The sequence below is a fragment of the Schistocerca americana genome, chromosome 3 (genome assembly GCF_021461395.2).
Source record: "Schistocerca americana isolate TAMUIC-IGC-003095 chromosome 3, iqSchAmer2.1, whole genome shotgun sequence".
NCBI lineage: Eukaryota > Metazoa > Arthropoda > Insecta > Orthoptera > Acrididae > Schistocerca > Schistocerca americana.
The window spans coordinates 284,944,166-285,088,344 of NC_060121.1; the positions used below are offsets into that span (position 1 = coordinate 284,944,166).

General features: G+C 43.1%; 1 protein-coding gene and 1 pseudogene across 1 annotated transcript; both read right to left on the reverse strand.

Moving 5' to 3' along the window:
- Window positions 1-27,894: 27,894 nt before the first annotated feature.
- On the reverse strand, window positions 27,895-92,652 carry LOC124606022 (homeobox protein zampogna-like). Its single transcript, XM_047137985.1, has 3 exons — window positions 92,457-92,652; window positions 51,630-51,934; window positions 27,895-28,383 (listed from the first exon to the last, which is right to left on the reverse strand). The coding sequence occupies exons 1-3, from the start codon at window positions 92,650-92,652 to the stop codon at window positions 27,895-27,897; spliced, it is 990 nt and encodes a 329-aa protein (XP_046993941.1).
- LOC124607662 lies at window positions 33,616-33,733 on the reverse strand (annotated as a pseudogene).
- Window positions 92,653-144,179: the final 51,527 nt, after the last annotated feature.

The following is a 144,179-nucleotide window of genomic DNA, read 5'->3' on the forward strand; positions in this document are numbered from 1 at the left end:
TGTTCTTTTTGTTTTGGAATAATTTGTACACCCAATGTTTAAGTGTTATTACAAAAAATGTGCTTAAGTGATAAACGCATGTTTCATTACGTTTTCTTTCGAATTGTTACATAAAAATTTTAGTACTCCACACCTATTTCAAATTCTGAAGCAGAAGTTGAAGAGTTCAACATCTGAACTGAAACCATCATAGAACGGAAACGGTACTTTTCCGGAAAAGGGCTGCTTTTTAAAACATAATGTACTCACTCTTCGCTGCAAGTGCTAGAAGTTTGTAACGGGAATCGCTGCGCGCGGGATTGGAGGCAATCTTAAACACTCCTAAACAAATTCAAACCTCGTTTGAGAGCTATCAGAAACTGCACTTCCATGATATAGTGGCTGCTTGTACCGATCGCTAAGTGTCTTATTGCTATGTCGAAGATCAGTTGGAAACCGAAGGTGACTGTTATACTTGGATTCCGTCTAAGACTTTTGATCCTGAGATAAACGACCGATTGGCCAGTGCGTTACAACTTTTTATGAACAACCTAATCCGGTTTCTCTAGCAGTTTCTGAAAGGAGCACTCTGGGATGATGGGTTGCCAGGGTATGGTTACTGTTTTGCCTACAATTTCACCTTGCCGGTGTATCTCTATGTATGAAGATATGCTTTTATGGCGCAAAGATTTGTTTCTAAAAGAGATTAACACATTAGGAATGATCTGTATTATGTTAATGTGGTGTACATTAATGAGGGGTATGTACACCCTTCTCCTATATGACTTGAAGATTATGTAAGGGTTTTTAACTACCGCTACCAGTCACAAAATTTGTTAACTAATGTATTATTTATTTATTGTGTGACATTTTACTAGGGTATATCTCATGATCAGACTATATGGCATTAAAAAAACCAATTTCACAATAGGATCATGCCGAAGTTAAACAGCCTTTTCATAAATGCTGTGGTTAACCTGTGGAAGGTTCATCTACATCTGTAAACAATAACAAGAAGTGCAGAAGACATTGTAAACATATGACACTACATAGACCAACAGATCGATACTAAAATCGAAACCAGCTGTATTTTGACCGCCATCTTGTCCACTGCACAACAGACTTGTTTTTGGTTCAAATGGCTGTGAGCACTATGGGACTCAACTTCCGAGGTCATTAGTCCCCTAGAACTTAGAACTACTTAAACCTAACTAACCTAAGGACATCACACACATCCATGCCCGAGGCAGGATTCGAACCTGCGGCCGTAGCGGTCCCGCGGTTCCAGACTGCAGTGCCTAGAACCGCACGACCACTTCGACCGGCACTGGTTTTTGTGTTCGTGTTTCCACGCTACTGGTACGTGTGTGAAAATCTGTGAACAGTGATCAAGAAAGCCAAGAGAGCCACAGAAATGGAAACACATCAGCTCATCACAACGAAACTGCCACGCCATAAGAAGAAAGTGAGTGACTGTTACAAAACCTTTTCATGCAAACATCAGTCCAGCTTACAAAGTGATATCGCCTCTTTCTAGGTTTTCTCTTCTTCCTCAGCTTAGCCACAGCATTTATGAAAAGACTGTTTAATTTTTGCATGATCCTAATGTGAAATTGCTTTTGGAATGCCATACAGCCTGATGATGATGTATATCGTCAAAACATGTCGCACAATAAATGAATAATACATTAGTTAACAATTTTGTGACTGGTAACGGTAGTTAAAAACCCTTACATATTATTTGAGACAGTCACGGTCGAAAAACAGTCAAAATGACTTGAAGTTTACTGGAGACACTTTCGATAAGGTGTCTGAACTCGGAATCTCTGTTGAGGAATGGCAGCCCATTCACATTGAAGAGCCGAAACCATAGATGATAAGGATTTCGACGCTATGGTCTGGAGTGAAGTCGATATTCTGACTCATCCAAAGGTGTTACATTGGATTCAGGTCGAAATACTGGGCAGGCTAGTCCGTTTCAGAAATGTTATCAAACCATTGCCTCAGAGATGCTGGTTCATTACTTGCTGCATTGTGATGATGATACAAATAATCATCGTCTCCTAACTGATATTCTATGCAGAAACGTTGCTATAGAATGTGTCCATACCCTTCCTCATGAAGCGTTTTCTCAAGCGCAATAAGGGGACCACGCCGTAACCACGATGAACACCCGAATGCTGTAACACCATATCCTCTGTATTTCACAGTTGGCACTACACACGATGGCGTTTAATATTCTGCAGCTATTCAGCAGATCCAGATCCCTCCATCGGATTACGACAGGTCATAGTGTGATTTACCGGTTTAAACAACTCGTTTCAAGTCATACACCGCCCAGTTTCGTCGCTCTGTGCGCCACCTCAAGCGTCGCTTAGCATCGACTTCAGTAATGTATGGCTTATAAGTAGCAGCACGACCATTGATCTCCATTCCATTTAAAACCGTACACATTGTGGTAACTGGATTTATGGTTCCACTTTGAAACTCACGAGTGATTCCTTCCGCTGATTTCATCCATTTTCTTCCCAACCATGCCCCGTAACGTTCGATGATCCCTATGCGTCAGTGTGCCGGTTTAGCTGTGTTTACTTCTTCATGCTTCCTCTTCGCCATCACGTGACCAACAGTCAACTTGGACTGCGTTAGAAGGATTGAAATATCCCTGATGGATTTGTCATTCAGGCGACATTCGATGACTAGTCCACGCTCGAAGTCACTGAGATGTCCTCACCAACCCACTCTGCTCTTACTGCTTCTCTACTGACCATACAATTCTCCACGCCTCCTTTTATACCGGCGGGTCCGACTCTCATGACATCTGGTGGACAGTTCCAACTATAAACAGATGTCCCGATACTTTTATTGAGATAGTGTATGTCGATACAAATATCAGTAAAAATAATTCCTATCGTTGTAGAAAATCAGTTCAGTACAATTTGTCGGTGGCCCTCAAGCCTTGGAAAAACTCATGTTACAAATTTCACAAAAATTAATTAATAACGACTATTCAGCCATTTGATTTTAGTCTGAACGACCTCTCTTAGTTACTTTCACGTTATTATAGCATATAACCACGATACCGCCATCCTTGCAGAGGCCGGCCGGGGTGGCCGAGCGGTTCTAGCCGCTTCAGTTTGGAACCGCGCGACCGCTATGGTCACAGGTTCGATTCCTGCCTCGGGCATGGATGTGTCTGATGTCCTTAGGTTAGTTAGGTTTAAGTAGTTCTAAGTTCTAGGGGACTGATGACCTCAGATGTTAAGTCCCATAGAGCTCAGAGACATTAGAACCATTTTTTTTCCTTGCAGAGTGTAGAATCACAAACAGCGAAAACAGTAGTGCACAGTATCATGACATTTCATAGTATCTTTAAGAAATTCATCTGTCTGTACAACAGAAAATCTTGCAATATACGCAGTAGAAGCCTTCTTCCTGGCGTATAGGTATCACGCAAAGTAAAAGCATAACAAAACCTTCTGTCGCGTCCTGAATATTAGTCCTCAAGGGAAGGGGACTGATAAACTTAGTATAGTCTGTAGTAAATGTCTGTGCTACTTCTGGGCCGGTTAGTGCAAAGGATTTACCATCGTGTCTCACAAATCTTCCTGAATAGAGCGGAGCACAGGTAAGGTGGGGCGATGTGCAATAGCAACGCACTGTGTTCCACATGACGGTAAAGTCAATAGTGTTGTTTTGCTATTCAGCTGTCTGTTCAGCGTGCATGTAGAAAACTTACCCTAGATTTTCCTTTTAGTACAGAGGTAAATTAATGTTACTTGGTCACTGTAGTTTTAGTTCTGTGCAACATGAGGTAAACAGACAAGTCTTAGAGAAAGCATTTTAACTCTGCAACCTAGTGTCCTCTGGTTTGAAACTTCCCGGAAGATAAGAACAACGTGCCATACCGGGAGTCGACCCTGGGACTTCGCCTTTCATGAGAAAGTACTCTATTGATTGTGCTGTCTAACACCACTCACGATCCGCCTTTACCACATTGCTTCCCGGAGTACTGTCTAACACACAACTTTCATCTCTCAGGATATTTGAAACAAGTACTTTGTTAAGAAGTAAGAGCTATAAATTTCTGTGTAAATACTCTGAGGAGATGGAAGTAGTGGGACAGCTATATACACATATACTAATGGCCGTAGTACTGAGTAGATATAAAAGGATGGTGCATTGGTGGAGCTGTCGTTTTTATTCACTTCATTCATGTGAAAATGTTTCTGACGTGATTATGGCCGCACAATGGGCATTAACAGGCTCTGAATGAGATGTGGTAGTTGGAGTTAGACACATGGAGTATTCCATTTCGGGCATCATTAGGGAATACAATATACCGAGATCCACAGTTTCAAGAGTGATCCGCAAACACCAAATTTCAGGCATTCCCTCTCGCCACGGGCAACGCAGTGGCCGACAGCCTTCTCCTAGCGACATGGAAGAACGGCGGTTATGTACAGTTGTCAGTGCTAACATAGAAACAACACTGCGTCAGACAACAACATAAATCAGTGTGGGATCTATGACGAACGTATCCGTTAGGAGAGTGGAGCGAAATTTGGCGTTAATGAGCTATAGCAGCAGACATCACCTACAGCTCCTGTGCTCGTGACCACATTGGTTGAACCCTAGACGACTGGAAAACAATGGCCTGGTCAGTCGAGTCCCGATTTCAGTTAGTAAGAGCTGATAGTAGGTTTCAAGTATGACCTTACGAAGGCATGGACACAGGTTGTAAACAAGACACTGTGCAAACTGGTGGTACCTCCATAATGGTGTGGATTGTGTTTACATGGAACAGACTGGGTCCTGTAGTCCAGCTGGACCAATCACTAACTGGAAGTGGTTACGTTCGGCTATTTGGAGACTACTTGCAGCCATTCATGGACATTATGTTCCCAAACAACGATGGAAATTTTATGCGTGACGATGCAGAAAGTCACTGGGCCACAATTGTTCACCATCGGTTTGAAGAACATTCTCTCCAATTCGAGCGAATGATTTGGCCACCCAGATGAATACCATGGACCTCTATGGGACATAATAGAGAGGTAAGTTCATGCACAAAATCCTGCTCCGGCAACACTTTCGCAATTATGACGCTGTATAGGCAGCCTGACTTAGTATTTCTGCAGGGGTCTTGCAACGAAATTGAGCGTCCATCCAGGTCGAGTTGCTGCCCTTCGCCAGGCAAAAAGAGGTCCGACATGATATTAGGCCGAATCACATGACTTTTGTAGACTCAATGTAAACATTCTTGCTAAGAGAGTCGAAAACAATTTTCCAAAACGTAACATATTGTATTGTTGCCAGAGCCAAGGAATAGAAAAGGTGGAGTTTGTGATGTGGAACAGCGAAAATACTGGCGATGCTGCGAAGTAATCCCCGTCTTTTTCTGTGCAGAAAAGTATCATGCAGTCGCCTGATAATTTTTACAACACCCTAGAGCCCGATTTAAAGTAGTTGGCATTTGAATATTTACAGCCTGTGTTGCTCCCGCTACCCAAACCCAAAACACCAATGGTATCTCGGCACTGTCGGCTCCCAATTGGGTGGAAACACCCATTACGCGATGCACTGTACCTGTCAGCTATGAAGGGCATACTTTTCGATGTAGGAAAATCAAACCTATTTCAAGAAAAAGATACTCAAACCCTAATTAAAATCATGAGAAGGCTTTAGACATGCCTAGATGTACTTTAGTTCTGTAGCTTACGCGAATTTCAGAATATGTATACGATTTTTGTAGGAAACAAAACCATCAAACTTCATACTTGATACAACTAACATTTTGGAAAAAAAAGAACTTTTTTCCGAAGCCAATGCATAGCAAACGCAGCATGATACCAAACTTATAATCCTTTTCTAAGTCATTTTGTAAGGTTTGTCGCTTATTTTTGATTTTCAAGAAAAGTGATGTATGTTTTATTTGTATTCTGTGCGTCACATTTCATGTGTATACTAGATATTTTTTCAAACAGTAGTTGTCGATGGTCGGTATTAACCCAACAGAAGTTCTGAGTGCAAGCATGTCATATTTGTTTGTCAGTAGAGTTGTTGTTGCAGTGAGGTTTCTAAGCTGAGCTAGTGAGAGAGTCGTGTGTTGGCTATGCTACTGAGCGGATGGAAATAGCTTACAGAGCACAGAGATAAAAAGATAGAGATGAATGAATTGTGAATTATAATTTGATTGTGATCTGTTTGGAAATCGACTGGTTTTTGTGGAATTTCTTTTTATTGGTTTTGGTCAGTTGGCTTCATTTGTTCATACGAGAATAAGTAAATTTTTCTACTCACATTGTTACAGATTTTACCACATGTAGCATTTAATTTTACGGTAGAGAAATAATTCTTATAAAACATAATTTGAGGAATAATGATTGTAATAGCCAGACAATGAGTTTCAGTTTCTATAGTACAGTTCTTTTAAGGTTCATTTATTTTCAGTCATGTAACAAGTTCAAATTCCAACACTCTCTGCTCATGAAATAATTTCATACTTTTGATTACACGTGTCGCAGCAATGCCCTCTTCGGAACCTATGGCTAAAACTAAGACTTTATCTCTGTAGAATATTTGCATGTCCTTGCGTTTCACTTACGCAAGGCTTTTCTTTTGTTTATCTTGCTTGCTGCTGAGCTGCATATTTCAGTTCATCGCTTCGAACATTACTAAATTTCCGTTGCCACAGGTAAGCCATACAAAAATTTATTGCGGCCAGTTTTACATTACAATTAGAACGTAATGAAGTTACTTACGGTTAACCTTACTTTTCAAAATTCATTAGCAGGTCAGTTTAAATAAAATTCACTTCAATTTCATACGCATAATTTTTTTTTGTCTCAGCGCATTGTTACATTCACCTGTAATAATTCAGTGTTCAAAAGTTTGTCAGTCAGATAGCGTACGAAAATTTACAGGGAATTTTTAGAGAAACATTTCTGGTGATTCATGATTTCAAAATTAAATCAGTAATTTTATGTTAACTCTGTGTACTGGAATTACGTCACGCATTGTAGCACTGTACAGTACAGAATTTCACAGAACAGTTTATATAATGTACACTTCCATTTTCTAATCACTTTGGCAAACTTAAGTAAAATAGAGTTATACAATTTCAACTTCGAGAGTCATTTATCAGATAGCTTTTCCGTAACTACATTACTTGCGTTGTTCAGAACAAAACACTGCTACACAAGTTATAAGGAATGACAGTCCAATTCATTTCAGGTTCACTTTACAAGATTAAACAGAAGAAACGACTTAACAAATTTTAGAGATATGACCTGATACGTGTGAAATCGTTTCTCTGTAGGGCAATATTGAGCATTTTCTTAAAATGCCATTTCCGACGGCTATAATAGCAAGCGAAAAGTGCTCCTGCATTTTGGAAAGATCCGTTCTGAGAGAGAATTTTGATAATGAGAGAAATAAGCATGATAGTCACTGCAAATATCTATAAGGGATTTTCCAGCTCTTTTAGCGGATTTTTGTAGGAGAGAGAGACTCTAAAGCGATTCTCTGTTTCAGAGGGAGCGTACTGGTGTTGTGGCTGGCAGCAGACAGCGCTTGAGACGTCACAACTTCCGATCTTAACCCACACAATACCAAATGGGGCGGGGTCCATTGTGCCCATCTCTTGAAAATATCGTAATCTAGGCTGGTACTTTATATTTTAAAATTCTGAAAAAATGATTATTGTTTTTAATGATTTCTTACATCAGACTCTGTAACTGTTTCAAATTTTTCAGTAAAGCTTAACCGAAAAATTTGAGTGTTAGTAGTGAATGTGACTTTTCGCAACATATGTCATCTTCGTATTGTCAGGTTACAGATCTGATTGCAGATCTGTGTATAGCATTCAAAACTCTATTGTGAATGAATACCAAACACAATTCACGAAATTTTTTTGTAGTGTTCATAAAGTATCCCTTGACTCGATGCAAACGCTAGGGAAAATGCGTTGGTGTTCTAAGATTGTGTTAAAAGATATTTTCAGGTCCTGTACCCCACTTATACATCATTATCTACTTAAAAGGTGTGTTGATGTAGCTTCGTAGGCTTTCCCGGCTTAATAGGTCTTGAAAGCGGATTTGCTGCAGGATCCTAAAATCAACTCGATTCGATATTTCGGCGATCCAACTGGTCGCCATCTTCAGGAAAATGTTGCTTCCGCTGATGAGTCCCGCTGAAAACTGATGCCATGCTGCAAATCGACGTCCTATATAGGCCGCAGTACATTACACGGCGCAGGCGTCGCCCATCACGGTTGCTGTCGTTCAAGACTGGGAGGTGGTGCCGTCCTTAGTAGAACACTGGCGGCAACGATATATCGCACTCAGGGACGATTTTCGAACATTCTGACCGGCCGCACGGAAGAACGTACTGTTTTGATGTGGGATTGTACAGGATCCCACATTCTACTAAGAGGAAACCCATTGTCTCTGTTAATTAAATTATCCGCCAGCCTAATTTTAATTGCCTCTTTATAGACACTGTTCCAAAAACCGGAAGTTTTGGCAACTACCACAGTTTCGTCAAATTTTATACCTTGTCCCTCATTTAAGCACTGTTCTGCTATTGCCGATTTTTTCGGCTGTTGTAACCCCGTATGGCGGCGATGTTCCACACACCTGTCATGAAATGGTGCGAATCGAACGGCCGATGGAAGCCTTCCCACATTGGCACGGAATTTTGTATACACCGGGTTTCGTAAGCCTCAAAATACCTTTCACAGAGCCGAGTAGTGCCGTAATCTTACAAGGTGGACGGAACACCCTCTTAAGGTTAAAAATTTCTTAAAATTTTTCCAGTCTTAAACGATATGCCTCCAGCATAAGGAAGAAAGGCCCCCGTTCTATGTTCCTCTTAATGCCCCTGCAGTGATGGTCCAAACTCCATAGCCCAACGAATCTGCCTCTCAGAGTACACATTTTCCTTAAAAACAGCCATCAAATGCGCAAGTTTTTGGGTTAAGCTGTCCGCGTCGGAAATGGCATATGCTCTGCGTACCAAAGTTCTAAGGACGCCACTGCGTTGGTGTGATGGATGACAGCTCTTAGAATGCAGATCTGTGTGTGTCCCAAAGTACATTCTGGCTTTTTAATAACCATTATGTCTAAAATGGAGGCATCACATCACTTTCAGCCTCCATGTTAAATTTGATGTGGGGATGAAGACAGTTGAAGTGGTCCAAAGATCTACTAAGATCATCACGTTAGTGTGGCCAGACGAAAAAGATATCATCCACGTACCTTCAGAAGCACGTTGGTTGCAAGGCGGAAGTCCTCAGTGGTATTTCCTCGAAGTCATCCATCAATAGCGATTATGCCCATTCCGTCGTTCTGTTCAAAAATGTTGGCGTTGAATAAAAAATACGTGGATGTCAGCACATGACGACAAAGCTTCACCAACTCTTCATCCAGTTTTTCACTAATCAAATTAAGGGACTCTTGCAGAGGGACTCGTGTAAACAGAGATACCCAATCAGGACTCACTAACAGATCTGAAGGAGTCAGCCTCAGAGACAATTGGTTTCCTCTTAGCAGGACGTGGAATCCTATACTATCCCTCATCAAAACAGAACGTTCTACGGCGCTGCCAGTGCGAGCGTACGAAAAACGTCTCTGAGTGTCATAAATCGTTGCCGCCAGTGTTCTTCAGATGGTTCAAATGACTCTGAGCACTATGGGATTTAACATCTGAGGTCATCACTAACCTGAGGACATCACCCACATCGATGCCCGAGGTACGATTCGAACCTGCGACCGTAGCGGTCGCGCAGTTCCAGACTGAAGCGCCTAGAACCGCTCTGTCACTAGGCCGGCGCCAGTGTTCTACTAAGGGTGGCGAAACCTCCCAGTCTTGTAAGGCAGCAACCGTGAAGGGCGACGCATGCACCCTGTACGATACGGTGGCCTATATAGGACGTAGATATGCAGCCTGGCATCAGTTTTCAGAGGGACTCATCGGCAGAAGCAACATTCTCTTGAAGATGACGACCAGTTGGATCGCCGAAACATCACATCGAGTTGATTTTAGAATCCGGCAGCGAACCCGAAGAGACCTTCAAGGCATGTTGTTAATTAAAGTTTAACACATTTAACCATTTTTATTTATTTGGTGTTGGGGATAAAGTACCCGCCCTCCTCCCCATTGGTATTACGCGTTATGGGAAATGCGTTGGTATTGCTAGGGTTAAACGTCAGATACTAACTACTTTAAAGTAGATACGAGAGTATCCCGGCATTAGTCCGAGTTATGCCGTGCCTGAGCTCCATACCACCGAGAACGCTGTTTAGGCTGGCACTGTGCAGCGCCCCAGTTAGACAGTGGATGTCATTCAGCCAAGTGAGTCTTACTCGCTTTGTCGAAAAAAAAAGCGGCGAAACCGACCGCTAGATTACCACACGTCTGACAAGTAGTCTTGGGAATTTTTGTCTCTCCGTAATAAGCCGGAGACGTCTGCTCTCGGCCGTATCACGTGACGGATCAGATATACAAACAAGCGACTGTCTGCCTCCAAGATATCACCCATACGTAACACTGCAGAGATGACCGTGAAGCCGTAAAAGTTTTGGTGCCCGAGAAACGCATCTGTCAGCGCTCGGCGTGTGTATGACTGGAGATTTACCTGAAAAACTGACGGCGCCAGATGGATCTCTCTGTCAGGCGGAGATCGCCTCGCGGTCGCTGCCAAAAAACCGTCTCGCGCATCAGTCGGCCGCTCCGGCGGGACGCGGAGGGGGAATCCCCGTTTACAATGGGTGCCTTGGCGGTGGGCGTCTTCCACCCTGCGCCGCCCCCGGCCGGCACAGTAAACAGCAGCGACGAGAGCCGCGTTAAAGTGGCTCGCCACGAGACAGCCGAGCGCCGGCGTTTAGACGTTCTATTAAAACACCGTAAACAGCGCGCCGTAAACTCGCGCTTTTTTCTGGGCCGCCCCGACGTCTTCTTGTTAACCGCCGTGATTAAGTGAAAGACGTAATGGGGTTGAGTATCGTTTGGAGGGCGGCCTCGTGCTGCGCTGTGCCTCTTCTCCGGAGTGACGGCTAAATCGTACCCGAGTCGGTAAATATTTATTGTGTCGCCGGGTAATTAGCGTCATAAAAGAGGCGGACAGAGCAGATGCTGTTTCGTGCAATTCTTAGACGTAGATGGCTGTTACTTACCAGAGGCGCGTATTTCAGGGAAGTCTGTTAAGTGCTCTATTGCTCTTGTTCGTAGGTGGTAAAATGATCACGACCAGTGTTAATGCCTTATGGAAAACGCATCGTATTTATCGTGAGTCGTAATGTACCAAGTAGCTGTGAAAACCTTAGTTACTATAATTAGTGTCCATTGTTAACCGTCACCGCCTTAAGACGTTACTCGAGTACAATGTGTGAGCACATAGAAAATGTTCCATCCCTCTCTATGTCAGTCCATGCTTTCTATCCATGTACCATATGCTAGAGATCCCTCGGACTCAAAGACTCCGCAGCAGCACCGCCCAAATTCATCTCGGAAAAATTAAATATTATTACGTTTCAACTGAATACACTACATAATGCTTAAGATCATAAACGCATTATTGTCCAACAGTGCAAACGATAGACTATCGATATTTTGGAAAGTTTGGAAAATTCGTCTTTATTGGGTTCTGTTAAACCTAGAGTTCCAAAACTACCGTAGGCTACGGTAGACTATCGTAAGTAGGCGCAAAGCACGGTAGTTTTCCTTGTATCTTTGGTCAGTTTAGACGACAACCGCTTTACCTTTACGTTAGATGTGTTGCGTACCTATTGGGCGTTACCTCATTTCGATCGCTTTGTTTGCGTATGCGATCCGTGCCTTACTCGATTCCCTTAGAAACCGGAAGTGATGAGCCGTCTAGAAATTGAGAGAGGATATATAAAGAGCCTCATAACCCATGGAACATTTATGTTCTACATAGTGACCCTGCTGTCTGTTACTTAAAAATAAATAATACTTAAAGCAAAACGAAAACTGTCAATATTTAATTCTGGTTTATTGATTTGTAACATAAAGCAGACGGATGTTTTAAAAATTAAAAAAATAAAAGTAAACAAATAAAGATATATCATACAACGCTAAAAAAACCAATTTCCTTCCAGACTGTATATCAATTAGGTTCCTTTCGGAGTATGCTGATGCATTAGCTCCATACTTTACAATCATATGTAACCGTTCGCTCGACGAAAGATCCGTACCCAAAGACTGAAAAGTTGCACAGGTCACACCAATATTCAAGAAAGGTAGTAGGAGTAATCCACTAAATTACAGGCCCATATCGTTAACGTCGATATGCAGCAGGATTTTAGAGCATATAATGTGTTCGAGCATTATGAATTACCTCGAAGAAAACTGTCTATTAACACACAGTCAACATGGGTTTAGAAAGCATCGTTCTTGTGAAACACAACTAGCTCTTTATTCACATGAAGTGCTGAGTGCTATTGACAAGGGATTTCAAATGGTTCAAATGGCTCTGAGCACTATGGGACTTAACATCGATGGTCATCAGTCCCCTATAACTTAGAACTAAGTAAACCTAACTAACCTAAGGACATCACACAAAACCCAGTCATCACGAGGCAGAGAAAATCCCTGACCCCGCCGGGAATCGAACCCGGGAACCCGAGCGCGGGAAGCGAGAACGCTACCGCACGACCGCGAGGGGCGGACTGACAAGGGATTTCAGATCGATTCCGTATTTCTGTATTTCCGGAATGCTTTTGACACTGTACCACACAAGCGGCTCGTAGTGAAATTGCGTGCTTATGGAACATCGTCTCAGTTATGTGACTGGATCTGTGATTCTCTGTCAGAGAGGTCGCAGTTCGTAGTAATTGACGGAAAGTCATCGAATAAAACTGAAGTGATTTCTGGCGCTCCCCAAGGCAGTGTTATAGGCCCTTTGCTGTTCCTTATGTATATAAACGATTTGGGAGACAATCTGAACAACCATCTTCGGTTGTTTGCAGATGACGCTGTCGTTTATCGACTAATAAAGTCATCAGAAGATCAAAACAAACTGCAAAACGATTTAGAAGAAATATCGGAATGGTGCGAAAAGTGTTAGTTGACCTTAAATAACGAAAAGTGTGAGGTCATCCACTTGAGTGCTAAAAGGAACTCGTTACACTTCGGTTACACGATAAATCAGACTAATCTAAAAGACGTAAATTCAACTAAATACCTAGGTATTACGAACAACTTAAATTGGAAGGAATACATAAAAAATGTTGTGCGGAAGGCTAACCAAAGACTGTGTTATATTGGCTGGGCACTTAGAAAATGTAACAGATCTACTAAGGAGACTGCCTACACTACGCTTGTTCGTCCTCTTTTAGAATACTGCTGCGCGGTGTGGGATTCTTACCAGATACGACTGACGGTGTACATCGAAAAAGTTCAGAGAAAGGCAACACGTTTCGTATTATCGCGAAATATGAGAGACAGTGTCACAGAAATGATACAGGATTTGGGATGGACGTCATTAAAAGAAAGGCATTTTTCTTTCCGACGAAATCTTCTCACGAAATTCTGATCACCAACTTTCTCCTCCGAATGCGAAAATCTTTTGTTGACACCGACTTACGTAGGGAGGAACGATAACCAAGATAAAATAAGGTAAATCAGAGTTCGTACGGAAAGATGTAGGTGTTCATTCTTTCCGTGCGCTATTCGATATTGGAATGATAGAGAATTGTGAAGTTGGTTCGGTTAACACTGTGCCAGGCGCTTAAAAGTGATTTGCAGAGTATCAATTTAGATGTAGATGTAGAAAGAAAGACAAAATAAAAAAAAAAACATATCAGACTCCACTACATCATTCCGTCGAGTTTATATAGCTTAAAACATGTATCTGTTATTGCTAAACAACTTTCGCACTTGTCAGTAGTAGCAGGAAACTCTCGCCTTTGATACTGATGAAAAACGTCCTATTGACTACAAAGTAGAACCAGTAACCGCACTGAAATTTTTGTTTGTGCATGTAGACTGTACTTGCATCAAAAGTAATTACCTTAGTCACATAAAACCGTAGAAGCTACGTGGTTAACTAATTTTTGTTACTTATAAAATGTACTTTATATTTTGCAAGGATATAAAATACACTATGGACCAATTTTGAAAGACGTATGGTTCTAATTAGGTTCAAATGAAACCAAAACATAGAGAAGTCGTCGGCTCCCAGTTCCTCTCTGTCATAATCATTTATGTTTCTTTCGCTAACTTCGGGCCGCGCGGGGTAGCCGCGTGGTCTGGGGCGCCTTGTTCCGGCCCGCGCGGCTTCCCCCGTCGGAGATTCGAGTTCTCCCTCGGGTATGGGTGTGAGTGTGTTGTCCTTAGCGTAAGTAAGTTTAAGTTAGATTAAGTAGAGCGTAAGCTTAGGGACCGATGACCTCAGCAGTTTGGTCCCATAAGACCTTGACACAAACTTCCAATTTTTTTCTTTCCCTACCAAAATTAGCAGTAGTACTGATAATTCTACCATTAACTACGTCATTCATATATTGTATCAAAAGTACCGAAGCGTAGTTTTGGTAGAGCGCAACTCCAGCTAAACAAAATTTGAATAATTACAAACTGGAAAAATAATTTTTTTCTGTGTTTCGTTACACTCGAGTACGCTGTGCACTATTACAAAATTTGTCCCACAATATTTACCCACTTATTTCTTCTGCAGCACACAATTCAAGTCGTAGTGCGGCTTCTTCAATTCCCCTCACAAATTTCGTTAAACGTGCTGCTCCAGGTGTAGGTGCCAAACAGAATGCTTTACCCAACACAGAAAGCGTCGCATCGTCCAATTTTTTCTCCTTGAAGTTGACAATAGAACGTCGTACTGTTACCCCCTGTGGTGACTACTCTGTGGAGCCAACAGAATTTTGACATGTGCCGATAACCTTCTTCTTACGGATCCAGTCAAACTAGGCCAAAGTCACTGAAGCGACGTAATACCGTTCTAGTGGAGACGACTTCCTCTGCGTACTGCAGAAGAAATAAGAAGGGAAATTCGCCGTGCACTTTTGGAAGCTCCTCCTCATCGCAGTAACTAAGGTGGATAAAGTTTCTGCAGCGGTACTTTTACCTCATAGTTCGTATGTTGATAATACTTATGGTCAACTAAGTGATTCTACTTACAGGAATATTGAGTTTGATCCTCTAGTACGTGCTCAATAGAAGACTTATGTAGTCCTGAATTCTTCCTCTTTACAAGAGGTTAAAACTACATGATGGCAGACCACAAGGACTGTATGGCCTTCCTAAAATTGACAAAGAAGCTCTACATTTACAGCCAATAGTTATTTTGAATGAGTGAATCTGTACTTAAATTGTTGAATATCCTAGCGCAACGCAATCTGACTGTTCCAAAAAAAAGCATAACCTAACTTCAAATAATTAATTGAAAAGAATGGCCATGACTAAAAAGAAATTCTAACAATAACCTATACATTTCATTAAGCATTTACCTCAGAAAAATCTACATTACGCGAACTACTGCACTACAGCGATCGTCAATACTGCCAGCTAAATAAAATATTCTAACTACTTAAGTCACTAACTACTAATAGGCATGTGGTTAGCAAAGGAAAGATTTTGTTGCAAACTAAATAATGTATTTTTTACCTAAATAATGTGACATCCAGTTCAGACACGAGTATAAATCGTCATTGACATTTAGTACAAAGATATATAATCATGAATAATATTCAATCTCCAGGTCGGACATGTACAGATCGTTAGCCTACGAAAACACTTCAGACCTCTACCCTCCATCAATGCTATCTTCTCACATCTAACATCCATCAATGATGGCTGTTCACCTCCAACTGCCCAACAGTACTTCCATCACTGCTGGCGACTCACTTCCAACTGCCAACATTACTGGCGATCGACTTCCAACAACGAGTCCAACCAGCCACAGAGTCTCTTACAATGCGCAGTCATAGAGCCAATGCAAAGCACTACACAGGGCTGCCAACACAGAGGCAGCCCACTTACATACTGAGCAACGACGATGCCGCCACGTATGATTCATCGTAACATTTTGCTTCCTTGCTGGGCAAATGCCCTCATCATATTCGAAACTCGGAGGATTTTTATCAACAGACAGTGGGTATTCCACCTAAGTAATTCGGAATGTTTAGTTAGCTTTGATGCAGCATCTCCCGCTCACAGATTCTTTGCCACTAATTGATAGCAAATTTCAAGTGGGAATCATTATTTTATTTTGGCATGTGCCTTGCTCTACCTATTTCATGTTAAACGAAGAGTACTTTGTGGCCAACTTATTTATGGAGGACTTTGTGCAGAGAGCCCTTATATCAACGACCCTTAAAATAACTGTATCTTGGAAATATGTGGACGGTACTTTCATGACGTGGCCTCATGGGGAGAAGAAATTAATGGTGTTCTTACATCACCTCGTCACCATTCATAATAACATCCTGCTCATTATAGAAAAAGAGAAAGATCGTTATTTGCCTTTCCTGGATATTTTGGTTAGACTAAAATATGGTGGCTCTCTGGCGCAGTCTGTTTAGTGTGCAAACAAACAATGAGTGTACTTACATCACTTGTATACAGAGATCACACGGTCTCAGATGCAGATAGTTTGCCTAAAGAGTTCGCATACCTAAAGACAATTGAAACCAAGAAGCAGGAAGTGAATAAAAAGGAGAGAAAGCCGGTAAAATCACTAGCTTTTCTACCCTCTGTTGGCAATATTTCGTTTAAAATTAGCAAAAGCCCTGTGTCGTTTTCAGCTGAAAGCGGTTTTCCAGCCACCATCTAGGGTTGAACTTTGGGATCAGCGAAGCACTGTTTGTTATTGTGAAAGGCTGCAATTATAAAATTCGATGCCAATGTAGTACGACTTCTATAGATCAGACCACACACACAGTGGAGGATCGCTGCGCCGAGCATCAATTCTCACTCCCCTTCTGTAATCGAGCAAGTCTGCTATTACCGAAAACTGTATGTTCACAGGACGTTCAATGGAGTATGATTAAACACTAATTTTGACCTCAGTAACATCTTTTTGGGACTCCGTTATCAACAAATCGGTATAAATACGTGTGATAGAAAATATTATTTACCGTGACAGTGGCTACCACCTGGATAATGTGTGGAATAGTACGATCTCCAAGATTTGCTCTGCTTGAAGACAACAAGTGGGCCGATGACGGCGGCTAGCGGCAACGCAGAGGAAGGTGTGTTCCGCAGTTCCACCAGTCAGGCGCTGTGGCCGTGTTGTGTGGGCAGTCTATCACCGTGATCTTGACGCACGGCCGGCCGCGGTGGTCTCGCGGTTCTAGGCGCGCAGTCCGGAACCGTGCGACTGCTACGGTCGCAGGTTCGAATCCTGCCTCGGGCATGGATGTGTGTGATGTCCTTAGGTTAGTTAGGTTTAAGTAGTTCTAAGTTCTAGGGGACTGATGACCACAGCAGTTGAGTCCCACAGTGCTCAGAGCCATTTGAACCATTTTTTTTTTTTTTTTTTGACGCACGCGTAGAATACGCAGAGAGTGTTAGATATTGCGAAACGCAGGACGTCTTCGTCAATCTTCGATGGGCACCTGAGTATGTCTGGCAGCTGTCCATCGAAATATCGTGGAGTGTAGTTGACGACCACAGGTTGCAAACTATGAATTTCCTCGAATATGCGTTTTTGAGTTTACTTATGAATAGTACAAGAGTTGATGATGCGTAAAAATTCCATTTTCTCTATTCTACTTTACGAGGTGAAGCAAAGCCACATTAGAAATCTACCGTTTATTTTGGGGGCTTATCAATGCGTATATATGATGGTCAGATAACAACAGCAGTCAAGCATGCCAAGAATTCGGTGGTCTTATCTGCTATCAGCCATGGCACGGTCAGAGATTACAGACACTTAACCACGTATGTAGCCATTTGAAGGCCTTAGAGGCTCTTAAACATGACCGCACGCTTGAAGAAGTGAGTCTTCGACAAGCCATTTTGGCTATTTCCCGACCCACAGATACTCGAGGGAAAGGTAAAACTGTCTATTCACCACGTTAAGACAACTATCAGTTTTCTGGAGCAAAAATCTCTGACCTATTAACTGATCGGATTCAGGGACAGTAGTTCAAAGGATCTGCGGGAAAAATTCAGCAAGGTAAATCAAACGAAACATGTTAGGAGGGCTCATCTGGTTAAAGTTGATGACGAGGAGACAGGGTGTCTACAGATGCAGGATGTTGGTTGACTGGTTGATTTGCAAGAGGAGACCAAACAGCGAGGTCAACGGTCCTATCCAATTAGGGAAGGATGGGGAAGGTAGTAGGCCAGGCCCTTTCACAGGAACCATCCGGCATTTACCTGAAGCGATTTAGGAAAATCTCCGACATCGCTGTGGCCGCAAAGAGATCCTCTAAGAACGGGACCAACGGCGACTGAAGAGAATCGTTCAACGAGACACAAGTGCAACCGTTCCACAAATTGCTGCAGATGACAATGCTGGGCCATCGACAACTATCAGCGTGCGAACCATTCAACGAAACATCATCGACATGCGCTTTCGGAGCCGAAGACCCACTCATGTACGCTTGATTACTGCACGACACAAAGCTTTACACCTCGCCTGTGCGTGTCAACACCGACATTCGACTGTAGTCCGCCCCCGGTAGCTGAATGGTCAGCGTGACGGATTGTCAATCCTCTGGGCCCGGGTTCGATTCCCGGCTGGGTTGGGGAATTTTCACCGCCCAGGGACTGGGTGTTGTGCTGTCCTCATCATCATCCTATCATCCACATCAACTGCAGGTCGCCGAAGTGGCGTCAAATTGAAAGACCGGCACCCGAGAACTGTCTGCCCGACGGGGGGCCCTAGCCATACGATCAAATAAATAAAATAAATTCTACTGTTGATGACTGGAAACATCCAGAATGAAATTTTCACTCTGCAGTGGAGTGTGCTTTAGTATGAAACTTCCTGGCAGATTAAAACAAGTGTGCCGGACAGAGTCTCGAACTCGAGATCATTGCCTTTCACGGACAAGTGCTCTTCGAGTTCGAGTCTCGGGCTGGAAACATGTTACCCGGTCGGATGGAAGGAAGTGTTCGTGTACGGAGACAATCTCATGAATCCATAGACCCTGCATGTCAATAGAGGACTGTTAAAAGCTGGTGGACCGAGCGAGGTGGCGCCGTGGTTAGACACTGGATTCGCATTCGGGAGGACGACGGTTCAATCCCGCGTCCGGCCATCCTGATTTAGGTGTTCCGTGATTTCCCTAAATCGCTCCAGGTAAATGCCGGGATGGTTCCTTTGAAAGGGCACGGCCGACTTCCTTTCCGATCCTTCCCTAATCCGATGAGACCGATGACCATGCTGTCTGGTTTCCTTCCCCACACAATCCAATACAATCCAAAGCTGGTGGAGTCTCTGCAATGGTGTGCAGTTGGAGTGATATGGGACCCCTGTTAAGTCTAGATACGACTCTGGCAGGTGATACGCACGTAACCATCTTTTCTGATCAACTGCATCCATTCATGTCCATTATGCGTTGCGATGGACTTGGGCACTTCCAGCAGGACAATGCGACAGTCCACACATCTAGAATTGTTACAGAATGGGTCTAGGAACACTTTTCTTACTTTAAACACTTCCGATTGCTACCAGACTCCCCAGAAATGAACATTATTGAGCATATCTTGGACACCTTGCAACGTGCAGTTCAGAAGAGATCTCCACCCCTCTTACGGATTTATGGGCAGCCACGTAGTGTTGCGGCGCTTCTGGGTGATCGCCTGGGCCCTACACGACGACAGGCGTATGTACAAGTCTTTTTTGTCTCTTCAGTGTGAAAGGAGACCGAGTGACAACCGTAATATCTTTCTGGCAAGAGTTGTTATTGATATTAAGAACGGTAAGCGTAACACAGCCATCTTTAAGTGTTTCTAGACAGGGCGGGCCAACTACCTTTTACATCTAAGTTCGCGGCAGAGAAACTGTAATTTGACCTAAGTCATTTTCTGAGAATGGCATAAGCAGTGCCTTTACAGCCTCAGTGTTATGTAGCTGTAACGTTAAAATGTCTTTGAAGCTTAATGATTCTCACATAAAAACGAAGTGTGCCGTTGTGGACAATGTCGCCAGTGAGTTGACACGTAGGCGCATAGACATTCAGTTAGGTCTGCCTGTTGCTGATCCAGATTTCTATAATCCTGCTAGTATAGATGTGATTTTGGCGGCGGATGTTATCTTTGATATTTTAGGCAAGGGAAGACTGGAGAAACGAAATTACCCACGGTCACTGACGCAGAATTTGGCTGGATATTCTCGGGTCGCATTTCTCCTACTTCACGCAAGGTTGTGTGCAAGCATCATAAATCGTGGTCCGCAGTTCGTGGTCGTGCGGTAGCGTTCTCGCTTTCCACGCCCGGGTTCCCGGGTTCGATTCCCGGTGGGGTCAGGGATTTTCTCTGCCTCGTGATGACTGGGTGTTGTGTGATGTCCTTAGGTTAGTTAGGTTTAAGTGGTTCTAAGTTCTAGGGGACTGATGACCATAGCTGTTAAGTCCCATAGTGCTCAGAGCCATTTGAAACATAAATCGTGTGAGGCACACATTCAAGAACATACAGCTCGTGATAGAAACCGGAGCTTTGTAGGGTGGTTTGGTGAATCACGATTAGCCTCTCGACAACTGTACCATCGTATATTTAAAGGGGTGCTGTCTTTGTGCCTGCACTGAGTCCTCTATTCTCGAGATTCCCGCCAACAGGTTGTATAGTTAGCAACCTGTGCCACACCTGAATTAGCCCCTTTGGAAGAAGTGGTCCACTGAGTACTAGGATCAGATACAGCAACATAGTAAATGGACACTGTAAGGAGCACAGCAGCCCCAGATCGGAGAGTCTCGTCAAGCAGTTCTACATTCCTCCCTTCGTGTGGAGGCAGATGTCGTCAAGGCAGATGTCGTCGAGTAGTTGGTTCCTGTCTCATATGCAGAGATAACTTGACAGCCTAACATCCTGTTCCACTTGGTGTGCTCCATCACTCTTCGTAGTCTACGAGAAATTTCTCATTACTCTAGTTTTGTATCTAACTTTTTCGAAGATTGTTCTTACAAATTTGATTTGGACGGTTATTGTAAACTGAAGATCGTTTTATATGTTTCGGATAATCATTTTGACGTCGCAAAGAGTAGAGTGCTCATGTTTGTATTTCTCAGAATTAATCTAGCATCTTCACTAACTTCGCATTTCCACTGTCTTACAATGATGATACTAATATATCACGGTCGTTAATTTCACGTTTCTAGTGTCTAATAGTGTTGTCAACGTATACAGTGAGTAAAGTAGATGTCAGGCGGCACTATCTTTATCATCTTCTTTCTTTGGCTATAGCTATTGTCATTTGTGTGTGATTTTATGAACCCGTCAAGTTTAATCCTTTCCTGCCCGGCGGGACTTAAAAGTCTCGCTATTATTCAGAGACATAAAACAGCATGTTGTTGAGATTTAGCACTAGCATTCTGTCTAGGCGTGTATGTACATCTTCTGTAGCACAGGAAACTCTTCGGCTGTGACGTTTCAGTATCTCTACCCACTGAGAACAGAAAGTGACGACAGACAGTCGCACAGCTGTAGTGTTCAAGTCGTCATAAGACAGTACAAGCTCCGCTGACGTGAAATGATAATATTGTGGGTGTTTTGATGTTTATATTCTCGTTTCGTATCGTTTTTGTTAATGTGAATTGATAATGCTAATGCAGTAAGTATGGAACTCTATTAGATGCTGTGAACATGTACTAAGGGAGCTGAGAAGTCCCACTCGTGTTTTGTACGTAAATTTTAATAGGTGTATTACAAAGCACTATTGTTTTTAGTTGCTTTGGCAATATTCTTTCCAAATGTTAAAGCCTTTCGTACAGCTTTTAATAGTTTGGTTAGGAGAACGTTAAAGGCGTATCAAATGTTAAATTCACCAGAAAGTTTTTCACATACAATTCTCGTCATCATAATGTTTCCCTACAAGTACTGCTATTCCTCTTCCCAACAATCTATATAATGTGTACCGTTAGAGCTCCAATGACAGAGCTAAAAATCTGCTGGTTACAGTTTGTATTTTATTTGCAAATGAGGTTGGATTCAAACCGAAGAAATATTAAATAAATAAAGCATTAATCAGACATGGGCAGAAAATATGGGTGACTCACTCTTGCGCCGTTCACTTTAACTGAAATCTTCAGAGCAGTGTAACAGAGAATAGGGGACTAACTGCCCGACCTTTTGAAGAACGCTACCATGTATAGTGTTCTTGCCAACGACGGGACTTCCTTCAAAGTGGTGCGTCACTCTAGAGTTGTAGCTTATGCACTACGAGACACCATCACATTTTCTACACCTCGCATTACTGTGCTTAATTAAGACGCACTGATCAAGGAAGTCCAGTACTACTATCTTAGGAATTCTGGCAGTTGTGAAGTTTAAAGATACTAGTCTACACCACACCCATCAATAAAGTACACAAGATACAAGTGTTCGTGACCGACACTTGTGATCAAATCTCATAGAATGTATATTCTGCGTTACACATAAACTAAAGCATTTCTGGGTTATGTCTTTGATTTCTTGTTTCAAAAGCAGTAAATGTATCAGAGAATTAACTCTGACTTTGTAATCGGTAACGGAAGAAAGAGTAAAGAAAAGTCAGTGCCCCTTTTTGGGATTTATGGAACTAAAGAAAGTCTTCAGCAGTTTAATGCGAAATTATGTACTCGAAAGTCTGAGACTAGTAAGGACAAAATGAAGGCACAGACAAATAAATTTCGATGTATGAATAAAAAGAAGTCAAGCTTCGTCAATGACCATGGAGGGTCAAATACGTGTTATAACAGGTATGAAGACGGGGATGAAATTTTATCACCACTGTTGATTATCTTGCATACTGATTAAGCAGTGAAAAAGGCAAAAAAATATCGGAAGGGAAATAAACGATCAAGAGGATTGTATGCTGAGGCTCTCAGGTGACTACCCGTTCTACTTAAAAGTGAGAATGTCTTGCTAGGTTAAATAGACATTACAGCTACCACAGCCGATGTGTTAAGTATTAACGAATTTGAGTAGAAAGTGCAGTAGTGTCACTGAGTGTACTTGCAGCTTAGTTAACACCAGCTTTGAGGATGACACAGAAATAAAAAAAGTGAAAGAATTCCCCTGTGAAGGATCAGGAGTAGCCCGAGAGACTGTGTAAGGAGGTTGTCAGAAAAAGCTGTTGCAGGCCGAAGACGTGTTCTTTGGCATAAGCGCTCTGCTGGTACCAAATTACTGTACTGAGGGAATATCATTGGATACGTAACTCCTCTTACTGTAAGAATACCATGATCGACTCTAGAAATCGTGCCAATATTTTATCCAAAACATAGACGCCGAATTTACAATTTTTTTCTGTGAAACATTTTATCACAGTTTTCTATAGTTTAGTATGTCTGGAATATAATATTTATCTGTCAGGTGTAAATTTCGTGAACAGCAAAATATGAATTACAGTAACTTGCCGTCTGGAGTCATCTGAGCAGGTAAAGTGCTGCGTAGAAAATCACAAGCTTTCATTCGTTTATAAATTAAACGCTGTTTTCTTCCTGAAAAATTATTACTAATCTTCCAGATGTGTTTCGTCCTCTATATTAAAGGCATCGTCAGTGGATTTTCCGGAATAATCAACAGATTTTTATTTCTTTACATACATTACTTATAGAGTTTACATAAATAAAATATTACCTACAGTTCCTCTCTGGCAGTTCAAGCAATTTATATCTTTTTTTCTCATGTGGACAGAGGTTCCACTTCACTTCGAGACACATCCGTACCCAATTTTTCTGTTTTCCAGTTTCTCCTTTTGCGTATTCTGCATTGCATGAAACACTTCAACGGTGATCTGGCAATTACATCATTTTGATAACAAGGGACCTGTGATGACTTTTGATGGAAGCACTGTCAGTAAAATCATTAGATGAACGTTAGCCGAAGAACCCGAGACAGAAGCCAATAAGCAGTTTGTCACTGTTTACTTAGCTTTTCTTTAGTTTTTATTGTTGGACAGAAATAATCGGTAATAAGTAAACTGTGTGTGTGTGTGTGTGTGTGTGTGTGTGTGTGTGTGTGTGTGTGTTTAGAACTGTATGTCGTTCAAAATTAGGAATATGTGGGAGACTGATGCTAACATATGCTGAGACAATGGGAGAGTGGATCATAGGAATTGCAGGAGGTGTTGCAGAATGTGAAATTTATTAGAAACAAATGAATGATTCTCTGAGTAGAGGTTGTTTGCAGGGAATCAGGAAGAGCAAGGGAAAAGGGAAGTTGTGACAGTATCCTGATTGTCCTTCAGATGATTTTTTAGTGAATATTTATATACTCGCTACGGAGAATGGTCACGCCAACAAATCTGCTACACGCTTTTAGAGAATTCTCTACAACGCCACAAGAGTGGACAGGCTGTTTCACATATTCTCTGTCACTATTTAATTTAAAATAATTTTCTCGTTCATACATTAGCGCTCTGTAATAAAAGTAATGTTCCTACCTTTCAAAGACGTCGAGAGACTGTTAACGTTATCCACCAGTAACACTGGACTTCCTTATAAATAGAAAACAGCAAACAATTTCACCTGGTAATTGAAATTCGTACATCCTTTTAGCTGTATAGTAAGACAGAGAATAAACAGTCTTCATTTAACAAAGAAAAAGTACAGTGGTGTTGTTGTTGTATCCAAAACAAGACGAAAAAATCACATCGTATGTTTGTTAATTGATGAAAGACAGAGCAAGTGTTCGATAGTGGATGGATCTGTTTTACAAATGCTGTGACCATTTTACTATACACAGGTGAATATCAATTTCTCATTATATTTATTAGAGAAAAACTCGTTATTGGTAAATCTCATTTGTATATTTAACATCAACAATGCATTTAATCAGTACAGTGCCTGTTTTATTTGAATAAATTAACTTTTAATAGGATAACTATAATCTCAGTACTAGGGTAATAAATACTTAATAATATAGATTTACAATCAGTGCATTGCTTTGGTTTCAGTAAATTGCCGTAATTGGGTTCATAGTGAATTTATCTTCTTTGCTACAACGTGATCAGTGAAATTTGTGAACAATATTTACATGTGATAAATACAACACAACGAGTACGTAACAGTCTCTAATGTATTACAGATGTGTCGAAAGTAAACATTTTGCATTAAGTGGCTGACCAGAAACAACAGCCACCAATTTTAAGAGTTCACATTCAACACAACAAGTACTTAACAGTCTCTATGGTTTTACAGGTGTGTCGAAAGTAAACATTTTGCATTAACTGGGTGACCAAAAACAACTACTACCACTTTCAGAGTTCACATACTTCTTGACCTTCCAGAAAGACGTACGGAAAGGCCACAAACACAGTCTTGGAATTACTTCAGGAGGATAATTACACGCTTACGAGAATTTGATAGTTGGAAATAACGTTTGGAATATTTAAATTCCATTCACTGTGTTTCATGACGCCGGCACATCTACAGAACACAACATGTTACACGTGTCTTACGGAGCAATTTCATTCCGATAAACAGAATAGTTACATACAGTTTCTTGACACTTTTCAAAATTTAGACACTTTCTCTGCTCTACAACGTACTTACCATGTCATTATGGAAAGTAACTAATGCCTGTGATTTCATTAAGAAAAGTGTTGTAAAGAAAGTCGTGTCACAACTATCGATAGTCTTCTTCATTATCGGTAACATCAGTTTGAAATAAGAGCCGTACTAACATAAACTTATTAAAACTTGTTCCAACTTGGCTTTAAATGGTTCTGTAAGTTCCCTACGCAGCGTTTACAGCTATTCAGATTTAAGGAATGACGAGATTAGGTTGGTCTTTACCTTCCTATAATGAAAATAAAAGTAAAAAGAAGAGAAATCATTGGTGCTACAACCACTCGTACATTGGTGCGACAACATAACACTCCCTCAACATACGTTACTTCTAGTGAAAAGCTCAGGTATTATTACTCAACATGAAGTGGAGCGCACTTTCGAATAAATATCTGTGTATCTGTTTAAAAGAAAAGTATTGGGTAAGTGCCACGCAGTACACTGTCAGGTACTCCGACTGAAGAGCAGCTTGGTTTCCTGCGAAAATATAAGCACTTTTTACTACCAATAATTTCTCAGCAGATGCCGGTACAAACTACTGATAGCGTTAACTCATTTGTAAAAGAAGAATAGTAGACGTGCAAAACATATCGATTCTATATTTCTTTGTTGACAATAGAAACACTACATATTTGCGGATCTACCCTTTTCTAACGATATCATAGATGTGCATTGTGAAGCCATGAAAGAAATAACTTTACTGCCTATAGAACTTCTTGAGAAGAGATGTGACTGTGCCGCCTAAATCCCTGTCGTTATTCGACAGAATAACGAATACTCAAGACAAAGTACTTTCTTTTACATCAGAAGTAGAGCGTGCTTATTAACTGATAATTATAACGAGTGTGCTGTGTCCTGTATTTCATCGTAGTCCAGATAACGCCGAACTATCGTACAGAATGTTCCCACAATAACTAATATCCAAGAGGAGAATTATAAATTTACTTTCCACAGTTGACGTTAGAAGGACTGCACATTAGTAACAATAGCCACGATTTCTGTCCTTGACGTAACAGATCGAACAGTCAGAAGCACAGAAAGTTGCAAACCGTTTCCCTCCATATATTTCAGTGACTTGTTCAACGATACCTCGTCATCAGAAAGTCAGATTTTCTTTTTGTGTCCGCAAATTTTACAGTCTCTTTCGTAACTGTTTTGGTACAAGTTGCACAAACAAAGCTTTCAAGAAGCGCTGAGACTTGCAATTTCAGCTTGAAAACAACATTATTTAATGTCGTCCAGTATTTCATCTGAACAATATAATTCTGTTTATATCCTTTAGTGATACAGCGAGTTTTGGGGCCTGTGCTAAATTATCGGGGATAAGCTTTGTTCTTCATTTACTTGCAAAAGCTATTTGAACTTCACGGAAAGGCCTGTAGTTTGTAATCCCCATTGAGACAAACAAATGATACGAGTGCGAAGTAACTTCTTACAAGTGAGACTAGCCTTCAGAATTATTCTTAGTAAACAAAGAAAATCGAAAAACTGGCGATAAAAATCATTATTTAAAGAACAATATATAATATATTAGAGTGACAGTGACTCCATGGAAATTGTAGAATTAAAATTGATTCTGGAGCATGATCTGATTGTTTCCTCTTGATTGTGCATTAACACGTAACATCGGCAGTGGTGTAAAGAGCATATAAGAATTGTTTGTAGAGGTGCACACTATACACCTGCTTCACAAAATCTTTGGTTGTGGCTACAACTGCACGAGTGCCCCTCTTAACCATGTGTCCAGTGGCCGAGAGGGCGTGGGATGTAGGCTGCACTGGGTGTTGATTTGTCTGGAAGGTAAGTCAAAACAAACTCCACTGGGAAGTGAGTCATCTAACAGTTAAACAGATGCAGTTAGGGGACTCCACTGCTAGATAATTTTGTCTACTGGTGAGTCGCCATGAGCTTGTGGTTACACTTAACAACGAACTGTCCATCTGGCAAGTCACTGGTGCTTTGAGGTTCCACTCAGCGGAGATTTATCAGTTGGGTATGTATGCACTGTCTGGTGGCTCAACCGGGCCGTGATTTGTAGAACGAGTCTTTACAGTAGTCTGGGGTTTTGCAGAATTGCGAACTGGCAAATGGATAAGTCAGAGCCAGCAAGGGGCTCCACTGGGCAGCTAATTGTCCAGTGGGTGAATCAGTCTGAGTCTGTGGCTTCACTGGGTGGCCAACAGGTCAGCACGTTCGAAACTCCAATGGACAGCGGAAGTCAACGCGGACTAGAGGCACCACTAGGCGGCGACAAGCTGGGGTGAGCCGGCACGACGCTTGGTGCTGGCTGACACAACAGTGGGTGGTAGTAGTAATAGGGGAAGGGCAGCGGCGGCAGCTGCGGCGGTGGAGGGGGGTACAGCGACAGGGCTTTGCCAGCTGCAGCCGCGGCGGCGGCTGCCGGGCTGACGGGCTGGTCGTCCCTCACCAGCACCTTCACCGCTACTCTCTTGGCAGCCGCGGCTGCGGCGGCTGCAGCTGCGGCTGCGGAGGACACGGAGGTGGCCTGCAGCTGCTGGTGCTGCTGCTGCTGTTGGTGGTGGTGCTGCTCCTGCAGCTGCAACTGTTTGCGCTTCGTCTTGTACCGCCGGTTCTGGAACCAGATCTTCACCTGGGTCTCGGTCAGCTTGAGCGCGTGCGCCAGGTCAGCTCGTTCTGGGCCGGAAAGGTAACGCTGCTGGTTGAATCGGCGCTCCAGCTCGTACACCTGTAACAGTGGAACACCCCACCGTTAGGAACGCTGTCTAGTGAAGTGTTTGAGTGAACCTCAGCTAGGAATGTGCTTTCGAACTTCTAAGTTCACCTTTACATACATGTAATACACGAATACTTAACATTATACAGGGTGAAAAGTATTTAAACCGACAAACTCTGGGAGGTTGTAAGGGACATCAAAAGCAATATTTTCCCTAATGTCATTTTTTCCTATGAGGATTATTTAAACCGGTGGAGGCCGTATTAAGATCTGCAGTTGTAGGCAACTGCTGTCCACCAGTGTAGTAGTGCATTGTCTCTGTTTACTAATGGAGCGATACACATGGGCTGAGTACACTGATACGGTTGGTGCGTATTACGTAGCTCACCACATCGGACGAGCTGCACAGCCGGTTTATCAACAACAATATCCTAATCGCCGTATCCCGCATCATACGACCTTTGCTGCTGTGTACCATCGTCTGCGTGAGACCGGGTCATTTAGCAGGTTACCTGAAAAGGGACGCCCTCGCACGGTAAGGACGCTGCAATTTGAGGAAGATGTCTCGCAGCATTTGGAGCGGGATCCTTCAGTCAGGATATGTGCAATAGCACGTAACATGGGGACGAATCAGACGAATGTAAGAACAGTCCTTCGAGAGCAATAGTTACGTCAATTTCACTTACAGCGTGTCCACAACATTGAACCAGTTGATTATCCATTGGAGTGAGGATAACCCACATGCCACAGTTACTAGCGCTCACCAAGTGCGGTTCTTCGTTAATGCGTGGGTCGGTGTTGGCGCCTGTTTAATTGGACCGTATCTGCTACGTAGGCCATTAAATGCCAGGCACTGTTACAATTTTCTCGCACGAGAATTGCCAAAATTGCTGGAAGACGTCACGCTCCCTACAACGCATGTGGTTCCAACATGAGGGGGCGCCGGCACATTTCAGTCGTCGTGTGCGTCGATTCCTGGACCGACGGTTCCCAGAAAAGTGGATTGGCAGAGGTGGTCCTGTAGCATGGCCTGCTCGATCCCCCGATATGTCCCCTCTGGACTTTTTTGTGTGGGGAGAGATGCGCAACATAGTTTACGTAACTCCTGTTGCATCAGAAGAGGATATGGATGCCCGGATAGTAGCAGCAGCAGGAACTATTCTGGATACTCCTGGGGTTTTAGCCAGTGTCAGACAGAACATGATCCAACGGTGTAACCTTTGTTTACGTATCAGAGGAGGCATTTTTGAAAATCTACTGTAATTGAAATTGGGTTGTGTTAATGTGTTGTGTCTTGGTCATAAAAAATGGAAAAGTGTTTGTTGGTTTAACTGATTTGCCGCCAGAGAAATCTTCCTCTAACGGTTTAAATACTCCTCAGAGGAGAAAATGACATTAGGGAAAAATATTTGTTTTGATGTCCCCTACAACCTCCCAGAGTTTGCCTGTTTAAATACTTTTCACCCTGTATTGCGAAATATATTGGGTAGACAGAAGATTCATTTGCAGTCAGTTACGAGGAACATAAAAATACTCTCAGATTAAGTAATTATGAAAATTTGACTATTGCAAATCATGTAAGTGAAATAGGTCACCCCAGTAAGGGAACAGACTTCGAAATCTTGCACATAGAAAGAGTGTAACGAAACCCGATCTGCTGGTAAAATTCGAGATCGCCATTCACGAAAAGAAACATTGTAGTATACTGAAGGCACAACTGAAAAACAATGGAACGATATTTCTTAACGGACAGGAAACGTAATACAGAAACAAGATATCAATGTCGCAAATGAAAAAAACAACACTCTGCAGAAAAGATTAAAAATACCTAACAGCACCACAGATAAATTCAACAAAGCAGATACGTACCAGCTAACGTGCAAAGACTGTGATTCAATGGACATTGAAGAGACATGTAGGAATTTTAAGATAAGACACTCAAAACATTTAAGAGCACTGAAAAATGGCAGCACACATTCCATACTGGCAGACCACCTCATCAAAAACAACCACCGTAACAGTGACATGGAAACACGCCAAACCCAGTAAGCTATCACACACGGCAAAATAGTTATCAATCGTCAAACAGTATAATGTCACAAAGCGCTATTCAACACTCTTGTCGAAACTCAACAAGCGGAACAGACTCAAATTTCGCGGACGTCAAGCCAAAACAAGAAAGTAAATAAACGGAAGCACATCAGAGACGCATACTTGTGCAGTGAAACGTATGTCCAAGCCACGGCAACATAACAGAACTCAGTATTTACAAAGTAGCAGGAGAAAACGTGAGTAAAATAAGAGTAAAATAAGAAATATAACCCACGAATAACAGACTACACGAAATAGTTCGCCATACCTAAGCTTCACTTAACTTTGACCGATGTCCACAGGTTCAGTTCAACTAGACAAAACACCTCTGATACATAAGAACAAACATGTGACAGCTAAGGACTAGCAAAATACTACAGCGGTAAGGCCAAAAACTGGCATACGCCACCAATTTTTCCAAAACATACATTTAAAAGATCGAGTAATATAGTAGAAAGTCGGTGCAAGAGGTTTTCTGACATTCCTCATGTTTCCAGGTGACATGGTGTACTAATTCAGACCTGTGGCTAATTTTGGTTGGCAGCAATGAGACACACACATTGTAAAAGGTAAAGTGCACATGCAATTTGAATGACAATAAAATCTGATGTATCACGTTCCTTAACCTAAAAATAACATCTATGGACCTCAGGAAAATAATTAAGAAAACCACTGAAAAAACCTGCTGAGGATACCACAACTGTGGTCAAACATGTTTGGGTGATAAAACAAAACAATAATTTGTGTACCTGCAAAACGGCGCATCCATCCCTACTCTTTATAATTTCTTACTGGATTTGTATAATTATTTTAAGGCAAAGACGTAATTGTGAACTTGCAGTACCACTCTGACGAAATAGCTAGACGATCGTAGACTTAGGAAATGCGACTAATAGAGCAGCATTATGGTTGAGCCAATATCTGCTCTTACGCGATAATACCAGGGACATGTTAGTTCACAACAGTACCCGGACCTCTGCAGAAGCATCACGTTGACCCTCTTAGAACCCACACCAGGTCAGCAGGAAGAGACCTGGTGTAGTGGCGCTGTGAAATGGGAAGCCATCTGATAGAAGTCGACGATTTTAAAGTAATACTTTATTCTATTTTATTTTATGAACGCCGTGATTATATTGGCGGATTTTTTTAGTGTTTTAACCTCAGGAGTCAAATTCTTACAACCTGATGAAGAGAGCTTCTCTCTACAAATGTGTTATCAAGCTGTATGTAGCAAAGAAATATTGTTGAACGTCACCAATTGTTACTGTAAAAACACACACTACGCTTCATTTAAGATGTATAATAATGCATAGCCTGCCCGTTCGAACCATGGGCTATGCCACAGTGGATTTTCTGGGCGCCTCAGCAATACAGTCTGCTCTAACGAAGGTTCAACCGAATCAGAGGCCAGAGTAACATGTGATGCGTCTATAGCGAGAAAAGCGAGAGGGTGAAAGCCAGTGCCGGCACGTAGCCTACTTTCCTCGAAGAACACCAAGGCGTTCGCCGAGCTCCACGTTCCCCGTTCGACGAACTGATCAGGAAGTGAATAGTATCACATGGACTCACTTCCTGAGATATTGTGGAGAGCTTTGGAATTTAATCCAGGACAATGGTGCACGACTGGTGATCAGGAAATTTCAACCACCGCCTCTCCTCCCCTTGATCGTCAATACCGGTAGTGAATATTTCATCCTGCACCGGGATTCGAACCTGCTTACCTCTGAGTCGAGTGCCATCGCACAGGTGTGTTTTAGCGACGTCGGACACAGAGGCGTGTGTATATGTTATGCATCACGTAAATAAACTTCAAATGTGAGCAAACTAAGATTGAACACGGCATGTTGTTCTCAATGGAGAGACGTCTGCAGACGTTAAAGTAACCTCTGGCGTGCCACAGAGGAGTGTTATGGGACCATTGCTTTTTACGATATATATAAATGACCTAGTAGATAGTGTCGGAAGTTCCATGGGGCTTTTCGCGGATGATGCTGTAGTATACAGAGAAGTTGCAGCATTAGAAAATTGTAGCGAAATGCAGGAAGATCTGCAGCGGATAGGCACTTGGTGCAGGGAGTGGCAACTGACCCTTAACATAGACAAATGTAATGTATTGCGAATACATAGAAAGAAGGATCCTTTATTGTATGATTATATGATAGAGGAACAAACACTGGTAGCAGTTACTTCTGTAAAATATATGGGAGTATGCGTGCGGAACGATTTGAAGTGGAATGATCATATAAAATTAATTGCTGGTAAGGCGGGTGCCAGGTTGAGATTCATTGGGAGAGTCCTTAGAAAATGTAGTCCATCAACAAAGGAGGTGGCTTACAACCTATACTTGAGTATTGCTCATCAGTGTGGGATCCGTACCAGGTCGGGTTGACGGAGGAGATACAGAAGATCTAAAGAAGAGCGGCGCGTTTCGTCACAGGTTTATCTGGTAAGCGTGATAGCCTTACGGAGATGTTTAGCAAACTCAAGTGGCAGACTCTGCATCGCGGTGTACCTTGCTGTCCAGGTTTCGAGAGGTTGCGTTTCTGGATGAGGTATCGAATATATAGCTACCTCCTACTTATACCTCCCGAGGATATCACGAATGTAAAATTGGAGAGATTCGAGCGCGCACGGAGGCTTTCCGGCAGTCGTTCTTCCCGCGAACCATACGCGACTGGAAGGGAGGTAATGACAGTGGCACGTAAAGTGCCCTCCGCCATACACCGTTGGGTGGCTTGCGGAGTATAAATGTAGATGTAGATGTAGCAACCAAGTATCTTTCAGTCTGCAGGAATCGTTGACTTATCGACCTCGTAAGTGGGAGCAGTGTTTACGTGAGTCAGTATTGCAATTCTGGCCTTATACCAGAAGTTAAAATGGTTCATATGGCTCTGAGCACTATGGGAACATCTGAGGTCATCAGTTCCCTAGAACTCAGAACTACTTAAAAAAGCACTCCTTCTTCAGGCCACGAGTGGCCTACCGGGACCATCCGACCGCCGTGTCATCCTCCGTGGAGGATGCGGATAGGAGGGGCGTGGGGTCAGCACGCCGCTCTCCCGGTTGTTATGATGGTATTCTTGACCGAAGTCGCTACTATTCGGTCGAGTACCTCCTCAGTTGGCATCACAAGGCTGAGTGCACTCCGAAAAATGGCAACAGCGCATGGCGGCCTGGATGGTCACCCATCCAAGTGCCAACCACGCCCCACAGCGCTTAACTGCGGTGATCTCACGGGAGCCGGTGTAACCACTGCGGCAAGGCCGTTGCCCTCAGAACTATTTAAACCTAACTAACCTAAGGACATCACGCACAGCCATGCCCGAGGCACGATTCGAACCTGCGACCTTAGCGGTCGCGCGGTTCCAGACAGAAGCGCCTAGAACCGCTCGGCCACCACGGCCGGCACCAGAAGTTTAAAAAGTAGTCTTAGAGTTTCTCATGTGAGAGACACTTAAGTGTGGTTTCTGGCAGTAAATTAAATAGATATCTGATTATATTCATAATTTTTGGTTTCGAGATTATGTAACAGACAGCTCTGGCAGCCAAGGCTTCACTTTCTCAGAGCACCACTGCGGTGCGTGGCTCTGCGTGTGGGCGCTGCTGGTCGGTTCTTAGGCAGGCTATTCCGGCAAGCGGGCTCCGGTGCTTCAGAGCGGGCGGCCTGACAGGGCTGGCGAACAACACAGCGACGCGGCCATTTGGCAGGCTCTCCCGCGCCTGCGCAGACTCACCGCTCTCGATGGTCCGGCCGCAGTAAACAGCAGCGCACCGCTCCTCTGTGTGGTGTACAGCGAGAGCCAGGTTGGCCGGAGGGGACCTCTCCAAAGGTGCTAGAGAACAGTCCGCTCTCTGGCAGGGTGCACAGTAAGCGAACAGGCTGTTTTAAACACTGCTGCTCTGACCGGCTGTCGTAAATGTCAGTGCCTCATTGTCTGCATCAAAGAGTGCTCACCGAGATTCTAGGAAAAGGACGTGTACTTGGTGTAAGTGAAACCTTTCGGGAAACACTGACATTTTGTTCTAGCAGCCCACTTCATTTTTTTAAAATTTTTATTTAAGAATTCATTTATCTACAATCCCCAAAAATCACAATACTCTCGCGTAGACGAGTTGAAAACTGCCAAAGGAGTTCGGGTACATTATTCATACCCGTCTGAAACACGTATGCATTGTACAAGGATATAACATCATGTAAGAGATGACTAAATACTGTACAAGTTATTTCAGCATAAATGTGCCATTGGAGAAATGCTCCTATCGGAGCAGAAAGCTAGCAATAGACCATATTTCGTATAATATTCGTCGTCTTTTGTTTCAAAAATATATATTCAAAGTTGTATTTTCCACGAACAACAACTTGCAAAAATGTCTTATTCACAATCTAAAAGTCCACAGTTGTTCTGATACACAATTCAGTAGTATATAAAATCACTTGTTATACGTGTCACGTTTGTTATATAGGACAAACTGGACGGTCTTTTAGTGTTAGGTACAAGAAACATATGTTGGGAGAAAGAGGCACTGACGTACATAATTCAACTTTTGTTGATCATCTGCTAATTTCTGGACACAAATCGAAACGCGTTGAAGAAATTTTCAGTTTATATACAGAAAGGAAAGGTCATAGGCTCGATGTATTCCAAGACCTGGAGATTTTCAAGCATATTTCTGAGAACGATGGCCTCAATCCCAGTGAACAGCTATAGCTACGTAACAAAAAATTTTTCAATAATTTGAATCCACTGCTGGCACAATTCTGACTCCTCTATTTTTACTATATTTTTCCTGCTTCTGGTTTCGAAACATTATTTTCTTCTAATCTCGTGTGCTGCTGAAGTTACGTTCATGCAAATATTTTCTGGGTTGTGCCGCTGTTTGTAAATTTTCTTTTGTCATTCGTCCTTTACGGAAGAGTATCCCGTAAAGCCTAACACATGGCTCTATTATACTTAATATGCTTCAGTGCTGTATGTTTCCAAAAAGACGTTAAGCTCTCATTACATGTTATTTTTAAAAGTAACTAATTTTTTGGTATGGCCGAGCGGTTCTAGGCACTTCAGTCTGGAACCGCGCGACCGCTACGGTCGCAGGTTCGAATCCTTCCTCGGGCATGAATATGTGTGATGTCCTTAGGTTAGTTAGGTTTAAGTAACTCTAAGTTCTAGGGGACTGATGACCTCAGATGCTAGGTCCCATAGCGCTCATATTCATTTGAACCATTTTTTGGTCTTTTTTTCAGTTATCCCTGTTATAATGTTTCAAATGGGCACATGTTACTGGCCGGCCGGTGTGGCCGTGGGGTTCTACGCCCTTCAGTCTGGAACCGCGTGACCGCTACGGTCGCAGGTTCGAATCCTGCCTCGGACATGGATGTGTGCGATGTCCTTAGGTTAGTTAGGTTTAAGTAGTTCTAAGTTCTAGGGGACTGATGACCTCAGAAGTTAAGTCCCATAGCGCTCAGCGCCATTTGAACCACATGTTACTGTCCGTGAGTGATAGGCGGCGCAACACGTATTGTTTTCGTGGCAGCAATATAAGCCACTGGACCGATCAGTCTTAATGTTCTCAGCTGGGCACACGTGGCAAAGGCTAGAGGGTAATATTTTGCTTTTGACTTGAGCGTAGCTGCTCCAAAGTATGACAACTGCTTTTTAGCAAATGTAATTTTACATAAGTAAGCATTTAAGTAGCGTAATCGGCCCGTTTGCTGCGAGCGCAATCATACTCGGAAAGTCGTTACTAGTTCATTGTCTTAGGCTGCCTGTAGTTACTACTCGTGGTACAGAATCCTCTGGTCTGAATACTACATTTTCCCATGCTTTGCATTGCTCTTGCAGCCAAGAAGGTGCTTGACGCTGATGGGGCTCCGACAGACGCCGTACCTGGTTTTACAGAAATGTATCTAGCCAGTGGTTCACAACGAGACATGATCGTGTGTTCTTTACACAGTGTTCTAGCACAGCTTAAAGACCTATGGATATTCAACCTCCTTAGGAACTTACAACAGATTTTTCATATTCACTAGTGTTCAGCTACTAGCATTATACATGTTACTTTTACACTGCGTGACCGTTGTGTTTTCTGCTCAGTTAGCTTATAGTTACTTCACTGGTCAGATTGTGCATAGTACTTCTTGGTTTAATCGACGAGCATATATGATATCGACTGAATTTTCTGCTTTTGTGGAATGTATCATAAAAAGCTAGTGGTGGACACCTTCAGAGTAGCAAAAAATGTGTGCCAAGCTCTTGCGAAGCTAGAGCACGTGTGACGATCCATCACGAACCGCCGTGTAGTTAGTTTTGGCTCTGGCTGTGTTTCCGTAATATCTTCACATAAAAGAAAATGTCAGGTAAATATCTGTAATCTGTAACCGATTTTATGGATCTTTACTGGGACTATTAAGAGGCATAAGGTCAGAAGTAGAATCTATCCTATGGATTGATGATGAAGAACACACAACACCCAGCCACCTGTGCCACTGAGCCTCCCGGACACAGTAGTCATTATAGTCGCACGGGCTTACTAGCACGCCTCCCGTCAGATCCAAATCCTCAATGTATCCAACACCTACTGGTGTAGTGCACCTGCTTGTTAGCCTCATTACTCGCGGCATCTGATGGAAGGCATGCTGGGGTAGTCCGCGCGGTTGTGGCGGCCACTGTATCTGAATGTCGCGGGGGTCGGAGCATCAGTATAGTAAGCAATAGACTCGGGTTCGAATCCCGGTCCGGCACAAATTTTCAACTTGCTGCATTGATATACATCAGTTCCAAGTGGAAGTTAATGACTTTGATTATCTCCTGTCTATTTTCATGTTATGTTCGTTACTGATCTCATTTCTGCTACTTCTCGCTGTTTTTATTCTAAGTACACCGATCATTACATTTAAAAGGTCCTGTAACTCTTCCAGACTTTCACTGAAGGTGGCTATATCATCAGCGAATCTTATCACTGATCTACTTTCAAAGTGAATTTTAGTCCCACTCCGACGCCTTGTATTTCTGCCGCATCCTCTTCTATGTGCAGGTTGAAAAGAAAGGGAGAAAAATTACATCCTTGTCTTACACCAGTTTTAATCTGAGAATGTTTTTCTTGGTCTTCAATTCAAATTTTTCCCTCTTCGTTCTATACAGTATTCGCTACGGCTTTAACCTGTTTTTCAGAGTGTGTCAAACATGGTGCACCGTGTTAGTTGTCGAATCTTTTTTCTAGGCGACATATCCTATGAACGCGTGTTGATATTTCGTAACTCATACCTCCACAACGTGAGAACTGTCTTTCTGGTGCCTTCATCTTTCCTACAGCCCAGTTGCGGCCAATCAGATATGCTACTTCATGAAATCTACCTTAGCACTGTAGTTGGTGCAGGCGAGATAGAGTGATCGAGGGAAAAACGATTTTCATTCCTTCAGTTTTTACATCAAAAGCTACTAAGATAATGATGATAAATCTGTGTTTTAATTACAGGCACTTTAAAAGTGAAGCACGAAAATGATCAGGTTTTTCCTATATTTGTATTTTAAATTACTAAGCAAAATAGACGGATATCCGTATTTGCTTACTCTCAAGGAAATTTCTTTTATAATAAAAAGTAATATAGAACATGCACCTCTTCACTCCCTCCCTGCCAGCTGGAACTAAATATTGACTTTGCCGTCTTTCTCGCGTATCCAGTTGGTCCTACAGGCGCTTCGAAGTATATTTCTTTTTGGTCATTACCATGTGCTGTGGATCGCGTGCTTCTACAAGCACATATGATATCTATGCTTGTATTGGCAAGATTACATTATCTTATGACCACTCCATCGCCCGTACAACTAATTTAACATCGAAAGTACCACAATACGCGCTTTGAGAGGACGTGAACTTACTTTAACGGTTCGCTCAAAGACCGACAACCAGCGGAGCACAATCGAGTGTCTGCGAAGCAAAGCGAAAATGATAACTGTTGTCTGGTCGCCCTCGTCTTCCGTTTACACCACTGAGGACGCTCGCTCGATTGCCTTCACTCTAGTATAAAGTAGGCTTGATAAGAGTTTTACTGAAGGGTCTCTACGTGAGCCTTTTCGTGAGGTTTTATTTCAAGTAACCTCATCTCAGTATCTGTAGCACCTCAATTTACGATGCAGTAAGTAAATTTCCTCCAGCATAAAAAGAGTGAGCAGCTGAGTGCGTTAATATTAGTCATAGTTTACATAACTTTCATGTTTTGTCCTAAACTTGTCTGCTAATTGTCTAATTCGGATGCACTGTACAAAGTCCATTAAGTTTTGCTACTTCTCTGATTCCCACACTCATGTTTACCACGACTCAGTGCCTGTCTTCTCTTTTCCCTCCAAGAATAACAAAACGAATGAATGTTTGAGTACAGTTAAGAATTCCGTGTGATAGCAATGTGATTTTGCCAGTGATTTTTCAATCCGTTTTATTTTGTACCTTCTACTGTTCGATAAAGGCTTTGTTCATTAGCACCACATACACTCCTGGAAATTGAAATAAGAACACCGTGAATTCATTGTCCCAGGAAGGGGAAACTTTATTGACACATTCCTGGGGTCAGATACATCACATGATCACACTGACAGAACCACAGGCACATAGACACAGGCAACAGAGCATGCACAATGTCGGCACTAGTACAGTGTATATCCACCTTTCGCAGCAATGCAGGCTGCTATTCTTTCATGGAGACGATCGTAGAGATGCTGGATGTAGTCCTGTGGAACGGCTTGCCATGCCATTTCCACCTGGCGCCTCAGTTGGACCAGCGTTCGTGCTGGACGTGCAGACCGCGTGAGACGACGCTTCATCCAGTCCCAAACATGCTCAATGGGGGACAGATCCGGAGATCTTGCTGGCCAGGGTAGTTGACTTACACCTTCTAGAGCACGTTGGGTGGCACGGGATACATGCGGACGTGCATTGTCCTGTTGGAACAGCAAGTTCCCTTGCCGGTCTAGGAATGGTAGAACGATGGGTTCGATGACGGTTTGGATGTACCGTGCACTATTCAGTGTCCCCTCGACGATCACCAGTGGTGTACGGCCAGTGTAGGAGATCGCTCCCCACACCATGATGCCGGGTGTTGGCCCTGTGTGCCTCGGTCGTATGCAGTCCTGATTGTGGCGCTCACCTGCACGGCGCCAAACAAGCATACGACCATCATTGGCACCAAGGCAGAAGCGACTCTCATCGCTGAAGACGACACGTCTCCATTCGTCCCTCCATTCACGCCTGTCGCGACACCACTGGAGGCGGGCTGCACGATGTTGGGGCGTGAGCGGAAGACGGCCTAACGGTGTGCGGGACCGTAGCCCAGCTTCATGGAGACGGTTGCGAATGGTCCTCGCCGATACCCCAGGAGCAACAGTGTCCCTAATTTGCTGGGAAGTGGCGGTGCGGTCCCCTACGGCACTGCGTAGGATCCTACGGTCTTGGCGTGCATCCGTGCGTCGCTGCGGTCCGGTCCCAGGTCGACGGGCACGTGCACCTTCCGCCGACCACTGGCGACAACATCGATGTACTGTGGAGACCTCACGCCCCACGTGTTGAGCAATTCGGCGGTACGTCCACCCGGCCTCCCGCATGCCCACTATACGCCCTCGCTCAAAGTCCGTCAACTGCACATACGGTTCACGTCCACGCTGTCGCGGCATGCTACCAGTGTTAAAGACTGCGATGGAGCTCCGTATGCCACGGCAAACTGGCTGACACTGACGGCGGCGGTGCACAAATGCTGCGCAGCTAGCGCCATTCGACGGCCAACACCGCGGTTCCTGGTGTGTCCGCTGTGCCGTGCGTGTGATCATTGCTTGTACAGCCCTCTCGCAGTGTCCGGAGCAAGTATGGTGGGTCTGACACACCGGTGTCAATGTGTTCTTTTTTCCATTTCCAGGAGTGTATTAGTGTCCATGTTTAAGAGTATTCAGCTTTCTCATATTGTTACCTCTACGATAAACTCAGTGCAATTCTAATCCGCTTATCCTGAAATTCCTATTTACTTTCGTTTCGTTACCGCCACGTTGTCTGTTTTTACCTCAAAATGGCTCTGAGCACTATGGGACTTAACATCTGAGGTCATCAGTCCCCTAGAACTAAGAACTACTTAAACCTAACTAACCTAAGGACATCACACACACCCATGCCCGAGGCAGGATTCGAACCTGCAACCGTAGGTCACGCGATTCCAGACTGTAGCGCCTAGAACCTCTCGGCCACCCAAGCCGGCGCTTTTTTACTTCCTCGTTCTTAGTCTTACTGTGTGTTTAAATTAAATGTGTTCCTTAGCTCATGTTTTGATCCTTGTTCGCGTATTTTAACGCTACCTTAACATATTCATTCCGCGTGTTAAAATCGAGGCAGCACCATCTCTTTGCTAGTTAGTCACGTGTGATAGTAGGATAGTAGTGGATGGCCTTTGTTCTTTTCTTTTCTCCTATGTGTAAACTTCATCTAGGCGCGCAGTCCGGAACCGCGTGACTGCTACGGTCGCAGGTTCGAATCCTGCCTCGGGCATGGATGTGTGTGATGTCCTTAGGTTGGTTAGGTTTAATTAGTTCTAAGTTCTAGGGGACTGATGACCACAGATGTTAAGTCCCATAGTGCTCAGAGCCACTTGAACCATTTGTAAACTTCATCAACTGCATGTGGTGCTAAGTGCCTGTAGGCGTAACCAAGCCTTTGATTGCGATATTGCAGTGTCTGTATTATTTCCAATTACGATGCAGTGTTCCGCAAGGTAGTGTCATAGGCCCTCTTCTGTTCCTGATTTACATAAGTGATTTAGGTGATAATCTGAGCAGTCCCCTTAGATTGTTTGCGGATGACGCTGTAATTTGCCGTCTAGTAAAATCATCAAACGATCAATTCCAATTACAAAATTATCTATAGAGAATTTCTGTATGGTGCGAAAAGTGGCAATTGGCAATAAACAAAGAAAAGTGCGAGGTCATCCACATGAATACCAAAACATATCCGATAAATTTTGGGTATACGATAAATCGCACAAATCTAAGAGCTGTCAATTCGACTAAGTACCTAGGAATTACAATTACGAGCAACTTAAATTGGATTGTGAGGAAGGCGAAACAAAGACTGCGCTTTGTTGGCAGAACACTTAGAAGATGCGACAAACCCACTAAAGAAACAGCCTACATTACACTTGTCCATCCTCTGCTGGAATACTGCGGCGCGGTGTGGCATCCTTACCAGGTGGGATTGACGGAGGACATCGAAAAAGTGCAAAGAAGGGCAGCTCGTTTCGTGTTATCGCGCAATAGGGGTGAGAGTGTCACTGATATGATAGGCTAGTTGGGGTGGCAGTCACTGAAACAAAGGCGGTTTTCTTTGCGGCGGGATCTATTTTCGAAATTTCAATCACCAACTTTCTATCCGAATGCGAAAATATTTTTGTGACACCCACCTATGTAGAGAGAAATGATTATCAAAATAAAATAAGAGAAGTCAGAGCTCGAACAGAAATATTTAGGTGTTCCTTTTTCCCACGCACCATTCGAGAGTGGAATGGTAGAGAAGTAGTATGAAAATGGTTCTATGAACCCTCTGCCAGACACTTAAGTGTGAATTGCAGAGTAACCATGTAGATGTAGACATGCGTGGATGTCCAAAAGAACAGGCACCGCGGCGATTACAGCCGTTATCAAATACATAAAATGTATTCGTGATGCGAAAATGGACAACCATCAGCTACATAATGGAACGACGAAAGTGAAAATTTCTTCACTGTCGTCGTTCCTTTATAAAGCTGATGGTTGTCCATTTTCGCAATTACGAATACGTTTCGTGTACATCCTTTGGTTATTCCCGTTCCATAAACCACGAACTTAATAGCGGACTCAGATTTATCAAGTATGGAAATTAATGTGTATCTGGGAACACCAATGGTCACATTTTGTTATTTCACAAACCTTTTAGTTATGCTATCGAAGTCAATAAATGTTCATTTTTATCCGTAAGTATACGCAGCCTCTGCATAAATAAAATTCGTCTCCTCATCCACCTCTGATTCAGAGCGCACCCTACGGCACTTCCTTGCAGAATAATTACATACAGGCCAAAGTATTTCTTGACTTATGAATTATCCGAAATAGCCCAAGGTTAAATAGGTTGAATCTTACATTCCACAGTGAACGGACTTATCTACCAAACCAGAGCCAAGTGATCAAATTCCTTCGAAGTTCGAGAGCTAGAGGTAGTAGCAGGAATGACTCTAATCATACAATGAAGGCTTTCACGACCGGATGTTTCAGCTGCCGAGAATTCTTCCGGGTTGTATGGCCGTGGTCCATGGAATTCTTTTATCCCTGACGTTTCGTCCAGAGCTACGTTGGGCATCTTTGGAGGTGCTCCTGGTTGTGCTGAGTCTTGCCTACTGACGAATCTGACGGCCTAAATACCGTGGAAAAATAGCTTTATAGGAATTCTTTTGTTATTTAAATCGTATAAATCCTAAAATCCAGTTTACCATGGAAATGGAGAAAGACAACGCAATATTCTTGTAGGATGTCTTCGTTGTGAGACAGACTGATGACAGCTTGAAACATAAAGTCATTCGGAAGATTATGCATACCGACAGATACTTGCAAAAGGATTCCAATCATTATGCATAACAGAAAAAAAGGCGTAATTAAAAGTCTAGTGGACAGAGCTAAAAGGATTTGTGCGCCGGAATACCTGAACGCCGAGTTAAAACATCTAAAGCAGACTTTTGAGAAGAATTGGTACCCTAGTAAGGAAATAAATAGAGTTTTGCGACCGAATAAAAGGAGGCCTATGGACGAAGATAGGACACAGCGATGGAAGAACACTGTTTCTCTACCTTTCTTCAAAAAAGTAACGGATCAAATCGGCAAGATTTTAAGGAAAAGTAACATTCGACTGATTTTCAGACCAACTAAGAAAATAGGCCAAGCGCTTCGTTCCGTTAAGGATAAATGACCCCCTCTCTCTACAAGTAGTGTATACAAGATTCCGTGTACATGTGGTAGGGTATACATCGGAACCACAAAGAGAAGTGTGAATACACGGTTGAAGGAACGCAAAAGTCTTTGTCGACGAGGGAAAACAGACAGGTCAGCCGTGCCGGAACATGCTCTTCAGCCGGGCGATCACGTAGTGAAATTTTCGGAAACTGAAGTTTTATGTAGTATGACAAACTATTATCCACGGCTATATAGAGAAGCCATCGAAATATACAAACATGGTGATAATTTTAACAGAAAAGAAGAAGCTGTGAAACTCAGCGATATATGGACAGTGGTGCTACAGATCGTACTACGATCGATAGTTATATTTTATCCTTCACAAGGTTCATCTCTGTTATCACGTGAAATCCAGACCACGCCCACTTTCCACGGTATTTAGGCTGTTCTTCGACGTCCGACTCGTCAGTCGGCAGGACTCACCAGAACCAGGAGCGCCTCCAAAGATGTCCAACGTAGCGTTGGACGAAACGTTAGGGATAGAAGAGAACCATGGACCAGGGCCATACAACCAGGAAGAATTCTCGGCAGCGATGACTCTGTTTCTCTGCTTAATATTAAGCCCTTCGCAACACAACGTAGCAACCTTTTACTAACTTTTTTTTTTCTTTTCTTCCACCCTTTCATTCTTCTCCAGCAGGAGGAGCAGCTGTTGTATCGAGCCTAAGCTCTTTGTCGCCTTAGCTTTCTTAGGTAGTGCTGCTTTACTCTTTTCATTTTATTGGCTCTTTTATTACTATTATCTTAGTGTCTCGAGAGCCTACGTAACTAAATGGTCTGTGTGTCTGGTTGGTATGCGGAGACATGTCTTAAATTACCAGTACTGGCAGAATCTTTTCCTTCGTAGGGAGCTGGGACGTTGTGCACTGCCTTGTGAAGGCAGCTGAGGAGCTACTAGAATGAGAGCAGCAGCTCCATGGGCTGAGAAACTTACGACGGCCCAGAGAGCGGCGTGCTGACCCGAATCTCTCCATTCCGCACCCAAATGACGCCGCCATATGGCAGAGGATAACACGGGGGCCGGTCGTTACTGAGCTGCACGACAGGGGTACTACGAGGAGCTCTTTTTTTATTCACTCTCTCATTTGCTTTGTATTTGACAACTAAAGCACATACTTTATACAGATTGTGAGGTGACAAAAGTGATGCGATAGTTGTGTGCACATATACAGATGACGGTAGCACCACTTACACAAGGTAGTATAAAAGGACAGTGCACTGGTGCTGCTGTCATTTGTACTCAGGTTATTCACGTGAAAAAATATCCGACGTAATTATGGTCGCACAACGGGAGTTAACAGACTTTCCAAGCGAAGTGGTGGTTGAAGCTAGACCCTCTGGACATTCTGTCTCCTAAATCGTTAGCGAATTCAGAATTTTAGATACACAGTGTCAAGAGTGTGTCGAGAATACCAAATTTCAGGCATTACCTCTCACCACGAATAACTACACTCATGCTCATAAATTAAGGATAATTGCAGAATGTGGTGCCACACAACGTCCAATCCTTAAAACTGACGCTAATAGCATACGCACATACGGAACACACAAGACACACATCTGTAAGCCCACGGTATTCGTGATAAGTTGAAAAAACCGTCCCTAAACACGTGTTACAAAACGCCACTGTTTCCTGCGCATACACCCCGACAACAGTATGAGATGTAATCATCATGCACACGTACACAGGCGCGCAACGGGTTGGCATACTGTGGATCAGGCGGTCGAGCAGCTGCTGGGGTATAGCCTTCCATTCCTGCACCAGTGCCTGTCGGAGCTCCTGAAGTGCCGTAGGGGTTTGAAACGTGCAGCGATACGTCGACCGAGAGCATCCCAGACGTGCTCGATGGGGTTTAGATCTGGAGAACAAGCGGGCCACTCCATTCTCCCGATATCGTCTGTTTCAAGGTACTCTTCCACGATGGCAGCTCGGTGGGGCCGTGCGTTATCATCCATCAGGAGGAAGGTGGGATCCACTGCACCCCTGAAAAGACGGACATACTGGTGCAAAATGACGTCCCGATACACCTGACCTCTTACAGCTCCTCTGTCAAAGACACGCAGGGGTGTACGTGCACCAATCATAGTCCCACTACACCCCATCAAACCACGACCTCCATACAGGTCCCTTTCAAGGACATTAAGGGGTTGGTATCTGGTTCCTGGTCCACGCTAGATGAAAACCCGGCGAGAAGCACTATTCAGACTATAACTGGACTCGTCCGTGAACATAGCCTGGGACGACTGTTCCAATGACTGTGTACTGTGTTCTTGATACCAGGCTTTAAGGGCTCTGCGGTGACCAGGGGTCAGTGGAATGCACCTTGCAGGTCTCCAGGCGAATAAACTATGTCTGTTCAGTCGTCAGTAGACAGTGTGTCTGGAGACAACTGTTCCAGTGGCTGCGGTAAGGACCCGAGCAAGGCTACCTGTAGTACTCCTTGGCCGTCTGCGGGCACAGATAGTGAGATATCGGTCTTCTTGTGGTGTTGTACACTATGGACGTCCCGTACTGTAGCACCTGGACACATTTCCTGTCTGCTGGAATCATAGCCATAATCTTGAGATGACACTTTGTGGCGCACGGAGGGCCCGTACTACGACCTGCTGTGTTCGACCAGCCTCCAGTCGCCCTAGTATTCTACACCTCATAACGTCATCAATATGTGTTCTTTGAGCCATTTTCAACATACAGTCACCATTAGCACGTATGAAAACGTCTGCACACTTATTCCCTGTACCGTACTCTGACAGGCACCAACACACCTCTGCGTAATTCGACTGCTGCCAGCGCCACCGTGCGACGAACGCAGGTCAAATGCACCGCATGGTCACACTCCGAGGTGATTTAAACCCGCAAACCGCCCACCAGAGCGTTGTTTCACCATGTATCAGCATTATCCTTAATTTATGAGCATGAGCGTAGTAACCGACGGCCTTCACTTAACGCACGAGAGGAGTGGAGTTTGCGTAGAGTTGCTAGTAGACAAACAATACTGCGTGAAATAACTGCACGAATCAATGTGGGACGTATGACGGACGCATCTTTTAGGACAGAGTACCGAAATTTAGCATTAATGTGCTGTGGCAGCAGACAACCGACGCGAGTGTCATTGCTAACAGCACGACATCGCCTGCAGCGCATCTGCTGGACTCGTGACCATATCGGTTGGACCCTAGACGATGTTAGGAGGTGAAGATGATGTCGTGTGACTAGGGCCTCCCGTCGGGTAGACCGTTCGTGGGGTGCAAGTCTTTCAATTTGACGGCACTTCGGCGATTTGCGCGTCGATGGGGAGGAAATGATGATGATTAGGGCAACACAACACACAGTCCTTGAGCGGAGAAAAATTTCCGACCCATACAGGGAAACGAACCCGGCCCCTTAAGACTGACGTTCTGTCGCGCTGACCACCCAGCTACACCTACATCTACATCTACATCTACATCTACATCTACATGATTACTCTGCAATTCACATTTAAGTGCTTGGCAGAGGGTTCATCGACCCACAATCATACTATCTCTCTACCATTCCACTCCCGAACAGCGCGCGGGAAAAACGAACACCTAAACCTTTCTGTTCGAGCTCTGATTTCTCTTATTTTATTTTGATGATCATTCCTACCTATGTAGGTTGGGCTCAACAAAATATTTTTGCATTCGGAAGAGAAAGTTGGTGACTGAAATTTCGTAAATAGAACTCGCCGCGACGAAAAACGTCTTTGCTTTAATGACTTCCATCCCAACTCGCGTATCATATCTGCCACACTCTCTCCCCTATTACGTGATAATACAAAACGAGCTGCCCTTTCTTGCACCCTTTCGATGTCCTCCGTCAATCCCACTTGGTAAGGATCCCAAACCGCGCAGCAATATTCTAACAGAGGACGAACGAGTGTAGTGTAAGCTGTCTCTTTAGTGGACTTGTTGCATCTTCTAAGTGTCCTGCCAATGAAACGCAACCTTTGGCTCACCTTCCCCACAATATTTTCTATGTGGTCTTTCCAACTGAAGTTGTTCGTAATTTTAACACCCAGGTACTTAGTTGAATTGACAGCCTTGAGAATTGTACTATTTATCGAATAATCGAATTCCAACGGATTTCTTTTGGAACTTATGTGGATCACCTCACACTTTTCGTTATTTAGCGTCAACTGCCACCTGCCACACCATACAGCAATCTTTTCTGAATCGCTTTGCAACTGATACTGGTCTTCGGATAACCTTACTAGACGGTAAATTACAGCATCATCTGCGAACAACCTAAGAGAACTGCTCATATTGTCACCCAGGTCATGGTTGGTTGGTTGGTTTTTGGGGAAGGAGACCAGACAGCGAGGTCATCGGTCTCATCGGATTAGGGAAGGACGGGGAAGGAAGTCGGCCGTGCCCTTTGAAAGGAACCATCCCGGCATTTGCCTGGAGCGATTTAGGGAAATCACGGAAATCCTAAATCAGGATGGCCGGACGCGGGATTGAACCGTCGTCCTCCCGAATGCGAGTCCAGTGTCTAACCACTGCGCCACCTCGCTCGGTCACCCAGGTCATGTATATAGATCAGGAACAGCGGAGGTCCCAGGACGCTTCCCTGGGGAACACCTGATATCACTTCAGTTTTACTCGATGATTTGCCGTCTATTACTACGAACTGCGACCTTCCTGACAGGAAATCACGAATCCAGTCGCACAACTGAGACGATACCCCGTAGACCCGCAGCTTGATTAGAAGTCGCTTGTGAGGAACGGCGTCAAAAGCTTTCCGGAAATCTAGAAATACGGAATCAACATGAGATCCCCTGTCGATAGCGGACATTACTTCGTACGAATAAAGAGCTAGCTGCGTTGCACAAGGACGATGTTTTCTGAAACCATGCTGATTACGTATCAATAGATCGTTCCCTTCGAGGTGATTCATAATGTTTGAATACAGTATATGCTCCAAAATCCTACTGCAAAGCGACATCAATGATATAGATCTGAAGTTCGATGGATTACTCCTACTACCCTTCTTAAACACTGGGGCGGACGATGATAGGAGGTAACCTATTAGTTTCGTCACTTCAGTGTAATCCTGGGGGAACACGTGCAAAACCGCAGAAAACATCTCAGTTAAATGTTATGTCCTGTTTTCTTTTTTCTTTTCATCGTTCAGCAATAGGTGTTACATTTTTGCAAATGGGCTTTTGAATTTTACAATTACATTGACCTCTCAAAAATATAACAAACGATCTCGTTTATTCACACACTATAGTACCATGTATTAAAGTCCAAACCATCATTCCATTCTCTAATGTGGATGGCTCGTCTGTCATGTCGTACTTCCAAAACACTGACTAAATGCAGATGTCTCTCACAAGCACAATAATGCATACAATGGATAAAAATAAAAAATATTATATTGTACAGACATTATTAGAAGTTACTGGTGTGATATGTAATCATTATCACCTTGTGTTCAATTCATCTGTGTTCAGAGATGCAATTTTATGTATGATTGGTATCGGCTTTCGTGTGCTCTTACTCTGAATCATTCTATAGAGTGCTTGAATTATTGAGCTGGAATCACGTTACTTCGCTTTTATTTGCCCTGTTGAATTGGTACCTCTAGCTAGGCGAATTACAAAGTTAAGGTGAAAATTTTGTACCTAACGGGATTTTTTTTTTTTTAGTAAAAGAATTTATTTTTCGTCAGAATTCTCTTTTATCTCAATTTACGTTGTCCAACGCTTTCCATAAATGCTTGATACTGGAAAGCGTACAAAATATCCATTTAGATCATTCATAAATTCTTCATTGGACACAAAAAGTTTTGTAGCCCCATATTAATTTAGAGATGGAGGGGAGAAGTGCTTGACGTACTGAATAGGGTGCAAGGTGCTACAAGTCGTGTTTGTATAGTTTTCCAGCTGTCAATACCTCCTAATTACGGGCGCACTTTTCGAATGCCTTGTGACTTATTTTACACTCCAGTCCTCGTATGTATTATTCCATCCGCTCGTTTCACAAAGTGTTTGGGAGTTGCCGCATTATCCTTACCACTGCAAACATTAAGATGAATCTCTTTTGTAAAGTAAATATCTGCACTGACGACAAACAGAGTATGAATGGTGGTTATGTTGGCGGTGAATAATTGTTTTTCTGATATTACATTTCCTCCACAATGCCAATGAGAAATTAACGAAAAGCGTCATACTATCAGATGTGCCAGGTTCTAGAAAAAAGCTAAGGCGGCTAGACCTGAATTCAGAGAAAAAGGCACTATCCTCATACATTTCACCTTGCGTAAAAAATTAAGACAGCTACGGTTATGGCTTCCTACACAATATTGCTTGCATCGTTAGAAACAATATGGCTGTCACACGAAACAATCCTATCAAGATAGAATGGTTTTGCGTCGCGGCTGTGACTAGCTTTGTATCGAGTGAAACACGTGTGCCAGTTATCAACACAAACAGAGCAATAAAGCAGGGTTCATAGGGTTAACAGGCTATGCTCGTTCTCTCGTGTTCTCCTCTATTTCCTCCAGTATAAACGCTTTTGCGGAAGTCGAGGCGAGTGGTGTAAGACGTGTATATTTCTATTGTCTATTGTCAAACCACAGTTTATGAAAGATGTTTATAATTTATTAATAGAATTAAGTAGGAATAATTAATATTTGTCATGTTGGAAATAATTGTGGTAGCAGGGAATGTCTGCACCAAAGTATTGTTGGCAGGAGAGACCTCACATTGAAATAATTTTAAAAAGGGCGGGAGAGACCGCGTATGAATACATTTTAAGGAAAGAGCGGGAAAGACGTTGGTACATTTTGTAATGGTAGCAGGGTTTGTCTGCACCAGAAAGCATTGTTGGCAGGAGAGACCGCACTTTAGCGTTCGTAGGAAGTCAGTAATAAGCGAGATGTGAAGCGAGTCGGTAGCAGGTCTGAAGCGAGAGATTGAGAGGAGCGGTGTACCTGCCAGCCACTAGCTATGATTTACAAGAGGTTATAAACGGATGTATAGAGACATCAGATAACTATTATCAGAAGAGGAACTAATGTTATTGAATTAATTTTTTGAGAAACTCAAGACTACTGAAGGTATGTTTGCGCATTGCTAGTTGTAAGATTATTGTAAAAAGCAAGTCCCATTTGAAAGTATGTAAAATCATTTCATTCAGAATATAATTAATTTTTGCCAGCAATATTGCATTACTGATTATAATCCATCTCAAAAACCATCAACGTAAAACTTCGCAAAATTTTATTTTTGTCAAGAAAAAGTTTAACTTTGAATTACGTAACTTAAGTCAAATTAATTAAAGAATAACGCCAGCTTTGCTATTAAAGAATAACGTCAGCTTTGGTAATAAATACAGCCACTTATTATGACAGCCCACCAGCAGCTAATAGAGTATAGTAAAACAGAGTAAGTATATTCATGTCGCAGTTCGATGTAGCAGTCAGATGGCGATCCAGTAACAGTAAAAAATGGTAAGGAACAGTTTTGGGTTATTGCAGGTAGCGACTGAGGGCCACGACGACGACACATTCTGTGTTTCGTCGAAATAATCAGAAAATAACTTTTAATAAGCAGCATTTAAATTTGTATGCGAAGATTGAGAAAGAGAATTAACTTCAAAGGGAAGATTTCATTTGTTATTATTAAGCAAGAGGTAGAAATCCTAAGGGAAGGTTTCATAGGTTATTGAAAAAGGGAAGGTTGCGTAACAAAAGAGATATATAGAGGAGACGGGAAGGTTTCAGTGGTAGTGAACACAGGAAAATCGTGAATGCTCATTCTCTTTGGTAGCCATGGTGGTATAGCAAATAGAGCGCAAGACTCCGATTCTGGAGATCCCAGATTCAGTTTTCGATAGGGGTGGGGATAATTTCTCGTTCTAGTCCCTCCAAGATGGCCCTTGGTCCACTCAGCCTGATATCAGATGAATACCGGGGATCATTTCTGGGCGAAAAAGACTACTTGCGATATAGCCCCACCAGCCTCCTCCTTCTCTTCCTCCTCCTAGTGTGGTGGAGAAGAAGGACTGCAAGCATTCTACCTACAGTCAGGCCAGTAGCCCAGGTTTGTGCCACAGACAGTACCACTGCCGTTCCCTTCCATTCGCTTCGCAGTAATCGAGTCTTTACATGGCTTTCGACTGTTCTGGACTGACCTGCGCATGCGAGAAGGCCGCCCTGGACCTCTTCTTGCGCTGCTGCTGCTGGTGCTGCTGCTGCGGCTGGTGCTGGTGGCCGTGGTGGTGCGTGGGGTGCGCCGCCAGGAAGGGCGACCTCACCAGTCCGGAGGAGGGCGACAGGGCCGCTGCCGCCGCAGCTGCAGCCGCCGCAGCTGCGGAAGACTGGTGCGGGGGTAGCAGGCCCGCAGGCGTCGCCGGCGGCGACCCGAACAGCAGCGGCGGCGACGGAGACGGCGAGCCCGAGTCCTCCCTGCAGCCGCTCGTGTCCGAGTCGCAGCCATCTACAATGAGGCGCTAGTTAGCCACGCTTCATACAATAACACGTCATTGTCAGTGGGAATACAACGTATTTTCTCTGTCGCATTTTATTGTGTGAACTGCTATAACCTCATGCAAAAGCTTAAGTACATTTCGTGTTTCAGCCATATGAGGAGCGCCCTAACAGTCGTCAGGCGCATTTCCTCTTATATTTCGGCAGATATCTGCAATCTGTTTCACCATGGAGGTAGAGAAAGATTGTGAGCTCCCGTTTCTAGATGTTTTGGTTCTTAGAGACGGCTCCTTGGGTCACAGTGTGTTCCGGAAGCCTATGCACACAGACTTGTATTTACAAGCTACCAGCCGTCATCGTCCCTCACAGCGCAGCGGTGCATTACGGACGCTAGCGCATAGGGCTAGAGCCATCTCAGATCAGGACAGCTTATTGGCAAAGCTTGGCCATCTCCGCTCTGTGTTTGCCCAGAACTGGTACTCCGACAAGTAGATCCGGATTGCATTTCGACCAGCACGCTCCAAACCTCAAGGACGGCCTGAAGAAGCAGAGAGCACTACTGGGTTGGTGTTTCTACCGTATGTCGGTGGCGTGTCTTTTAAGATGGGCAGAATTTTCTAGAAATACCGGATTAAATGTTATTTGCCGGCCGGAGTGGCCGTGCGATTCTGGGCGCTACAGTCTGGAACCGAGCGACCGCTACGGTCGCAGGTTCGAAACCTGCCTCGAGCTTAGTTAGGTTTAAGTAGTTATAAGTTCTAGGCGACTGTTGACCTCAGAAAAGTCGCATAGTGCTCAGAGCCATTTTTGAAATGTTGTTTTCCGGCCCCAGCACGAGTGCAATCAATGATGGGCTCTGTTAAAGACAACCTCGGCCTGAGGAGACCAGGAATATATAAAATCCCGTGCCACTGTGGGAAGTCTTATATTGGCCAGACGTGTCGTACGGTTAAAGACAGATGCGACTAACATAAACGTCACACGAGGTTGGGTCAGCCAGAGAATTCTCCGGTTGCTGAACACTGCCTTGACGCGGGACACGGCATGAACCATGAAGAAACCAAGATCACATACTGGGACTCCATCATCAAAGAGGCGGTAGAAATACGTATAAGCAGTGACCTAATAAACAGAGACACGGGGTTTCACCTGAGCAAAGCCTGGGAGCCAGCCTTGGCGGCACTAAGGAATCGTCAGCCGCAGAGTAGCAACTGCACCGGGTCAACGCAGATGGGAAACCTTAAGCGCAGATGCTTAAATCGCGCGCCAACACCTCGCGCGCGCGATCGGGGTTCGTTGCCCCCGGCCGCATTTTCCCGCGCTTAGGCACGCTTCTGCAGACCGCGACGCGGTTCTCCAGCAGAGGGCTCTGGTATTCGACGTCGTCTAGAGAGCCTATATACAGAGCGAGTGGCCATAAGTGAAGTTTCCCGTGCTTGGTTGATCCGCTTTGGCGCCATTTTTCTGCCAAACGTCTCTCGCGCTTCCTATGTTCGCCGTGCTTTTGAGTTGAAGTTCAGAGGACTTTTGGAAACGATTAAAAGGTATTTGAATTATTGACAGTCTTGTTATGTGTTGTGCAAGCATGTTCGATTTAGTTGTATATCGTTTTTAGCACGTAATTAGCGTTTGCGATCTTAAATACGAGTTGAAATAATGAAGCGTTTTGTGATGAAGTCGGTAGACCTACATGTTTGAAGTAAACACATTAATAATTGTACAGTATTGTTTTTGACATTGTAATTCGTTCTGCAGACGTTCGTAAACGATCCCAGGTTGTGCAGCATTTGGTTGTTCCAATAGAGGCGAAGGTGGATTTCGCATGTTAGGCGTTATTTTGGTTTCAGTATTATTGCCTGACTGTTGACGCAGGCAAGTTGTAAGCACGTGGTCGTGGTTGCTGAAACATTATTCGTAGTAAATAATTGTATGTACTCTTGAAGACAGTTTTTAATAGGCCTACTTACTGTGGGATAGAAGGGATACGGTAGTTTTCTTGTTATATTTGGTCGTTATTACAGTAGCCTAAATTTAACATTAACTGATTTTTGTAAGACGTGACAAGAAGTACTAATACGTCTCACACTTTTTGCAAGTAAACAACTGCTTAAGACTTTCATTCATCTGACGTAATACAGTTACGTTAACTCTTTAGCGTTATTCACTTCCGATACAAAACAAATGCTATATACTATATTTTTTGTTTTTACGTTACTTTCATTGCAGTATGTCTAGTAAACGAACTTTAAAGGAGATAAATGCAAGTAACGATTAATTTTTACAGCCACTGTATCAAATTTTCCTGTGCTGTTCGTAGTAGGCTACTATGAGTATATTATAGCTGTAAAGAAAGGCATTTAACGAATGATTTCGCCATGTTGCCTTGTGCTTTTGATTCGGTGAGTGTGTACTCCAGTACTCCACTACTGGCCATTCAAAAGTCCAGCCCGCAGTTTGGCAGAAAAATGGCCGCCGAATAGTCCGGTTGGCCACTCTCTCCCTGTACAGGCTCTCTAACGCCGTCCACGATTGGTCTTCGATGACGTTATGCCCCCGCTGGCGGCTGCGCTGTTCTAGAAAGCCAACATATAAATTGGCGAGCTTCTCAGCGGCGCGACAGTAGCACCTGAAGATGGCGGGCAGCTGTCTCGCTGAAATATTGTGCGGATTCTACAGTATTATCCGGCGTAGTTCCCAGAAACCTATCAAGCATTCCTGGGAACCTATCAAGCATCTGCAATATCGTTTGTGCAGTGTTCACCTAGAGTCAGCCCAAACAAATACTTCTCCGCATCTCTTTCATGTGATGCACGGTGGCGATCGACAACGTCGATTTCTTTACCGTTACAAACAAAATGGTTTTTAAAGGAGAGTTCTCCATGCAGAATCGGTAGAGCAAGCTAACTGATTCGCTGCAGTGGTAACACCGGTTCCCGCCAGATTACCGAAGTTAAGCACTGTCGGGCTTGGTTAGCACTTGAAAAATTGTTCAAATGTGTGTGAATTCCTAAGGGACCAAACTGCTGATGCCATCATTCCTTAGCCTACACACTACTTAAACTAACTCAAGCTAACTTATGCTAAGAAAAACACACACATCCATCCCCGAGGGAGGACTCGAACCTCCGGCGGGAGGGGCCGCGGAACCCGTGACATGGTGCCTCAAACCGCGCGGCCACTTTGTGCAGCAAGCACTTGAATGGGTTCAGGTTCTGCCGAGCGCTGTTGGCAACCGGGCTGAATTCAACGCGTATGAATACCGTTGAACTACTCGACTGAGAAGTAGCGGCTGCGGTCACGAAAACTGACAACGGTCGGGAGAGCGGTGTATTGCTCATATGCTCCCCCGTATCATCCAGTGACGCCTATCGGCTGACGATGACACGGCTGTTTGTCGGTGCCGTTGGGCCTTTCGAGGCCTTTCCGAACGCACTCAGCCACTAATTGAGTACCGCAGTCTTAAGTAGTGCAATATTTGTTTCGTCAATAAGTAAGAGAGCTATTTTTGTTTCAAGGCCTTATCGGTTGCGAATTAAGACCACAGTGAAAATCTTGTGAAGTTTTGAGTAGATGTGTTGCGCAGAGCCTCTAACACGCCCATCCATCGTGTTATATCGCGTTTCTCAGTTCAGAGTCCACAGTAAGCACATAAGGTGCCTTGAACAATAGTGTCTCCCGCCAAGTGTGAAGTGCGTGCTGTCATTCGATTACTTTTTGCTAAGGGGTTTCGCTTAATTTCCATGCACCTCACAGAACGTAACTGTCATGAGTGACAGCAAAGTGAGGCCATAGTACAGGAATTTAAAAGAAGAATGTACAGACAATAGCCATGCAGGTTGTCAGGAGAGGAAGCGAGTGTCAACCGAATACCTTCTTCTGAGAGTGGATTCGGGAAAACTGTCTACAAAGGGCAATTCAGAGCAAGTGAAGAGGAATGTCGTCCCCAGGCACTGTCATTCCTGACAATGTTCGCCCACACACTGCACCTACAACAAAGACGCTCTTGCAGCGTTTTCGATGTGAACAGTTTGACTACTCACAGCGCAGACTGTATGTGTCTCCCTTTCTTTGCTCACGTGAAACTCTGGCTGTGGGGACAGCATTTTGGCACAAATAACGAGCTGCTGACCAATATATAGAGAAGTGGCGGAAAAGTACAGGCCTCTGCCTTCTATGAAAATGGTATTGGAGAGTTCATACCACGCTACGTAAAATGTCTGAGTCGAAGCAGCGACTATCTAGAGAAGTAGCTGGAAGGTGTGGCTAAATGATGTAAATAAAACATTTATTATTTTCACTGTGTTTTCCATTGCGCAACCGGGAGGACATGGAAATAAATTACCCTAATACATATCGATAAAATGAATATTGCCTCAGACTAATTTGGGACCGCTCTACCGAATGTGCAATTAGAATTCCGCTTTAAAAATCATTTTGTTTGTAATGGATACAAAAGTTACACTTACAGTCGACACTGGACGTCGCTTTAAAGACGTGATGAACAGTATTTGCTTGAGCTCACCCCAGACACACATTCCAAAGAGGAAAGTACCAATATTTTCCGAAACACCAGCAAAAATGCGCCTGATGACTGTTAAGAAGGACAAAAGCAATGAAAATTACTACCATTTCCGTCACATTGAAAGAACTTTCTGATTTCAAAGAAGGCAGAGACAGTTTATCACAAGGCTCCATCGTTGGTCCTCCACCGTTTCCGATATGAATTATTTTTCAGTTACTGGTACCTCATCTGTTGTGGATATTTGTCGAAAATCATACTGAACCACTGTCGGCTGCTACGAAAATTTCTGTTACTGCTACCAGATTCTATTGTTACCAGTGATCATCGTAAACAAGAATTTTTTTCAGTTACAAGTATCTGTGTGGATACATGCATGACGTTCTAGTCCACCACCCTACAAGACTAGTCATAAAGTTCTAATGATAATCCTGCCCCCCCCCCCATAAAAAAATTCCATAATTAATCTTTGGTTTGTGTCTAGGTACTATCATCTCTCAAATGTGTCTGAGCGACATGAATCACTTTACGCATGATTTGTATGCAGCCCACATAACGTACTTTTCTTGCAGATATTACAATCTCTTTGTGGTACACTCTTTTGAATATTCAAAATGTTTACCGCAAGAGACCGTGAGAGAACGTTGTTATTTATGGCAATAAATCCAGATGTAAATTAATACCACGATATTGCAAACTTAGGAAACATATTATTAGAAATAAGACAGTCCCCAATGGCTGTAAACTCAGATTCATTACAGTGAATGTCATTTGAAAAGTATTGTCACACTAATTTCCGAGATAACTAAGAACTGTAACTCCCATCATATAAATCATTCAGTAATCAGTAGTCATCAAGAAAATCTTTTATGAATAACAGATTTTGAAAGAACTGATTCCAAAAATTCTACGACAATTCTAAGAAATCTTACTCTCTAACATCTACTAACTAACAGCTGAACGCGTGGCGAGTGGTTTGTTCAGACTGATGGATGAACTAATCATTAAAAAAAATTGCTTCAATAACATCGAAAAGCTCATTAGTAATTTCACTGTACTCTTGATGGTAAGTGCAGTTCGGAGGTCACCTACCACCCTTGTTACCTAGCACAAAGTGTCACTGAATATCTAATGTGCCTTTAGTGGAATTCAAGAGATGTTTGCAATCCTAGGGAAACCTGCGAAGGTACTCAACTCTATCGTCCCTTGAGGGCCAAACCCTGTGAAAGGGAATATAGAATTCGAATCCAAATCTAGTAGCAAAACTTCCGACTTCGCGAGTCGAAATAAAACAAGAGGTAAGTGTCCTATGACATTATATGACGATTGTTTCAGGAAATAAAGTTTCTAGTCTAAGAAAGTTTACTAGTAACAGGTACTCTGTTTCTGGTAACTGCCGCCTCTGTCATGGCCCGCTCTAAACCGATTTATTCGTAGTCGTCAGCGGGAAACATCTTGTTTACTGTGGATGCTGAACCATTGTGCAATCCGAAATTCTTCAGCTGCCATTACTAACGCTGAAAGAAGTCTATCAGTATCTGTTTTAGAGACGGATGCCTTAAGTGGGAATCGAACTATGCCTGGTACATAAGAAGGTACCAGGCGCTTATAATTACAGAGCAGTTTCCCGGATAGGTCCAGTGTGGGCTGTAACCATAGTATGGCAGTGGAATTTGGTTGATATACTAATGCGTTAATGCTCAACCAATGATGTCCCATATGTGCTCTATTGGAGACAGATATGGTGATTGAGCGGGCCGCGGGACATGTAGAAATTTCGTAGAGCATGTTAGGCTACAACATTGGTACGTGTGCGAGTCTTATCCTGTTGGAAAACACGCCCTGGAATGCTGTTCATGAATGGAAGCACAAGAGGTAGAATCACCAGACTGACGTACAGACTGGCATCAGGTTTTGTGGGGTAACCATTAAAGTGCTTCTATTATCATTCGAATTCGCACCCCATATCATAAATCCAGGCATCACATATAACGTATTTGTCATCAGTGACAGCAAAGTGAGGCCATAGTACAGGAATTTTAAAGAAGAATGTACAGATAATCGCCATGCAGGTTGTCAGGGGAGGAAGCGAGTGTCAACCGAATACCTTCTTCTGCGAGGGGACTCGAGAAAATTGTCTACGAAGGGCAATTCAGAGCAAGTGAAGAGGAATATTGTCCTCAGGCACTGCCATTCCTGACAATGTTCGCCCACACACTGCACCTGCAGCAAAGACGCTCTTGCAGCGTTTTCGATGCGAAGTGTTTGACTACCCACAATGCCGACTGTATGTGTCTCCCTCTCCTTGCTCACATGAAACGCTGGTTGTGAGAACACCTTTTTTGCACAAATAATGAGCTGTTGACCAGTATAGAGAAGTGGCAGTACGTCCAGCAAGCAAACAGCTGGGCTGCAGGCCATCAACTGGCTTTCTAATCAACACACGGCCATCACTGGCACCAGGGCAGAACCAGTTTGCACCAGATAACACTACAGGCCTCCAGCCTGCTCTCCACGGATTTCTCGCTTGATACCACTGAGCCGGCCGCTGTGGACGAGCGGTTCTAGGCGCTTCAGTCTGGAACCGCGTGACCGCCAAGGTCGCAGGTTCGAATCTTGCCTCGGGCATGGATGTGTGTGATGTCATTAGGTTAGTTAGGCTTAAGTAGTTCTAAGTTCTAGGGGACTGATGACCTGAGATGTTAAGTCCCGCAGTGCTCGGAGCCACCTGAACCATCTGATATCACTGAAGTCGCAAATAGCGGTAGTTTGAGAAAGACGAATGAACGCTATAGGACCTGTTTTTTAAGTAACTCATTTGTAACAGTTTGTTGTATCACTGTGGTGCCAACTGCTGCTCAGACTGCTACTGCAAGGAAACTACGGTTCGCCGGAGTCATACGCCGAACAGTATGGTCTTCCCCCTCGGTAGTGCCTCGTGGCCGTCCTGAGCTCATTCCCGTGACCACCGCTGCCAGGAATCATGTACAGTGCCTAATTCCTGCCCCGTCTTTTTGCAGTATCGCAGGAGGAATGTCCAGCTTCTCGTAGTCGTATTACACGACATCGTTCAAACTCAGTGAGGTGTTGATAATGGCATCCTTGACACCTTAAAAGCGTTCTCGACTGACATCAACTCACCTCGTCGAATCTCAAAGGTAGCTCACGCTCACGGCAGTTACGTGAATTTAAATGAAACCTGATTTGCATCCTCAGGGTGACACTACTAACGCCACTCATGCGACTGAAGTAAAATCTGAACAGACATTATCTTTGAGATGTAAAAACACGCCTACCAACTATCGTTTATGCCGCGCAACTCCTTCTTGGTTTTGCAATTTTTTTCCTGTCATTGTATACACATCATTGTCGTTCTACCTCAACCATTTGAGTTATGCACTCGATTATAAGTTATCTGACGGCCTTTGCTCATGAAGACTAGAACCAATATTTAATTAATTTTTTGTCTTCACAATAAAGATATCTAGGAGTGATCGTCTAGTTGTTTTACGTCAAAAGGAAGGTAACATATTCACTTCTGTTCTCTTCATTTACGTGCGGACACAAAGTCAATACCGACGAAAGCACATACGAGACGTCGTTTGCTTTTAATACCAACCAGAAGGCACAGTATATAAAGGCAAAAAAGAGGCGAACGGTCTGTGGTGTACACACAAAGTCGTCCGTTTGAGGCCACTCATGCCGCAGTTACTGCTGTATAATTACGGATACTTCAAGCATTACTGTTTATCTTGTCAGTTTATGTTGTACTTCTAAACTAGTAACCAATTACAGGTATAACAGAATAACCATTACAGCATGTTAGCACTACTGTACTGTTGCACAGGAGCTCTGTTCCTGGGTGCATTAATAAATTTTCGAGGTTACTACTCGACACAGACGGTAAAATAACCTATTCCGACTTAGACCGTGTGTCACTGTCGTAATTTAGAAAACCCTGAGAGTGGCAGGACTGCAAAAGCAGAGAAACAGTCAGAATTCACTGCTACACAGTACAACGGCACACAAAACATCGTTCTGCGAATTCTACAGTACGCAATAATAGCATGCAGAATCCGAGCTCCGCCGCCCCAGGGCATCCTAGTACTGAAGATAAATGCAAAGGCATGGAAAAACGTACTTACCACAGTTCAGAAAGATCACTGACACCTGTGGTTAAACACGGACAAATGGTCGCCTAGCCTGCTACAATGGCCCCTGTTTTGAACTTCTCGTCCTGAGTGGCTGGGACCCAGATGGAATGACAGCCTTGCTAGTTACAGCTTAATTCTGCTGGTGAATCGTGATGTGCTGCTCACTGCCTGTTTGATGACGTCAGCTGCGAGAAAGCACCTAGCCGACTGTGGTTCAAAATGGTTCGAATGGCTCTGAGCACAATGGGCCTTAACTTCGGAGGTCATCAGTCCCCTAGAACTTAGAACTACTTAAACCTAACTAACCTAAGGACATCACACACATCCATGCCCGATGCAGGATTCGAACCTGCGATCGTAGCGGTCGCGCGGTTCCGGACTGTAGCGCCTAGAGCCGCTCGGCCACCCCGGCCGGCAGCCGACTGTGGGTGGAATTCATTTCTCCGTGCTGCCGCTACCGATGGTTCACAGCCATGACTGATAGGATGCGGACTTAGATTAGATTAGATTAGATTAATTATTCATTCCATAGACCCACAAAAGAGGGGATCCTCCTGGGTGTGGAACATGTCAGATAAACGCATTACAAAAATGTAATTAGAAAAACTTGAGTTTCATTAATTTTAATGATCCTTAGTCAATAAACAGTAAAATTATGCACACGAATTAAAATTAAACTTCTAATATTTACAGGTTCAATACTTACAGCCGGCCGAAGTGGCCGTGCGGTTAAAGGCGCTGCAGTCTGGAACCGCAGACCGCTACGGTCGCAGGTTCGAATCCTGCCTCGGGCATGGATGTTTGTGATGTCCTTAGGTTAGTTAGGTTTAACTAGTTCTAAGTTCTAGGGGACTAATGACCTCAGCAGTTGAGTCCCATAGTGCTCAGAGCCAGCCATCAATACTTACATCTGCTTTCATTAAATCCATCACTCACACAGTAGCTAGTTACTTGGCTATTACAACGAAGTATTGTCAAAAATTAAAGTAAATTATTCATTTCAATGATCCCCAGTTAAGAACAGTCAAATTATGTACCAGATTCCACTATTTACAGACTTAAGACTTACATCTGCTTTCCATACATCTATCATTCCAACAGTAGGTAGTTACTTGGCTGTTACAACCAAATACTGTCAAAAATTAAAGTGTAATAAATTTGGATTTAAATGGTCTTCTGCACTTGTTGAGAAATTCATGGATGGAATAGAAGGAGTGGGCCACCAAAAATTCGTTTAAATAATGTTTAAATTGTGCCTTGTCTGAAACTAAACTCTTAATGGTTGCTGGTAACATATTGAAAATATGTGTTTGCTGAATACTGGAGTCATTTATGGGCAAGAGTAAATGATTTTAAATCTTTATGTATATTTTTCTTATTCCTAATATTAATACTATGTACTAAACAGTTAGTTGGAAAAAGATACGTAATATTTACTACAAACTTTATTAAGGAGTAAATATACTGAGAAGCTGTGGTTAGTAAGCCCAATTCTTTGAATAGGTTTAGACATGATAATCTAGGATTTACACTACACATTACTCTTATTATACGCTGTTGTACTCTAAAAGTTTTTTCTCGATTTGTGAGTTACCCCAAAATATGATACCATATGACATAATGGAGTGAAAATAAGCAGAATACGCCAGTTTTTTATATTTATATTTCCTATGTCTGACATCATTCGCATTTTAGACACAGACTTGTTTAGGCGCTTTAGCAGTTCGTTAGTATGTCGCTCCCAACTGAACTTATTATCTAGTTGTAATCCCAAGAATTTTGCACTCTCAACTTCTCCTATTTCCTTGTCATCATATTTTATACTCACACTAAAAGGAAATCTCTTGGAAATTCTGAACTGCATATAGTGGGTCTGTTCAAAGTTTAATAATAGTGAATTGGGTATGAATCACTTATTAATGTCAATAAAAATTTGAGTAGCTGCCCTTTCTAAATTTATATTTGATTTACTATTTATTGCAATGTTTGTATCATCTGCAAATAAGACAAACTTAGCATCTTGTAATGTAACAGATCACAGGTCATTAATATGCACAAGAAAAAGTAGTGGACCTAGTATGAAACCTTGGGGAACACCACATGTATTTTCCTCCCAGTCAGATGATGTCTGATTGCCTAATGTTGAAGTGTTACGTAATGACATCCTTTGTTTTCTATTAGTAACATATGACTGAAACCACTTTGCAGCACTACTAGTGATGCCATAATATTTTAATTTACCTAAAAGGATGCTGTGATTCACACAGTCAAAAGCCTTTGAAAGGTCACAGAACATGCCAGTTGCCTCTAATTTGTTGTCTAATGAATTAAAGACATTATAACTATAAGTGTAAATAGCCTTCTCAATATCAGAACCCTTAAGAAACCCAAACTGTGACTTTGACAGTATGTTATTTTCACTAAGGTGCTTAAGTATACACTTGAACATAACCCTTTCAAAGATTTTTGAAAAATATGGCGAAAGTGATATCGATCGGTAATTTGACGGCATTCATTTGTCCACTTTGTTGTGAGAGGTATAACGTCAGCATATTTAAGCCAGTCTGGGAATGTTCCTGTGATAAGTGATTGATTACACGAATAACTTGGATATGACCAAGCTCACATGAACATTCTTTTATTAATTTTGTTGGTATGTTATCATAACCACTAGAATGCTTTGATTTCAAGGACTTTATGGTGGATTCTATTTCATTGGGTGAAGTAAGTGTCAATTCCATTTTACTGAGATTGCTTGTCTGCACTGGTCCCAGATATTCGATTGCATTATTTACTGAACCTGACCACCGCATTGTCCGCAGCTCGTGGTCGTGCGGTAGCGTTCTCGCTTCCCACGTCCGGGTTCCCAGGTTCGATTCCCGGCGGGGTCAGGGCTTTTCTCTGCCTCCTTATGACTGGGTGTTGTGTGGTGTCCTTAGGTTAGTTAGGTTTAAGTAGTTCTAAGTTCTAGAGGACTGATGACCATAGATGTTAAGTCCCATAGTGCTCAGACCACCGCATGCTATCAGTAACAGAGACAAAATACTTGTTTAAATGGTTTCTAACACAACATGCGTTTGTTACTAACTGGACCTTTCCTGGTGAAAGGCCAAATAGATCGAATGCAAAATGCCATCTTCCACTTGTTTGGTGGGTGGCCGAGTGCCTCTAGTACACAGTGCACCTCCCTCCTGGCGTTACACTGTGTGTACTAGAGTTGCGCTCTACCAAAACAACAGATTGATAGTTTCCCTACCATTGGTAGGGAATGTGTGTAAGAAAGTATCAGCGAGACGACGACTTCTCTTTGTTTCGTTCGTCTGTTTGATTGGTCGTTTTGCACATAATTAGAACCACACATAATTCAGTCTTAGTCCATTGCGTACTTTATACGCTTACAGAATATAAACTGCATTTTATATGTGATAAAAATTAGTTGATCGCGTAACTTCTGTGCTTTTATGTTACAAGTACATTTTACGTGCACTTACCTTGTACTCAACAGAACGTTCTTCATCATTGTCAAAGTCAAGAGATTCCTGTCGTTGTTAGTAAACGCGAATGTTGTTTATGAATGACAAATACGTTTTATATAAGTTCGACCAAGTATTGACGCAATGTTCGATACCTTTTTCTTTCGCGGATTTTTTTATTTTACGTTTTTGTTGATAAAAATCACTTTTTCTAGCCCTGTATGATACATCTATATTGTTTTCTTTATTTTTACTAGACATACCAACGTTTCACATAACAAATCAACAAATATCGAATAAAACCGGAATTGAACGTTGAGAGTTAAAATTTTGCTATAAATAATTTTTTTATTTCCGTTTTTTTTTTTTTAGTTGGAAACAGGAGGATAACTATATGGGCAAAACTGTTCTGTAGGTTAAGCGCCCATTTATATATCCTAATTCAGTTTCTGGACCATTCACCGTTTCGGGTTTTTAGAGGAGTCTTGTTACACACTTGCCACATTCGTAAGGAAAGAGGTCGTTATCAGGTAACGCCTGATAGGTATGCAACACACCTAATTTACAGGTAGCACGGGTACGTCTTTAACTGACCAAAGCCACTAGGAAAACTACCCTAATATTTGCTTACTTATGATAGCCTACGGTAACCTACGGTACTTTTACAAATCTAATGTGTACTAAAGGGGCCCTGGGCTTCTGCCTTCACGACAGCCGCCATCCGGAAGGTGCTGCGGGTATAGGTCTAAGCGCACGACCCTCCGCGAGAGCTCTGAGGGCCATCGTGTTTACAGAGTCGCATCCTCGGCCCATCTCGCTGGTCATCGCTACCGTACGCTCCCCGTCTCGCTGTCTCACCTGCCACAAGCTCCGCAAGCCGGAAGGCTGAGCGAGCAACTCGATCTGTTTTCTGAGCTCTGGAGAAGACGATATTCATTGTAGCAATGACGTAACTAAAATGTTTTTACAGATACCGCTGTTTCACTGACAGCTTCGGGCGTAAGACTGGAACTCTCGCTAACTCTCGGACCTCCGCCTTTGACACTTACAACGTCATCGTCTCACCTGTCCATGCTCGATGGCTACCGACCCTTGACCCAAAGTGCCGACCGTCAAAGTGCCCTGAAGTGTCCGAATGGTGTGAAATTGTCACACCATTGCATAAATACATACGATAGTTGTGGAAACATGGCCTAAATCACTATGTGAATCTAAATCCCAATCCTATAATATGCCACTTCGAAAGCACTAAAAAGAGTACATTCTTTGATAGAAACGCTAGACTTTTGCGCAATCTTTACAGCTGCTAATACTGAATCTGTTCTTTAGGCGGCAGTGGGTAAAGACGACCACCCACGGAGCACTGTGTCTGGCAAAACATACAAACTGGTCACACTGCAGGGTGCGAAAATTGGTAGAGGAAATGTTGTTATCTGGTGGACCCATCCAGTGTCCCCTGAGTGTCGCTGCGACTGCTTGCGATTTACAGCCTATGCTGTAGTTTTCTTTTTGGATAGTATAATACTATTCATAGTTCTTACGTGAGTTTTCATGGTAAACGACTCCGATATCCGAGTGAAATCGGCGACGTGCGTCTTCGATGGAAACGCAGACTGGCCGACTGACTTTGAATTCCATCAGTGGGGTCGCGAAGAACACTAACTGATTAAAACTGACGTAATTCCATTTCTACTAGATATTATCGGAACAGATGTGGTTGGGGATGCTGTAGTTTGTCGTGGGTACATACTTAACAGCTGTTAACGCAAGAATCATAAAATGTCGACACAAAGACGGCGTAGTTTTCATATGACAGTAGTTCCGGCAGCATATGGTGTTAGGATCCTTGAAGCATACATTCTTCCACTGCGGCTAAACTGTACCATAAACGCAATTGAATTAAACACTTATCGTAAGTGTCTTACGACAAATATTATTGTAACTGAATAAAGATGAGAAACATGTTGTTGAAGTTACGAAAAAGCTTGCAGTTCCAATATTCATTAGGTTTTTACCTCCGCATTTACCACAGAGAAATGCTACTCAGTGTGTTCATTGCTTCCATAGCTTTTGTCCGAGATGATGATTTCCTAAACGACGACAAAAACACGAGTTACTATCATTATTGATCTCTTTAAATCTGTTCAGAGCCTTCCTTGCGAAGTGATACTACGAGGTTGTGAAATCGCTTATTATGCAAAGCTTCTCTTAAGATTTTGTAAGTTAATTCCGAACTTGCCGTCTGCAGATCGAATGAAGAAAACGAGAAAAAAAAGAAAAATCTCAACGTTTCTAGTTAGACCCGAACCAACATCTACTGCAACAGACTCGTCAGAAGTCCAGCACATTACCGCTGCACCGATGGTACAAAAATTAACCAGTGGGCTGATTTACGCCATTCTGGATTATTTGCTCGTAACTACCTTGTTGCGTAAGGTAGACATCTCGTAACGTCAAAGAAGAGTGCAGTCGTAGCTTAGACACGGAACACTCATGAAGAGCTCAAACAATGGTTTTTACTTACTCAGTGTCACATCCTAAATAAGTATCATTCAGAGTATTTTATCGTGATGAGAACAAGGTATCAACTTAATGTAGGCGGATACTTCAGCGCACACATGGATCTAAGTGGAATATTGTAGCGTTCTGACATTTCCTGCGATGTAGTCAATTCCTATCTGCACTATTTTCCACATCAAAACTGTTCGTGTGGCTCCGAGAGCTCCGTGTACTGGAAACTAAGCGCAGGCCAGTCCCAACTTAAATTGATGGATGGTCATGAAATGGGAGGGTATGAAGTAGCTGCATGAGTTTTCCACAGCGTTTTATTCCCACCTAAGTAACTAAGAGACTAAACCATGGTCAGGATCATTGTTCTCAAATACTATGGCACACACACCACAAATTAAAAGAAGGGGAGATCTTCAGACAGGCCTCCTACGCACCGATAGTTATAACAGTCTTGTTTTGCCTTAAGCGCACTATGAATCCTCAGTTGCTAAGCTTAAAAGTCGCCGTTAGTGTGAAAGAATCAGAATAATCATATGGTACTAGACAAATCAAGTTGTAATTAATAGACTGGTATTTAACGAAGTGCTTAGTGGGATATGCTAATATTAATTTGTGTATCTGTCGACGACATATTGAATGAATTTCGAACTATTCTGACGGATGCCGTCAACGACGAATCTCTTAGGAATAAAATAAGTAGGAAGTGCATGACAGCATAGAGGAAACGGCTGCATCAAAGATGTGAAGGGATCAAAAAAGGAATGAGGACAGACCCAGGATGCTTAAAAGTCAAAACAAGATTCCGTGAAATTAAACCCATGAGGGGTAACATTAAGAGTGCAGCGGAAATTCCATTACTAAGCACAGAGGAGAGAGCAGGTAGCAGGAAAGAGTATGCTGAAGGAGGATTTATCTGATGACGCGATAGAAATTGGAGTCAGTATGGAAGACTTAGGGGATCTAGTATTGGAGTCAGAATTTAAAAGAGGTCTGGAAGACTTGAGAGCAGATAGGCAGCCTTTCTTAAATCATTTGGGAAAGTTGTAAAGAAGCGACCATTTAGTTTGGTATGTGGAAACCATGAGACTGCCAACGAACCTTCAAACTTTCAGAAAAATATCATCGACATAACGGATGCTTCCATTGTCAAGCACAACGTCGCAACTGCTTCTATGGTGCCTTTACATTTCCTAAACCTAACTAAAGATCTAACAGATCCCCAATTTTCTTTTTCATTCTTATGTCAGCAGCTTGGACGCATGAGCTGTTAAGCTGCTTATGTGACAGTTATCACACTTACCTGGGCCTTGTTACCTTAACGGAAATAAAAGAAGGTTCAAGAGTGGGATTAATATTCAGGGTGAAATGACATCAGTGATAACATTCACTGATGACACTGCTATCCTTAGTGAAAATGAAGAATAATCACAAGATCTCTTGAAAATAATGAACAATCTAATGAGTTCGGAATATGGATTGAGATTAAACTGGAAAAAGACAGAATTAACGAGAAGTATCTGGAATGAGCACAGTATGAAACTTATCATCAAAATTAGTGACCACGAAGTAGACAACGTTAAGGAATTCTGTTACAGTGCAAGCAAAATAGCCGCTGACGGACGAAGCAAGGAGGACGTAAAAATCAGATCAGCACAGGCAAAGTGGGCATTCCGGGCCAAGAGATGTTTACTGGCGTCAAACGTAGAGCTTAATAAATTTGAGGAAGAAAATTCTGAGAATGTACGTCTGGTGGACAACATTGTATGGTAGTGAATTACGAACAATAAGAAAACCTGAACAGAAGAGAACTGAAGCGTTTGAGATATGGTGATACAGCAGGATGCAGAAAATTAGGTAGACTGATTAAATAAGGAATTGAAGCTCTCCATAGAATCGGCGAAGGATGGATCACATGGGAAACAGTGGCAAAAATGACATGACGAAATTTCATGTGTTAAGACTTGAAAGAATAAGTTCCGCTGTACTAGAGCGAGCTGTAGAGGGTAGGAACTGTAGAGGAGATAGAGGTTGGAAAACATTGAACACATAATTAAGAACGTAGGATACAAATGCCGCTCTGTGATGAAGAGGTCAGCAAAGGAGAGGAATTCATAGAGGGCTGCATCAAACCAGTCAAAAAACAGATGACTCAAGAAAAAAGGGGGGTGGGGAAATTCGTGTTCGACTGAACTGTGCGGCGCCAGCCTATCATGACAATAACTTATCTGGATGTAATCGGAATTCTTCTACCAGCATCGCCTCACAATACGGCCATTGCACTGGAAGGTGTGGTCCCAGACTGGCCAACGGTAGAAGAGAATGGCTTGGACAAATTGCCTTAAAATTCCACCGTCCACTAGTGTGGGCTAGAACAAGGACTGTCTTTCTCACTCCACCCTACTCTGAGCGTGACCAAGCCAGTGTCTACAAAAGCGAACAGATCACGCTTTCGGACCCAGCTTGTCGCAACACTGTACACTGAAAGCAACTTTCAGACTGATAATAGGCGTTTTCTCTAGCACACATGAAGCATGGGCGGGTCTTAAAAGAATGGCGCACGCCGTGATGGCAACTACTTTGGCAGTCTTGCCACAGGGGCTCACTGTTTCCCGAGCCTTTCAACTGTTACCCTCCGTGAAGGCGTAACTCGCCTTTCGTGAGCAAACAACTAAAGAGACAGAGGACCGCGTGAGACGCGCAGCCCTTGGATACGGTGGCACCGTGCCCACACGCTGCGACCGACTTCCCTATTCTGGGGAACGACGACTAGCAGGAAATTCCGTTACTGAAGCGACGTCTCATTTACTTCATTTGCGACAACAGCGAAAGGTATTTACACTACACAGAAAATGGGAGGTCAAATTTATTTATTGATCTTCTGCAATATTGTTGTTGCTGTCAGATCCATGTTCATTCTGATCCAACCAGAGAGACGGAAACTGGCACTACACGAAACAAGTCACGCATCTGGTGGACTCGGTTCTACAGAAACGAAGAAAGTTTACCATTACCAATAAAAATGTATATTGATAATACTAAAATTGATCAAGTAAGCAGACCGACTATCTCGGCATCATAATTATGTAAAGTAACATATATAACAAAAGTGAGGAGCGGAATGGCTTCAGCGTATAAATGGGTATGAATGTGGACTATAGAGAATCAATTCAGATGCCGCGGAAAACTCTCCAGCTATAGCAGGCCGCGAAGAAATTGAAATCTCGAAGTGGTCGTGAGTCAAATAAAACGAATAGAATGAAGGAAAATGAAATTTGTAGGACGTTTTCTCATAAATACACAAAATTTTAGTGTGTTTAGAGAATGTAAAAACCACTTCTTTATGTGTCAAAAAGTCTCAGGTGCACGGCTTCCCCTCTAGGGGGCTGTGAAACTTTTGAAGTTAGTAATGTTCAGAGACGGTGCTCAAACTGCTGCATGGTGAACATTTTTTCAGAGATGTTGCTGAAAATGTTCTTTATTTACATTAATACACAGGCATCTTCGTGCTAATGCTTGACTAATGCGTCAAAAGAACCAGCTGTTTCACGAATAATGACTGCAGCTTCAGCCAAACGGGCAGCCAGCTCCTCTGGAGTGTGTATCGGTGTCCCGTACACCAAACACTTCATTTTTCCAAGTAAAAGAAATCCACAGGAGTGAGGTCGGGACAAAGTGGTGACCACTTTACTGGCCCACCTCTCCCAATGTAGCAAATGGAGAAAACATTGTATACAAGTATTCTGACATCTGCGTCACAATGTGGTTGTTAGTTCGTCAGAGTGCAATCAGCCAGCAAGAAATTACAAGCATCAACAGACGCTTTCATCTACACGCAGCATAACATAAACGATAACGATGTTATCCAGGGACATGGAGATTTTTAGCAGTAATCAAAGTTTTCCTTTCCTAATAGTAAGATGTAACTGTTTTGCAAGCGTCAGTGTGGTGCGTACGAAGCAGTCAAAACAACTGTGAACGTTGATCAAAGGGAGGTTTAGCGTCAAATCCCTCAAAGACTCCTAGCAAGGAAACAATGCAACTGTAACACTTGGGTAGCGCACAAACCTATTTATTTTTGTCTTCTCTAAAGCCTCTAACACTTTTTACACGTAGTTCTTGTTTTTTACATCCTGTATGATTGAAGACCAGGTATCAGACAGGAAACAAACTTGACGCCGGAGAAAACTCTGTGGTCCGCAGCTCGTGGTCGTGCGGTAGCGTTCTCGCTTCCCGCTCCCGGGTTCGATTCCCGGCGGGGTCAGGGATTTTCTCTGCCTCGTGATGACTGGGTGTTGTGTGCTGTCCTTAGTTTAGTTAGGTTTAAGTAGTTCTAAGTTCTAGGGGACTGATGACCTTAGATGTTAAGTCACATAGTGCTCAGAGCCAAAACTCTGTGGTGAGAAAATTAAGACAAAACTATTCCACCTTGTATGCAAGCTATATCAACAGGCGACCTTGAGGAAGACTGCAATAATTCCCACTACTAAAAAGGCGGGTGCTGATAGGTGTGAATATTACAGCAGCATCAGCTTAATAAGCTGTGGTTAAAAAACAAACAAAAACAAAAAAAAAAAAAAGAAACTAAAGAGGAATGGAAAAATTTGTAAATGGCTAACTCTGGAAGATCAGTTTGTGTTCCGGAGAGATGTCTTAACACGCGAGACTATACAAACCCTACAACTTATCATACAAGATCGACTTAAAAAAGGTAAACTTACGTTTACAGCATTTGTAGACTTGGAGAAAGCTGCAATACACTCTTATAATTCTGAGGGTAGCATGAGTAAATTATAGTAAGCGGTAAGTTATCTACGACTTGTACAGAAACCAGACAGTGATTACAAAAACCGAAGGGCATGAAACAGAAGCAGGAGTTGAGAAGTGAGTAACACGGGGTTGTAGTGTTCCCTATGTTGTACACTCAGGAAGCAGTAAAGGAAAACAAAGAGAAAATATAAAGGGGATTGAAGATCACAGACATGAAAAGAACACTTTGAGGTTTGCGATGACATTGTAAATCTCTCAGAGCCAGTGCAGGGCTTGGAAGAGTAGATGAATGAAATGGATAATGCCTTCAAAAGAGGACAGAATGAGTGTCAGGAAAGGTAAGAGAGTGGTAATGGAAGGTAGACGAAAAACGGTTCAGATGGCTCTGAGCAATATGGGACTTAACATCTGAGGTCATCAATCCCCTAGACTTAGAACTACTTAAACCTAACTAACCTAAGGACATCACACACATGCATGCCCGTAGCAGCATTCGAACCTGCGACAGTAGCAGCAGCGCGGTTCCGGACTGAAGCGCCTAGAACCGCTCGGACACAGCGGCCGGCTGAATGTAGTCGAAACAAATAAAGTGGCACTGGAGGAATTACAGTAGGAAATGAGGTGGTAAATTTAGCTGATGAGTTTTGCTATTTGTTCAGCAAAGTAGCTGATGATGGCTGAAGTAGAGATGATATAAAATGCAAACCAGCAATAGCAAAGAAGGCGTTTCTGAAAAAGAGCGATTTTTTCACATGGAATATAAAGTGAAATGTTCTGAAGTATTTTCTGAACGTATCTGCCTGGAGTGTAGCCTTGTACAGCAGTGAAACGTAAACGGTAAGCAATTCAGACAAGACGAGAACAAAAGCTTTTGAAATGCAGTGCTTAAAAGATGTCCAAAATTAATGCGTAGATAGAACAACTAATGAGGACAAAAAGAAAAATGTTGTTCAATCGAACTAAAAGAATTGAATCGTCAGTTTGGTAATGGAAGGAGGTGTGGAATGTAAAATTCGTAGACCACTTATGCTCGAATACAGTTAAGCAGACGCGACGGAGGCGCGCGAGTGTGGACACGCACGTGTGTGTGCGTGTGTGTGTGTGTGTGTGTGTGTGTGTGTGTGTGAGTGCGTTCACTTTTTTATTTCAATTGTTGTTGAAGTTGTATTATTCGGACACTTTTATCCACATTTGTCTCAAAATCTTTTAGTACGCGCATTGAAGACCTCATTCCTGTGCGCCCTACCAATCGCTACAAAATAGAGGGGAGAATGGTGCGGGTATTGTATTTACTATTTTGACGACAGAACACTGCCCTCATTGTAAGGGATACTTCACTTTTTTCCCGCTGTAGCCTAACAATAAATTACTTACCGCTGTTTACTTTTCTAACGCTTCTGTTCTGCTGGGCGCCATTGGCTTAACCGGCAACGCGCATGCGCGGGTCGCACAGTGGAGCGGTACAGCCATCTCTGGTGTGGCTTTGCCACGGCTGTGGGTTTGGGGGGGGGGGGGGGTTGGAAGGGGGGAGGGGCAGAATGACAGTGGCAAGGTACAGGGTGGCACCGTGCCACACGCCACGTGACTTCACTGGCCGCTCTCAATTACCAGCCGCTATTTTTTGTGCGCCTCGGGAAACTTGTGAATTAAATTGTGCTGCGTGCCTTTTAGAGGGCCTCTGCTTCGGGGAAATGCATCGCTGAGCGCTGTAGATGCTCGCCGTTTTTCTCCTGTTGTCACCTCTGGTCGCATCGATAGTAATGGTACCCTTTTTGTGGTTCTGCAGTTTCTTTTGTCATTATCTTCCAGAAAGTGAGAAAACTTTTATAGTGTAGATTATTATCTGCCTCCGCAAAAAAAAGTATGGACAAGAAGTTGCTTTTTTCCTTAAATTTGAGCATCACACGCAAATATTGCATTAAGACTCGTGCTTCTTGATGGCTTCTACTGGTAACGATGAAGCGGCTTAGTAAGCATACAGCGCAAAAGCGACAAAAAAATAAAACTTTTAATATCTGTAATTTCGTAATGCAGCGGTGCTGGTGAGGCTTTGGTACAGTGAAACAGAACTGACACTATGTACGGCTGGGTAGGTTCGACACGTTAACCGGTCGATGATATACGTTACAAAAATGCTTGCAGTGTTTCAGTGAGTAATTGTTCGAAGTGGTCAGTATATGAATACACTTAGTGCAGAAGAAATGTCCAACATACTTGGGCTGTAAATTGCATACCTAAAGAGTTGTTCACTTTCGCTGCTTCTACTCAGTAAGTGCTCATAGCTCTTACGTATGCATTCTAGAGCCCATGTTTGTAGAAAATATTCTTCTGGTTTTGGTCCATATGTCACCTCTCAAAATACGGAATAGTTTATTTCAATACACTGTACTCATGTGGTTTGGCCGGCCTAGGTGGCCGAGCGGTTATAAACGCTACAGTCTGAAAACGCGCCACCGCTACGGTCGCAGGTTCGAATCCTGCCTCCGGCATGGATGTGTGTGATATCCTTAGGTTAGTTGGGTTTAAGTAGTTCTAAGTTCTAGGGGACTGATGACCTCAGCGGTTAAGTCCCATAGTCCTCAGGACCATTTGAATCATTTTTTTCATGTGGTTTCCGCGTTGCTATGTACATTGTGCCTTACACTTCTGTTAATTGCTTGTATACTTGTCAAGTCTAAAATAACGGTTCCCAGTTTGTTAAGCCCCAAATGTTCCTGTAGTGAATTTACTTAACTTCTTGACTGAAGTTAATAGCTCCTATGGAATCATCAACAGATTCTTAGTTGCAGTAGAAGCCAGCATAAAGAAAATGAGAAGCATGCAGGCACCAATATTTACAGCATAAATATATGTTGCATATTGTAAGTTACTTAACCCTGATCATTCACAAATCAGAACTGAATATGCTAATAATAACACAATTGTACCACAGGATTCCGATAATACAACGAAAAAGTCCAAAATACCCTGTCAGTACAAGAAGTTTAGGCATTGGATCAGTAAAAAATATAGAAGGTGGTGGTATTAATGCTTCAAGTGTTCTACATTGTCTTCCCCCCACTTGAGCACAACACACAGCACGGCCTTATTATCAAGTGAGACTGCCACAAAATTTTTTCTTTGGGATGTCATTCTAGCTGCACGTCGTATTGGCTGGAATGTCGGTTATGTCAACAAAGTGTTGACAAATCGTGTGAACTTTTATTTTTCAGAATAAAAACAAAATGTGCTCGGTTCCAAAAAAAAAAAAAAAAAAGGGCTCTGAGCACTATGGGACTTAACATCTGAGGTCATCAGTCCCCTAGACGTAGAACTACCTAAACCTAACTAACCTAAGGACATCACACACATCCATGCCCGAGGCAGAATTCGAACCTGCGACCGCAGCTGTCACGCGGTTCCAAACTGAAGCGCCTAGAACCGCACTGCCACACTGGCCGGCTCGGTTCCAGATCGGGTGAGTATGAAGTGTGGTTGAGAAATGGAACTTGTTTCTTCGGTAGAAATCTCAGTAGATGTACAGCCATGTGAGCGGGTGCGGTGTCGTGCAACAACAAGAACTCCCTTCCCTTACACTGTTGACAATGAATCCTGTGATTACTCTTGCACAACCGATCTAAGTCACCCAAATAACACATAGAGGTAGTAAAAACAACCAGTTAAAACCGATACCGGTATTTTAGTTCTTAATAACCAGTACTTTTCGCTATTTGTTTGATCTCGGTTAAAAAAGATGTAACCTTCTTAATTTTCTTACTAATAAAAAAACGGAAATATCAATTAGCCATAGCAGCAATGCTAAAATTATTCGTTTTTAAATAGACCTTTTTTTTTTTAAAAAAAAGGGAGCAGTTTTATCCGTATAAACTGCATTTGTCTGAAATATTGCGTTACTATAGAAAGTGGAATAAGCGATCAGTGACATTTTAGTAACAATGCAGTCAGAAATGAGCAACAAACAAATGGCATAAGAATTGGTGTAGGGTTGCAGAGACAGTAACGTCCCTGTTGCCGTGTGTCGTCGCTTAAGGGGAGGTTTACTATCTTTTGGTTCAAAAAACGGATTTTTTTAAAATTGCATTTTTGGATCCATAAAAGTGTTTAGAATCCACCACCGAAACGATTTTTTCGAATATGGAACGGAAATGTGTGTTATTCGCGGTAGAACAAAAAAATGAACCTGCCTGAAATCGGCCTTTTTCACGCACCAGCTTTTTTCTTTCGGAGGACGAGTTATTGTACCGGTGCTTGGCAGGAAACACACAAGATTCAAGTGAAAGCTTGAACGCGTGTGTTTCGAAGGTAGCCCCGGAGCATTAGCATTCTGGTGCAAAGACTGTGGAAATTGCGACTTTCCTTGCAGTGAGCAGCTTCAACGAAGGGTATTCAGCAATTCTTAACACCATGACAACGATGGGCGTCACCTTGGGACTCCATTCGACGCAGTTCGCCAAGCATTCGGACGACCACCGGATTGAAGCGTCCGAAAACCCCTTGTCACCGGCCGTACGAGCGGCTCTGGAGCAGCGCAGGATGGCCCAGATCGAGCAGAATGCCCTCTATGAGGAAGAGGAAGGACTGGTTTATGGACTAGGAATAGCAGATTGAACGTACGTTGCATAATATTGGATTTATATGTAGTCCAAACTTCAAACGCGTTTTTCTCGAAATGACTTTTTTTTGTCGCGCGGTATGGCAACTTCAAATCTGCTGAACCGATTTGCATGATTCTTTGTTTCTAACGGAGCTAACTAAATTGTCTAGGAGTTGTACCACTTTTATTCCGATCCATCGACTATAAATATTTTTACTTGGCCGACGAAGTGGAGAAATCGATGAAAAAACCCTTTTTTTTTTCAAATGGCCGCCAATTTGTTCCTATGGTCCAAATAACTTAAGCGAGGTACAACTCCTAAAGAATCTTGTATACTTCACTAACTTCAACTCAATTTTGATTTCAGACGACCCGGCTGACCTGTGACATACCACGCGTGGAGGTCTACAGCGAAATTTGGTTTCATGCCGACGGCACTTCCGCCTTTGCTCTTCGATATTTCCGGTCGAAAAAATTCCAGTTTGTAGAGGAAATACCAATAAACATTTTGACAAAATTTGATTTTGATATCTATAACACATCCCGAGAAAACAATTATCAAAGAAAATGCTTTTTTTGGGCCAAAGATAGTAAACCTCCCCTTAAAGCACGCATGTACGTGCAGCGTGCGAGGCCTGTCCACGCCTGATGTATACGGTAGTTTCTCGCTGTCGCCGCCGGACAGCCGTTGTATTGCAGAGTATCACCAACCCTAGCCTGTAAATATTTTTGTGGAGTGACGTAGCAATGAAGGACAATGCTTCATTTACTTAAAAAGATTAAAGCTTTGTCTGCCGTTTCTACGAAATAATAAAAGAGGAAGAAAATAATGGTAACAGTGATAAATCAAAAACTTAACGGGAATTTATTGATAGTGTACAATAAAAACAGAAAGTAGTTGATCTGCGGCCTATGCCCACATAACAGGCTTTTATCCACTTGTACCCCTTGAAACCGGACAAATTAACAAGACGAATAGAGATCCTCAGGCTCACTTTTCAACATTTAGCACTGACTATTCGTAATGTCCAAATAATGGTATGATAGCCTATTACAGCATGATTTTAGGGCACAGTTTCAAAAAATTAGAATGAATAGGAGGATATTCGTGAGTGTTTGCAGTTTCAACCACTTACGACATTTCGTGGAAAGCAACGAACAGTGGACTAAGTTCCCTTTTATTTGCCTGTTTAATTCAATATTTCGATTCTTTGTCTCTCGAAATTGAGTGAGTTAAAATTTTTCAACTTTTCTTCCATTTCTACAGGGAATAATAGGAATACAGAATCGAAATGGGTTATTTCAGAATTCTGATATTCTGAGCCGTTTGGCATGAGAAAAAAAAAGAAAAACGATTTAACCGGTAACAGGATGTTTAATCGACAACCGCCATCCCTAATAATACTGGGAATCTACAGTGATATTACTGGGAACAAACTGCCTGTGGATAACGCCGTGAGTGTTAATAAAGGCGATGATCATTGTCTTCAGTTTCGGTTTTGTGAGCCATGCCTTCTTTGTATTGGCGAACCTTGAGAGACACTTTCCACACTTTGTCGTTTTGTGGTAGGTTGTAACTGATAACATCAAGTCTTGTCACTTGATACTGTTTTCAGAAAGGAATAATTGTCCGCGTTTTTCCAGTTCAGTTAGGTAATGGCAGTCGTCCACGGGTCGATGGTTTGTTCTGGAGTCGGGGCGTACCCGATAAAATTTGCACACACTTTTCTCTTCTTCAAAATGTTCTGGAGAATATCTTGAGCACTTGATTTAGGATGTGTCGTTCTTCATTGATAGCACTGCAAGAGATGAGAACTAATTTTCTAATGGTTTCCATCGTATGAACCTCAGTTGGGACAGCCCGACCTCACTTTGTTTCTCGCGCGATAACTTTACCGTAAAACGATTAAGCCACCTAAACACTTATGAACGGTGTGTTCTTCATGTACATAGCTGTACACGAATCGAAGCACTATTCGTTGTTCTGTTGCGATCTGCATCTCAACACCGTTGACACACTACGGCCGCACGTCCACTACTTAATACTGCCCGCTCGTAGCTGACTAATCTAATGCAGACCTGCTGCTTACAGTTGTTAGGTTAAGTTGACACTGAAGTTCCTCTGCTGAAGTCGAGGCCAGCAACAAGATCCCTCTTGGAACTTTTCGGACAGGCTATGTATTAGCACAATATTCTTGAAGTCCGTTCACGGTCAGGAGCTGGCGGAGAGGTGAGAAACTGGGTTTATATTCTGAAAACAGTTGACATCTTGGGTTGTCGGGTGTTCTGCCGGATATCAGCGTCGTACTTGCATGATATTTCGGTCACGTAGCTCGAAATCTTCATCAGGTCGCACCTGATGAAGGTTACGAGCTACGTGACCGAAATATCGTGCAAGTACGACGCTGATATCCGACAGAACACCCGACAACCCAAGATGTCATTTGATCGCCGTGAAAGCCTGAAGAGTTACCTGAAAACAGTTGCTCAGATCCCCATCCGGCTATCTAGATTTAGTAATCTGTCATTTCCGTTTGTCACTTAGGACTCAGGCAGGGACGGTTGTTTTGAAACAGCACGCCCGAGTTTTATCCCTCTTCCCCAATCCATACTAGTGTCCCTCTACTGATTTCGTCCACGACAGGATATTGAGCCTAAATCTTTCTACTGCGACCGCCATCCCTCAGGTCATGAGTTCAGTGGACTTCGAGGTACGGCAGGTACTAACAAATGTCAGAGGCCAAGCTCCGAGATCTGGTCTTTCGACTACGGCGATATCTGTAGCGACATTTTATTAACTTGACGTACAGGAATTGGGGCGGGCTGTTAGCTCGAGAGTTGGTGAGAAATGCTTGACCCCCGCACTCTGGCAGCTCATGTAGCTTGCGACAGGGCAGGTACACTGTGTGACAGAGGTGGTGCGGGGTGCCGTAGCGGGGACCGCTATCCACCAAGTGATGTGGGCCGGAGGACACAATAGGCGCCAAAGTCATATTTCTCCCCCTCTGTTCCACTCGCGGCTCGGGCGAGGGAAAAACCAGTGTCTGAACGCCTCAGTACGAGCTCTAATTTCCCTTATTTTTGAATGGTGATCATTGCGCGATTTGAAAGTTGGTGGTAATAATATATGCTCTACACCCTCAGCAAAGATCGGATTACGGAATTTAGTGAGCAGCTCCTTACGTTTAGCGCGTTGTCTATCTGCAAGTGTGTCCCACTTCAAACTTTCTATGAGATTTGTTACGCTCTCGCGATGGCTAAATATACCAGTAACGAATCTTGCCGCTCTTCTTTGGACCTTCTCAATCTCTTGAATCAGACCTAACTGGTAAGGGTGCCATAAAGACGAACAGTACTCTAAGACTGGACGAACGAATGTATTTTAAGCAATTTCCTTTGTCAAAGGACTGCATCGCTTCAGGATTCTACCAATAAACCGCAATCTAGAGTGCGCCTTGCCCGTTACTTGTGTAATCTGATCATTCCATTTGTGATCATTTCGAATAGTCACACCAAGATACTTGACGGATGTTACCGCTTCCAAAGACTGGGCGTTTATTTTGGACTCGTACATCAATGGGGATTTTCGCCTTGTTATTCGCACTAGGTTACACTTAATAATATTGAGAGATAACTGCCAGTCATTACACCACACATCTATTTTCTGCAAATCCTCATTGATTTGTTCACAACTTTCGTGTGATACCACTTTCCTGTAGACCACAGCATCATCGGCAAACAGTCTAATGCCGCTGTCAATACCATCAACCAGATCGTTTATGTAAATCGTAAAAAGCAGCGGACCTATTACATTGCCCTGGGGTACACCTGAAGTTGCGCTTGTTTCTGTTAAAGTCACCCCATTCAGGACGACATACTGCTCTCTGTCTGTTAGAAAACTTTCTATCCAACCGCATATGTCATCGGATAGTCTGTAAGTGCGCATGTTTTGGAGCAAGCGACAGAGCGGAACTGAGTCGAACGCTTTTCGAAAGTCGACAAATATGGCCTCAACTTGGGAGCCGGTATCTAGAGCCTGTTGTATATTATGCACAAAGGGGGCCAGCTGTGTCTCGCATGACCGTTGTTTCCTAAAACCGTGCTGGTTTCTGCAGATGAGCTTCTCAGTTCTAGAAAGGTCATTACGTCTGAACACAAAATATGTTCCATGATTGTACAACAAATCGACGTCAGTGAAATTGGATGATAATTATGTGCATCCGATTTTCTACCCTTTTAATAGATTGCTATGACCTGAGCCTTCTTCCAGTCCCGTGGAACTTTCCGCTGATCCAGTGATCTCTGATAGATGATGGATAAGAATTGTGCTATATTTGAAGCATAGTCAACATATAGTCTTACAGGGATACCGCCTGGGCCAGACGCCTTCCTGGCGTCTTAGGATCTTAACTGTTCTACAATACCGAATACACTAAGCACTTAGTCAGCCATCATTGTGTTTATTTGCCTCTGTGGATACCATGGGCCTCAGAACTCTCGCGAAGGGTCGTGGGCTCAGACCTGTAGCCTCAGATGTCTTCTGAATGGTAGGCTCCCTCATCATATGCAGCGCATACCCAAGAAGGCAATATACACTCCTGGAAATTGAAATAAGAACACCGTGAATTCATTGTCCCAGGAAGGGGAAACTTTATTGACACATTCCTGGGGTCAGATACGTCACATGATCACACTGACAGAACCACAGGCACATAGACACAGGCAACAGAGCATGCACAATGTCGGCACTAGTACAGTGTATATCCACCTTTCGCAGCAATGCAGGCTGCTGTTCTCCCATGGAGACGATCGTAGAGATGCTGGATGTAGTCCTGTGGAACGGCTTGCCATGCCATTTCCACCTGGCGCCTCAGTTGGACCAGCGTTCGTGCTGGATGTGCAGACCGCGTGAGACGACGCTTCATCCAGTCCCAAACATGCTCAATGGGGGACAGATCCGGAGATCTTGCTGGCCAGGGTAGTTGACTTACACCTTCTAGAGCACGTTGGGTGGCACGGGATACATGCGAACGTGCATTGTCCTGTTGGAACAGCAAGTTCCCTTGCCGGTCTAGGAATGGTAGAACGATGGGTTCGATGACGGTTTGGATGTACCGTGCACTATTCAGTGTCCCCTCGACGATCACCAGTGGTGTACGGCCAGTGTAGGAGATCGCTCCCCACACCATGATGCCGGGTGTTGGCCCTGTGTGCCTCGGTCGTATGCAGTCCTGATTGTGGCGCTCACCTGCACGGCGCCAAACACGCATACGACCATCATTGGCACCAAGGCAGAAGCGACTCTCATCGCTGAAGACGACACGTCTCCATTCGTCCCTCCATTCACGCCTGTCGCGACACCACTGGAGGCGGGCTGCACGATGTTGGGGCGTGAGCGGAAGACGGCCTAACGGTGTGCGGGACCGTAGCCCAGCTTCATGGAGACGGTTGCGAATGGTCCTCGCCGATACCCCAGGAGCAACAGTGTCCCTAATTTGCTGGGAAGTGGCGGTGCGGTACCCTACGGCACCGCGTAGGATCCTACGGTTTTGGCGTGCATCCGTGCGTCGCTGCGGTCCGGTCCCAGGTCGACGGGCACGTGCACCTTCCGCCGACCACTGGCGACAACATCGATGTACTGTGGAGACCTCACGCCCCACGTGTTGAGCAATTCGGCGGTACGTCCACCCGGCGTCCCGCATGCCCACTATACGCCCTCGCTCAAAGTCCGTCAGCTGCACATACGGTTCACGTCCACGCTGTCGCGGCATGCTACCAGTGTTAAAGACTGCGATGGAGTTCCGTATGCCACGGCAAACTGGCTGACACTGACGGCGGCGGTGCACAAATGCTGCGCAGCTAGCGCCAGTCGACGGCCAACACCGCGGTTCCTGGTGTGTCCGCTGTGCCGTGCGTGTGATCATTGCTTGTACAGCCCTCTCGCAGTGTCCGGAGCAAGTATGGTGGGTCTGACACACCGGTGTCAATATGTTCTTTTTTCCATTTCCAGGAGTGTAGACACTCGGGTGCCCACCCAGCAATCAGAAGATGGCAGCTTGCAGTCAGACGGTTTGGTCCTTCATCAGAGTACCCCAGTAGGTCCACATCCCCTACCGGTCGTGGCTGTGACCCATCGATACGGGCAGCATGGAGCGATGAAGTCCAACCACAGTCTGGTCGGCCGGTGTAGCCGTGCGGATCTAGGCGCGTCAGTCTGGAACCTCTACGGTCGCAGGTTCGAATCCTGCCTCGGGCATGGATGTGTGTGATGTCCTTAGGTTAGTTAGGTTTAATTAGTTCTAAGTTCTAGGCGACTGATGACCTCAGAAGTTAAGTCGCATAGTGCTCAGAGCAGCTGAAGTGCTCAGGCAGGCACCAAGCAGCAGATTACATTTCTACAGTAGAGCTAACCTGTATTTAGCGAGACTCTCATTCCTTTGGGACCAGTGGTGTGGCTGCAATGAGCAGACACTGAGGCCGAGGTGTCTGAGACAAGGGTATTCAATATTCAAAAATCATACATCACACATATGGTTCAAATGGCTCTAAGTACTATGGGAATTAACATCTGAGGTCATCAGTCCCCAAGACTTAGAACTCGTTAGATGAACATTTGCTCTTGTGTGTCAGGAGTCATGTCGGCACCGTGGTGTCTCAGTTAACTATGCTTTTCCCGAGTCTCTGCATTTCTCATCAGTACTACAACGCCTATGAGTGCCGGTTGGTTGGTTGGTTGATTTGGGGGTAGAGGACCAAACAGCGAGGTCTTCGGTCCCATCGAATTAGGGAGGAATGGTGAAGGACGTCGGCAGTGCTCTTTTAAAGGAACCATCCCTGCACTTGCCTCAAGCTTTTTAGGAGTGCCGGAGCTCGGGTGTTTGGATGTCATTACTCTGTATTGTGAGGTTTGCAGACCGACGATCTGGGTGCTGTCTTACTATACCGTTGGCACTTTTTGCTAAGGTTCTCCTCGCTGTGTGGCAGTTAGCAGTGCCCTGCTTCGTATATTCCAGGTAACGATTGGGACACACGGTCTGTGTCGGACTCGGTGGAGCAGTAGCTTCGGAAATTTATCCATGTGAGCCGGCAGGAGGGGCTGAGCGGTTCTAGGCGCTACAGTCTGGAACTGCGCGACCGCTATGGTCGCAGGTTCGAATGCTGTCTCGGGCATGGATGTGTGTGATGTCCTTGGGATAGTTAGGTTTAATTAGCTCTAAATTCTAGGGCACTGATGATCTTAGCTGTTAAGTGCCACAGTGCTCAGAGCCATTTGAACCATTTATTCATGTGCCAGGGAACGTGGTTACTGTGCAACAGTTTCTTGCTTGCTATCGCATTTCAATGTACTCTAGAAGTGTTCCCAACGATTTAGAGAACCTTGTTCTTGAATATCGTCTGCCTCCTTTGCTGAGTCCTCAGCGCAGCTAAATGCCATGCGGTTTCGGTCCCCTTCGGAGAATGAGATTTCTTCGCCCGGGGACTGGATGTTGTGTTGCCGTGATCATATTTCCATCGACACCCAAATAGCCCAATGTGTCGTCAATTAAAAACGCTTGCAACTTGATGGCGGAACTTCCTCAGCTCGGAACTCCCGGCCATCAGTGCCATTCGATCATCTCATTCCATTTTCTTGAATGTTGAACAGCCTAAAAATTGTCTCGCATCAAATGTATCAGTCCCTGAAAGTTATCTTGTAGCTATTAGGTTACTCGGTACTTCGAGAAAAAAAAGTTGCTAAAGGGAGAGCACAAGTTTCTGTAACTACTCTCACATCGGTAGGTGACTGAATGGACACAAAATGATACGGTAGAGAAGGCGCCTTACCGGGTGTTTCAGCAGTTTCCGTTTTAAAACAGCAACTTTCAGTAGCGAGTGAGAGTGGCTACCTACACTGCGTAGAGCGCCGAGGCGCAATCTGCGCGTCATTACGTAATTAGCCGTTTGACTGCTGGTGGCACCATTACGCCGCCCCCTGCCCTGGCGCGTGTCGCTCGCGTTGAGTGAACCCCTCTGAATGAGAGACCATTTGTCAGGCCGGCCCCGCTGAGGCCTCTCGGACGAAATAAGCAATAAACGAGAGTGCTGCGGCGCAGCGCCGCCTTTTGAAGAGGCCAACAGCAGGTGAGCTGGCCGCAATCGCTTTCCAAGGACGACACGTTTCGGTGCCGTTGTTCCGTACGGACCAATTTATGAAAATGGGTTTCCGAGGAAAACTTTGATGGAAGACTTTCCGCTTCGTGTTATTTCACCATTATCTGAAAGCTACGCAGTTGATGTGTTGAAAAGAAAGACTGCTAACGTCACTCGAGCTACTTTCTTACTTGTGGTACAACTGCTTTACTCGGTCACTGTAGACAGCTTTGTTACCAAAATAAAAGATACTTATTATCGGTTTGAAAGAGAGGACCTATTTCCTTGCGTCAATCAGTGAAAAAGCATCTGTTTTACCTTTCAGCTAAATATAGGAAAAAAAGCGAAGTGGTTAAGACACTGCAGACGTATTCGGGGTTGGGGTTTAATGTTCCTGTCTTACAGTTCATATTATGGTTTTCCACCTTTCATCTATATTACCTCCGATAAGTAGCACTCAGCCGATTTCTTTCCTTACTCCTTGTTCTAGCTGAAGTACTTATCTCGCATCACACCAATTTTGCAACATTTCCCTGCTCAGCACGAGAGCTTCGTAACGTTTCTCTGCTCAACGGCTGAAGTCCGCAACTACCTGTATAACCTGCTCGGAAAACGAAAATGGCTCTGAGCACTATGGGACTAAATATCTGAGGTCATCAGTCCCCTAGACTTAGAACTACTTAAACCTAACTAACCTAAGGGCATCACACACATCCATGCCCGAGGCAGGATTCGAACCTGCGACCGTAGCGGTCTCGGAAAAGGACGCTGCAGTTTGATTAATGCTGTCCTCACTGCCGCGCAACTAGCAGCAAGCTTCAAATTTTCTGTTCGTGACTTCTTTAACGTGTCACTAAGCCATGCAGGAACGTAGCATTGTTGACCTAAAGATAACTATAACATTTTTATTCAAAGTCTGGAAACACTAAATTATTATGTCATATACCCTAGTTGACTGAAAGATAACGAAATAATGCTTAAGGGAAATACATTAGATAATAATAACTTTGCAGTTCAGGTACTTCAGAAAATATTTGTAAGCAACCAATAATATTTCAGCTTTCTAAGGAATACACTTCAGTAAATCCAACCTTTTTGTTCAAACATTTTGTGGTAGCACAATTTGGTTATGGGTGGCTACTAGTTTTCCTGTGCAGTTCCTTGTATCGTGACAGCGATACATGTCAGAGGAGGACTGATTTTTTCCCATTGTAAAATGAAAAACGCCAGAACCTGAAGTGCTGATATCGCGTGGACATACATTGTTCCAATCTGCCTAGCCTGTATTAGAAATCGTGGTTCTTATGTGTGTTAAATTTAGAGATGTTACAGGACCAGTGGGACCTTTCGAAAAGGCGGAGCTGTGTGCAAGAGGGAGCAGATCTGTGAGGCTAGCGACATTAAACTGATGCCTACGTGTCGTTTTTCAGTATCAGATATTCCTTGGTATCGTGGGCATATTCTTTCTAATTTCAGGAATTTATTAAAAAGGGTGAGTCACTCAAAATAACGTGCTCTTCGTGTCCACTTTCCGTTCAATCCTTTTCCGAGAAGAAAAATATCGTTATGTTTGGACATCAAATTTCAAGTAAACAGATTCTGCAAAGAAACGGATATCACTTAGGTGTCGAGCTACAAGTGAAAAGTAACCTCTATGACGCTCTGCGAGTAACCACGCAGCATTTCTACAGTTAATTCATCGAAGTGTTCGCGAATTCTTCGCCAAGATGTGAAAGTGAACACCTTCAAAGGTGTAGCTACACACTATTTGATCAAAATTTCCGGGACCTCTACGTAATGTAGAACTGACTACTAGATGTCAGGAGAGGCATATCCACCAGTATAAAAGGCGGCGAGGGGTTCTGAGTAGTCAGTAGCAGCAGAATGGGTCGAGCAGGATAGCTCTGTGACTTCGAACGCGAACTAGTCATTGATGTCACTTGAGTAACGGATTCACCACGAACGTTTCAGACTTTCTAAAGCTGCCCAAGTCGACTGTTGGTCATGTGATTTCAATGTGGAAACGCAAGGTAACAACCACAGCTAAAACAAGGTCATGCAGCTCTCGTGTGCTGTCGAAAAAGGACCGTAGGAATCACTTGATTTTCAAAGCTCTGTCAGCAGTCATGCTAGTACAATTACTGTGATTAGGGAGTCCAAAAGACTGGGAGTACAGTGGTCGAGCAAATCCTCATAAGCAACACATTTCCGTAGACAATACTAAGCGACGCTTCAAGCGGTGCAAAGAGCGATGTCACTGGACATTAGGCGACTGGAAACGAGTAATTTGGAGTGACGGTTCCTGGACGACAGTATCTGCCATCATCCGTAGGGCCGTCAGTAAGGTATGGAGGAGGTAGTGTTACTGTGTAATGGTGTTTTCCGTGGTTAGACTTTGAGCATCTTATTTATCTGAAAAAAATGGTAAATGCGGAAGGATATGAACACATTTTACAACAATGTGAACAGCATGCAGTTGAGTAAGAGTACGGAGACCTTGATGGTTTATATGAGCGTGGTGCAGAACTCTGTCATAATGTAGCATCTGTGCGGCTGTGGCTTGTGGACAATAATATTCCTGAAATGGACTGCCCTGTCAAGAGTCCATTCCTGACCCGTTCAGACAGCAGGGGCTCCTATTTGAGAACCAATTAAATGGGCTGTAAGATCACTGTCTTCTACTAGAAACCACTACCAGCTCGTTTGTGTTCTTGATTAAACAGTGATTTCATACCGCAGCATTTTTTTGAGTTGCTAAATTGTGGTGAGTGCTGAGCAACATTAGTAAGAAAGTGACTGACTGCTCCTCCTGAAAGCCCAGCGTTGAGTGCGAGGCAGATATGACTTCTCTCAGTACAACGTGAGAAATTGGGAGATGAAGTCGTGTTTCTAACGGTGACGTCGCAGCCTCCACTAGGGCACTAGCACTACACAGGTAATATCTTCAGCGACGCATTGTCCAGAGAGCCATGTGGATGATGGTATAACCTCATGGTACAGAATATTAGTGACCCTTTAAAGGAAGCACATGGGTGGCTTTGGAGCGTTTTAGACTGTATACAACTGGCCCACGCTGTCGTGTGAGCCCTCTCCGCTGACGTAAAACAGTGGCAGTGAAGTGATAGGTGTTGTAAGTAGGCTGTTTAGGTTTTTGTATCTGTAACGCCACGTAACGCTCTGTATGAAAATCCCTGGCTGTGCTGCGTGCTGTCTGTGGCTAGTTTGCATTGTTGTCTGCCATTGTAGTGTTGGGCAGCTGGACGTGAACAGCGCGTAGCGTTGCGCAGTTGGACGTGAGCCGCCAGCAATGGTGGATGTGGGGAGAGAGATGGCGAAGTTTTGAAATTTGTAAGACTGGATGTCATGAACTGCTATATATATTATGATTATTAAGGTAAATACATTGTTTGTTCTCTATTAAAATCTTTCATTTGCTAACTATGCCAATCAGTAGTTAGTGCCTTCCGTAGTTTGAATCTTTTATTTAGCTGGCAGTAGTGGCGCTCGCTGTTTTGCAGTAGTTCGAGTAACGAAGATTTTTGTGAGGTAAGTGATTGTGAAACGTAAAGGTTAATGTTAGTCAGGGCCATTCTTTTGTAGGGATTATTGAAAGTCAGATTGCGTTGCGCTAAAAATATTGTGTGTCAGTTTAAGGTGAGTCATGTATTATTGTTCAAAGGGGACGTTTCATATGGATCCTGGCAGGGTCGCTGTTCACATCCAGCTGCCCAACACTACAATGGCAGACAACAATGCAAACTAGCCACAGACTGCACGCAGCACAGCCAGTGATTTTCATACAGAGCGCTACGTGGCGTTACCGATATAAAAACCTAAACAGCCTACTTACAGTGTGTGCCACTCGAATGAATGAAATCTCTGCAGTGAGCTGGAGCGACGAGGAGTCGTGACAGTAATATAGTTGCCTGGCCGGATTTTTGCATATTAACAGAGCCTGTCCAACATATCTACAGGGAATGGTGTACCACTACATACTACATCTCTCTCCCTCTCTCTCTCTATCTATCTATCTATCTATAGCAGCAGTGAGCGGGCCCGCCATCCGTACCCAATTCCCTCAAGGCTGCGCCCTCCTCTTGATGTACATCGGAATCACAAGAGCCCTCCGTTATCTCTCTGTGGAGAAAGAAGGCTAATTCTACGTTCAGTTTAACACGTCGGAGCTATCGCAGTAGACTTTGTAGACCACGGACATGTAGATGTGTACATTTATACTTAATCAGTGGGCGAAATTCTTCATGACCCGCTGAGGTGTCGGAACATTGATAGTGTCGATGATCTCCTGAATGGCTGTTTTCAGCTTAGCACTGGTTTTGGCGTTATTGCTGTACACGTTGTCTTTAATGTAGCCCCACAAAAACGAGTCGCATATGTTCATATCCAGAGAATATGGCGGCCAATCGAGCTCAATGCCAGTGGCCTCTGGGGACCCCAGAGCCAGAATGCGATCCCCAGAATGCTCCTCCAGGACATCTAACACTTTCCTGCTTCGATGGGGCCGAGCTCCGTCTTGCATGAACTGCGTCTTGTCGAAATCAGAGGAGGAGGAGGAGGACATTAAGTGTTTAACGTACCGTCGACAACGAGGTCATTAGAGACGGAGCGCAAGCTCGGGTGAAGGAAGGATGGGGAAGGAAATCGGCCGCGCCTTTCAAAGGAACCATCCCGACATTTGCCTGAAGCGATTTAGGGAAATCACGGAAAACCTAAATCAGGATGGCCGGAGACGGGATTGAACCGTCGTCCTCCCGAATGCGAGTCCAGTGTGCTAACCACTCCAAATCAGAGTCACTTTGGATAATGGGTATGAAATCACCTTCCAAATCCTTCTCGTACCGTTCGGTAGTCACCGTCCCATCAAGGAATATCGCTCCGATATATATACATATTGCCAGTGCAGAGGAAGAAAGCCCCGCACGGTACCGTGGTTGGCGGAGTATACTCTCTCTCTACAGATATATACAGGGTGAGTCACCTAACATTACCGCTGCATATATTTCGTAAACCACATCAAATACTGACGAATCGATCCCACAGACCGAACGTGAGGAGAGGGGCTAGTGTAATTGGTTAATACAAACCATAAAAAATTCACGGAAGTATGTTTTTTAACACAAGCCTACGTTTTTTTAAATGGAATACCGTTAGTTTTGTTAGCACATCTGAACATATAAACAAATACGTAATCAGTGCCGTTTGTTGCATTGTAAAATGCTAATTACATCCGGAGATATTGTAACCTAAAGTTGACGCTTGAGTACCACTCCTCCGCTGTTCGATCGTGTGTATCGGAGAGCACCGAATTACGTAGGGATCCAAAGGGAACGGTGATGGACCTTAGGTACAGAAGAGACTGGAACAGCACATTACGTCCACATGCTAACACCTTTTTATTGGTCTTTTTCGCTGACGCACATGTACATTACCGTGAGGGGTGAGGGGTGAGGCACACGTACACACGTGGTTTCCGTTTTCAATTACGGAGTGGAATAGAGTGTGTCCCGACATGTCAGGCCAATAGATGTTCAATGTGGTGGCCATCATTTGCTGCACACAATTGCAATCTCTGGCGTAATGAATGTCGTACACGCCGCAGTACATCTGGTGTAATGTCGCCGCAGGCTGCCACAATGCGTTGTTTCATATCCTCTGGGGTTGTAGGCACATCACGGTGGTACACATTCTCCTTTAACGTACCCCACAGGAAGAAGTCCAGAGGTGTAAGATCAGGAGAACGGGCTGGCCAATTTATGCGTCTTCCACGTCCTATGAAACGCCCGTCGAACATCCTGTCAAGGGTCAGCCTAGTGTTAATTGCGGAATGTGGAGGTGCACCATCATGCTGATACCACATACGTCGACGCGTTTCCAGTGGGACATTTTCTAGCAACGTTGGAAGATCATTCTGTAGAAACGCGATGTATGTTGCAGCTGTTTGGGCCCCTGCAATGAAGTGAGGACCAATGAGGTGGTCGCCAATGATTTCGCACCATACATTTACAGTCCACGGTCGCTGTCGCTCTACCTGTCTGAGCCAGCGAGGATTGTCCACGGACCAGTAATGCGTGTTCCGTAGATTCACTGCCCCATGGTTTGTGAAACCCGCTTCATCGGTAAACAGGTTGAACTGCAACGCATTCTCTGTTAATGCCCATTGACAGAATTGCACTCGATGATTAAAGTCATCACCATGTAATTGCTAATGTAGCGACACATGAAACGGGTGAAAGCGGTGACGATGCAGTATACGCATGTCACTACTTTGACTCAGTCCACCGACTCTCGCAATGTCCCGTGTACTCATGTGTGGGTTCATGGCAACAGCAGCTAACACACCAACTGCACCCGCTTCTCCTGTGACGGGCCTGTTACGGACCCGTTTGCGTGCTACGACCATACCTGTTGCGTACAGTTGGCGGTAGATGTTTTGCAATGTGCGGCACGTTGGATGCTCTCTGTCCGGGTACCGTTGTGCATACACCCTGCAGGCTTCAGCTGCATTTCGTCGACACTCGCCATAGATGAGTATCATCTCCGCCTTTTCAGAGTTCGAATACACCATGGCCACAGTTCCTACAACACTACAGTATCACAGACGTCTGGTAACACGGTGTACTACAGTTGGTCTGCGTGTGAAGACAAATGCAGAATAACAATAGCAGCAAGGGCTACATGCGGACACTGTGACAGCTAGACCAAACCACAACAATGCACTACAGCCACACTCGTAAACACGGTCGTCATCGTAAACATGTCCCTGCAGATGCTGCTCGCCGACCGTGGCCCGTGTTTGTTACAACACGCAACTGAACGTCGGAGGTTTCAAGCGTCAACTTTAGGTCACAATATCTCCGGATGTAATTAACATTTTACAATGCAACAAACGGCACTGATTACGTATTTGCTTATATGTTCAGATGTGCTAACAAAACTATCGGGGTTCCATTTAAGAAAACGTAGGTTTGTGTTAAGAAACATACTTCCGTGCATTTTTGTATGGTTTGTATTAAACAATTACACTAGCCCCTCTCCTCACGTTCGGTCTGTGGAATCGGTTCGTCAGAATTTGATGTGGTTTGCGAAATGTGTCCGGCGGTAACGTTAGGTGACTCACCCTGTATATATATATATATATATATATATATATATATATATATATATATATATACTCCGCCAACCACTAACAATCTTGTAACACGGTGTAAATGTAGTGCTGGTAGAAACATAACATCTGACAGAAACCGGAAACAAATTATAAGTGACAGTCGGTTTCAGACAGGAGAGGAATTGTCGCCGTCAGCCAGTGAACGTTTATCTCAGCTTCCGAGCGAATAATGCGATGGGAATTTCATGCAATGAATATTTGGAGAGTCCGGAGGTAGCTGTGTGATGTTTTTGGAGTGTTTTCTGAACCAATGACTTAGGCCCAGTCATTCAGGTTACCGTGAGAATGGACAGGATGTTTATTTCCACATTTTCGGACCATTTCTTGTACATCTTTATGAGTAATTGCTGTTTGGTGGAGTCTGATACGTCTAATCGCACCCTGACTTCACTATAAATTACCCAATCCTAATTCCAGAAAACGTCAACGACTATTTGGAACGGCAGGCGAAATGTAACGGTGAAGACCTTCACAGTTTGCAAGCTCTACAGTATCTAATTATCAATGAGTGACTTCCGGTGGGTACAGCATCCCTGGCGAAACATACTGACTCAAAATGGTTCAAATAGCTCTGAGCACTATGGGACTTAACTGCTGTGGTCATCATTCCCCTAGAACTTAGAACTACTTAAACCTAACTAACCTAAGTACATCACACACCTCCATGCCCGAGGCAGGATTCGAACCTGCGACCGCAGCGATCGCGCGGTTCCAGACTGTAGCGCCTAGAAGCACTTGGCCACTCCGGCCGGCAAACATACTGACTGTTGCTCACCGAACTGAGGGCATTATTATTAATTAGAGATATACGCTTGAGTTATATTAATTGTTTATTCAAATCACGACCGGTTGCGGTATGTAAAATCTCATCTTCAGGTATATGAAAGTATTTTATTTTGTAACACATACATGTAGAAAGCTACAAGAGCTGCAGTCACTGCATGCTGATGGAAACTGTGTGCCGCCGTGTAGCCGCACGGTAGGAACGCCAGTCATAACTGGATGGAGCTGTGGGTGTTACGAAATACAATAATTTCATAAAACTGAAGATGGGATTTTAAATCCCGAAACCGGTCATAGTCTGACTAAATAATTAGTACACCTTAAGCGGATTGCTCTTCATTGCTGCGGATTGCTCCCGCAGCTGAGAGGCTGAAGCAGTGGTACTTGATGTTAGCGTGATGTCTACTGAGTTTACTGTTTATTTCTCCGTAGTGCGTATTGTCCCTGTACTCGGCGAAGAGTTCTGGGGTATTGCGAGTAATGAACAGGACACGGGTGCGATAGACAGGATGTGGTGAAACAGCGAGGGCGGCTGACAGGCACCAGCGGAGCAGGTAGGCGGAGTGCGAGTGACGCAGCGAGTGAAGAGTGGGGCCCACTTGTGCGGCCATTACCGGCGCGGTACAAGCAAACTGGGCTAATCGACAGCGGCCGGTGAAGCCAATCGACAGCAGGCACAGTGAGTGACGGCTGTTTACTCTGCGCTGCCGTGTGTGTGCCTGCAGGCACTCCGCGAACGAGGCCGTCCTGAGAGCTCCCCAGCCTGACCACCGGCATCGCCGATCCGCGTTCGATCCACGTGTGGCGCTGAGTTGCGAGTACCACTGCTGGCCTGCGCTGCAGATGTTAGAGCCGATGGATGTTTAGTCCAACATGTAGGGAATTAAATCTCTGTATTCTTCTGTGTAACTGTCAGCGGTCGTAGGTTTTGCTTGTCGAGTAGAGCTGTAATACTTAAGTTCTGAATACAAACGCGAGGGCCGGACGGTGTGGCCGAGCGGTTCTAGGCGCTTTAGTCTGGAACCGTGAGATCGCTACGGTCGCAGGCTCGAATCCTGCCACGGGCATGGATGTGTGTGATGTCCTTAGGTTAGTTAGGTTTAAGTAGTTCTAAGTTCTAGGGGACTGATGACCTCAGATGTTAAGTCCCATAGTGCTCAGAGCCAATTGAACAAACGCGAGTTTTCTTGTACAGCAGTGACAATTAGAAACGAACACCATGTAGCAATTGTCGGGGATGAATGTACGAGGCGTGTTTTTTAAGTAAGTACCGTTTTGAAATTTAAAAAAGACGTGCTAAGATATCTCAAGAATTTTATTTTTACGTGAAAGCCTGTACCTTAATCTACGCACTGGCGCCATTACAGTCTGATTATTCCTTATTTACGTTGTGTATTGAGTGTTTAAGATGCCTCCGATAATCGTGAGTCCCGCCGGTTGTGAAGTACGGGCTGTTATAAGATTTCTTAGTAGTAAAGGCCTAAAAGTGATCGATATTCATCGTGAGATCTGTGCAGTTTACAGAGAAAACATTATAAGTGATGGAATGGTAAGAAAGTGGGTGAGAGCATTTAAATATGGCCGCACAATTTCCTCCTTGCGGAATGACTTTCCTAATGTTTCTCGTAGTGTTTAAAAAAATGGTTCAAGTGGCTCTGAGCACTATGGGACTTAACTTCTGAGGTCATCAGTCCCCTATAACTTAGAACTACTTAAACCTAACTAACCTAAGGACATCACACACATCCATGCCCGAGGCAGGATTCGAACCTGCGACCGTAGCGGTCGCGCGGTTCCAGACTGAAGCGCCTATAACCGCTCGGCCATTCTCGCCGGCGGTAGTGTTTCGTATGGCATTGCAACCGAGCACTTGAATTACCGAAAATTGTGAGCACGTTGGGTGCCGAAATTGTTGACGGATGTGCACAAACCCAAACGTTTAGACAGTGCATTGACTTTGCTTGAGGGGTGCCACAACGACGGTGATGATTTATTAAGCCAAATTGTTACGGGCGATGACACATGGGTGGCCTACGACACACCAGAATCAAAGGAACAGTCCATGGAAGTTGAGCAAGGGAATCGTTTTGCTGCAAGACAATGCCCGTCCGCATGTGGCGAATCCGACCAAAGATCTCATCACATCTTTTCGATGGGAAACTCTAGATCATCCCCCGTACAGCACCGATCTTGCGCCCAACGACTAACATCTTTTCTTGCATTTGAAGAAACACCTGGGCGGTCAGCGTCTTCAAGACGATGACGAAGACAAAACAGTGGTGATGCAGTGGTTAACAAGTCAGGCGGCAGACTTCTATGAGGAGGGTATTCACAAAACTGGTACAACGTTATGAGAAGTGCCTCAATATTGACGGAAATCATGTAGAAAAGTAGATTAAGGCACAGGCTTTCATGTAAAAATAAAATTATTGACATATCTTAGCACGTCTTTCTTTAATTTCAGAACGGTACTTACTTAAAAAACAAGCCTCGTAATTCACATATTCTACTGTATAAGGTAAGCTCTTATATAGCAGTAACAGCGTAAGAGATACCCACTGAATATAACTTTCAGCAAATCCCAGTTACGCGTTATCGTGGTTACTCTCTCACGTATAATGAACATATTATTTTGGAGGCCGGACAATCACAGCCAAAATTAAACGCGGTGAATAAAATTTTCCGCACTGCCTGTTAAAATACTTTACTAGAAATGTAACTATCGGTTACGTATCAGTGGAGTTGCATTTTCAGATGATCTAAACAAAAATTAAAACATTATATAATTACAGTAGTTTGAAAATAGACGTGTACTACCATAAAGGGCCATGCATCGATGAAAGCTGTGTACTCACACTAATATATAAAACTGACTGGAAGCACAGAACACATATAAGTGGTAGGAAGGCGAATAAACATATTTAAAACTACCTGACTCCCGTATAATTACGGTAACTGATTCCTTGAAAACACCACATTAACATATCTCAACTTGGACAGATGGCTATAATGGAGCCTTGAATGTTTTATCTTGCTGTAGACAGCACAGCAGCATGCACGACGCCAGCGTAAACTGTACTGATGGGTCGATATTACATGCCACATGTGTGAAGTGGTGCTAGCATGCGTCGTGGACTCAAACGATGCTACACTACTGGCCATTAAAATTGCTACACGACGAAGATGACGTGCTACAGACGCGAAATTTAACCGACAAGAAGGAGATGCTGTGATATGTAAATGATTAGCTTTTCAGAGCATTCACACACGGTTAGCGCCGGTGGCGACACCTAAACGTGCTGACATGACGGTGGGCGGTGTGACCGAGTGGTTCTAGGCGTTACAGTCTGGAACCGACTGACCGCAGCGGTCGCGGGTTCGAATCCTGTCTCGGGCATGGGTGTGTGTGATGTCCTTAGGTTAGTTAGGTTTAAGTAGTTTTAAGTTCTAGGGGACTGATGACCTCAGAAGTTAAGTCCCATAGTGCTCAGAGCCATTTGAACCATTTTTTTGCTGACATGACGAAAGTTTCCAATCTATTTCTCATACACAAACAGCAGTTGATCGGCGTTGCCTGGTGAAACGTAGTTGTAATGCCTCATGTAAGGAGGAGAAATGCGTACCATCACGTTTCCGACTTTGATAAAGGTCGGATTGTAGCCTATCGCGATTGCGGTTTATCGTATCGCGACATTGCTGCTCGCGTTGGTCGAGATCCAATGACTGTTAGCAGAATATGGAATCGGTGGGTTCAGGAGGGTAACACGGAACGCCGTGTTGGATCCCAACGGCCTCGTATCTCTAGCAGTCGAAACGACAGGCATCTTATCCGCATGGCAGTAACGGATGGTGCAGCCACTTTTCGATCCCTGAGTTAACAGATGGGGACGTTTGCAAGACGACAACCATCTGCACGAACAGTTCGACGACGTTTACAGCACCATGGACTATCAGCTCGGAGACCATGGCTGCGGTTATCTTGTCGCGGCATCACAAAGAGGAGAGCCTACGGTGGTGTACTCAAAGACGAAACTGGGTACACGAATGGCAAAGCGTGATTTTTTCGGATGAATCCGGGTTATGTTTACAGCATCATGATGGTTTCATTCGTGTTTGGTGGCATCGCGGTGAACGCACATTGGAAGCGTGTATTCGTCATCGCCATACTGGCGTATCACCCGGCGTGATAGTATGGGGTGCCATTGGTTACACGTCGTGGTCACCTCCTGTTCGCATTGACGGCACTTTGAACAGTGGACGTTACATTTCAGATGTGTTACGACCCGTGGCTGTACCCTTCATTCGATCTCTGAGAAACCCTACATTTCAGCAGGATAATGCACGAACGCATGTTGCAGGTCCTATACGGGCCTTTGTGAATACAGAAAATGTTCGACTGCTACCCTGGCCAGCACATTCTCCAGATCTCTCACCAAGTGAAAACGTCTGGTCTATGGTGGCCGAGCAACTGGCTCGTCACAATACGCCAGTCACTACTCTTGATGATCTGTGGTATCGTGTTGAAGCTGCAGGGGCAGCTGTACCTGTACACGCCATCCAAGCTCTGATTGACTCAATGGCCAGGGGTATAAAGGCCGTTATTACGGTCAGAGGTGGCTGTTCTGGGTACTGATTTCTCAGGATCTATGCACCCAAACTGCGTGAAAATGTAATCACATGTCAGTTCTAGTATAATATATTTGTCCAATGAATACCCGTTTATCATCTACATTTCTTCTTGGTGTAGCAAGTTTAATGGCCAGTAGCGTATCTGAGACAAGGAAGTGAGAGCTGGCTTTACAGTACGTCTAACTGACGTGCTATTACGTGTTATGTGGTCCTTGGGAATTGTTCTGTAGCCGCACGGGGTAGCCGCTCGGTCTGGGCGTATTGTCACGGTCAACGCTGCTCCCCCCGTCGGAGGTTCGAGTCCTCTTTTGGGCATGGGTGGGTGTGTTGTCCATAGCGTAAGTTAGTTTAAGTTAGATTAAGTAGTGTGTAACTTAGGGACCGATGACCTAAGCAGTTTGGTCGCATGAGATCTTACCACAAATTTTCATTTTTAATTGTTCTGTTTCGACACATTCGTAGGTAAAGCAATCAAAAACATTAAGAAACAAGATAACATAACCACGAAAAACCTAACTAATAACAGGAATTTTTAAATGCAATATTGCACACTTTTAGAATTAGCAAGCGTATAGCGTATCTATAGTACTGCAGAGCACACAAACAAAATTTGCTTGAAACGTCCAATAACTTCAATTTGCTTAAAAAGTTATAAAAAGACGCCAATTAAGAGTTTCTGGTTCACAAATTGAGTTTTTCAGTCCCTATTATACGACGAATGAACGAGTGAAAAAGATTCCGTACGTCATCATTTGAACTGGCCGTTAATGGACGTAAAGCTAAGAAGGATGGGCGTGTGTATTGCTTAAAAACGGCTTAGACCTATACTACGAAGATTCTGTCACGACAATAGTTCTCTTTACATCATGGGCTTTAAGAAGTAATTTTTTGTAATCGCCGGTGGAGGCCTTGAGATTGTAGCTGCTTCACGGTAATACACTACAGGGCCTACTAATACATTGTACAGTCTCATTTACACAGTATAAACCATTTATTTCAAAGACCAGTTTCGCATATCTAGTATCAATTTTTAAATGATCTAAAGCAACAACAATAAAAATAAGGTCACTAACATACTGCGCAATCTCCACGTGAAATTTAATGTATAATGAATAATACTCACTGATCGGTCGAACAAGTGTTTTGTAAGGCACCACTTTCGTGGATGAATTACATTTTCTTAAGAGTCTTCCTACGTATCCCAGCCATGCGTCTACTTTTCCTAATATTAGTTTTGTGTGCTCATTGCACTCGTTTCTGATGGGTAATCCCAGATATTTAACGAAAGTTACTGTTTGCAGCTATTTGTTGCCATTAGTGTAATACAACAGTGGTGGATTTCTGAGCCTGAATACGTAATATCTTTCAGTCTACCTAATAAGTAATGATAAATTCACTGAATCTGTAAAGATCAAAGGATCGAACATAGTGATTATAAATATTTTTCATATTGTCAGTTCACGTCATCTTTCAAACAATGTACCAATACTTTGCGAAGATTCACTGACGAGCACGCTTACCTTTCCCTCATCTTTCATAAATCTGATTGTGATATCTGTTTTACATACATTGAGCCGATTTTGTACCGCCTGAATTTTTGAAAATCAGGTACGTCGAGTGTCCAGTTCTTTTTTTATTGACGTGTGGAGTAGCTGTGTGGTCTGGGGCGCCTTGCCATGGTTCGCACGGCTCCTCCCATCGGAGATTCAAGTCCTCCTTCGTGCATGGGTGTGTGTGTTGTCCTTAGCATAAGTTGTTCGCAAAAGAAGTTCTTTGCAGTTTAGATATAATTTAAAACAATTTTGAGCACAACCATTACATAAGTCGTAGAAAGTAAAATGTGCGTTTAAAATACACTCAATCCAGTAGGAAATGGGTAGAATGAGATTTTCACTCTGCAGCGGAGTGTACGCTGATATGAAACTTCCTTTGCCTTACTCGGGCAAGTGCTCTACCATCTGAGCTATCCAAGCACGGCTCACGGCCCGTCCTCACAGCTTTACTTCCGCCAATACCTCCTACCTTCCAAACTTTACAGAAGCTCTCCTGCTCGCAGGCACTGGACTACTGAACAGTGGCGAATCACGGTACACAACGTGGCGATCCGATGGCAGGGTGTGGGTATGGCAAATGCCCCGTGAACGATATCTGCCAGCATGTGTAGTGCCAACGGCAAAATTCGGAGGTGTTATGGTGTCGTCGTGTTTTTCATGGAAAGTGCTTGCACCTCTTGCATACTTTGTGTGGCACTATCACAGCACAGGCCTACACTGATGTTTTAAGCATCTTCTTGCTTCCCACTGTTGAACAGCAACTCGGGGATGGCGATTGCATCATTCAACACGATCGAGCACCTGTTCATAATGCACGGTCTTTGGCGGAGTGGTTACATGCCAATAACATCCCTGTAATGGACTGACTTGGACAGAGTCCTGACGTGACTCCTACAGAACACCTTTGAGGTGGTTTGGAAGGCCGACTTCGAGGTAAGCGGCACCAACCGATATCGATTCCTCCCTTCAGTGCAGCACTCCCTGGAGAATGGGCTGCCATTTCCAAAGAAACCTTCCAGCACCTGACTGAACGTATGCTTGAGATACTGGAAGCTGGCATCAAAGCTAAGGGTGGGCCAACACCGTACTGAATTCCAGCATTACCGATGGAGGGCGCCACGAACTTGTAATTGTCAGCCAGGTGTCCGGATACTTTGGATCACATAGTGTATTTCGCTTTACTGGAGCAACAGTTATTAATTCAGTGTGTACAATCAATCCTAATTTTGTCCATTATAAATGGCTTTGCGAAAGCCTGCGACTGTGAAAACAATGGGTTTGTATGTAAGTAACTTTTCTGCTACCAATCAGGATTGATTCATATTGTACACAACGCATTTCGGGAAATTATTACCATTTTCTAGTGTGTTTTCTCTTTGTACTATGCCATTTTCACGTAATGTTCTCGATATGTGACGTTCTGCTTCATTTTGTTGACTACAACATGCAAAAAAAGTGTGCTATATTCAGTTAGTTATCGATTTCTTATATAGTCAGTGGTGAAATTTGGAAGAACTTGTATTTATATTTTAATTATGGCCCATTTCTGCAGAGTCTCACAGATGTTAAAGATCACATACAACTTCCAGTGCACAGTATATATTGAGAATAACTTACATAAACGGACAGTTAAAAAGATGTAGTAGACAAAGATTATATTACAGGTCCTCCACAGAGTGTGATATGCCTTTGTACAGAGGGTATTTATCGTAACAATATGTATCATAATTTGTTTGTACCTATTTTCCAATGGTGCTTATTTCTTTGTGTTACTATTTTTAATAAAGTATATTGTAAAAAACATCTCAAGAAATTCACTGATTAACTTTCAAACTGCTTCGTTTCATCTTTTGTCTTCACATTTTCTCTACCGTGAATATATCTCCAACAAATCCATGTCATGCCCTTTATTTAGTCGGTGGATTACTTTGACATTTTGCTTCACTTTTCCAAGTGGGTGTCCTGTATTACCTACGTGCGTCGCTATTGCTGATGTTGTGTGTCTATTGTGTCTGTAGGCGTTAATGTGCTGTACGTAGCTGGCGTTGAAATGTCAGTGGATCGTGAACAAGACAAAAGCATCAATTACATGGACCTAAATATTCAAGAAACAACAATACATACACTTTCAGAATTTATGGGAAAAATATATTGACCGACACCACAACTTCATGCCATCTGGACGTACATAAGCAGGCTGCATACAGGTCATTGCTACATAGGGCAACTAAAATACCTTTGAACCATGAAACAAAGCAGACATTTTGCTTCACTTTTCCAAGTGGGTGTCCTGTATTACCTACGTGCGTCGCTATTGCTGATGTTGTGTGTCTATTGTGTCTGTAGGCGTTAATGTGCTGTACGTAGCTGGCGTTGAAATGTCAGTGGATCGTGAACAAGACAAAAGCATCAATTACATGGACCTAAATATTCAAGAAACAACAATACATACACTTTCAGAATTTATGGGAAAAATATATTGACCGACACCACAACTTCATGCCATCTGGACGTACATAAGCAGGCTGCATACAGGTCATTGCTACATAGGGCAACTAAAATACCTTTGAACCATGAAACAAAGCAGACATTTTGCTTCACTTTTCCAAGTGGGTGTCCTGTATTACCTACGTGCGTCGCTATTGCTGATGTTGTGTGTCTATTGTGTCTGTAGGCGTTAATGTGCTGTACGTAGCTGGCGTTGAAATGTCAGTGGATCGTGAACAAGACAAAAGCATCAATTACATGGACCTAAATATTCAAGAAACAACAATACATACACTTTCAGAATTTATGGGAAAAATATATTGACCGACACCACAACTTCATGCCATCTGGACGTACATAAGCAGGCTGCATACAGGTCATTGCTACATAGGGCAACTAAAATACCTTTGAACCATGAAACAAAGCAGCACGAAATAGATATAGTGAAACGGATTGCAGTTGCCAATCATTATACTGCTTCCATGGTTGACACATATCTAGACAAAGTGTAGAAAGACCCAAACACAAAGTGCACCACAGAATAAACAGTCAATAACAAATGTATGTCTAACATCCCGTACATTGACAATCCAGCACAGAAGCCTGTAAATATTTTCTAATATCGCAAATTAAAAGTTGCATTTTGTACATCAAATAAACCACAACAAAAACTTATAATATAAAGTGTAATCATGACCGATACTAAGACTCTGGAATATACAAAGTAATATTCCAGGAATGCTCCATGTTCTACCTAACAGGCCGAAATATCAGCACCAGTAGGTACACGTAGCACACTAATGCCTACACTCGCAACGGATACACATCAGCAATAGCAAAATGTTTTAAATGACTCTGAGCAGTATGGGACTTAACTTATCAGGTCATGAGTCCCCTAGAACTTCGAACTACTTAAACCTAACTAACCTAAGGACATCACACACATCCATGCCCGAGGCAGGATTCGAACCTGCGACCGTAGCGGTCGCGCGGTTCCAGACTGTAGCGCCTAGAACCGCTCGGCCACTCCGGCCGGCTCAGCAATAGCTACACACATAAATAATACAGCATACCGATATGGAAAATTAGAGCAACCAATACAGTTAAATGTTTTTTAACCTCGTCTTTGATCACGATATGAATTCTTTAGACGATGACCGGTTTCAGTACGTAATGACCATCCTCAGATCTTTTTTACACCATGTCCATTATGGTCTTATCACTTTAGGACATGGTGTAAAAATGACCTGAGGATGGTCATTACGGACTGAAACCTGTCATCGTCTAAAAAATTCATATTGTGACCAAATACTGGAATAAAAAACATTTGAAAGTAGGGCAATAAAATGGATTCCTCAGATGAATTTTAGATATGCTCACAATACAGAAAATATGAAGACAAAATGCCAGACGAAATAGTTAAAATTGAATTAGTGAATTTGTTCAGATTTTTTGACTGTATACTTAAATAAAAATAGTAACATATCGAAATAAGCACCATTGAAAAATAGGTATAAGCAAATTATGATCCATATTGTTAAGATAAGTCCCCTCTGTGCAAAAGCATATCACACTGTGTGGAAACCCGTAACACTACCTTTGTCAACTACATCTAAAATGATCTTTGGACCTGTTTGTTTATGTAAGTTATTCTCGATATATATTGTGCACAGGAAGTTGTGTGTGATACTTAATATGTACGAGACTACGCACAAATGGACCATAAGGAAACGATAAGTACAAGTTCTTCCAAATTTCGTCACTAAACACACATAAAAATTCGATAACAAACTAAAAATTCGGGAAATTCAGTGCAACAGAAATAAATGTTCCACTACCAGTAGAACTTGAAATATTTGGAGGGAGTTGCCTACGTAATAATTGCACTGATTACAAGCAGTCATTTCGTTAAAAGTCATTTACATGTGGCACCAGCCAGAGGAAAAGTGATGTTTACCCATTCATGAAGATGTTTATCCAGTTCATAAGCAGGTCGACGTAGATTAGTTACAGATTTTTTAAATAAAAGAAATTGACATTTTACGTACCTCATTTGTGGGTTCTCAGCACATGCAAAACCAGCTAACTGTATCAAACACAGCTACCAGAACTTGCTTCAAGAAACATGAGGAAAAGGCATAAACGTCGACGAGGGTGCCCACCAACGAAAGTGTGCAAGTAATGGTACTTTTGTTAAAATATACTGTGAATCGATCGTATGAAGAATATTCATGATAACTCTCTTGAAGTCTTTGATCTTTACAACTTTCAGTGGATTTAACCTTTTTTATTACTTAGACTAATGTACTGTGAATGATTAGTCTAAGAAAGCCACTACTCCTGGATTACAGCACTGGTGACAGATCAGTGAAAAGAATAACTGTCGTAAAATACCTGGCAGTAACCATCCAGAGGGACGTAAAGTTTAAAGGTCACAGAAAACAAACTTCAGGAAAATCAGATACTAGGTTGAGTTTCAGAAGCATAAGCTCATCATCTATGTCTTCCTACGAGGTCCGATCGATCGGCATTTTTTTTTTTTTTGTGCCACTTACTTCTTATCAGTCTATCTACATGATCCTTCCACTTCATTCTATTCTCTTCTATCTTCACCTTAACTGAAAAGATCTTTAAATCTGAACTTACTGTTTCATTCCTTATTTTATCTTTTTGTTACATATCTCATGAGCTTCATCTCTGCTGCCTGTATACCTGATTTTTCTTGTTTTATTATTATGCATGATTCGGAACCATATGCAAGAGCAACTACAGCTATAACGTGATTTGTATCAGGCTCTAGTAAATTCTATTTTTACCGTGAAGCTGGGAAGTACAGTTGACAATCTGACATTAAATATAAAAAGTGTGACATACAGAACTAGTTGTTTCTACTTGAGAATTATTTCATGTCTTATAGGATTTATTTAATACAAGTAAATGATCATTTTTGGTGGCTTTGTAACTAACCAGTTACAAGCGTCTGTAGAGTCAATATGCATATTTCAGAGAGAGGTGTGCAACTGTTACGAAATTCAAAGTTTCACGTCTTGACGTTTCGCATGACTCTGATTTCTTGAACATGAAACTGACGAACTTAAAAACCGTGCCAGTAGATAACACACACTGTACCTCTACGATACGTTTTTAGACTTCAGGGTAGACATAGTATCAAATGAGTGATGGGGAATTGTCTGCAAGTTGTCAGATGCCCAGAAGCTGAGTGTCATTTCCTAGAACCTGCGTCGTACTTACTGTTATAGTTAGCACTGTGTGAGATGCGCCAGCCCCTTCTGACAATAAGCACGCATCAGTCACGCATTCTACGCTCTCTTGGGTGAGCCACTCAGTGGAGTACTCGTCTCGTGAACGAGGTAAAACGTTTCTGCGCCGCGGGCGAGGTCCTGTCGAGATCGCAGGTACTCTGCGTGCCTATCTAAAAGTAGAGTCACTTTGCGGTAGGAGGAAAAACAAACTGGCGGATGAAGTGTTTGGACCAAACTCTCTGGCAATGCACTGCTTCAAAAGTTCCTACAGTTGCCGTTTACGCGTCAGTTGTCCACACGTTTAACGCACATCTGAATTCCTTCCAGCTGTACGGAAGTGTGTTATTCATCATGGTTGCAGATACTTTAGCAGTCTGTGGGGGGCGTGTATGGTGCGCCTGCTGCGTCTTTCAAAACAGAAGCACGTGAAAGCCGGAATAGAACATTATTATTTTTAAAAATAAAATAAAATTTAGCGTATCTTGGTAAATGAATAGCTAGCTGAGTAGGTATTCTATCAGTAAGAAAAAAAAGACGATAAATATCTATGAGAAAGTTACGGAGATAAGTTGATGGATATAGCTCACGATTTTAGAGATAGACACTGAAGAAACTTTCATTTAGTCCACCTCTCTTGTTTATATACAGTGTCCACAAATCGAGAAAAGGTCTCACACCAAAGCGACAGCTCAAAAAGGTCGCGTGTCACGTGTAATGGAAATCAGCCAACAGGTGTGACACGTGATACACAATACGAAAAAAATTTCAGAAAAAGTATTGAATTTGGCAAAGCACAAGTAACGTCATTACGGAATGCAACAAAACCGAACTGAAACACAGCACATTTAGCGTTTTTCAAGTTGATATCTGTAAGCTGCCCAGGAAGTAGGTGCCGTTGTTCTTATAGATTTTCACAGGAAGGGACTCGAAAAAGAAGACTGATAGGAGGACACCCCTACTGACAGCATCCCGAACGTTCGCTTAAGAAATTAGGTCAAAAAATGGAGCTAGCCATCCTTCGTCCTGAATTGTCCCTGTTAATACAGAATCCAGAAGCTCTGTGAGTTTGAAAGCTGTCATGCAGTTGAGCCGTCAACTCTTGTACTGGCAGACGGAACATCAGAAGCATCAACCAGATTAACTCCGTAACCTCACACGGGGCATACCGCTGTGTTCCATAAAATATACGCTGTCCATACGCATTAATGCGATCACGTGTCAAAAGCCTGAATAACCACCATTTCTTGCTCGAACGGCTGGGAGACGTGCAGAAAGAGAGTAATGAGGAATTGGAAGGTACCGACAGGGATATTTACCAATGCCGACTCTAGTGCTGTTGCCGGCTACGCTGTTTCTCCGTTGAGGATCCGTGGCGCAAACAACCCAATCGAGGTAGTCCCACGGATTCTCGATTGGGTTTCATTACCGGGAGTTAGGTGGTCATGGGAGTGCGGTAAACTGATTCTAGTGCTCTTCGAACCACGCACGTTCGCTGCGAGCAGTGTGACACGTTGCGTTGTTCTGCTGGTAGATGCCATCGTGCCGCTGAGAAACAAATTTGATGTAGGGGTGGCCACGGTCCCCAAGGACATTTGCAGACTTGTGTTGATACGTTGTGCCCTCCAGAATGGCGAGGTTACCCAGTGAATCCCATGAAAACATTCTCCAGACCATAACGCTCCATCCTCCGGCCTGGACACTTCCGATGATTGTTGCAGCGTGTTTGCTTTCAGGCGTTTCACGCTGGTGGAACGCAAAACGTGGTTTATTGGTTTGTAAGGCCACCCATCGCTCATCAGTGAACATCCAGTAGCGGTATTGGCATGCAGATTCCAACCATCGTTACCGATGAACGACAATCACCATTGGCGTATAAACAAATCTTCTGCTGCAAAGGTCCATATGTAGTAAAGTTCGCTTAACGGTCGATGAGGAGACACTGTTGGTAGCCCCTTCCGCCATTTGAGTGGTCAGTTGCTCAATAGTTGTACGTACTCATTCCTTCAGCTGTCGTTCACCCCTGTCACCTATGGCACCTGGTGCACCACAGGTGCCTTGGCGTCGGGTTTGGATAGCACCATATTGTCACACACTCTATACCTTAACCACGACGTCACGCGAACAGCTAACAGACTCAGCCGTTTCGGATATGCTTCCACTCTTGGCCTGAAAGTCAATAACCTTTTGGACGTCAGGTAAATCGCGCTGTTTTCTGCATCCCCCAAACATGCTTCATATACCTTCAACTGCTAGTGCTTCCATTTCCCATTTGTGGGTGGTTCTTGCACCTTGAACTCAGGCAGTCGTGACGTAGATGTGACTGGACCGCGTATATCACCAGTCACACAGATACTGCCTCATTCTAATACACCCTATACACCGATGGTTAATGGATGCCCACAAGTTTTGGTTCCTCACGAAGTCGGTTGCCACTCTGTGAGTTAAACCGAGAGATGATTACGAGGACAGCAGTCTGCTGTCAGTATTCCACAAGCGCCTATTCAACTCACGAACACAAAAGTTTGATGAAGAATTCTGATCACAATGCCTTCAGGAACGGTGCTCAGTGTGAATCCAGGCTGCATTAATTCAGCTGTTTAATATCGATTATCGACGCGAACTATAAAACATATCCGCCTTTGGCTGAACATACTGCTAGTTGAATTGTGTACAAAAATTGTTGTCACGATTTATGAATAATAGGTTGATGATTTTTTGGAAATTTGTGGTAAGTTGCTATGGGACCAAACTGCTGAGGTCATCGGTCCCTAGGCTTACACACTACATAATCTAACTTACGGTAAGGACGACACACACACCCATGCCCGAGGGAGGACTCGAACCTCCGACGAGGGGAGAGGCGCGAACCGTGGCTAGGCGCCCCTGACAGTGCGGATACCCCGCGCGATTGGCTGATGATTATTAAGCTACCTGACCAGTTTCGAAGGTCGACCTGACTCTACCCATCCAAAGTTGTTCCACATCATTTCGTCCAATAAATGTTGCCAACGGTGCCACTCGACCGGTTCGGCCGTGCGAATCCCCTCCTGTTACTCTCAGATCGTCTACTCTCATCTCGCCCTCACACCTAAGTTGTCAGTGATGAGGAGACGATACAGTCTGAGTGCACCTGCGTTGGTTATCATGTGACAGTTCAGTGGAACACCAGTGCTGTAATAAAAGGCTGCAACTACGTGTGAAGAGCTACATATTTTCTCCAGCAATACCTGTCTTTCTCATGTTTCATTATTTGTTTTATCTGTTCTACGCAAACCGGAAAGACTTTCCATGATACGTGTGGGACAAATACAAGAGGGGTAAGTAGATTATCAATATTTTTACAGTTTATAAACAGGGTACACTTTACAGGTAACATAGTCTGAAACAGTATGAAGTGTGCAAAGCATAATGGATTCGTTACGAATATTTTCTGCGTCAGTGAATAGTTCATTGACTTCTGTAGGTTGCTAGGTTTGAAAGTTTCGCTAAACAAGGATCAGCTACAGTCAGGCAACTGGAAGGTCATCTTATGGACCATTTCATTTAATCAGTGAGTACAAAGAGGTTCGACAGCACCCCTTCACACACTGTAGATATTGAAGTAGCTAACATGTACACAGTGAATCCCTTCAGACGTTATGATCGACGCTTCAGGGTCGTTTAACCTAATAATAATCTTTCCAAAACGTAGCGGCGATTAAGACGAATTCCGAGATGATCCCTCAGAGTAGTCCATGGCAATGTACTTCCTATTCTTTCCCAACTGTATTTGATTAATTAACGCCATACATAGTAAAATTAGTGTTCAGAATGATATAATATAAATGCCATGGATAGTAACATGGCAACGTCTGGAAGACAATCTTGGAAAAAAAGTACTGTTTAGCTAGCTTCTTTTTCATTCAGTTACTAATCTTCAATTAAATATTTATTAGCTATTGGAACCAAACCCATACAGCCACCCAAATTGTTTACAGCAACCTTATCTAAAAACTTCGCACACACCTACACAAACACACTTACACGTAGATACAGTGATCAGCCAGAACATTATGACCACCGACTTACTGCCGACATAAACCGGACCAGGCAATAGCAGCGTTGCCTGGCGAGGAATGATTGCTCGTCAGAGACATGCACGGTGCATGTAGTGTCAGTGAGCGTGCTGTCCGTATTCAGAATGGAGAAGGTACGCAGTCTGAGTCTTCAGCACGTTATGAAAAAAAGGTAAAACCACGTCTAGGCATCGTGGGGTTGGGCGCCCATCCCTAATTAGAGAAGTCAGAGGACATAGGCTGGACAGACTGGTGAAACAGAACAGAACAGTCGCAGAACTGTGCCGGTACTAATATCAGACTTCAGTGCTGGACAGAGTGCAGGTGTGTCTGAACACACGGAGCACTGAATACTCCAAACGATGAACCTCCGCAGCCAACGATCCATGCATGTCCAGATATTAACACCACGACACCGGCAACTAGGACTGGAGTGGACACGTGACCATTGGCACTTGACGTTCGCGCAGTAGCAGAGCGTTGCATAGTTTGATGCGCCCCGGTACCTTCTTTATGATGCCCACGTTGCAGTCCGACATCTTGACCACTTACACACGACACCGTTGTTGTTTCAAGCAGCTTCCTGTTTTCCTGCTTGATCTGTGATCAGTTTTTGACGGGTCATCCACTGGGCCATCTGACCACTAAATCGGAGGGGGGTGCAATGGGGAGTTTGCCTTGTAAGCAAAAAGAAAAAAAAAGAAAAAAAAGAACCACGCGTTGATTGCGCTTGTGTATGCTGCCCTAGTCAGAGAATTGATATACTACAGTATGAAGAGTTAAGAGTATGCACTGAGACGATGAAGTCGACATCTATCAAAGTAGTTCTGGTAGAGGCGTTAGAACCGCCTATTTATTTACGATGCTTAATCCAGTCGGTTACCTTTGTAATCAAGCATGATCTGTTACCAATTACACCGTGAAACAAAATTCAGCACGCTGTCCTGGGCGGAAAATGCTCCTCAGAGACAAAGAGACGCCACAGGGAAGTATGATAGAACGGCTCTTGGTCTTAAAATATTAAGTATCTGCCATATGAAGCAGTTATATGAGACTGTTTGCTCATGCGCTTGTAATCCCGCCGCTCCTTTTGATACTGCACCTGAGTGTTCATGTAATATTATGAACCCAGGATCTTCCCTGAAAATTTACCCCCGCAAACTGAACATCATTGATTAATAGAGCAATTTGAATTCGGAGTTTAAGTTCCGATGATGGCAAAAGTTACGCATAGAGCAACTAAAGGGGGGAGGGGGTGTTTACTCGGTAGTTATGCAAATGAGTTATGAACTGGGACACTGACCGTAAACCTCATAGGTCTAGTGTACTGTGCCAAATTATTTAAAAACAGAAGCTAATAAGCTCAGTTTGTGAAGAACTAATCCGTTTGTCGTTTATTGTCTACACTATCTTCTAACCTGACATCGGAGAACTTGTGTGGCGGCACCAATAACTGAGGACTGTTTTCAGAAAAGTCAGCATCTACAAAAACAAAATTTTCAAGAAACACATTTCACCGAATTACCTGAACGGTATACATTTATAGTGTCTTACAAAATTATATTTCACTTATAAACAATGAATGTGTAATACAACGGCCGTGAAACATTTGTGTTAACTGTTAGTTGCAAATAAAAAATATGTAGCAATCATGATTTTTTCCAGTAGCAGTACAGTTTTAGGTTATTTTAAAGTAATAACTTAATAAATTTGTCCGTTAAGGTACTGCACTTCATTATTTTCCTTGTCATATCGCAACACTCCAGAACCGTCCCGTTGAACTCTCGGCCTTCTGACGACGTGTCAAAAAACTTTTACGTTGTCAACTTTTTCGACGCTCACATGCTTTCTAGGTTTTGTTACAGCTGATTAAGCAATGTCCTGGAAACTATGTTAGTTTTCTTCATTTCAACAATGATTGGCCAGGAAAAGTATGTTGTTTCGAGTTTGCAGATGGCACAACGTTTGGTATTCTTTTCTTTTTCTTATCAATGCGAACTCTGGCTTCGTAAATTTTTAATGGTAGCTACTCTTTTATTAATGTGTTGGCAGTATTCTTGAAATCGTACACATGCCATTCCTTACCCAGAACAACAGAGGTACTGTCGTGGAACCTCATGACAGTGTGATAAAAAGGTTAAGGTTTCTAGTTTTTTCAGTTCATTCTTAATGGTCCAAATACCCTATCAGGGGGCAAGCAATTGTGACTCCTAATTAGGAAGTGTCTATCAAAGGCAGCAGATGTTCACATTCGGTAAAATACGTCTCTTCTTGTGGATGTCGAGTTTAAAAAATTTCGCAGATCTATGTGCACGATTAAGCAGGCAAATAGTAAGTTTTCATAAAATCCTTGTAATGCATTGTTTCGTCTCATATAAAATACAAGTACATAACTCACTTTTTTCAAATCTTGCATTAGTTGAGTTTTTTGAGAAAGGTCTTCAGTTTACGATAACGCCGTTTCTGGTCCTGTATGTTCTGACGAACTCACGTTGCGATGCCGTACTCGAATTGCCGAAAACTTCCTACCGAAAATAAGTCCAAGTGCTGCTCAGTTAATTGCAATGTAAGTCAACGGAACACGACTTGTTTGAAACTAATATAAATTGTTGATACTTGGAGGTAAGGTGCACGTGGTGTAATTCGTGATGAAAGCAAAGGTGTAAGTTCCATGATAGGTAAAGACGAACATCGGATTAGAACATTTAAAATCTCCTGCTAACATCATAATAGAAGTATATGTGGAATAAATTAACAAACTTTTGAAAAAAAGGGAAAAAGATACAAACTGCTTAGAAATCACTTGAATTAGCAAATGGTTATGCAGGAACCGACACCGATCACCACGTCTTCCGATGAGGTCAAATGCGAAAACAAACTCAGAACATCTTCCACGCCAGGTCCGAATATAAAATTCAACGCGAACAGGGCACAGTTTTACTTAAATCCTACATTCTTGAGAATTCCAATCAGGTGAATACAACCCGAAAGCTCTCAGCCTGCTGCAGTCTCACCATTATTCTGTATCGAATACACAAGAGTCTGAATCATTTCTGCTTCGTGTGCTACCCAAGATGGGGAGCGCCACGTACCTAAAACCACATATGTCCACCAGAAAAAATACGCGCCGAGTGCTATGATTGGACAACTCCGGTAAATCTGTAGCGTTTCCATAAGAGATGCCTGCCCTTCTGTGTTACCAAAGACGTACCGTTCCACAGGACAGAGGCAGCTGTGACGGATCATCTGTGAGCGACAAGCGAGTTACGCGTGGCACGTGGGTGAGTGATTTATGAAAGGTGCCTTCTGCAAAATGGCCGCCTTTCATGCTGTCATGCACTGGAAAATGTCGTCGTTGAGTGACTGCAGGACTATTCAGCAAGACTATGACGGAAATTCTATTTCGTATAATGAATGACAGCCTGCACTAAATGTTAGTAAATAGTAAGTTATCTGAATGACCCACCAGGTTAGCCACGAGCGCTAAAACGCTGCTTCCTGGACCCGGGTAGCCGCGCCGGCGCCGGACCGAATCCGCCTGACGGATTAACGACGAGGGCCGGTGTGCCGGCCAGCCTGGATGTAGTTCTTAGGCTGTTTTCCACATCCCACTAGGTGAATCCCCGCCTTGTCCCCACGTTCCGCCTCAGTTACACAGACATTTGAAACACATTCACACTATTTCATGCTTTACACTAGACGCAGACAGCTGGGGTGCACTGATTCCGTCTCAGGGTACGGGGTGGTGGCAGGAAGGGCATCCTTCACATTAACCATGCCAAATCCTATTTTAACCACCCCAACCCTGCGAAACCTGTGGGACAAAGACACAAGCAAAAGAAGAAGAAGAAGTAAGTTATCCAAATGGATAAGAGAAAAAGTCTTGTGATGTTTGAATATAGCAATATTTCCTCTGCCACGGTGATGAAATATCTAGAGGTAAACCGAAATAAAATGGGCATGTGAGGTCAAGTTGCAAAGTAGTAGCGGAGACGAATGTTCAGTCACGGTTCTTTAGAAGAGTTTTAAGGAAGTAGCGCTTTTATGAGGGAAACCGCGTACATAACCCTTCTGCGACCCATTGATGAGGGCTACTTGATTGACTGGGAGCACAAGGAAGGAATAAAGATTGGGGTTTAACGTCGCATCGACAGCGAAGTCATTATAGACAGAGCACCAGGTCGGATTGGTTCTAGGACGGGTGAGGAAATCGGCTATGTCTTTTCAATGGAACCACCCTGGCATTTGCCTGGAGTGTTTTAGGGAAATCATGTAAAACCTAAACCAGGATTCAGGACGCGGATTTGAGCCGTCGTCCGCCAGAATGCGAATCCAGTTTGCTAATCTGGGATCCCCAACAAGGTGGAATTAATGGGAGGCAACAAGGCAATTCAGATTCCTGCTGCTCTGGGAAAGAAAACTGAAAATCTGTTAGATGACAATCAGTTTGGGTTTAGGAAAGGTAAAGCCACCAGGGATGCAATTCTAACGTTGCAGTTGATCATACAAGCAAGACTAAAGAAAGACCAATACACTTCATGTTTTTTCAAAAAATGGTTCAAATGGCTCTGAGCACTATGAGACTTAACATCTACGGTCATCAGTCCCCTAGAACTTAGAACTACTTAAACCTAACTAACCTAAGGACATCACACAACACCCAGTCATCACGAGGCAGAGAACTTCACGTTTTTTGTCGACCTATAAACAGCGTTCGACAATAGTGCAAGATGTTCAAAATTCTGAGAGAAATAAGGATAAGCTTTTAGGGAAAGACGTTTAATATACAATATGTACAAGAGCAAAGATGGAACAATAAGAGTGCAAGACCAAGAACGAAGTGCTCGGATTAAAAAGCGTGTAAGACAGGGATGTAGTCTTTCGCCTCTTTTGTTCAGTTTATTTTCGATGCAGCAGTGACACAAATAAAAGAAAGGTTCAAGACTGGAGTTAAAATTCGTGGTGAAAGGACATCAGTGCTAAGATTCGTTAACGACATTGCTATACTCGTACTCATTGAAAGTATAGAATTACATTATATGTTTACTGGAACGAACATTGTAATGAGTACAGAATATGGACTGACAGTAAATCGAAGAAAGATGAAAGTAATGAGAACAACGAGAAATTTAACGTAAGGATTGTCGATCACGAAGCAGATGAAGTTCACGACTTCTCCTGCCTAGGCAGCAAAATAACCCATAATGGCCGAAGTAAGGAAGATATAAAAAGTAGACTAGCACTGGCAAAAAGGTAATTCATGCCCGAGAGAAATCTATTTGTGTCAAACATAGGCCTTACTTTAAAGAAGAAATTTCTGAGAATGAAAGTGCGGAGCATAGCATTCTATAGTAGTGAAACATGAACCATGGAAAACTGGGAAAGAAGAGAATCGAAGCATTTGAGAAGGTTGAAGGTTAAGTGACGTGATAAAGTAAGGAATGAGGAGGTTCTCTGCAGAATCCTCGAGGAAAGGAATATATGGAAATCAATGAGCAGATGACGGAACAGGATGGTAGGATATCTGTTAAGACATCACAAAATAGCTTCCATGGTACTAGAGGGAGCTGTAGAGGGTAAAATCTGTAGAAGAAGACAGAGATCGAAACACATCCAGGAAGGAATTGAGGAAATAGGTTGCAAGTGCTACTCTGAGATGAAGAGGTTGGCACAGGAGAGGAATTCGAGGCGGGTCGCGTCAAACCAGTCAGAAGACTGATGACTCAAAATTGTTATTGGTCAGGTCGCTACGAACGACAAACTGCACAGGATTCAACTCAGTGCCGCGAATGCGGAAATATTGACTCGCTCGCGAACAGATATGTTTATAGAGCAACGGAGAACGTATGGAATTTTTCTCAACCACCGACTAGCCAACATTGATAGGACGAGTGCATGCTATCTGGACGTTCGGGAGCTGATGCGCTGTGACAGCACTTTACTAAACACAGTGCAGCTATTTGAATCATCGGACAGAAATCCACTTACATTTCTGAGAACCGAGAACCTATTCTCACTAAATATTGGGCCTGTATTTAAGGGGGAATATTACCCAACGCAAGGGATCCCAATCACAAGGAAACATTTGGCAACATATTACACGTCGAGTTTGAGGAATCCCTGCATGTGCTCTTCAACATGCGTGTTTCTAGCTAGATAACTGACACAATGAGAGTGCAAAAACCACAGAAGAGTGTATTAAATCTTCGTAGTTCTTTCATGCAAGTGATACAGTTGTGTGTGAAGAAACAGAAGAAGGTATGCAAGGAAAAAATTGCTTTAAATACAACTCCTCTGTAATCGTAAAATTCTTTGTTCTTGAGTTTCTGTGTCCTGGTATCGAAAGTTACATCTGTGTGTATATATGATTTAAGTTTTCTTTTTATTAAGCTGATGGATCCTTGTAAAATGCTTCTTGGACAAATAAATTACAGATAAAAATAATACATTGCAGCGTACGTGTATGTTGATATTAAAGAAGATAGAGATACTTTCACCAACAGTACAAGAATATGGTGGAATTAAACACGTCGATAGCTTATTTACCAACGTAAATCTAAATTGCTACCATTGCAAATTATCAGACAGCAGGTGACAACTTGAAATGAGTGATGATATCTCCACAAAGAGCGTTCTGCGACCTACGTAAGAATGATGCAGCAGCTTGCGAGCAGGTAGACAACAATGATAATTACTGTACACTGACGGCTCAAAGTTTAATTGCGCTACCATAAGTGCGGACGCAAATAAAACAAACATGCAATTTGATTATACGGACATCCACCGGTGTCGAAGATAAGCAGAGTAGATATGGCGGTAACCTCGTAGCAACTCAAATACGTAGTCATAGCTTCGACCACCTCCTCCATTAACCATGGACCTTGCCGTTGGTGGGGAGGCTCGCGTGCCTCAGCGATACAGATAGCCGTACCGTAGGTGCAACCACAACGGAGGGACATCTATTGAGAGGCCAGACAAACGTGTGGCTCCTGAAGAGGGGCCGCAGACTTTTCAGTAGTTGCAGGGGCAACAGTCTGGATGATTGACACTAACCAAAACAGCCTTTCTGTGCTGGTACTGCGAACGGCTGAAAGCAAGGGAAAACTACAGCCGTAATTTTTCCCGAGGGCTTTACTGTATGGTTAAATGATGATGCCGTCCGTTTGGGTGAAATATTCCGGACGTAAAACAGTCCCCCATCCGGATCTCCGGGAGCGGACTACTCAGGAGGACATCATTATCAGGAGAAAGAAAACTGGCGTTCTACGGATCGGAGCGTGGAATGTCAGATCCCTTAATCGGACAGGTAGGTTAGAAAATTTAAAAAGGGGAATGGATAGGTTAAAGTTAGATATAGTGAGACAGGAGGAACAAGTCTTCTGGTCAGGTGAATACAGGGTTATAAATACAAAATCAAATAGGGGTAATGCAGGAGTAGGTTTAATAATGAATACAAAAATAGGAGTGCGGGTAAGCTACTACAAACAGCATAGTGAACGGACTATTGTGACCAAGATAGACACGAAGCCCATGCCTGCCACAGTAGTACCCGTTTATGTGCCAACTAGCTCCGGAGATGACCAAGAGATTGATGAAATGTATAATGAGATAAAAGAAGTTATTCAGACAGTGAAGGGAGACCAAAATTTAATAGTCATGGGTGACTGGAATTCGGTAGTAGGAAAAGGAAGAGAAGGAAACGATGTAGGTGAATATGGAGTGGGAGTAAGAAATGAAAGAGGAAGCCGCCTGGTAGAATTTTGCTCTGAGCAACTTAACCATAGCTAACACTTGGATCAAGAATCATAAAAAAAGGTTGTGTACATGGAAGAGGCCTGGAGATACTCGAAGGTTTCAGAAAGATTATATAATGGTAAGACAGAGATTTAGGAACCAGATTTTAAATTGTAAGTCATTTCCAGGGACAGATGTGGACTCTGACCACAATCTATTGGTTATGAACTGTAGATAAAAACTGAAGAAACTGCAAAAAAGTGTCGGCCGGGGTGGCCGAGCGGTTCTAGGCGCTTCAGTCTGAAACCGCGCGACAGCTACGGTCGCTGGTTCGAATCCTGCCTCGGGCATGGATGTGTGTGATGTCCTTAGGTTTAAGTCGTTCTAAGATCTAGGGGACTGATGGCCTAAGATGTTAAGTCCCATAGTGCACAGAGCCATTTTTTGCAAAAAGGTGGGAATTTAAGGAGGTAGGACCCGGATAAACTGACAGAACCAGAGGTTGAAGAGAGTTTCAGGGAGAGTATTAGGGAACGATTCACAAGAATGGGGGAAAGAAATACAGCAGAAAAAGAATGGGTAGCTTTGAGAGTTGAAATAGTGACGGCAGTAGAGGATCAATTAGGTAAAAAGGCCAGGGCTAGTAGAAAGTCTTGGGTAACAGGAAATATATTGAATTTAATTGATGAAAGGAGAAAATATAAAAATGCAGTAAATGAAGCAGGCAAAAAGTAATACAAACGTCTCAAAAATGAGATCGACAGGAAGTGCAAAATGGCTAAGCAAGGATGGTTAGAGGACAAATGTAAGGATGTAGAGGATTATCTCACTAAGGGTAAGATAGATACTGCCTACAGGAAAATTAAAGAGACTTTGGAGAAAAGAGAACCACTTGTATGAATATCAAGAGCTCAGATGGAAACCCAGTTCTAAGCAAAGAAGTGAGAGCAGAAAGGTGGAAGGGCTATACAGAGGGTCTGTACAAGGGCGATGTAGCCTACTTGAGGAGAATATTATGGAAATTGAAGAGGGTGTAGATGAAGATGAAATGGGAGATATGATACTGCATGAAGAGTTTGACAGAGCACTGAAGGACCTAAGCCGAAATAAGGCTCCTGGAGTAGACAACATTCCATTAGAACTACTGACGGCCTTGGGAGAGCCAGCCCTGACAAAACTCTACCATCTGGTGAGCAAGATATATGAGATAGGCGAAATATCCTCAGTCTTCAAGAAGAATATAATAATTCCAACCCCAAAGAAATCAAGTGTTAGATGTGAAAATTACTGAACTATCAGTTTAATAAGTCACGGCTGGAAAATGTGTTGTTGTGGTCTTCAGTCCTGAGACTGGTTTGATGCAGCTCTCCATGCTACTCTATCCTGTGCAAGCTTCTTCATCTCCCAGTAACTACTGCAACCTACATCCTTCTGAATCTGCTTAGTGTATTCATCTCTTGGTCTCCCTCTACGATTTTTACCCTCCACGCTGCCCTCCAATACTAAATTGGTGATCCCTTGATGCCTCAGAACATGTCCTACCAACCGATCCCTTCTTCTAGTCATGTTGTGCCACAAACTTCTCTCCAATTCTATTCAATACCTCCTCATTAGTTATGTGATCTACCCACCTAATCTTCAGCATTCTTCTGTAGCCCCACATTTCGAAAGCTTCCATTCTCTTCTTGTCTAAACTATTTATCGTCCATGTTTCACTTCCATACATGGCTACACTCTATACAAATACTTTCAGAAACGACTGCATGACAGTTAAATCTATACTCGATGTTAACAAATTTCTCTTCTTGAGAAACGTTTTCCTTGCCATTGCCAGTCTACATTGTATGTCCTCTCTACTTCGACCATCATCAGTTATTTTGCTCCCCAAATAGCAAAACTCCTTTACTACTTTAAGTGTCTTATTTCCTAATCTAATACCCTAAACATCACCCGACTTAACTCGACTACGTTCCATTATCCTCGTTTTGCTTTTGTTGATATTCATCTTATATTCTCCTTTCAAGACACTATCCATTCCGTTCAACTGCTCTTCCAAGTCCTTTGCTGTCTCTGACAGAATTACAATGCCATCGGCGAATCTCAAAGTTTTTATTTCTTCTCCATGAATTTTAATACCTACTCCAAATTTTTCTTTTGTTTCCTTCACTGTTTGCTCAATATACAGATTGAATAACATCGGGTAGAGGCTACAACCCTGTCTCACTCTCTTCCCAACCACTGCTTCCCTTTCATGCCCCTCAACTCTTATAACTGCCATTTGGTTTCTACACAAATTGTAAATAGCCTATCGCTCCCTATATTTTACCCCTGCCACCTTCAGAATTTGAAAGAGAGTATTCCAGTCAACATTGTCAAAAGCTTTCTCTAAGTCTACAAATGCTAGAAACGTAGGTTTGCCTTTCCTTAATCTAACTTCTAAGATAAGTCGTTGGGTCAGTATTGCCTCACGTGTTCCAATATTTCTGCGGAATCCAAACTGATCTTCCCCAAGGTCGGCTTCTACTAGTTTTTCCATTCGTCTGTAAAGAATTCGCGTCAGTATTTCTCTGCCGTGACTTATTAAACTGATAGTTCGGTAATTTTCACATCTGGCCACACCTGCTTTCTTTGGGATTGGAATTATTATATTCTTCTTGACGTCTGAGGGTATTTCGCCTTTCTCATATATCTTGCTCACCAGATGGTAGAGTTTTGTCAGGACTGGCTCTCCCAAGGCCGTCAGTAGTTCTAATGGAATGTTGTCTACTCCCGGGGCCCTGTTTCGACTCAGGTCTTTCAGTGCTCTGTCAAACTCTTCACGCAGTATCATATCTCCCATTTCATCTTCATCTACATCCTCTTCCATTTCCATAATATTGTCCTCAAGTACATCGCCCTTGTATAGACCCTCTATATACTCCTTGCATCTTTCTGCTCTCCCTTCTTTGCTTAGAACTGGGTTTCCATCTCAGCTCTTGATATTCATATAAGTGGTCCTCCTTTCTCCAAAGGTCTCTTTAATTTTCCTGTAGGCAGTATCTGTCTTACCCCTAGTGAGATAAGCCTCTACATCCTTACATTTATCCTCTAGCCATCCCTGCTTAGCCATTTTGCAAAATACTAGCAGGAATTCTTTACAGACGAATGGAAAAACTGGTAGAAGACGACCTCGGGGAAGATTAGTTTCGATACCGTAGAAATCTTGGAAGATGTGAGGCAATACTGACCCAACGACTTATCTTAAAAGATAAATTAAGGAAAGGCAAACCTACGTTTCTAGCATTTGTAGACTTACATATTGCTTTTGACAATATTGACTGGAATACTCTCTTTCAAATTCTGAAGGTGGTAGGGGAAAAATACAGGGAGCGAAAGGCTATTTACAGTTTGTACAGAAACTAGATGGCAGTTATGAGTCGAGGGGCATGATATGGATGCAGAGGTTGGGAAGGGAGTGAGACAGGGTTGTAGCCTCTACCTGATGTTATTCAATCTGTATATTCAGCAAGCAGTAAAGGAAACAAAAGAAAAATTCAGAGCAGGAATTAAAATCCATGGAGAAGAAATAAAAAATTTGAGGTTCGCCTATGACGTAATTCTGTCTGAGATAGCAAAGGACGTGTAAGAGCAGCTGAATGGAATGGACAGTGTCTTGAAAGGAGGATATAAGACGAACTTCAACAAAAGCGAGGATAATGGAATGTAGTCGAACTAAATCGGGTGATGCTGAGGGAGTTAGATGAGGAAATGAGACGCTTAAAGTAGTAAATGAGTTTTGCTATTTGAGAAGCAAAATAACTGCTGATGGTCGAAATTGAGAGGATGTAAAATGTAGACTGGCAATGGCAAGGACAGCGTTTCTGAAGAAGAGAAATTTGTTAACATCGAGTATTGTTTTAAGTATCAGGAAGTCGTTTCTGAAAGTATTTGTATGGAGTGTGGCCATATATGGAACTAAAACATGGACGATAAATAGTTTGGATAAGAAAAGAATAGAAGCGTTCGAAATGTGGTGCTACAGAAGAATGCTGAAGATTAGATGGGTAGATCACACAACTTACGAAGAGGTATTGAATAGAGTTAGGTAGAAGAGAAATTTGTGGCACGCTTTGACTAGAAGAAGGGATTGGTTGGTAGGACGTGTTCTAAGGCATCAAGGGATCAACAACTTAGTACTGGAGGGCAGCGTGGAGGGTAAAAATCTTAGAGGAAGACCAAGAAATGAATACACTAAGCAGATTCCTAAATATATAGGTTGCAGTAGGTACTGGGAGATGAAGAAGCTTACACAGGATAGAGTAGGGTGGAGAGCTGCCTCAAACCAGTATCTAGACTGAAGACCACAACAGCAACAGCTTCGACCACCGTTACTGTGGCTAAGAAATCACTTTTAACCGAATACTAGTACATGTTATGTGTATAGTATTTTGAGATTGACAGTAAAGTTGTATGAAACCTTGTAGGAGGATGATAATACTTAATGATATTCCGAACAGTGACAATTGATACCATCTAGCAAAGCAAGTGCCGTGTGAAGGACAAGTGGATGCCAATAATACCCTGACATTCAACTTTATGTCACATTTATAACTAAAACTTAAAGAAAAAATTCTCTGAAGTATGACAAACATAAAAAAGAACAACATGGTGAGACGTTTGGTTAGATATCCCAACACAGCAATAGTAGTTGACAAGTAAATATTTCAGAAAATTTTTGTTAGTTTTCTCCATACATAAATTTAATGCTGTCGGAAGTATTTATTCAGAACAGTTGTGATGAACAAGCGAAACAGAAGAACTGGACCTGCGACGAGTAAGAAGATAAAAATCGTCTTATTTGGGTACATGAAATTGTCAACGAAAATCATTGAATTCATAAAAACGATAGTGAGCTTGAATTGTGAACCTCCCCTTGGTCTGCGAACGCCGTTGGTTCTCAGAGACGTAAAATGTTTCATAGCAATGTGTCATTAATTAATACACAATCATTCATATAATACTATGGCGGAGGGCGTACTGTGACATACGTATTACATAGTAATGGAACTACATAATGTGATTGAATTACTCTACCAAATAATGTTCTGTGTGATGAAATATACAGTTAACTTCAGCAAGTGGGTATATAAGTTTGTGTGTGTGTAAGCTTATGTAAGTGCACTTATCAGCCAGGACATTATGACCACCCACCTAATAATCTTCGTACATCGATAGTTGAAATGGAGGACAGTGGGACGTCAGTTCAAAACTCCCTCGTGCCATTTAATTATTTTTTTCACATTATGATCTGTCCGTTCGGTCATTGAAATGTTTGTTCTCGTTCTGTAGTCTTGGAGCTGTCATACGGTACGTTGGTTATAGAATATGAGTCATGTTGTAAGAAAATTTACAGTCGAAAGTAAATGTGATGAATACTGAGAGCAGGCGACATACCACATAGACGTCTCACGGAAACGAAAACAACAAATAAACGGGTGTGAACTATGTTACAACGAAGGAATTGAAGAGTCAAAACTTCCAAAACGGAACGTTAAAAACATGTTTTGAAAGAGCCCAGAGAAACTGTGTGATTGTGAAACTGTTGCGTTCATTTGTTGCAGCTTGTGTGACAAACTATTATGTTTTCATCATTCCTTTTGGAGTGATCAGATTCACATTCATACGAATACCTGTATCGGGCAAGGAGGCATATCTTACTCACTCACCAGGCATACAAATTAGGCGCGTCGATAAGAGATCATATGTTACTCGTACTGTTACTAATGCCGTGTATAACACACCAGACGTATTTTCCAGTCGAGGATTCGGCTGACTTGTCGCCTTCTCATCAAACGTTTCCAGTTGTCGTTCGAAATCCACTTCCTTTTGGCTGTTAATAGAGTAATTGTGCAGAATCAGCTGTCATTATAGGTCCCTACCTTCCACCTAGCAGTTGGATGTTACACCACGTCACTGACACAAATTTGAATAAACCGAACAGCGGTGAAAAAGATTGGCAAGGTTTGTACATGGCTCGACCGCTTGGCATTCCAACGCTATAACCGCTTACCTAAGTTGCGATTTATGTTCCTGTATCTTCTATGCTGCACTTCTTGTTCTTGGACCGTTCGCTGTTTTTATTTTGCTTTTTTTTCATAGTTCAGTATACCTCCTTCTTGTTTTCATGTTTTATCTGTGTTCAATTTTTGACAGGCTGTGCTCTGAGCGCCGGTCGTGTGGCCGAGCGGTTCTAGGCGACCGCTACGGTCGCAGGTTCAAATCCAGCCTCGGGCATGGATGTGTGTGATGTCCTTACGCTAGTTAGGTTTAAGTAGTTCTAAGATCTAAGGGACTGATGACCTCAGATGTTAAGTCCCATAGTGCTCAGAGCCATTTTTTTGTCCTCTGAGCCCTCTTACCACTAAATCTGAGGAGGGTACGATGTGGACTTTCCCTTGTTAGTGGATCATAATCAGTGTTGCACAGTCAATTCTCTATATCACCCCGGAGATAACTGTAGCTGTAACGACTTTGATGTTGACGAAACAGTATACATTATTCACTTTAAAAAGCTAGTTTGAGTGTATGATTCCGAAGTGTGGATTATTCTACATCGTTCTTAGGGGTATTTGTTAGGAAATTAAATGTACACCTGTATGTTTAATTGAGAGGGGGCAGCATATCGTTTAAGTTTGGGACACAGATGGGTAGGGGAACGAGGGGCTAATAAACGCCGCGAAACTTCAGACGGAAATAGTGGCAGAGTTCCGAGAAGAGCATCCAAAACCACTGCCGCGCACGTGTCGGACAGCAGGCCATAGAACGTGCGGGCCCCCCCTCCCCCTCCCCCTAACCAGAAGTGCTCCATTACGCGAGCATGAAGTGCGTTTTAGTGAAGCGCTCCCAGAGTGATCAACACGTCAATCAGCGCCCATCTGTGTACACAAAGCGCCGGCTGGCCTTTCTCCCTCGCTCCGCTCCTTTCTTCTTAATTTTCTCCGTCCCTGTGTCGATCCCCCTGGTCTCCTTTGACTCCTTCCGTTTACCTCTAATCTGCCACCGGCAGCGTTGTCTCGTTGTTGTAGACTCTTGGTCGAGAGAAGTGAGGTTCAAAGCCTTACGGCAATCCAGATTTAAGTTTTATGAGTTTCCGTAGATCATTTTAGTCCAGTGCCGGGGATGAGAACATCATAGTGTCAGCCGCTGTTTTCCTCCCCAACTGTCCAGATGCTCCATCTCTTACGGGACGACAGACATACCTGTCTGTCTCTCTTAAGTACCCGAGATTGTGTCGGTGTACGTACAGGTGATTTAACTAAGACAGCAAAAATACGAGTAACTACTGTACCCTTATCTAATTAGCATCAAAAAAGTCGTTAAATTGGTGGCAGTTGAAACACGGCCGCTTCCGCGCGACGGGTGTCTCATATCACGTGCAACCCAGCGGCACTATTTAATCCACTTATTCCAGAGGGTCTCAGTTCCACTGATTTCCGACTGCTAGTGCAGTGTGTCTGTGCGACGTTATGCCCACTGATGTCTAGGTCGCACGCAGAGGGCTTTGACTTCTAGCAGCGAGTCAAGTAACAGACTGACAAATTTGCCGGCCGGTGTGGCCGAGCGGTTCTAGGCGCTACAGTCTGGAACCTCGCGACCGCTACGGCCGCAGTTTCGAATCCTGCCTCGGGCATGGATGTGTGTGATGTCCTTAGGTTTAAGTAGTTCTAACTTCTATGGGACTGATGACCTCAGAAGTTAGTGGGTTTAAGTAGTTCTAACTTCTATGGGACTGATGACCTCAGAAGTTAAGTGCCATAGTACTCAGAGCCTTTTGAATCATATGAACTGATAAATTTCCGTTACTAGACGGTATGGTTTGACGAGTAAAGCGAAATTTTTGCTTTTTACCTTTAGCGTTTTGAAAATGGATCCTACATTTGCTGTTTTTAGACGCTTGTATGTTCGAGATGGGCGCGTTCTACCTTCTACTACAAACAATTTGGTGAGGTCGCACCTTGCTTAGTGCATTATTACATTAATTTACGTTGCTGGAATGTGCATTTGCTTCAAGCTATGAACAATCGAGCTTGTTTCTCGTGTTCCATTATTCTTCTAATCGCAGTGGGTAAATTAGTAGTTTTGTAGCCACGCGATTTTATCAGAGCTGGCGCTAGCCAGTAGTAGTTGCAAGTGACTAATGATAACTCTCTTTCGCTTGTAAAATCACGATCGGTAACTTCAGGCTTTTTTTAAACTTTCTTTTGTCTCAAGGTATACATCTGGCATGTTTAACATGTTAAAACTGATACCATGTAACCACCCATGAAGGGTAATTCACGCTTTACTTTCTCTGTTTGATAATTGCTTTCATAGTACTTTTGGCATTGGTGAAATTTATTATTCACTCAACTGCTTTTGCAGTATTTTCAGAGTAAAACTGCTACATGAAGCTGTGCTCCATTCGTGTATATTCCATCCTGCTCATAAGCAACGGTATTTAATTATGCAGAGCCCATGTTTTGTGTTACGTAAGATTTTTTCTGCACTACAGGATCCGTGATACAGTATTACGAGATACGCGTTTTGAGAGACGTCATAGGACATCATTTTCTCCATCACACCATCTCATAGTACTTTTGTCCTACACTAGTGGAGCCTAGAAGGCACGCCTTATTATACGATGAATCTTCTTTGTGTATGATTATCAATCGAAACTCAGAGCTAAGTTTTTCAGAATTACTTCATATTACACCCCTTCATTGCGCTTACAAAAGTATATCCCATCTACGAAGTATTTATAATTCAGTCAAATTGTGTTATCAAGGATCTCATTCAGTATCTTCAGAGCAAAGCCATGTTTAAACTGACATGAAGTGGAAGGCTTTCAAAGTTATTGCTTATTCATAAGAGATAACAGGACGAATGACGAAGAATGAAGCAATTTCTGTTATCAGTATTTCGTAAGAGGTAAAGAAAATATGGTCTACAGAAGCTGGTGGTCCGATTGTGCATTAAAATCTTGAAATGAATCCTGTGGCACTTTGCAGAACCACATGGATGCTGTTGCTAATGTTTTTTTACAGGTACAGCGGTCCTCTCGTTGTTGGAAACTAGTAGGCAATGTTCTGATATCAGATTAAACCAGATCAACTGTAGCAAGAGCAGGCATTGCGTGCAGGGGGAGAGACTGTTAGAACTAAGTTTTTAAAAACAGCCGCAAGTAATTCTGATTTACAAGTTTCGCTCTTCAAATGAACAAGAGTATAATTGAAATCTACGCTGCAAAAGATTAAATTGAGGTAATAAGGAAAACTAACATTGATGTTGCGTAAAGTACGTATTCCATATCCAGAAAGATGATTTACGTTTAAGTTGCACACAATCAGTTTAATCTTTAGAGTTGTCAGCCAACTTTAAACGCAGTCTTCAACGCTGTCAAACAGCTTTGAACGTAAGTCACCGTACTGGAAACAAAATATGTACTTTACGAGCATCAATGCAAGTTTTCCGTATTACCTCAATTTGTATCTTTTTATTTCAATTTATATCTTCTACAGTGTATATTCTGATGATGCTCTTCTTCGTTTGAAGAGCGAAACCGGTAAATAAAAAATACAAAGCGCAACTTGTAGCTGGTTTCTAAGATTTCATATCAGCTCTTTTCATTTCGTAATTTCCTACAATCACTTGACGAATATTACAACCTTAACATAACAGTAGACTTATCTGTAACATCGTTCCACATGATGAAGATTCAAAGTTGACAGTTCATTAAAAATTTAGAATGAGTCAGCGGAAAACCAACTACTCGAGAATAACAAGAAAACATTGTGGAGTACCCTTCCTGTTTCTCGTTTCCCAAGCTAAATATTAACTTCGGTGTGGCATTTCTACACGTCACAATGTTGTAAATACGAAAGCGTTTATCAGTCGCTCACTGTTTGCAGTTATTTCCGTTTTTCGGCTTGTATATCTCAAAAATACACTACTCAATAAAATATTTAACAGTACTGTCATGTGTACTACAAACAATGAGACAAAATCACGTATTTATAAAGCAATTGCCATATAAATCAATAACAGCGGTTTCAATATCCTTCTGTGGGACGTAATGTGAATTTTCAATTATCTGCCATAATGTGTGGGATCTATACACGTTATTCTGAAAGTAACGATAGAAAAATAAAAGTAAGATTACGATTTTAGCCCCATCGACGATAAGGTTATAGCAGAGAAGCACAACGTGGCTTAACCAACGGACAAGGGAACCATCCAGCCATTTGCCTTTAGCGATTTCGAGTAACAATGGAAACCATAAAATTTGGATCACTGCAGCTCACTTCTGGCGAATACAGATGCAATACAATAAGAACTACTCCACATCTTCGATTCTGACGTTTCCTTTAGTGACTGAAAATTTTCTACTTAAGTGATATCACCCTCACATTAGTTGCGAGCGCCGCGCGGGATTAGCCGAGCGGTCTTTGGCGCTGCAGTCATGGACTGCGCGCCTGGTCCCAGCGGAGGTTCGAGTCCTCCCTAGGGCATTCGTGTGAGTGTTTGTCCTTAGGATAATTTAGGTTAAGTAGTGTGTAAGCTTAGGGACTGATGTCCTTATCAGTTAAGTCTCATAAGATTTTAGACACATTTGAACATTTTTTGAACACATTAGTTGCGAGCGCCGCTATACTCGAGAAGCCTAGATTATGAATCCTTAAACGCCTTTACTGGATAACTGTTGAGCGATTAAACTTGTATAGCGCTCCATGCATGTAGGTACAAGCGATATATACTTTAGTGAAGATTTTCAAACTTTCAGCTGAAGTGTGGTGGAGTAAGAGGTAAGGGGGCGTTAGGGAGGGACAAAGGAGGATCTCTTCGCGTTTAGATAAAACCGTCAATATAAGTGACCACTGCTAGAGCTTTCAGAAACGGCTTCGGGATGTTCAAAACAAACGTCAGGGAACGCTATCACGGGGAATTTGTTTACCATAGGGAAAAACAAGATCAAACACTGTGCGTGGAACATGTGTGTTGCCGCTGCGGAGTTGAGGCGTATCTACATTACAGTTAAGATCTGGTCCATAGAAACTATCATTTCTTTCCGAAGTTGACAAAATATTTCGTTATAAAACTTTTGCAGGAGTCGCAAAAGCTATCGAGACAATATTAATGCGTTTTTTGGAAAGAACCACTTGTATGACAGCGGAGTAAAGAAGTTGTGGGCAGATTCACGACATTATTAGTTCTCCATGGTGGTGATGTGGAAAGTAGCTAAACATCAAGTCATACGAAAATGGAATGTTTTAGAAATATTCTGAGTGATTTCCTCCTTTAATTTGTGTAAATTCCACGTGGCGCCTCGTAGGACTTACACAGAACGGACAATTGTTGCAAGTTTTCATGTACATAGAAGAATAATCAGCAATTATTGACTGCTTTTGAAACTTTTTGACAGATTATAATTGCGTATCAGGCCGAGACTCGAACCAGGAACCGTGCTTTTCGCAGGTGGTGGGCATAGTAACCGAGCTATATAAGCACAAGTTAAGACCCATCTTTGCAGCTTCAATTTTGTCCGCATCTGTCCCAGATTTTCCTGAACTTATGGAAGTTCTCTCGCTTTCCTTGTTGCACGAACACTCCTGGAGGGAACGCAATTTCGAAGAAATGACTTACAGCGTCTGACTTTGAGAAAGGAATATGAGGTCGTGCGTGTATAGCTCCGTCTGTGATGTTAAAAGCATTGTAGCAACAAACGAGTGCATGAATATTATAGGGTTGACTGACTTACACGTGTCTCAGATATATGGATTTGCTGAGACGGCAACCAATATGTTTACTACTCGAACACGATATATAATTGCAAGTGGCCTCTGTGGTCGTTATCGGAAACATGTGGTGACATTACAATGGAAGAACACACTGATGATTAAGGAAGACGCATCGAACTGTGAATGGTTTCAGAACACTTGTGCATTTACTATCAGGTTGGTCACCATGTCCTCGTGAAACATCACGATGAAAACTCACTAAAAGCCGACCGAAACGCCCTCACTACCAGGTGCAACAGTACTGTGGTCGATAGATACCTGCAAAGGCTACAATGACAAACGGATCCGAATAAAAAAGCAGGTAGCGTTTCTAAGAAGAAATAGCGGTAGATTCATCACTACGGACGAACAAATTTTAGCGGATGTAACGTACTTTTTGATACAAAATGAAAATGTAACGAAACTACGTGGCAACTGGAAATTTGGTTAATTTTGTCATTCATAAAATAAGTATGGACAGCTTTAAAGAATACATATTCTGTATTGTGGTAGAGCTCTACAAACAATTAAAAAAAAAGCAAGCACCTGACAGAATTTGGTAACTTGCTAGAAAGTGTTTCTGGGTGAAGACATAGGATAACTTGGTGCTAGAATCTTTGCAATGCATAGGCTTGCAGCTCAGAAGCATCAACAATGTGCGTAAGTATACAGTTGAATGCTTTATTATTCCACCAGGTTGCGTTTTAAGTATTTTATTCGCACTACTGGTTTCGGGCGTTGCCCATTCTCAAGTACGTCTGCAGTAACAGATGTGCATAGATCGTCCTTTGTTCGTCAGAAAATCACATGGAATGCACATTTGTGCACAGCACGGTCGTCAGCGGTTATCATCTTCTAATATAGCCCGCCCGCTTGGCCGTGCGGTCTAACGCACGGCTTTCCGAGCGGGAAGGAGCGCCTGGCCCCCGGCACGAATCCGCCCGGCGGAACCGGCCGGTCTGTGGATGGTTTTTGGGTGGTTTTCCATCTGCCTTGGCGAATGCGGGATGGTTCCCCTTATTCCGCCTCAGTTACACAATGTCGGCGATTGCTGCGCAAACAAATTCTCCACGTACGCGTACACCACCATTACTCTACCACGCAAACATAGAGGTTACACTCGTATGGTGTGAGACGTTCCCTGGGAGTCCATCGGGGGCCAAACCGCACAATAACCCTGGGTTCGGTGTGGGGTGGCGGAGGGGTGAAGTGGACTGCGGTAGTCGTCGTGCGGTTGTGGACCACTGCGGCTGCGGCGGGGACGGAGCCTCTCCGTCGTTTCTAGGTCCCCGGTTAACATACAATACATACAATCTTCTAATATTCATTATAAATAACGCTATAAACTATTCTTCATGTAACTGGCATGTGCGTGACTTAATGGGAAGTCTTTTTGACGGAACGAGGACGATGTAGCATCATCTGTTACTGTCGATACACTTGAAAATGGGCTGAATCCGAAACTAGGAGTGGAAATAAAATAATTTAAGGCACAGCCTGGTGGAATAATGTCCTTTTCCAAAGTTATTGAGGGTATGGGGCCCACAGTGATGAAATTAATGATGTTTAGGTGCAAATTTACAAATTATCGTAAAAATTGCCTTACTTCTATTGCTGTAATTAGTTAATTAACTTATATTTGGTTTTTATTCAGTTCTGCTTTAACCTGCATATGAGGAATATCTTATAGCATTGAGACAACAAGTTACTTCAGAAGGAGGAAAATTATTGCCTTCACTTAAGAAGACAGTTTATTTTAAATTTGTTTTTCCTACGGAAGTTCATTTCTTTTGGATACACCAATGAAAAAAGACATTGGTAAATACATTACCTGTGAGAAGTGAGGGTCTGGATTCGAGCCCATGTCTGGCAACCAATTTAAATTCGTAAAGAAGCTTCAAACACCGCACACTCTGTCCAAGGTGAAAAATTAATTATGTAAATCGTTTTATAGTCTGCAGTGCAACACAGGACAGCGGTTGCCCGGTGACTGACAAGAGTGGCACGCGGTGTCACATGACGTAGCGTAACTGCGGATGGGGCGCCTTGCTTTGAGAGGCCGGGATCAGCGGAGGCACGTGAAGTGGCCGCCGCGACTGCCGCCTTCCGGGGGCCCGCGTTCCAGCGCGCTGACACTGGAGCCGCTCTTCTCCAGTCGAGACTCCACTGGAGGAGCCGCGGACGAGCCGTCGAGGGTCGCCATTCCACAGAAAAACCGCCATCCGTGACTAACTGTGCGCTCCTATCCACACACATCGGCAAAGATATACACAAGTCGAAAATGAAATAAGAAACACTCAAAGGAAGTCGCGAGGAGAAACCACAGACGCTCTCACAGACGGCAGTAAGGAGGACCTTTCACATCATCAAACACTATATAATGCATGCTTGTGCCTGTTCCTGTGCCGTATCTTGTTCCAGTATGGTACAGGAGCAGGCAGACCAGCAAATGAGAAAGACATGTGCCTGTACATCTGACTGTGTCTATGCGCAATCTACAAGGAGGGCCGAAGTCTACACCAGCAGCTTAACTCTGCCACACCTGAGGCGACAACAGGCCATAATTATGAAATGGAACGAACTTCATTCCACCATACTCTCAAGAACACTTTCAGTCCATAATATACAGCCGCCTAAAGTCCTGAAGACCTTTGCGGCAACATGATGTCTTGTTGCACCGTCAACCTTTTCTCCTGGAGAGGAAGGAGAGAAAAAACTGGCACAAATATTTCCGTCGTTTTGGCTCCGAGGTTCCAACTACACCAGCGTCAGTCCTTTTGCTAGCCAGAAAAAATTGGTGCTGCCTAAAGGGGAGCGGAGCCGTACATATCGCGCCAGAACTAGGACTACAATATACAAATGGGGCATCGTCAATAATTCTGAATGTAACAGTGCAGTAGCTGAGCACACATGCACCACGTCTCCAAATAGAGCGTCAGAAGAAAATACTTTGAGAACTGGAGTGAGCTCCTGAGAGCAGCAAGTGAAGTTAATAATAAAGTGATATACATTATCTGGTCAGTATCTGGTCGCCTATTAGTGGACATTAATATGATGTCGGTCCACCCTGCCCCTCATAATGGCATGGACACAGTGAGGAGTTTTTCATCGAGGCGTCTGAATATCTATGGAGAAACTGCGGCCCATTCTTCCTAAAGGGTCAGTATCATAAAAGGTAGTGATGTTGAATGCTGCGGTCTGGAGCGAAGTCGATGCTCTAACTTATCCCGAAGGTGTTTATTGGGCTCAGGTCGGAACTCTGTGTAGGCCAGTCCATTTAATGAATGATACTGTCCACAAGCCACTCGCTAACAAATGCTGCTTTATGGCGGGGTGCACTGTTGCAAGACAACAGGCCATCTGGCACCTTCATATACTTAAGCGCCATCAAACCATCCTATCCTGTATTTTTAAAATCTGAATTTGCGTACATGCAAATCAATGGCATTTCGCTACTATATATACTGTCATGCAGAATAGATAATCGGATGCTATGTACCGCATCTACATGATAAGCAGTAGGATGCATGCATATTGTAATCCTGTTCATTAAATATAGATGAGTGGGAACTTTTAGGCTGTAAGAAGGCTAATCACTCACAGTACCAGGAGGTGGGGGGGGGGGGGGGGGGGGTGAACGTATGGTCACTGGCGACCGCGGGCATAGTCCTGACCCATGGCTGACGGCTTTCTCTTTTGATGTCGGGCCTCAGGGGCCAGAGCGACGGGCGGTCGTTAGTTTTACAATGGCTGGGGACAGTTCTCTCTCGGAAGCCTCACGTTTTGGGTAGGAAGTCGCCATCTCGGCGCCACAGTTCTGCTATTGTTTGGGATATTTCGGAGAAATGGTCGCTGAGCTCTACAAGATAGCCAACAGAAAGGTACGACACGTTCCACCCCGGTTATCATATTCCGTTGGCACCCACAAGTACAAAGCTTCCCGCGCAAAGTGCTGGTGGAGACTGTGATAGGCCACCTGACTGTTACGTCAGTGCCGCGTGGGATTAGCCGAGCGGTCTTTGGCGCTGCAGTCATGGACTGTGCGTCTGGTCCCGGCGGAGGTTCGAGTTCTCCCTCGGGCATGGGTGTGTGTGTATGTCCTTAGGATAATTTAGGTTAAGTAGTGTGTAAGTTTAGGGACTGATGACCTTAGCAGTTAAGTCCCATAAGATTTCACACACATTTGAACATTTTTTTAACGTCAGCATACGTTTTCAGTCACAGTTGGGAATTGGCAGTAAGGAATGGTATTAGCGTGTTGGTTGATGGAGTACGGTAATGGGAGTCTAAACGAAATTGTTTTAAGGAAATTATTGGCGAAAGCTTTGTTTATCGGCAACGAATGACCGAGTTCGGGCACAAGCTGTGCGGTCGCTCTCTGGGCGCGGGGCGAAAGAAGATTTTGAGGAGTAGGTTACTGCCCGCCACTAGAGACGATTGCCTACTTTCCCGTCCTTACTGCAGAGTAATTTCATTAGCAGTTTCACTTGTCCAGCCAGAAGGAAAAACATTAAGTTTTCGTCGCGCTCGCGCTTCGATACGTGATCAAGGCGCAACCCCGCCCCAGGCAGCGTCCGACCACGAGTAGCAGCCGTCATCAGCACGCCACCTTGCGATGTATTGCCGGTAATGTAGGCACATCTGGCCGGTAGGGTTTCAGTTGATTGTTGAGCCACCAAAAATTCGAAGTGAGGTTTCTCAGCGGTGGCATCTGTAGAATCATTTTGCCTCCTTAGTTGATGTCGTGGTATTACATCCGATAACCCACTTGTTTACCATTATTATACACTTCACCTATTATCTTTTCTCCCCTTTCTCGTAGTGGAGAGGCGCACTAGATTCCACACAGTGTCTTTTGTACTAGTTTCTTACCAACATCTGTCTCAAGTGAGGATTAGTTTCATATTTGGTTTACGTTAACATACATGGCTGTTCCTTGCACAATTTCATGGTCAATTTTGTGTTCCCTTTAAAGGAAACAATAAATCTAGTTCTAAATTTTTAGAACAGAATTTATCTGTTAAACAGTTACACTAACTAGACTCCTTTCCCATCATCATTTTTGGAGGACAACTTTTACTAATTAAATTATATGAGAGACTACTCACCCCACGTAGGATTTATATTAGGGCCATTATAAAACTGCGTTACACAGCTTGTGCAGATTCAATACCAATCCACTTTGGTGTGACTTACATAACATAGTGATACTGCCTCCTAACTTGTGCATCAGTTCAGGGTCACACGATATGAAACACGCTGCTGGTTTTCATTGCTATGCTAACAGAAACAGTTATCGTCTCCGAAGCGTTGCTCAGCAGTAAGCAGTACGCGATATTGTACATTGTGTTCACATCCTTTTTCATTTAACGTTTTATTAAGGAAAGTAAAGGGACCAGACCCTAACCACGAGAAACATTCCCTTGCCGTAACACCACATCTCCCGTACTACACATTCGCCGAACGCCACAGGGTATAAAGTGTTTCATCACCCCAAATATCTCTTTTCCAGTCTTCCACCGTTTATTAGCATTGCTCTTTACACCTGCTCCAGCGTCGCTCGGAACTGGCTACTGAAATATATGGTTTATGTGAAGCTCCTGGGCCATTGTACCTCATTCTTAACTTCCTACGCACAGTCATTGTGCTAGGATGACTGCTCGTGGCACTTTCGAAATAATGAGTGGTTCCTTGCGCTGATTTCATGCGATTTTTTGCAGCCATTCTCCGCATTGAACGATAGTCCCTGTCCTTCAGTACATGCGGTCTGCATCGTCTCGGTCCAGTCGTGGTTGTTCCTTCACAATCACATCTCCAACAGCGTACTTGGACAATTTTGGAAGCGTCATAACGTCTCAAATTGTTGCTCATGTGATAATCAATGGTTAGTCCACGTTCGAAGTCAATGCGCTGTCCTGACAGATCCATTCTCCTGTTTGTGCTTCTTTATTGACAACTGAATATACCTCGGCTCCTTTCATACTGGCGGATCCGCTTCTGGTAGCACCTGGTGGTCAATTCTGTTTTGTACACGGATGTCTGGTTACATTTGATCGGGTAGTATGGTTCTGTGAATGGTATATGATGTATCAAAGTGGTTTTTATTGTACAGTTTGTAATTAGTAATTGTTATATTTGGAGCTTTGTTATACGAAAAGTAAAACAATCAACGAAAACTCTTAATCCATAACAATTTACGAGGCTGATACCGAACACAGCATAACGAATGGTACGCGAGAAGTTTTACACAGGAAATCGGATACACAATGTTACTAAGACACTGGTACATATTACTTCTGAACGTAGTCAGCATGGCTGGTGAAGTATTTGTTCACTGTTTAGGTCATTTGTCGAGACCACCATATAAAAAGTTACGGTTCACGTCTAGGAGCTGCTTAACAACGACCTCCTGAACATCGGGATCAGTTATGGAGTGGCGACCGCTGAGTGCTTCTTTTTCTTTGAAAACCATTTGGCCCGGCCTGTGTGGCCGAGCGGTTCTAGGCGCTTCAGTCTGGAACCACGCGACCGCTACGGTCGCAAGTTCGAATCCTGCATCGGGCATGGTTGTGTGTGATGTCCTTAGGTTAGTTAGGTTTAAGTAGTTCTAAGTTCGAGGGGACTGATAACCTCAGATGTTAAGTCCCATAGTGCTCAGAGCCATTTGAACCAAAACCTCTTGGTGCGGGAGCTGGGCTGTATTGAGAGTGTTTCGATGCTGTTAATCGGCGGACGAAACCACACTTAACAGAAGCGGAATGTGATCGGCTGTTGTGCAACGGCACGACACCTTTCGAAAGTAGTTCCGTTCGCATCCCACGAATCGGCCTTCTGGGCTTACGTATGCACCCACATTTGGCTTGCGGTGAGAACACGCAGTATATTGAGGAACACTGTCAAACATAATCGTTCTGGTGGTCACATGTTACTGTGTCGTGAGCATAATGTTGTATGGTCGTACTAACCTATGAATCTTTCAATGTGATACGTTCACCGGTCAACGTTACTATGACACTTTACTCCTTCCCCGTATGCGTCATTTCCGGGTTGCTTTCGGCCTTCACATTTTTGCGGATGACAATGCATGACCACATCGAACAGCGTAGGTGGTGGAACTCTTGAAACGTGGCGATACTCGGCTAATTGACTGTCCTGCCCGTGCCCCTTACTTAAATCCCATCAAGCAGGTGTAGGCTGTGTTACGGAGACGTACTGCAGCTCGTTCACCTGCACCAATGACCACCCAGGAAGGTGAAGGAATGGTAGGCTCTACCACAAGAACTCCTTGCCAACCTTGGGGCAGCATGGCAGAACATTGCGGAGCATGCGTTGCCACCGGTGGCGATCACATAACCTGTTAGGACGCGTGTCCGGGCGTCTGCAATGTTCAGTGGACCATGATGAATCAGGGTGACGTAAGTGCAGGTGTTGTCCTAGAATAAAAGGGTCATTTCTGGTGGTCTGCCGAGTGAGGTGGTGCAGTGGTTATACACTGGACTCACATTCGGGAGGACGACGGTTCAATCTCGCATCCGGCCATCCTGATTTAGGTTTTCCGTGATTTCCCTAAATCACTTCAGGCAAATGCCGAGATGGTTTCTCTGAAAGGGCAGGGCCGACTTCCTTCGCCATCCTTCCCTAACCCGATGAGACCGATGACCTCGCTGTCTGGTCTCCTTCCCCAAACACCCCCCACTCTGGTGGTCTCACTGCTTATTTCTTTTATTTACCTCCTGTAGTATACTGCAGCAATTCTTTCCCAGCACGGTTCAAGTTTCATCGAGATCCAGGGTGGACAAAAATACGGAAAAACTGCGATAAATGCTTATTTGCATAGTCGCTCGACGTCAGAGCAGTGTTCTGTGTAGTTGTTAGTGCATTAAGTCGGAGCTAAGTGACTTAGAATATGAGCAAATTGGTGATGATGATGATGATGCGCGGACATCAGCGCCCAAATTTTACACAATCCAATTTTCTCACAGTTCAATCTAACCATTGTCATAAATGATGATGATGGTGATGAATTGGTGAAGACAACACAAAAACCCAGTCCCTGGACAGAGAAAATCTCCAACCCGGGAATCGAACCCGGGGCCCCGTGATCCAGAGGTAGCAACACTAGCAAATTGGTGGTGCTCTTAAGGTGGGTGCTTCCGTAACCAACGTAGCCCAAGTGTTCGATGTCTCAAGGGGCACCATAGCGAAGATTTATGGACTTATACGGAAAGTGGGAAAACGTCGTCCAAATGCGGACGGAAGTGTTTGTTGAGTGATCGTGACAGACGATCATGGAAGAGGGTTGTGAGGAGAAATCAGAGAACGACAGCTTCGGCATTCACTGCAGAACTGAGTGTCACATTCGTGAACCCTTTCAGCACCAGAATAACACAAAGAGAGCTCCGCAGCTGGCAATTGCAGAGCGAGTAGGAATTCAGAGCGAGCAGGATGTCCAGCACCACACATCAGTGACGCAGAAGCCCGTAACAGGAAATCGAGATGCGGAACCCATAAGACTTGGACTATGGAGCAATGGAAGAAAGTCATTTGGTCGAATGAGTGTTGTAACGCACAAACTTGTGGACGAGTTTAAGAATGAAACATGACTGGGTGCACGTGATGATTTAGGCAGTCAAAATTTGGTATCTGAAGACCCGATGGGTACTGTGCAAGGTGCCATTTCTGACAAGGCTGATAAGGTCCATCTTATCATACAATGTTTGTCCCACAGTCGTGATGTTGTGTTCCAAGGCAACAGGGCCCCTGCTCACACAGCTCGCATCGTCCAGGATCGGTTTTGTAGCCACGAGGATGAATTATGGAGCGAGGATGAATTATCGTATCTCCCGTGGCCACCACCGTCACCACACCTCAGTGTTATTGAACCTCTGTGGTCTACGTTGGAGAGGACGGTGCGTGACGGCTATCCACTTCATTGAGTGTTACCTGAACTTGCCACTGTTTTATAGAAAGAATGGTATAACGTTCAACTGAAAACCATAAAGGACCTGTCTTTATCCGTTCCAACTCGACAGGAAGATGTTTTGAATGCCAACAGTTTTCCTAAACTGTATTAAGCAAGGTAACGTTTTGTGTGTGCGTTTTTTGTGTGTGTTTCTATGTATTTCGTCCACGCCTTAATGTTATTTCGCAGTGGCACATAATGCGAGACTTAGTTTCGTCTTCAAGGTTGGCAGCCAGTGCGTTATTAATTTGCGCCAGTTGTAATAACTGGGTATAGGTTCGCGGGTTCATCGCATTCATAGCCTACGTGTGTGTCTATATTGGACGATCACTTGCAGCCGGCTGGAGTGACCGACCGGTTCTAGGCGCTACAGTTTGGAACCGCGCGACCGCTGCGGTCGCTGGTTCGAATCCTGCCTCGGGCATGGATGTGTGTGATGTCCCTAGGTTAGTCAGGTTTAAGTAGTTCTAAGTCCTAGGGGACTGATGACCTCAGAAGTTAAGTCCCATAGTGCTCAGAGCCTTTTGAGCCTTTTTTTTATCACTTGTATGGTATTATCGTATAGAAATTCTCGTACTAGACTCATTAGCGTTTATGCTTCTATGCTTCACACGAAGTTCTGGGATATTCAGTTTTCATTAATAAAAATGTCTTATACACAGTCTAAAAGACAATCAACTAGTGGGCGGTACAGAACACACAGGCAATTAAGGACGCATGGAAACATTTGCTCCTCAAACTAACTGATGGAGTGGTAGTTTCATCCATTATCCATACGTGTTAACAAAAATTCTTGTTATTACTGAATAAGAGATACTGTCTTCAACATTATTTACCCTAAAATGCAAAGTAATTACACCAGAATAGAAGCAATAATACCTTTCGATGAATAATTTCATAGAACGTAGCTTACTGATATAATATTTGTTGTAGGTGATAAGCGCTAAGCGACACCGAAACACTAAGGAAAAACAAAGGTGAACGTGAAAGTTTTCTTCACTGTTACTACGTTGCAGTTTATGCTGTTGTTGTGATACCATTAGATTTTAATACGCAAAATACAATTTCGCACTTTGAAGTGCAAACATAATTTTTAACTGTCAACCCGTCGTAAATAAGGCCTAAGGAACCGGCAAAATATTATAATGTGGCATAATCTTACTTCCAGACCATATCATTGAAGATGAAGATATATCCGTAATTGTAATTCGACAATTTTACACTCTTATTCCTTACGGCTTACTGTTAGGGATGAGGATAAAAGGATGTGTTCAAAATCATGTAGTCACAACGTTGTGCTTATTAGTAAGGCTTTTAAGAGTTTATAACTGTGAATGACGGTTTTAGAGTATCACTAGGTGCCTTGTTCTACTGATCGCATGAAGACATCCCAGTGTCGTCAGCAGTTACTTGCTTGTCGGTTCACTTGTAATTTAAAACGCACCGTAGATACTGCTCCTTCTTGTCTGGGATTGCACTTAGAAAGAGAAAGAAAGTTTTATTTGTTTCCACCGAATCGACTGTAGCTACCTATCCATACTAATAAACACTCTGCACCATTGATAACTTTTTTTCGGTCCTGTACCTGTGTAAGAGGGGCAGAAAATTAGTTTTCGGAAATGACAAATGACAAGCTGCAGCATTTATGTTGCGTATTTCGCATTTCATAGCGAAAAACGAGGTCCACAATGTTGACATAAATTACAGTTTCTGGTATGTAGCTGTCCTCTGAATTATTTGCTACTTCTGCATAAAACTTTTTCTGATGCCTAACTGGTTGTTAATCCCAGGATAATTCCTTAGAGTTTGGTTCTGTACGAATTGTGTAATGTAACTTTCTACAAACTATTGTGTAGCCGTATTACTCGTTACTTTGACTTTTTTAAATATTCACATTGCATTATTTCGGAAAAAACTGTTGATAATTATTTGAGGTATTGTTTATGTATGGTCATTGAGAAACAGATAACACAACAGTCACGAACAATTAATATCAAAATGGAAAATGATTCAATATATTTGCAGTTACTTCCTCAGATAAATAAATACTTTATTCCATTCAACAATAAATGAGTTCTTCATTTCTTTTTCTTGGTATATAATTTCTATACCTTATGTCACGTTTTATAGAAGGGCATTGCTTCTTACCCACATAAAATGAGTCTCCGCGTGTTGGTGTAAAATTTCTATCCACTTACTAAATTAGTGATTATAGTCAGTGACTGTTGTTTAACATCGCAGTCACCCCAATAGACGTACAGAACTCTAATGTCCATTTTATTACTTTGCCGGTGTAGTGACTTATACACTGATTCTTCTGCTTCCGTAAGCCTGCAGTAGGAGCGTTAATTCTGTTTTGGAAGTGACTACGGCTCAGGTTTCTACATCAAGAGTAAGAGGGATAAAAAGGAGAGGCAGAGAGAGAAGGTCAATGAGACTTACACAAGCCTACAGTTCCTGTACTGAGTCCTTATGTAAACATGTTGGGTGTCAGGCTCTGCGCTAAACTGCCACTCACCACTAAACTAAACATTCCTGCGTTCGAGGAGGCCCTTGCATGATTATCCTATGCCTGTTATGTCAAACTCGCACCGCTTGAGACACAACCCACGAGAATAAGTTTATAATGGCTTTAGTCGTGAGGACTATTGCGTACAGTCTGATTAGATATTCCACGTAATGTTGCTGTCAGAAAAGTAATCTGATGAAAAGTGGACGACATCGATCATTTTTCATTTTATTCAGGTATACACTGCCATATTCATGTCGACTTACAACTTCTTCTTAGATCTGATTTCTAGTTCGAAAGACATATGTTAGTTTGATGTGAGTTCAGATTTGTAACTGTAGCAGTAACATCTGTGTTCCCAGTTAATAAAAATGTTAGACTGCTTACATGACCGAAAAATCTTTATCAGCTAATTCGGCAATCCGTCCAGGAACATGCAGAACATGAATAGCAGACATGCAAAATTTTCGAAACTTATTAACAGCGCAAACAGTGACATTATAAATGATGCAGCCGAGCTTTATCTAGTATATGACGGCGCCGTACCCAAATTGAATACTGTATTTGTCGCTAGGATGAATTAAAATTCACGTTTAGAAAGTGAGTAACTAGTCGCAACACACGAAGATATTTTGTCCAGTGATTTTCTGAAAACAGTACAGCCGTTCTGCATAACCAGAAACGTAATTGTTTAAATATTTGAGTTAGTTGTTCGTAAAATTAATCACGTGTTATAGGTGGTTCGTTTGTGTCTCTTCATTTACCTGCTATCACTCTTAACGATATTTCAATGTGGCAAGTGACGCTAACAGCAGTCTAGTTATAATGAAAACTGATTCACTCTCCAAGTAAACGTAGCATGCAGCAAGAAAAGTGTGGTTGGTGTGATGTTGATATACTATCATCGTGTGGCAGGAATAGTAATTGTATTACAAATATTTGTATCAGTAGACACTCAGTCGTAGTACTGAGGAAAAATGTAACTATGACGGAGGTGACCGCAAATTTCTGGATGACGATATACTGGTGTCTTTGTGAAGTACGAAGTGGAAAGGTTATAGTACTGACATAGCAAAAAAAAAAAAAAAAAAAAAAAAAAAAAAATACAATTACATATAGAACATTAATTAGCTTCTCTGGCAGTTAGCTAGAAAATGTCACTCGTAGCTACAAGAGTCCTTCCTAGTATCATAGAACTGTTATTTCTCTGTGTTGTAACGAGGAAGTACACGAAATCATTAGGGACAATTACAACATAATTTCTTGCTGTTATTCTTTTGTCTGTTCTTATTGCATAGATTCGTTTGATGTTGCCCCCCATATCTTTCCTTTCTGATTACCTTTTCTCGTCTTTGCGTACGAGGAATATTACTGTAGCATTCTCTATAATGTGTTTTGCTTGTTTCAATCGTTGTTTGACCCTGCAGTTTTCCCTCTCCACTCTTCCCTCTAGCAGCTCATATTCTAGGATGAAACAGCAACATCCAATGATCCACCTTTTGGGATAAGATTTTCCTTCACCTATACCTTCTTATACCAATTCATTTCGTTTTATTTTAACGTACTTGGTATTTTAACAATCATCCACAGCATAACGTTTGAAAACTTTCGTGTTTCTGTTTCAGTGAATTTTCCATGATCCACGCTTAACTTCGATACAGTACCGTGTTCGTGCGTGTGTGTGAATTCCTAAGGAACCAAACTGCTAGGGTCATCGGTCCTTAGTCTTACACACTACTTAAACTAACCTATGCTAACAACAACACACACACCCATGCCCGAGGGAGGGCTCGAACCTCCGGCGGGAGGGGCCGCGCAGTCAGTGACATTACGCCTCTAACCGCGCGGCCACTGCGCGGGGCAGTACCGTGTTTCACACTCACACATTGATTAACTTTTTCCTCAGATTCATATTAATACTTCACGTCTGCGGAAGCACCCACGCCAATTCGCTTCTTTTGTCATTCTCTTCTTGGCCGTTTTTCGTGAGCTTGAAAGTTAGAAGAATTCTTTACCATCTTCTAAGAGTGTGTCATTTGCAGTTTGGATTTTAATCGCTGTTTCCCCTTTTACCAATCATTATTATCGTCTTAACATTGTTTGTTCTAACCAAATTTTTTACTAATCGGGTACTTCGTTCCATTCCGCGCGTCTTGTGCATCTTACTATTTTCGCCTAGGCGGCGTACGTCGTATTTACTGATTTATGCTCCCTGGTACATCTTCACTACTAAAATTTCATTCCAATTTCTTCATTTGTGCTCGAGCTAACAAGCTAAACCACCTGCAACTCTCCTGTAGCTGTATCTTGAAATAGGACTTACATTTCTTTCTTTTGCACTTTTGTTATAGAAACGTAAATCTTGATGAGGTTATCTAATATTCCCATGATCAGTGCTGATAATTCCTCCATCTATAGAAAAATCTGCTCTCATTTGAGAAAAAAAAGGCTCTCAGGCGTTTCTTATCGTACACATACAAGTTACAAGTATCGTTATCCCTTCGAGTGTACTCCACGAGTGTATTCCACAGGTAAAACTGTATAACGTTTATATTTTATCCCATTTCTGTAAATTTTCTCATCAATGAAGTCGATTACAGTCTATTACTGCTGAAAAGCGGAGGTTCGAAAGTTCGTACTTATGGTGGGGGCTCCTGAACAGTTACCGAATTGGTAACTGTGTAAAAATATGAGTATATTGTGTCACACTCATTTATAACGTCGTTACGCGTTTATAAGATACACCTTCAACATCAAGGGTGGTTGCTTTCACGTATCATTAAGCTGATTTCGTTTATTTCTAGCCATTTGTCTCTTTGGGCAAAAATACACGAAAACAGCCCTTCACCCAAACTTTGCATTAACGTAAAGAGTCCAAGAAATGATAGCGTGACGACGGAACGCGTTGTTCCTTAAATATCAGTTACGTATCTTATTAGCTCGTAGACGAGTGACAGAGAAAATGAAAATAGGTTGTTCCTTGGTATTTACATTTAAGTTGTAGCTGCCATAATTATGAATGTGTTGAAATCTAACAGGACGGCCTGAACAATAAGGATGACATTAGAAATCGTGTAAAATATACGCATCCCATTTCAGACTTGAGAATGTTTGTTGACTCGGTAGCAAAGCACCCGAAAAAAAGATAAAATCTTTTTATTCGACACGGAGAGATACGAAAGATGCCGGGGAAAAACAAATAACATAAGCGCAGAAAGACTAAACAGTATTTTGGAATATTACAGAATAACATCATATAGACAGATGAGGGACAGACTCTCGCAGGAGGATGTCGCCGAATTCAAAACATTAATTCTGTGTAGGTTTGACATTTTGGAAAAGAAAGTTCTACATGCTGTTGCACAGCGTTTGGGGAAATATTCGTAACATGTAGCAGGTTCGAAAAGTGCAGGTTTCCAGCACCGTGCGAACACTTAACTCTGTGTGCCTAACAGATACTCCCTACCGTTAAAAGGCTCTTTTACTTTGTTTTTTTATGTAACTCATTTGAAGGGTTTTTCAAGAAAGGTGGTTTTAACTGATGGGAGTATGAGTACAGAGGTATGAGTACAAAATTACTTTTGAAACTCATTATCTCAGAACCGTGTATGTCTTGATCAATATTTGATACTTCATCGCTTAAGCCTGTCCTAGAAGAACGAAAATTTACCGAAAGGCTATTGAAAATGCAGGTGAAAATTTCACATTCACCTATAATTTCTATGATTCTCTCGTTATGGTCTTTTCTTGAGACTTATTCAACATGACGCCAGTGAGGAAGTGCATAGTTACAGAGGTCGAACTAGTGTTCATGTGGTTAGTTAGTTAGTTACGTGTTCCATTGATTAGTAGCACGGAAAAACCTTATTGATGTGGAACGTGTCAAATGCACAAGAAATGCGAACAGGAAACAGGATTTTTTTTACGTTATAGTATTATAGCTAATAATTTCTATTATCTCCCTTATTACCTTAAATGACACAGAATGCATATATTATATCTCCAGATTTATTTATTCATATTCAAGAATTAATTTATGGTATAGAAGGAGTTGTCAAGGAGGTGTGCAGTGTTCTGCATTTACAGGTGTCAGGGAGGAAATACTGCACGACATTCGCTCAGCATATGAGCATGTAGACTTTCACGTGAAACTACATCATGCAGTGCTTTCGCATGTACTTACCACATTAATCGAATTTATCCATGCATGCCTGTGAGACAACGTAAAATAAGACATATAAACAGACAAAATAATAAAGCAGCTTTTCGACATTTGTTCAGGTGAATTCGTGGTAAGACCCATTGAGGTATGTAAATTAATACAAAATATGACCCTTAGAAACTGAGGGTTCCGTAGGCATAATTTGGCGAACCTGGTAATAGCATAAGAGCCAGATGTTTACACTATATGAGAACGGTTGTGGATATTAGGAAGTGTAACATGTAACAAAAGCCACGGATGCTGAAATCAATAAATGAAAGCATCACATACCATAATATATAATAGAAGATCTGGAACTAATGTAGCTGCACATGAAACGACATTACTTCACTTTCGTCCTCTTGTTATATACAGAAATTAACGATACTGTGAAAGCACGAGATGGAAAATGTATCTCCTGTTATGCAAGTCGAAAGACTAGTGACAGACTGAAAGCTAAGCTGCAGCAAGGTGTGAACAAGAGTATACTTCCAGGAGACAAAGACAATAAATTGTAATATAACATTTAAACCTCGACAAGAGTTACTCTTTCACCTCACAAAATTACATTCTTTCATGAAGATATCAACAACAATCAATTATTATTGTAATAAGCAACATCAACTTTCAGGACGATAATACAATTAATAACAATATCTCAAACTTTCCGAATGTCAACGGAGAAAAATGGCGAAGTGATAAAACACAACCATCATTTCAGCCGAAAGTGCTAATGAGAATATAAATAATTTTACTGATGAGTCGCATTTACTTGTAACTGATTAATATTTCTGCCCCAGTGAACGTGACGTGCTAAATTACGTCACACTGTCGTGTGTGTATTTTAGCAGTAAATACTATCGTAAAATAAGATTAACGTGATATTACGAATAAGTCAACTAAACTGTCTCTATGAAATTTGATTAACATCGTAGTTTGTATTTTTATTTACC

Coding starts and splice junctions, on each gene's coding strand:
- LOC124606022 (XM_047137985.1), bottom strand. CDS start 92,652: ATGGCCGCACAAGTGGGCCCCACTCTTCACTCGCTGCGTCACTCGCAC. Junction 51,935..92,456: donor GCACTACGGAGAAATAAACA/GTAAACTCAGTA, acceptor GCCTCATTGTAG/ATGGCTGCGACTCGGACACG. Junction 28,384..51,629: donor CGGCCTTCTCGCATGCGCAG/GTCAGTCCAGAA, acceptor CCACTGTTACAG/GTGTACGAGCTGGAGCGCCG.